The 142,782-nt window shown below is 51.7% G+C and overlaps 3 protein-coding genes across 5 annotated transcripts in view; 1 reads left to right on the forward strand and 2 right to left on the reverse strand.

The window, feature by feature from the left end:
- LOC119039771 (histone-lysine N-methyltransferase PRDM9-like) overlaps positions 1–3,560 on the forward strand; it is an 11,355-nt gene extending 7,795 nt beyond the window's left edge. The window contains exons 7-8 of the mRNA XM_053657425.1: positions 1–169; positions 506–3,560. The exon at positions 1–169 is cut by the window's left edge and continues 313 nt beyond it. Coding sequence (XP_053513400.1) covers positions 1–169; positions 506–1,141 — 805 coding nt within the window. The 3' untranslated portion in view covers positions 1,142–3,560. The remainder of the gene's footprint in view (positions 170–505) is intronic.
- A 24,165-nt stretch (positions 3,561–27,725) lies between these two features.
- Positions 27,726–108,319, reverse strand: RAB3C (RAB3C, member RAS oncogene family). Of its 2 annotated transcripts, none has more exons than XM_053657421.1 (5): positions 108,072–108,319; positions 99,203–99,430; positions 67,238–67,356; positions 46,520–46,644; positions 27,726–35,456 (listed from the first exon to the last, which is right to left on the reverse strand). In XM_053657421.1, the coding sequence occupies exons 1-5, from the start codon at positions 108,087–108,089 to the stop codon at positions 35,266–35,268; spliced, it is 681 nt and encodes a 226-aa protein (XP_053513396.1). In that variant the 5' UTR covers positions 108,090–108,319; the 3' UTR covers positions 27,726–35,265. The 2 variants fall into 2 exon arrangements, with proteins under 2 accessions (XP_053513396.1, XP_053513395.1); XM_053657420.1 differs by lacking the exon at positions 108,072–108,319 and adding an exon at positions 107,096–107,209.
- Positions 108,320–127,106: 18,787 nt separating this feature from the next.
- GAPT (GRB2 binding adaptor protein, transmembrane) lies at positions 127,107–130,766 on the reverse strand. Of its 2 annotated transcripts, none has more exons than XM_037132733.2 (2): positions 130,679–130,766; positions 127,107–128,006 (listed from the first exon to the last, which is right to left on the reverse strand). In XM_037132733.2, the coding sequence occupies exon 2, from the start codon at positions 127,804–127,806 to the stop codon at positions 127,264–127,266; it is 543 nt and encodes a 180-aa protein (XP_036988628.2). In that variant the 5' UTR covers positions 127,807–128,006; positions 130,679–130,766; the 3' UTR covers positions 127,107–127,263. The 2 variants fall into 2 exon arrangements, with proteins under 2 accessions (XP_036988628.2, XP_036988631.2); XM_037132736.2 differs by having other exon boundaries at positions 130,629–130,753.
- Between the last annotated feature and the right edge of the window lie 12,016 nt (positions 130,767–142,782).

The following is a 142,782-nucleotide window of genomic DNA, read 5'->3' on the forward strand; positions in this document are numbered from 1 at the left end:
TAGTGAGCACGAGAGAATGATGGAACAAGAGCCCCGGAGTGGCCAGAAAGAGAATCCAGAGGACACAGGCAAGTTCTTTGTGGAAGTAGGAATGTCAAAAATTGTCACAATCCAGCATGGAGGGTGTTGGCAAGGCTTTAATGATGGATCACATCTCATCACACATCAGGTGATACACTCTGGCGAGAAGCCCTATGTTTGCAGGAACTGTGAGCAAGGCTTTACACGGAAGTCAATTCTCATAAGACACCAGAGTACACACTCTGGAGAGAAGCCCTATGTTTGCAGGGAATGTGGGCGAGGCTTTACACAGAAGTCAGTTCTCATCACACACCAGAGGACACACTCTGGGGAGAAGCCCTATGTTTGCAGGGAGTGCAGGCGAGGCTTTGCATGCAAGTCAGATGTCATCAGACACCAGAGGACACACTCTGGGGAGAAGCCCTATGTTTGCAGGGAGTGTGGGAGAGGCTTTACGCACAAGACAAATCTCATCACACACCAGAGGACACACTCTGGGGAGAAGCCCTATGTTTGCAGGGAGTGCGGGCGAGGCTTTACATGCAAGTCAGATCTCATCAGACACCAGAGGACACACTCTGGGGAGAAGCCCTATGTTTGCAGGGAGTGCGGGCGAGGCTTTACATGCAAGTCACATCTCATCAGACACCAGAGGACACACTCTGGGGAGAAGCCCTATGTTTGCAGGGAGTGTGGGAGAGGCTTTACACACAAGACAACTCTCATCACACACCAGAGGACACACTCTGGGGAGAAGCCCTATGTTTGCAGGGAGTGTGGGAGAGGCTTTACGCACAAGACAACTCTCATCACACACCAGAGGAGACACTCTGGGGAGAAGCCCTATGTTTGCAGGGAGTGTGGGCGAGGCTTTACACAGAAGTCAGTTCTCATCAGACACCAGAGGACACACTCTGGGGAGAAGCCCTATGTTTGCAGGGAGTGCGGGCGAGGCTTTACATGCAAGACAAATCTCATCAGACACCAGAGGACACACTCTGGGGAGAAGCCCTATGTTTGCAGGGAGTGCGGGCGAGGCTTTACACAGCAGTCACATCTCATCAGACACCAGAGGAGACACTCAGGGGAGAAGCCCCATGTTTGCAGGTGGAGTGAGTGAGTCATTAGCATTAAGTCACATATCAGTAGCCATAGGAAGTTCACAGCCCCTTATTCTCCCCAAAATTGTAATTAGTAGAGAAGTAACTGGTTAAACAAACCTTCCAGTTTCATTACAAGAGATGAAATGGACAAACAGTTCCATAGTGATATGGGGATGTCAGCACCAAACTCGTTCATGGTTTCTTGACCTATTCTAAAACGTTTTGTCTCCATACACATCTCTCATTTTCCCCATCAGTGAAAGCAGAGGATTCCTAAAGAGCCACAAAGAACTCATACTCTCAGCCACAGAAATTCAACTCCTACAAATGTGTAAATGTGGAATCAGTCTACTTTCGTTACTCCCAAAAGAGAGGGATTTGAGACAGACTCACCCAGGAAGGTAATTCCCCAGACTCCTGGAAAGGGCCTTTTCTCCTAATCAGCTCCGTACTTCTCCTCCCTTGCCTTCTCTTGGCTCCTCTGGTTTCCTACAACCTCTGGAGCCTCAGAGGTAAATGGCAGGGAGAGATGGATGCTTGTGCATGGACGTGAGCCTGGCTGAATCTGGGCACCTGTTCTTCCTCACTCCTTGCTGCCTTTTCAGGGTCAGCATTTCCTGGTGCACAGCGCACAGATTCCACACCAGTTGACAGTGGGTTTGAGTCTCAGCTCTGTCTTCTCCAGCTTTGTGACCTAAAGCAAGATTCTCAACTTCTCTTTGCCTGCTTCCTAGACTGTGCAATGGAAATGGGAACTCCAGCCTTTTGGTTTGACATTCAAAGTTGAGTCAGCTCAGACAGAATCTGGCAAGAAGGTCACTGAGATCACAAGTCCTGCTGAACAGCCTTCAGTGCCCATGTCTTCCAGGTCTTTAGTGCTGGACAAAGGATGATAAGGACAGGGTAGGGGTCTGTAGCCAAATTCAGAATATGAACAGACCCCACTGCTTTCCCCACATAGACCCAGCTGCCCTGAGAAAGAGGCCTGAGGTGGGGGATGTACTTCCCTCCCGGTAACCCCCTTCCCACTGACCCTGTGCACCTTCAGAGCCTCCTTAGCACAGGCAGGTGGTACTGAGAGTGACCTGTGAAACAAGACCCTTGGCTACCCCTTGCTGAGAACTGACACAGGCTGGATACAGCATCTGCCCCAACTGGTGTGTTAGGTGGGATAGATGGGAAGCCAAGGCAGGGAGGACGAGGAAGACATGTGTCACCCACTAACTCAGGAGTCCTGAGCCTGGTCCAAGTCTATCGCCAGATGGTCCAACAACGTGTTGAAATTCTAGGTATCATTTCCAGTATGTGGCAGAGAAAGGCTTTGAAACTATTCATTTTAAGCCCTAGAGGATGGGAGGGAGTCCACAGCACTCAAGGTAAAGAAGGACCCATAAAACAAATTTGGCTAATTGCCTCTGGCCACAATCTGTTTTATGAGAGGGCCCCTAGTGCTTACAGAAAGCCCATAGGTAACGTTGGGTAACTACCTCTACTTTAACTCTCCTGTTATGTATCTATTTTACAAGATGTCCAAGTGGGGTCTGAATTGAGATAAGGATTCAGCTAACGACCCACACACATAACTACATTTGGGTAGTCCGTCCCCTTGGAAGCTGGCACTACTTTCACCCACCAACTATATAACTCCTCAGGACAAAGGGCCTGGTGCTCTTGCCACCCAAGCTCTTGCCTTTCACCCCCACCTCAGCAAGACCTGTCCTCTTCCATGAGAATGTGTCACTAATAAACCCTGCTTGCATGCTAATACACTTGCTGATCTGTAATTCTTGACTGCATTGGCAAGAAGAACTGAGTTTCTCCTGTGATGGGCACCCAATCTGCATGTGGCATTCATGAAGCCCACGAGGCAGCAGCTACTATAATGCACTCTCCTTGTACCTGGGCCCCATAGGGCTTCATACATCACTGACACCATCTCAAAATTATTACTTATTGTATCTTTAAACTTTTGTTTGTGAAGTCCGATGATATAATGGACATGCACAATATTGGTCATTCCTGGCCACCCATTCCCAGGTAATGTCCACAGTGGCCCAAGAGCACAAAATTTCCATGGACCCAATGGGTGGGAGTCCAGCGAGACTCAGGGTGAGAACAAGATAAACATCTACATCTGCATAAGCAAGGGTGGTAGCAGCTCCCAGAGGCCACACTTAGAACCAGAGCTGAGTTCAATACAGAGAGATGGTCAACAATCAGGACCTCATCATAACCTCTCCGGCATGAGGGAGACCTAAGCACGACCCACCCTGTTCCTGCTGGGGTGGGTTCACCAAAGAGGTACACCCACCCCCATGACTTGGAACAGTGACCTTTGTGTCCTCCCAGTGCCAGGCTTGTGAAGAGTGTCTACATAAACTACGTGGGTTGCAATAATAAATATCCACTATTTTGTTTTTTATGTTTTTAAAGGAACATGTGTGTCTTGTGTTTTGTTTCCCTTCCCTGTTTCTTCCCCCACCACCACAGCCCAGAGAGAACACCAGAACCTCGACATTCTGTGGCTTTCAGCACGGGCCATGGGAGAGGGACAGGGTCCTGGTGTAGTGCTGGCTGGCAGTGTGGCTGGCACTGAAATACAGTGGGAAGGGGAACCCGCACACTGGCAGGTGATGGTCACCACGACCAGCACGAGGACAGACCCTGGAGCTCTCCAAGAAGGCTTAGCGATTCAAGATATTGAATAGACAGGTCTGTTCCCTCTCCCTCCCTTTCAGCAGCAAACCACATTCCTAGTGTAGCTGCCAGCCTTCAAGGTGTCCCCCAAATGCACATGCCGTCACCTCTGTCCTTGTACAGTTCCTCCTTCACACAACCGAGCTGATCTATGTTGTGAAAATGGCGTGTGGCTCTCAAAGCTAAGTCATAAACAGGCCCTTTTGTTTCAGCCTTGCTTGCATAGTTCACATTGTCAAAGACCACCTTGTGCAGGGAGCTGGGTGTTTACACACCCCTCTCTCCCACCTTCCAGGGGCTGGCAGCCTCCATCCTTGTTTTGAGGTGGAGGCTCCAAGGAGTGAATGTCGCCCGACATCTGCTGGGTTCTGCATCTCTTGTCCTTGACAGGCAGCTGAAGTCACTGTCCTGTCCCTGTAACACCTGGTGGGCCTCCAAGGCTACTCCCACTGTACCTGCTGGCTTCCCATCTCCTTTCCATGACACTGTGATAGACCTGGAATGGGCAGGTGCATAGTCCTTGTGCAAAAATGAAACCACTTACTGAGGTAACAAGACTGCATGGCCACCTGCCTCCATGGCACACTTGACTCTGTGACTACACTGGCCACTGCAGCTATGGCCAGCCCAACCTGGTTTGTGTTCTGATTGTCTGCCACCCAGGTAAGGGAGCTGCAGGCTGGCTTGGGACCATAGCTGGGGAGTGGGAGGAAGAGAAGTGGGGAGAAGGTACAGAGAATAAGTAGCATAGACGGTGGGTAGAAAACAGGAGAAAAGCAAGAATAGCATGGGAAATACAGAATCTAAAGAACTTGAGACAAGTGGTCATAAACCAAAGGGGGGAATGGTGGGGGAGGGGTGTGCAGGGTGGAGGGGAATGAAGGGGGGAATAGAACAACTGTAATGGCATAATCCATAATACATGTTTTAAAAAGATTAAAAAAACAAATTACAAAGAACAAAAATTACATAGAGTATAACTCTTACTCTCACTTTTGTGAGTGTATAAATCAGGAACAAATGGTAATTAATAGGTCCTTACATTTTAAAGTTATGAAACATGCTTCTAAACATACCATTGCAATGCACACTTGCTGATATTTCACTGGAATCAACCACTTTTCGTGCGGACCTGCACTAACATGTCATTCCCCCAAGTTTCCACGAGATGGCAGCAGAGATGCACACTTGGAACACTTTTAACCTGACCATATTTAACTACAAAGCACGTTTCAATAAACTTTAACAGCTTGAAACTGTATAAAGTATGTTTCTTGTTCTCATTGCAGTTAATCTAAAAACTAGTAGCAAAAGGTAACTACAACGTTCTTATATGTAGAAGTCATGAAATACGCTTCTAAATAATCCCCCAGATAAATCACATTTACGAAATACTTTGAACTAAATGATAATAAAAATACTACATACCAAAACCAACAGCAAACTGCACCGTCTTAAGTAGTGCATGCAGTAGGAAAAGAGAAAACCTGAAGATTCATGAGGCTGGCACCCATCTGAAGGGCCTGCTGTGGTAGATCCAGACATTAGAATAAAGGCCATGTTCACTTACCGATGCCTGGAGGGGTAGATACTTAGGACTAGAGCAGTTTTTGCTGCTTGGGGTAGGATTTCACACCAATTTTATTTTTCCATGTTGTCCCACCCAGGCTGCTCAAGGTCGCTGGGGGCAGGGACCTGCTCTGACCATGATGGAACTCAAGGATCTGCTCTGGTCTGCCCTGACCCAGCTGTGGAACTTCCTAGAACCTTTTAGAAGGCAGTGCCAGCCTACCCCTGCTTGTGAGCACATCCAGGCTGCAGGGTCAAAGTCAACAAGTTGTTTTCCGACTTTCCAACTGAAAGAAAAGGGACAGAAAAGCTTTCCTGCTGGGGCAGCTCACGCCAGGTGGCGTCCCAGTGCCCACTGAGGGGCCTGAGCAGGGGCATCTGGTACCTGCAGGACGCTGGCCATGACGCGGTACGTGTGTCATGAATGAGGATAAAGTAGTCCCCACCCTGGGGTCTCCTTGAAGTCCACCCTGGAGGCAGGCAGGGCCCAGCCAGGAAGGTCAGGGTGAGCCCCCAGCTGGAGGGGAGGACGGGGAAGCTGCCCCCATCTGCCGCACCCACTCCCCAGGGCACAAGAAAGTGGGTTCTCTGCCCTTGACTAGGAAGTTCACCAAAAATCAGGAATCTGTTCATGTTTCAGTCCCCCCAACTTTGGCTGAACTGTCAGCAGCTGCATCTACAACATGTCTGCCTTCAGTCCTCTCTGACACCTTCTAGATGTTCAGTGTCGCTGTTACCACTCTGGTTTTCGGAAGTGGTTATCACCACGTTGCATTTAGTTAGGTCCAGCCTGGCCATTCAGGGTACACAGGGGCTCAGCTGTGGGCTCAGGTGGGGGGTCAGGTGTGGACTCTGGTGCAGGCTGCGCAGTGAGTCCCAGGCGTGGCCCCCACCCTGTACATCAGCAACATCGCGGGGCTTACGAACGATGTTAGCACGTTCCCCAGGGAAGGCGGCCTGGGGGCGGGGGCGGGGGCAGGTCTGACCAGGGGCCTCTGAGCCTTGTCCCCATCCTGTGCAGAGTTACCTGCCCCAAGATCTGGGGGCACAGAGGGTGGAACCTCTTTTCTCTGACCCGGATCCCCAGCCCCTCCCACCTGGAGGACCAAACTCCTCTGCAGGAGAAACAAGAAAGGACTCGAGCAGCAAGTGCCACCAGGCGGCAGCCCCAGTGGCTGCAGGGGACACTTGCCTTGGTGTCCCTCAGAGACCCTCGGGGACAAGTGCAGGTGCAGTGTCTGCAGACAGGAACCCGGGGTCATGCACACAGGGCCATCCAAGGCCCCAGTGACAGTCCAGGGAGCCAGGCTCAGGGAGGCCACCTGTGTCATCTGTGGTCCCAGCTCTTCAGAGACAGGGGAGGGCCCCAAGGCCAGGGTCTTTGGTCGACCAGATGTCTCATCTAGGAAGTCACTTTCTACAGGGACATGAGCTCCCAGAGACCACAAGGCCTGTAAACGAACCTGGGGCCACAGGGTGGGGGCAAGAGCACTGAGCTTATCGCCCATGAGTGGGGCAGCCAGGGAGTGGGTGGTGTGTGTGTTCGCCGGCCCCACGGAGCTCGGAGCAGAAGCCACGTGTGATGACCCAGTGGAAGAAGCTTGGTGGCACGTCCCTGCATCAAGCCTGGGGGGCGGGGCCTGCCAGCAGAGGCACTCTGACCTGTGGCCGCGTGCGGGCCACGGGCAACGACGGCAGCTGCAACTGCAGCTGGGGCCAGGCTGTAGAACAGGGACCGCGGCTGACTGGCCACCTGCTGGCGGCAGGACCCACTCTGAGTGGAACAGCGGCGCGCCCCGCCCCACCGCAGGTGTCCCTCCGGTTAAGGCTCACGGGAGGCACACCTCCCAGGCTGGAGTCCCCCAACACGGTGGGCTGGCTCTGGAAGGAAGAGCGTGCCCTGCTGCTCCCACTGCCGGTTCCCTGTCATCAAAGCCAGCCAGTGACTCCTGAGGGGACTGGGTGCAGGGACAGCTGCTGTCCCCAAGGAGGGTGGAGCACCCCAGGGAGGTTCAGGGTTGGAGGAAGGTGCCCTGCTCCCTCGCAGTCCGCGACAAGTCCGAAAGGAGGAAGCGGACGGCTCCGCCCGCCGTTGTGCAGCGGCGTCTGTGTGTCCAAAAAGCCTGCCTGCGCCTTCCCCAGGAGCCAGTGAGTGACCCTGAGAGACCCCACCACCCACCACCGCAGCTCGTCGGAGCAGGCCCCCAGGTAACGCCCTCGCCAGCTCCCAGGTGCCGAGAGCTGGGCACAGCGGGCGGGGAAGGGCGGCGTCTCTGCAAAGTCAGGGCATCGGTCTCAGCAGGTGTGAGGGGCAGGCCAGCCCTGGGCTGCGGGCGGGCGGACGACCTCCTCAGGACGCCCAGTGTGCGCCGCGGGTGCTGGAGAAACGCTGCGCTCAGTTCTGAGAAAAGGGCTACTGAGCACCCTGCTGCCTCCCAGGAGCGTAACGACGCACTGTTTGCAGACCACGCTGCAGAAAACCCTCACAAACACATTAAAGTCAAGGTGGGTGCGCGCCGCGTTTTTACAAATCCCCAGCATCGGGGGTTTCTTGGGATCGGCCACGGAGAGAAGGCGTTCGTTCGTCGCCCCGCAGTCTCGTGGGGGGGGGAGCAGAGCACGGGAGACCCGCTGAGGCGCCCTCCCCACTTCTGGATGCGAGCGGAGAGACGTATCGCTGCAAGTGCCCGGACCCTACCATCGCCACACCTCGCCGGCCAGAAGGCGGCGCTTCGTTCCCAGCACCGAGCAGGTGCCGAGCGCGGGGCTCTAAACCCATTGGAAGAGGGAGAGGCAGGAATTACTTGGGCGCGCGCGCCGTGTCATATCACAGGGCGCTACAGAGTCCCCAGTTTGGCTGAGACGCGACTGAAAAGTAGCTCCGTCCGAGGGGAATGTGACTTTGCCGATAACTCTCCCCACGCAGACACGTGGTGGAAAGGCCCTGGTGAGGAGCAGCCGGCGGGCCGCCCGTCCCCTGCCCCCTGCCTTCAGGTCTTGCTGGGCCTCCGCTGGCTCCCCGCCCCCCTTCCCTGCTACTTCTCACCGCAGAGGGTCGGGGGCTGCAGGGGGGGGGGGCGTTGCGCAGGGGCTGCACCAGGAGCCGCTGGTCTCAGCTTTGTTTCCACTCGGTTTCAGTGAACCTGCTTCTCTCGGGAGGGTGCAGCCCAGAACCTGGCCGGCGGGGCCACGCCCGCCAGTCAGCATCCTCTCAACCCGGTTCCTAACTTAACTCGCCGGCAGCGCCCACTCGCCCACTCGGCACAGACGCAGCCGTGCACGGACCTCAGGGCCTCTTGGGAAGAGGCGTGTCTGGGAGCTTCTGGCGGGAAGGCGGAGGGGCCCACGGCAGACTTCTGTGGCCCGCGAGCAGCGTTCTTTCGCGACCCTCTGAGATCCCCCTCCTCACGGTCTTCCTGGCCCCGGAGCTGGCGCACCCGCTTCCGCAGCCGCACCCACTGGACAAGTGTGGGGAACAGGCTCCCAGTCCGGGCTCCGCGCTCCCGAGCTAGTTCCGAAACCGTCCTGTGCAGCTGGGCCGAGGTTTCTCCCTACCTGGGAAGCTCCAGCGCGCTCTTCCCGTCCAGGGACCAGCAGGAACCGCGCCCACTCCCCCGCAAGGAAGAGCGCCCTCACAGCACAGGGCTGAAGTCGCGGCAGACCGTGGGCACAGCCTCGCTCGGAGAACCCGGGGCCTCACGCTCCGGACAGTGGCCCCAGGTCCTCCGGTCACCTCTTTCCAGAGCGCAGAGCACGTCCGCGCAGGCGGCGTCACGAAGACGAGCTCTCCACAAGCGGGAGGTGCGAGCCTCCCCTTCCTCACAGCCCACTTTGGCCCCAGGTCCGCTCCCTGAGACCGCCAGTGTTCCTATCGCGGAGCCCTCTCAGTGCCAGAGAGCTGACCGCACGTGAACTTCCGTCCGCCTCGCTTCACCACTTTCCACCGAACGTGCGGCTGAGGCCCGGCCCGGCCAGGCCACCGCTGAGCGCCCGGACTCCGGCAGCCACGCTCACGTTGGCCCCGAGCTCCACAGCCCACGATCTCACTGGCAGGCGCCCAGCTGTGGCCACTGCGCCTGCCCATGTGATGCGAAGCATGTGGTTTGGGGCTGGAGATCGGCTGCGGCTCCTCCGGGGTCTCCCCTCCTTTCCAGATTTAGCTGCTCATTGGTTGGGGTTCTGCTTTGTTGAGCTGGCAAAGCGGAGGAAGGCACATGGCTTTGCCCACGTTGGGGCCTCTTCAGAGAGTTCCCCGGAGACAAGGCTCTGACTGCAGCAGCCAGGGACCACTGTGCTCGACAGGTTCCGTGGACAGCATTTCCAGGGCTGACCGCCCGGCCTGGACGGGTGCGCAGAAAGCCCAGGAGAACGAGCAGAGACAGCACCGCACGCACAGCTCCTCAGGCACCACCCGGACTCCCGTCACTGTTTGTGACTCAGGAGATTCCACTGACCAATGCCCCAGGGAACCTGGAGAACAGCAGCCCCCAGAGCAGCTAGAGAATAGGAGCCGCTCACTACCACTCGCGAGGCCGCAGGCTGCGGAGGGCACTTCGCCTGCGGACACAGCGCGCACTGCGGTCAGCACCACAGCGGAGGCTCAGACCAGACCCCGGGCTGGGAGGGCACAGTCCTGCCTTCAGGGGCCGCGAGGAACCCCCGACAGCCACACCCTCCTTGCCCTCTGTCACGATCCCGGTGACACAAGCACCCTCCACTGATGGCAGGAGCCAGCATGGTGGTAACACAGGCGCCCACCAGCCTCGTCCTCACTCTGTGTCACTGACCCTGTCCCCCGGCAAAGCGGAGCCGGACTCGGACTGGAAGGCTGGGAGGCGCTCGGTGAGGAGGGGCAGGGAGAGGTGAGGGGGACCCAGCCCCCAGACTCCTCGTGGGGCTCAGCTCAGGGCCGTCCTCACTCGGGTCCTGTGTAATGCACCACGGGGACAAGTGCGGAGGTGGGTGTCCTGAACTCCGAGCTCCAGGGGCTGAACTGCGACAGGGCACCTCTTCTTTCTCTGCAGGAGAAGGAAGCAGATGCAGGACCTGAGGGTGGGCTCAGCCGCGCGGCCTGGAGGAAAGGGGATGTTTTTCTCCTGTAAGCAGCTGCTGTCTCGGGGTCTGGAGTCACTGAGGGGAGCCCAGAGGAGGTGGACGGTGGGGACGGAGGACCCCGGGTCACCTGGGCACAGCTGGACATGGAGGCAGCCCCGAGGGGAGGGGTGAACCCGAGTAAACAGACTCCCCCTCCCGGAAGACAAGGCTGCGCTGCGGGGTGGCGGCCGTCTGGGACGCTGGCTGCCGGGGCGGCCCGTGGGGCTGGAGGCACAGGGCAGTGCCCTCCCGCAGCATCCAGGTCTCGACGCCGGAACCCGTGCATGCGTGGCTTTCATGCCAAAGGCGGTGAGGGGGGTTCTCCTGGGTTGTCCAGGTGACATGACAGGGGTCTTCACAAGAGGCACACACGTCACATCTGTACCCCCGTCCTCACTGCAGCGTCGTCCGCAGCAGCCCAGGCACAGACACAAGCCCGTGTCCGCGGTGGAGGAGTGGACACGGGGGTGTGCACTGTGCGTGTGGATGCGAGGGCGCGGTTCGGCCATGAGCCAGGAGACCCAAGCACTTGCGGCAGCACGGACGGCCCTCGAGGGCGGTGCACTGAGCACAATTAGCCAGAGGAAGACACGGCTGCTGGACCTCAATCGCACTCACACTCGGGAGCTGAACACGGGCCCACAGGGACAGAGAGGAGACGGGGTCTGGGGGTTGGGGCGGGGGAGGATGATCACAGGGACAGATGTGCAGTCACAGGTGGGTGACTTCTGTGTGGTGACTGCAGTTAACAACCCGGGAGCTCCCTGGAAGGCCACTGAGAGAGCAGGTCTCACATGCTGTCACCACAGAAACACTGTCACTCAGGGTCCCCTGTGGCACTGTCTTGCAGAACTTCTGCCCATCAGATCATCCTGTGGCTCTCAGTGGCCCACACAGTGCTGCCTGTCAGTCCTGTGGCAGTAAAGCTGGCACAGGGGAGGCGGGAGGGTCCGGGTCAGGGAAGGGGTGATGAGGGGAACAGGGCTGGGGCCACGCCAGCCGGAGAGACCCCATCCACCCTCCTGCCCAGAGCTGTGGGCATTTCTGTTGTTTGTATCCCCTGGTTGGTGGTGAACTGTGAAAACGGCCCCAGACACTGATGCCCACACCACTGGTGCCCTCACCCGGACCCCCGGGGGGAGGCTGGTTAAGTTCCCCGCGGTAGAAAGACTGGGAGAGAATTCACGTAATGTGGCTGCATAGGCTGAACAGAGACGTGGCCCGGAGAGCCATGGAGGTGGCAGCGCCCCGTCCACCCAGAGAAAGTGAGCAGGGCCGGAGCTGCTCCTGCAGGACGCGCCAGCAGGCGGCCGGGCGGTCTGGGCACCGAGACCGGCACCGAGGTGGCCGTGCTCCTGGGTCCCGCTGCCCCTGGCCCCCTGGACTGTGCTCTGTGCCCAGTAAGGCCCACCTGTCCCCCGTGAGCTGGCAGGGCCCCGAGTTCAGGGGCAGTGGGTCAGAGGGCATTTCAGGGAGTCCACGAGCAGGATGATGTCCCTGGGCGCAGGGGGAAGGAGGGGCCACGGTGCCAAAAATCAGAAGGACTTGGAAGACACACAGCACTATCAACCCACTGGGCCGGCCAACATTTACAGAACAGTTCACCCAAAATTGCAGAACACACACACCTTTGAAGCAAACAAGGAACATTTCCTGAGACTAAAAACACTTCAAAAAGACAGTGGGGACTGACAGTGGGAGTGGAGGTGGGGGGTCGAGGGGGGGGAACTGAGACAACTAACGATTTAAAAAAAGGGAAAGGTATTCAAATGGCCGATAAGCCCATGAAAGCATTCTGCCGGCAGGAGTCCCTGAGGAGACGCAGATCACGAGGTCACGGGCACGGCGACAAGGCCCGAGCAGCGCTCGCGCAGGAAGGGGTCAGCGGCAAGAGCCCCCTGGGGTCAGACAAAGTGTCTGACACAGAGTAACATCCGTGTGCTTATTTAACAGCGGTTTCAAGTGCAGCCCAAGAAAGAGAAATGAAACCGCTCACTCGCTCAGTCTACGGTGGTGTCGCGGCTGCACCAGGCTCCTCTCAAAACTGAACAGCCGTTCGCAGAAGCACAGAGCCTCGCACCACCAGGGCCGGGGGGAGGGACAGTGAACAGGAGGGGCCAGGACGTGACCTGGGACCAGGGTCACTTTAAAGCTCCAGAGGCCCAGTCTCAGCCTCAGTGATGCGCAGCGTTCTGGCGGGTCGAACCCCAGCTGTCTGAACAGTCGAAGGGGTTTCTGCTCCTTCCATCCAAACCCAAGCTGCACCTCCGAAGACTGAGAGGAACAAACCGCTAAGTCGTCCTGTTCATATAACATAACATAATATAACAATGTAACGTAACATATTATAACATTATAATGTACCATAATGTAACATAACAACTACATGACATCAGCGCAAGAAGGTGTCTCACGAGTGTGCAGACCCCACTTCGAAGTCCGTGCGTAACCAACGGCTTTTTCAAGGCCGTGCTCTGTCCTTCCTGAGTTGTGTTAATACAACACTGCAGAACATGAGGACACACGTGCCGTGAGTGACGATACCGTGTTAACTGTGACCATCGGCATCATGAGCAAAAGCTGTTGAGTAATAGCTCCGCTCCCACCTTCACCCATTTTCATTCACCAGGTGCCCAGAGAGCACATTGGACCCTGGATCAGCATAAAAGTAATATCCTCAGACAGCGAGGCAGCCGGAAGGACAGTGGAAATCTCCAGCCATCCAGCTGCTGCAGAAGATAAACTCTGTCTTGCTTCCTGCATTCCAGAGGGATCCTTCTGGCTTCCCGCTCTGCCAGAGAACCAGTCAGAAAAGCTCTGGAGCAGCTTCCACCTGTGGCCATCAGTCCTGGAACAACCTCGGGCAAAGGCCACCCGTGGTGTGGGGGCACGGGGCCACTTCCAGTGACAGTGGCAGCAGGGAGGAACGGAGCTCAGAGTCCCCGGAAGACAAACAAACCAAAGTTACACTCACCCTCACACACACAAGGCTTCAGACACAGAAATAATTTTTCCCAAATTTGACTCTTCATATGTTTATTTTATTTAGATCCCACCAGAGCTTGAACAGAGAGTAAAGCTGAGTCTACTCTGGTGCAGGCAAGGGGCGTGAGCCCGTGAAGAAACGCACCAAGCAAATGCAGGGTCTGGGCCCTGGATGGGGGTCCTGGGCTGCTCCATGAGGGGCTGATGACCACGGTTGTGGATGGAGCTGGACGAGCCCACAGGAGTGTATGCAGGGGTTAAAACCAGCCCTGCTGGTCACTGGTCCAGATGGGGTCTGGGGTCGGACCAAACGCATGGTCTTCTATGATCTGCAGGTGGTTGGAGCCAGGTGTGTGTGGAACACTAGAGTCGGGTGTGTTACCTCCTGCACATGTGCTGCTATAAGTGGAAATTCTTGGTGTATAATATAAATTCACTGAGTCAAGATGTATTGATGCCCTGAAATTAATCACTTCCTCCTGCTCTTTGCTCTTATGTCTTTACATTCGAGAGACTTTCCTTATTGTCCTAAGATCGAATCCCCTGTCCCCCTCCCACTCCCCACCGCGTCACCGCCAGGTGCCCTGCCACAGGGGTGGTTTTCACTCTGTCTCAGGCACGCGCCTCCCTGCAGCTCCCCAGGAAAGTGCCGAGTTTTACGTCTGGCTGCGTTTTCAGCACCCAGGACAGCGCCCGCACAGCGTGTGTGCTCGGTGAGTATTTCTGCCTGGAAAGCGCTGCGGGATCCTCTAAAAGGATCTAAAAGAGTAACGGCATCATCACACACGGACGCCAACGCTCTGCATTGCAGGCAGAGGTTCTGAAACCCTCTATGAACAGGTGCGGGGGAACGGGAGCCCTGATTCGGAAGGCCATTTCCCAGCACACTTGGAACCCTTGGAGCCTCTGTTCTAGGAGCCCTGTCTCTGCGCCCCCGCCCCCTTCTTGCCTGGGAGGGCCTGCCCCGAGCCGCAGGGGTGTGATGGGGGGCGGGTGTCCGCTGGGTCAGCCGCACACCTCCCGCTTCCCGTGGGGTGCGTCAGAGAGCGCAGCATGCGAGCCGGCACGGTCCTGATGCGGCCCCACCTCTGTCACAGCCTCTGTCGCAGCCACCTACACAAGTGGCCCGGTTTAATGAGAGACCGCAATCTGTCTCCGCAGGTCACAGCTCCGAATGGGGGGTGTCTTTGTCTGAGCTTGTGTGTGCCTGCCGAGTGGAAGTGCCTGCCTCTCTCAGCCCAGGGCAGGGCCTTTGGGCAAAAAGGCCCTGTTGTGAGCGAAGGGCCTCAAGGAGCCAGGCGCTTGTGCTTTGCTTCAAGCTACAGAGTGGGAGACAAAGCTTTTTCCCCCACCAATTTGCCTTGGTATCTTTGTCGCAAATTAGTTAACCATCTACGCACGGTTCTGTTTCTGGACTGTCTGTTCTAGCACAGCCTGATGGAAATGAATTGGGCTGTAAACGTCAGCTGCATAGGCCACTTTAAATCCCCCGGTAGCCACACTTCACGAGGGGGACGGCTATTGGACTGCCGTCTTAATAACCCGTGACTTAGTCAGCCGTGAGCACTTACTGGTGGCATTTCATAACAAACAGGTTCATGCTGGACAATGTGGAGGGGGTCCACCATGAAATACACGTCAAGTAAAAACCAAAAACAGAGTGTGTCCATAAGCTGGAGCCCTGGCCGACAGCAGAGCCCACGGGGTAGAACTTCCGCGCAATGCCACGGAGTCAGCATTCGGCTTCCCTCCTGCCCGCACTGTGTGGAGCAGGCAGTGAGAAAGACTCTGGGTCCGTAATCAGCGCTGTGAGTAATGTCCCGTTTATTTAACTCCAGGAGGCAGGAAATGGTTAAGGAGTGAAATAAATTTTCAAATACAGTTTAGTTAGACATAACATGCAATATTCTATACCTAGCCTCATGGGCTCAGTCTCTAATTGGATCAGGTGTGTCACGCTAGGTGACATAAACCAGACAGAAACAGTTAAGAACCATAAGGCTTCACTCATCTGTGGGATGTAAAAGTATGAGCGGCAAATGAACAAACAAGAACAACAAACAAACCCTCACCGACACAGATGACACCAGCATGCTGGTGACCAGAGGGAAGGGGGTGGCGAAGGGTGAAGAAGGGCCAAACTGATGGTGTCAGGAGGCGTGACTTTGGGTGGCGGGCACACAGCGCAGCGTACAGACCCTGCGTCGTAGAAATATGCTCTTGAAACCCAAATACTCAAGGTCACCCCAATACATGAACTAAAAAATAAGAAAACAAAGATTTATGGGAGGAATAATATTAGGAGAATAAAAATATGAATAAGCATGCCTTCATAATTATTGATTAGTTAACAAAAATAATTGAAATATAACAAAATCATGTTAACAAAAACATCATTTTCTTCTCACTCCAAACCCCATAAAATGGCAGCAATTATAATTTTAAAAAGAATGAATCTGTCCTAGTACTAGACCACACATTTGGAAGTTTTTTTTAAGTATTAAAAATATACTGGATGGGATCTATGAGCCAAGAGAAGGCATCAAAAGTCCAAAACACAAGCCGGAGCTGCGGTCACTCAGCGACGTGCCGCGCACCTGGGGATGTGCCACAGCCACCCTGGCTCTGACCACTGGACACTTTTTAAAATAATCGAATTCTTTAAAAGTAATCTCAGGTTACAAAAAACTGGCTTTGAAAAGCAGACAAATTTTTTTTAAAAGTCCCCCATAAAAAAAGTATCCCAATTCACTGCCACAACTAACATTACTTTTGTGTTTTCGTATCTTGCCGTGTCTGGGTGCACCACGGGTGTGCGCAGTTGAACAGCAGTTTGTGTGCTGCATCCCGTGTTTCAGGGACACGTGTGCGCTGTGGCTCCCGCCTGCCCCCACCTGTGCGGCAGTCATCCTCCGACTGGACGTGTGAGGACTGGTTTTCTTCTCCTTTCTCTTTGGCCATTTGGGCCGTTTCAAACTTGTACTGGTATAAACAATACAGCAGTTAATGTATTTAGTTCTCAGCTAAATTTAAATCTGTTTTGTGAACCAAAAGAATCTGCAGTGACTTCTGCACCTTCCTTTGAGCAGAAACAAACATCCTGGCCTCAGAGCGAGGAGCGGTCTGCAGGTCGGCATGCTGCCCGCCGTGACCAGCGGAGTGGCCATGCGCGGTCCCTGCAGTTTCAGACTGTGTCTCTGTGGCTTGCTTGCTGTTTTGAGGGGATTGGAGCAAGGCCCACATTGCTTCAGCCTAATGGGAACCCCCGGGGTTGGTAACTGTGCCTTGGACAGGAGAGCCTCTTTTTTAACTCGTGTCCCATTGGCTGTGCCACGCTCTTCACCGAGACTCAGGCCAGCTGTGACCGTGCGATGTTCAAGTCCTTTGAAGTACTAGGTAACACTGACAAGGCTCCTGTTCTCTCATGAAGTGTTTTGTTGCCACAGGCAGAGCGATGCCCAAAGAGATCACAGCAGACAGGGTACCAGGTTAGGGCCTTCGACATGAAACTGTGACAGTTCCAGTTTAGATTTAAACACAGATTGATAAACTGTAGATAGATGCAGCTAAAAATGAATTAGTTTCTGAAAATCAAACCATTCTCAAAGCCATCTGGTATGAATTTCATAGACAGAGAATTGAGAGGATAAAGGAGAAAAATCTAATAATACGATTATTCAGAGTAAAATGGAGACACGAAAATTGGGCTCAATGAGTTCACTGAGAGTTTGTCAGAATGAATGAAAAATAAGTTAGCGCCCACAGACACCACTGGGAAATTTCAGGACAAGGATGAAGGGGAAATACTAAAAGATGACAAAGTTGAAGAAGAGGGAGAGAGAAAGCCAAGAACAGTTGCCCACAAAGGAACAAAAATCACAATGGGTCCCCCTTCCTATTAGCAGCAATGACGCTGGAAATACGTTTCAGTGTAGAATTTGTACACAGTCAAAAATTAACAGTGAAGCGAGAGATCGAAGTGAAGACACGTTCGCCATGTTAGGACTTGGAGAGTTTCCCACTTATCCATCTCTTCTGAACAAATGAAGGACTTACTTTACCAAAACAAACAAAAATAATGACTTTAAGTGGGCAACATAAAACGCACAGGACCGTAATGAGAAAAAAATGAAATAAAATAAAGTCATAATCTCACAAGTTTCACATGTAGACAACTGAGGGAATAGAGGGGAGAAAAGTTAGGTGTCTAAATAATTCAGGAGGTAGAATATTTGAAAATGTGTTACTGGGAGCTTCAAACTACAGCAGTCCCATGATTTTAGCGTGAGGTGTGTTGGTGTGAAGACAGGGAGGGGAGCCTGGTGGGAAATTAGGGGAATAAAGTGATATAAGAGGCTTTGCCTTTTCAGGAGAACATAGAAATAATGCTATATAATTCTACACATTGGAAAAATTTTAGGGTAATTACTAGAAAAATAGAAATAGATGTATAACTCCTTAACTGCATACTGGAGAAAAAAATAATAAAACAATATAATGAGCAATCCTCAAAAGAGAGGAAATAAGATAGCAAACAAGATGAGGTGATATAGCAAAACCTGCCAACAATCACATAGATAAGAACTGGTTACATAGTCCTAGTAACAGAAAAGATCTCAGACCCTGTCAAACAGTATTCAAATCCTTATGCTGCAAACAAATGATCTGAAACAAAATGACACAGAAAGTTTGGAAGTAAAAAAATGACAAGAAGATGACTTCTGGTTAACATGTAAAAGGACCAAGTCATTGCTCTGTTGTTTAAGATGTGCAGGTAGAGGAACATCTCTCCAATTCACAACTTAATGTAGCTTCATTTTACAAGCTGTTCAAGCTAGTGTAAAAAAATAAAAAACAGAAGAAAGACCAAAAATCAGTGAGCTCAGCGCCCCCTCAAAAAACTTACAGGAAAAACTGGAAATTAAACAAAAGAAAGTAGCAAGGAACCATGAAAGAGCAGAAATTAAAAATTAAAAGCAAATATATAATAGGCAGGATTAAAAAGCCAAAAATTGTGTCTTTGAAAATGTTAATAAAATGAATGACTCCCTTACAAGAAAAAGAAAGGAAGAAGTAAATAAATATTTAGAATTAAACAGGTAATCTCTCTACATATATTTATTTAGACAATAAAATGAAAATTAAAAATATGCTCAAATTTATGAGCATATTTATGCTGATACATTTGAAATTGTAGATGAAGTTTACAAATAACCAGTAGAGCATAAGTTATGAAGATGATACAAAGAAAATTTGAAAATCTGCATAGTTCCATAACTGTCAGATACATTGAATCTATAATTTAAAATCTTGACTTCCGCCAAGATGGAGGCATAGGTGGAGACGCCGTGCTTCCTCACACAACCAAGTTTAGAGACAACCAAATATTAGCAACAGAAAACACAGCCAGAACACAGAAAATTAAACTTTTCAGAAGTCTAATAACAACAAATTCTTCAGCCTGACCGGTAAGAGGGGCAAAACCAGCAGCTGGCGGAGCGGCGTTGCACAGGAAAACTTGGTCAGACGGACTCAGGTGCATGGAATCCAGGCGCAGGGTTGGACCTGGTGGGCAACTCAGCGAGCGATCGCGGGGAAACAGCGAGGGAGCAGGGCTGCGGGTTGACTGTGGTCGCGCATTCATGTGTCGATAGACAAGCCAGGGAGTGGGCAATTGGATGAGAGCCAGCAGCCCCAGCGGCAAGCAGCGGGTGGAGGGCGCTGCAATTTCCCCGCTCTAACCCCGCCTCCACATACAGTGTCATAATCCAGTGACCTAAGTGGCCCTGCCCCAGTGAACAACCTAAGGCTCTGCTCTTCATCCAGCTGCACAAAACAGCAGAGGGGGACGCCATTTCCCCGCTCTGACCCCGCCTCCACATACAGAGTCACAACCCAGCGACCTGGGAGTCCAAGGCTCCGCTCCTCATACTTAACAGGTGCAAACAGACCAAAAATGGCTCAAGAAGATCTCAAAGCCTCAGAGCCTATAAATCTAAGTGATGAAGAAATAGCAAAACTCTCAGACGCACAGTTTAAAACACTGGTCATCAGGATCCTCACAGAACTGGTTGATTATAGCCACAAATTAGACAAACATATGAAGGCGAAACTAATTGAAATGAATGGAATTGCACAGGACACCAATAGCAATGAAAAGGAAACTGGGACTCAAATGAATGGAGTGGACCAAAAGAAAGCAAATAATGGCCAAACAGAAAGAGTGAAGAAGCAAGAATTCAAAAAAATGAGGAGAGGCTTAGGAACCTCCAGGACATCTTTAAACGTTCCAACATCCGAATTATAGGGGTACCAGAAGGGGGAAAGACACAGCCACCAGTGGAAAACTTATTTCAACAAATAATAAAGGAGAATTTCCCCAGTCTGGCAAAGGAAATAGTCTTCCAGGAAATCCAGGAAGCTCAGAGTCCCAAAGAAGTTGGACCCAAGAAGAAACACACCAAGGCACATCATCCTTACATTAGCCAAGATTAAAATGAAGGAGAGAATCCTAGAAGCAGCAAGAGCTAAGGGGACAGTCACCTACAAAGGAGTCCCCATCAGACTGTCAGCTGATTTCTCAAAAGAGACCTTACAGGCAAGAAGGGGCTGGAAAGAGGTATTCCAAGTCATGAAAACCAAAGACCTACAACCAAGATTGCTCTATCCAGCAAAATTTTCATTTAGAATGGAAGGACAGATAAAGTGCTTCTCAGATGAGATCAAATTCAAGGAGTTCATCATCACCAAGCCCTTATTATATGAAATGTTAAAGGGACTTATCTAAGAGAAAGAAGTTAAAGAAACATGAGCAGTGAAAGGACAACAAACTCACAGTTATTAACAACCACACCTAAAACAAAAGCAAACTAAAAGGACAGCTAGATCAGGAGTGGAAACATAGAAATGAAGATTTCAAGGAGGGTTAGCAACAGGGGAGTGGGAGGAGAAGGGGGGAGAAGGTACAGAAAATAAGTAGCATAGACAGTAGATAGAAAATAGATGGGGGGCAAGAATAGTATGGGAAATATAGAATCTAAAGAACTTGAGACACATGGTCATAAACTAAAGGGGGGGTAGTGGTGGGAACAAGGGGGTAGGGTGGAGGGGAATGAAGTGGGGGAATAGAACAATTGTAACTGTATAATCAATAAAAAAATAAATTAAAAAAATCTCCCCACAAACCGAACTGCAGGCCCAGACTGTCTGCACTGGGAAATTCTACGAAATATTTCATACCTGAACAATGCTAATTTTATACAGACTGTTACAGAGAACAGCAAGAGGCAGGAGCACGGCAAACTTTTATGAGGTCACTATACCAAATCCTGACAAAACCGATCACATTCATGAACATGATATCAAAGCAGAGAACACACTGACCAAGTGTGTTCATTGTTCCAGCAATAAATACAGAGAACACACTGACCAAGCTGTTTCATTCCAGGGACACAAGAAGTACTATAAAGCATTATCTCAATAGACGCGGAAAGAGTTTTACAAAATCCATCATTTGTTCATGATTCTAGGAACTCCTAGCAAGGACCCCAGGCAGCAGAGGGTTAAGTGGGAGCCACACTCACCTCCTCGCTGGACCAAACTGGAGTTACAACCAACTCATGGGAAGTCATCCTGAATAACCAACTGAACACTAGCTACAGAGAAGCCTTAGAACCTTGAGAGGAAAGAAGCCACACCCCTGCTACGAGACTGGCAGGGAGCGCGGAGGAGGTGTAAGAGGGCTGGCTGGGATCCCACAGGTGGCAGCTGAGGTGAGGGACAGATATTTCAGCAGCCGGGGATCCCACTGAGAAGTGTGGGGTCTAAACCAGAGCTGGAAATGGAACCCACACATAATCCAGCTGAAGAAGTGGGGTTTCTGTCCACCAGGGAGAGATGGCTGGAGATGCAGAGAGCCTTTTAAAGGGACGATGCATACAATTTCATTTGCAGCCACTTACCTTGGGGTCTGGCAGAGGGAGGGCAGAGTGGACTAGAGACATTTGAAGAGTCTGGGGTTGGTGGCTCTGTGGAGAGAACTGAGGAAACAGCCACCAGGATCCCAGTGCTGAGTCGTTCCCCAAACTGTAGGAGTCATTTTTCTCAGCCAGAGCCCTCCCCTCCAAGTGGCATCAGCCTGAGGGGAGTCAGTAGCCCCACTCATAGGAATTACTCTGCTCCAGCCTGTGGTGCTCACGCCCGCCTGCTGAGGAGCACAGCTGAAAGACACTCACTGATTAACCCTACAGAAAGCCTGCAGCCAGAGGTGGATCCTCCTGGTGCCAATAAAACCCAGCCTGTTGCCCAATCTGTTTTTTTTCTGTACAAACACAGGCCCAGGAGAGGGAAACACAAGTTCTGGATCACTGATGGCTCCAAACAGGTTTCCCAGAACCAGTGCCAGGCAGGGTTTGACTTAGGCCTACACCAGAGTCTTACAGATCTACTTCTTACATAAAAACAAACCCAAAAAGGCAGTAAAAATGGGAAGACAAAGAAACTGGCCCCAGGTGAAAAAACAAGAGAATTCTGCAGAACAACTAGATGAAATGGAGGCAAGCAATTTATCAGATAGAGACTTTAGAGTAATGATTATAAGGATTCTCAACAGCATGAAAAAAGACATAGAAACCATAAAAAGGACTAATCATAAATAAAGATGCAATATCTGAAATAAATAATATGCTGGAAGGAGTAAACAGTGGGTGACATGAGGTAGAGAATCTAATTATTGTTTTTGGAAGATAAGGCAGAAAAGAACACTGGAGCATAGCAGCATAAAGAAAAAGGTTTTTTATTTTTAAATGAGGAGAGCTTAAGAACCCTTTGGGACAACAGGAGGTGTAACAAAATCTGCATCATGAGAACACCAGAAGAGAAGAGAGTGAGCAAGGGATCAACAACCTATTTGAAGAAATAACAACCAAAAACTTCCCAAATCTGGTGAAGGAGAAAGACACAAAAATCAAGAAACCTCAGAATCCCAAACAAGTTGGACCCAAAGAGACCTACACCAAGACACATCATAATTAAAATGACAAGGCATAAAGACAAGGAGAGAATCCTAAAAGCTGCAAGAGAAAAGTGGGTAATTACATACAATGGAGCCCCAATTAGACTGTCATCTGATTACTCAACAGAAACATTTTAGACTAGAAGGGAGTGGCATGAAATATTCACAGTAATGAAAAGCAAGGACTCACAACCAAGGTTACTTTACCCAGCAAGGCTACCATTTAAAATTGAAGAAGAAATAAGGAGCTTCCCAGACAAGACAAAGTTAAAGGAGTTCAGTAACATCAAACCAGTACTGCAACAAATGTTAAAGGGCTTGCTTTAAGAAGAAGAAAAAGAGAAAGAAAAAAACAGAGGAAAACATTCTAACAATTACATGGTACTACATATGTATCTATCGAGAATCACCTTAAAAGTAATGGCTTAAATGCTCCAGTGGAAAGACATGGGGTAGCTGAATGGATGAGAAGACCAGACCCTTACGTGTGCTGCCTCTAAGAAACCCACAGCAGATTGAAAGACACACACAGACAAAAAGCAAAGAGATGGATAAGGATGTTTCATGCAAATGGAAAAGAAAAAAGTACTGGGGTAACAGCACTTACATGCAATGAAATAGACTTTAAAGAAGGACACTACATGATGATAAAGGGGACAACCCAACAAGAGGACATAACCCTAGTAAACATTCACACACCCAACATAGGAGCAAGCACCTAAATATGTGAAGCAGATGTTGATGGACATAAAGGGAGAGGTCAAAGGCAATACAGTCACAGTCAGGGATTTTAACACCCTGTTGACTTCAATGGATAGATCATCCGGGCAGAAAATCGACAAGGAGACAGCAGCCTTGAACCACACGCTAGACCAAATGGCTTTAATTGATCGCTTCGGAGCATTTTCATCTTCTGTGACAACAATGATATGAAACTAGAAATCAATCACAAGAAGAAAACTGAAAAACACACAAAGACGTGGAAGCTAAGTAACATGTTATTAAACAATGAATGAGTCAACAAAGAAATCAAGAAAGAAATCAAAAGATAACTTGAAGCAAATGAAAATGAGGACACAACAACCCAAAAAATCTGTGGGACACAGGGAAAGCGATCCTAACAGAGAAATTCATAGCATTACGGGCCTATCTCAAAAAAGCAAGAAAAAAACTCAAATAATCAATCTAATTTTACACTTAAAGTAACTTAAAAAGAACAATGAACAAAGCCCACAGTGAGTAGAAGAAAGGAAATAATATAGATCAGAGCAGAAATAAATGAAAGAGTCTGAAAAACAATACAAAAGGTCCGTGAATCCAAGAGCTATTCTCTCATTCTTTTGTTCTCTTTGTTTTTGTTGTTCTCCTGTTTTCTCTGTCCTCTCTCTTCTCCCTCTGTACCGCCTACTCTCCCTTTTCACTCTTGATTCTGTTTTCTCTTTCTCATCACCGTTCCCTCAGCTCTCTCTCTGTTCTCTATTTGCTCTATGTTCTCTTCTTATTCTTTTTGTTTTCTTCTTTCTCTGTTTTTCCTTCTCTAATTTGTTTTCTCCCTGTTCTCTCTTTCCTATCTTTATGCTCTCTGTTCTCTCCTTACTTTGTTTTCTCTGTCCCATTTCTTCTCTGACTGTTACTTCTGTTCTTTTTTCTCTTCTCTTTCTGTTCATTTTGTTTCTCTGTTCTGCCAGATCTCCTTCTGTTCTGTCTGTTCTCTCCATCTTCAATGTCATGTTAATGATGCACACCAAATGGCAGCACAGAATAACTTTTTGACATACGTTCAGATGTTATAAACTACTTTCACAGTAGAGGACAGAGGAGAAATGTTCTTCACTGTTACACCCACTCAGATCTTATTCCCAAGAGTCACACTAGATGAAAGGAGAGGTTTTTTGTGACTTTTATTAAGGTTCTAGTATTACAGAACACACCAGGCTGGGTGGGGGTACGATATACTGTTACCAAAAGGACCCCCGCCCATTAGGTTTGCATTGTCTGCCACCAGAGGAAAGACATCTTTCAATGCCAGAGATTTGTGAAAAGGAAAGGAAATGTTTATTTAAAGCTATACAGACTTAAAGTAGTGACCTAATATCTTCATTAAAATATCAAAGTCCTTTAGGACACCCACAGAGGCACGCAGTCCTTCCTTCTTTCTCTGTCTTAAACTGGGGTACGGTATCTCAGGAAAAGAAGTAGATTCAGGCTCCTGGCACCATTAGCTGTGTTGTTGGCCAGGATCAAGCCATGTGATTCTCCCTGGCAAAGCTGTGAGGGGGTCTCTACTCTACCAAGACCGCGTGGTTCTCCCTTCTCACCATGGCTGCAGGGACCCCACTCTGGCCAAAGCCATGTAGTTCTCCTCCTACTAAAGCTGCGAGGGGGTCTCCGCTCTGGCTAAAGCCACGGTTCTTCCCTTGATGGCTGCCATGTCTGGGTTTAAATCCCCACACCAATCCTCTGCAGCCCCATTTCCGACTCCTCCCGCAATTGGCTACACTTGTCAGCACTCCCATACCCTTCCAGCCTTACTGGGCTGCTGTAGTGAGTCTGGGCAGGTGTGGTCCCCTGACATGGAGCCCATCAGGGTGATTGGCTCCACTCAGTGCTCTCGCTCAGACACTGTAGCTAGGGGGAGTTGCCCCCCAGGTATATCTTGAGTGGAAGTTACTCCCTTCTCCCTGGCTCAAAGCATGGCCACAGATATTTAACATATCTATGAAACCAGTTGAAGATTATAGATGTGTTAAATGACCATCCTAGAGGTTAGCTGCAAAGCTGTTGCTGTACAAAACAGCCCTGCATGTTCCTGCTCCATGTGTCCCTTCCCCCCACTCACACCTGTGGGGGTAAGGAGTGAGGACATCCTAATATTTCCTGGACACCTCAAGTTCTGGACCCCATTCCAAATCCCTATTTGGGGCCCCCATCTTGGCTGCACACTGTTTCACTAATGCTTTACTTTATGACCTCCACTTGGATGTTATTTCCAATATGCAGGCTAGAGCTCTTCTTGGTGATAACCTGAGTGGTGTAATTCACAAGATGCACACTAGGTATGAACAGAGAGGAGCTTCTACGGGGGAGTGCCACTCAAGTGTTATTCCTAAGATGCCCACTAGACGGCGGCATAGAAAGCCTTCCCCTGTGGCCACCGCTCAGGTGTTACTGCCATGGTGCATAATGGATGACAGCAGAGAAAAACCTTCCACAGTTTATCTGGAATAGAGAACTAGTGTGTGTAAATGTGTTTTATAACATTTCAAAGTCATTTTCATGTGCTGTTGGGAACCGCTGTGCCTGGTTTCAGAAGCTATATAACACCCCCATGCTTAAGGCTGAGTAAAAGGCCTTGGGACCATAAACCACTAAAGAGACAAAGCTTATCTTCCTTGTAGGGGCACCACCTCTGCCCCCTTTCACTTCATTCTGCTGAGCCCCAGGCAGATGACTGGTTAGCCAATGATGGGTAAGATTTCTCAAGGGAGGGACGACCTGAGACAGGCATGGTCACGGAGGAGTCATCAGGCAGGGACTTGGGGAACAATAGAAAAAGGGGGTGATGGCCCCTCACCCCCCGGCTTTGACATAGCCTGAGTCCTCATTCTATCTGTAAAAAGTCTCCTGATCTTTTGGCTGCCTGAATCCCCCACCTGACTCAAACCTGAAACAATCCAGAGGGTGGTGCAGCCCTGTGCTGGAAAGGGTTGTGGGTTCCTGGGGTGATCGGGCCTAGGAAAGAATGCATAAAATCCTGTGAAACCTGCTTTTCAAAGGCTCTCAATTTAAATGATAAGGGTTCAAGCACAGAATGAGTTTGTTTTCCCAAAGTTTTATGGCCTTTTAGATATCTGACCCTGACTCAGAATAAGCCCTAGTAGTTCTTTGAGTGTTACCTATTGTTTGATCATTACTGCCTGACAATGATTGAGCCTTGCAAATACACCCTTTACTCCTGTGCAAACTGAACCCAATAGAAGCCCATTGAGAAAGAGGCTCCTGGTCCTTCTTGTTTGAGAGACCAGCCACCTTTCCTCCCCAAGCAGATCATGTCTTGGTAGAATTATCCTCATATGAGGTGGGGTGGGAGGCCTCTGTGGGCAGCTCACCACCCCACAATGCACTTTTTTAGAATAAAACAAATCTCCAATATTTATAACAATTATTTGTTATACAAATATTAGGAAATATGCAATTTATAAACTGTGATTATTTATTAATATGAACTTACCCATTATGCTCTGTCCCAATTATACAACTTTATTGAGGGTCAAGACGTATGTATTTTTATGTATGCCAAAACATTTGCACATAAAAGACATTCTATAAATGTTTATTGACAATATAATGGGAGGACCCTTTATTATTTTCACCTTGATTTTGGTTCTTTGCTTATTATTTGCTTTATATACCTAGATAGGTGATTCTCAGTCACTGAGTTTCTTTCAGGAAGCTATTTTGACTCATGTGTCCCAGTGTGGATATTTCTGGGGCCTTATTACTCGGCTTATTTTTAGTGCAGAGTCCTGGAGATGGCCCTGAGAGGGATACTTGGAGCAAAATATGCAGAAAGAGAGCTGGGGGCACAACTAGAGCACGCAGTGATGTCGCAACGTGCCGCGATCTTCCGTGCTGCAATCGACTGACTGCCGGGCACCGCGCCCTGCCCTGAGCCCTGCCCTGAGCCCCTCCCGCACCGGGCGCTGCCCTGTCACACACGCTGGCTGCCGCAGCCACGCCAACCGCGTGGCCCACCCACAGGGCCCCGTGTTGCCAGTCTCTCTCCTGCACCGTGGCAGCGAGGAGTCAGAATGATCTCTGGCTCCCAGACCTCAGATACAGGGGCATATGGTCCTTAGACAGCAGTGCTGACCATTTCGTACTATAGCTTAACAGCCATTCCTGATCCTACAACCCAGAACTTTGTAACTCTGGAACGCACTCAAGAAGAAAAAGTTACCTAACCTAAAAGATTAAAAGTATTAGAGTTAACTCTTATGCCTAAGTCCACATTCAGATGTTGAAAGCCGACGGCCCTGAGGAAGAACGTATTCGGTCTCTCGTCCTTCAGGGCTGTACCTGGGAGAGAAACGGGACAGGAAAGGGAAACGAGCACCTGGGACGGAGATAATACAAAGTGAAGGGAGATCGAAAAATGATCAGGACAAGGCTCAGAGATTCAGGAATATATTCTCTTAGATATTTATTATAATCTCCAAAAATTAAAACAAAATAAGGCCAAAGAACAAAAACCACTTTCTATACAGAATCCACATACAGATTTAATACCTAATAGAGCACATACTATTTTTACACAATTAATTTCAAGAAGGAGAATTAAAACTTCACAATGTGAATACACTTTATAGCTTTAAACTAAGACAAGAGCGCCTGTGGACACAAGAGGAGTCACAGTATTTGCTGTGCAGTACTTCAACCAAATGTCATGACCACTACATGAAAGCGTGAGGCTGTTGTTACTCAGTACTGTCTCAAGAGGAGCCCACAGTGCCCGGTGACAAAGGGCGGCCTCCATCCGCCCACATCCCAGCACACTTACGGGAAACGTGGAACACCTGCGGCGCACATCTGCCTGCGAGGCTTCGGACAGAGCGATGCCTCGCGGTTTGGTGCGTGGGAGAAACGTGCATGTTGACTTTTCCAACACGGCTTTGAAGCAATTTGTGTTTGGTGGCCATGTCTTGGGGCTGCTCGGCAAATATGACGACGCTGCTGCTCATCGTCCTCGTGGGGACAAGAAGAGAAAGAAACGCGGCGGCTGGATGGCTCTCAGGGGCCAGTTTGGCGCTGGAGGACGGCTGCTGCACGGCTGCGGGCTCTGTCGTCCCTCTGCTCACGAGAGCGCGCTGTGACCGTCCCACTCGTTTGCTGGACACAGTCCCCTCGCAGGGAGCTCCTTCTGGGATCATGGCCGACCTGTTCGACGGAGTCACTCTGGACGCCTGCGACTCTCACAGGCCCTCTGTTCCCTGAGGCCCGCGCCCTGCCCCGCCTCCGCATTCCGATGGTGCCCGGCCTGTCCATCTTCCGTCGTTGACCTGAGCACGAAGCACATGGTATTCAGCCACCGTGTGACGTCTGACTAAACAGTAAAACACTCTTGAATTATTATTCTCACGTTGGCTACCTGTTGACATTTTTTTTAAATTTGGCACAAAGCCGCACTAAACACTTCAGTCCTTCAGTGGCTTGATGAGCTGAGTACGAATTTCAGGCTTTCGTCCAAAACTGGCCCACGTGTCCCCAGCAGGAGCCCAAACCCTTCAGCACGTCTGGCACACGCTCACACATCCACTTCAGGCAAGTGTGGCAGAGGGAACAGCAGGGCTCGTGCTATGTGCAGGCAGCCACCTCCACTCTGAGCGAGTGAGTCCTAACTCTTCCAAAGGGACCCTGGTTTCCGCACTCAGTATGTGAAGAGGCAAAGCACGCCGTCGAGATGAACGCTTCGCCGCAAAGACTGAAATGCTAAGAGGAGTTCAAGGTAGCTGACCTACTTTGAACTTCACACACGTGAATGACTGCGGTTTTGGTAACCCGGGAGCCACACCGGATTTCTTGCTTTTGCATCTCAGTGAAGTCCTAGGCCACTGAGGGAGGGACGACCAGGGAGGCTGGAGAGCGAGTGTGTGACTGTGCTGACCGGCCCTTGTGGGGAGGGGGTTCCACTTCCCTTTCTCTTACATCACTGGTAGGGACAACTGAGAATTGATGTGACTACAACACTAGCTACAAGCTAAAAGGACATAAATATTTTAGGGTTTTCAGGGTTGACAATGTTACATTTGTGAACAAAATACAAGGTCAAGTCACAATAAAGTATACATAGAAATACAAAAGTCTAAGTTCCTAGTAGACAGAACATGTGAGCAACATTTCTGAGAATAAACATGACTTTTTCTTATGTGCATATATCTTCTTAGGTATGTAAATTAGCCTCTTAAGAGAGGCTAAAAGAGACTTCTGAATTAAACAAGAAAATTCCTACATAAAAAACCAACAACCATCCCTTCTTGAAAACAAAATCCACAATTCTAAAGCGTAAAATTGACGTACGTTTGCAGGTACTAAATGTCTGGTCTTATAGGGAGTAAATCACTTTGCAGTAGGCACAGAAGAGTCTCACGTGACACCAACAAGCCGTTTACTCTATAAACTGCAGCACTAGACAAATACAGCTACGGGCAATCATCTGCGCGAGCCGCGCGCCGGCCAGAGCACCGCACACACTCATCAGGATTCACTTCCACTAGTTATATACACCGAGTAAGTCGTTAAATATTGCACATATTGGCCCATGAACCCTCAATTCTGAGGTGTCGAAAATAGAAAAATCTATTTCATAACGTATTTCATGCAACATTTAAGACGTTTCGGTTCCACAAACACCATTAAGTAGTTGTACACTTGGACAGTCCAACGGCATCACATCACGTCTGACGTCAACAACATATCAACGGGAGCTACGAGCAATGCTCCTGCTGCCACACACCCTGGGGACAATGCGGCGACGTGTGCCGTCCATCCCGCCGCCGCAGCAGCCCCGGACCTCGCCACGCCACCACACGCGTGGGGCCACCAGGCGGACGCGGCCACACTCGCTTCCCTGAAAGGCCAGGCGTCTGCGCGGCTCACTGCTGTCTGTGTCATTGAGAATGGCGTCCGTGAACCGAAGCCACCTATGGCCACCAAAAACAGGAGTGTGGAAATATTTTCATGTAGAAATAGAGCCACAGCAACTCTCAGTTGTCCAGGCGGAAGGAAAGCGTAAACACAGGTGACGCACAGGTGACACACAGGTGACACACAGGTGACGCCCCACCTCCTTCCTGCAGGCGGCGTCCAGTCGAAACGCCACCGGAACGAGCATTGGTAGGAGGTAGACGGCGAAGCTCAGCGTCCTGTCCTGCCCGGGGCTCTGTGGCTCCGCGAGGGCCGTGCTCCAAAACACTGACCGGGGAAAAGTCAGGAGGCAGCAAAAGAGCAGCCAGTGGAAAGTCTAAGTCGTCCAACAGATGGACGGTCTGGTCTGAACACTTGAGTTCTGGCAAAGGATCTTTCATCTAGATTTTTTAAAAAAGATTTTGTTTATTTATTTTCAGAGAGGGGAAGGGAGGGCGAAAGACAGGGAGAGAAACATCAGTGTGTGGTTGCCTCTCATGTGGCCCCCACTGGGGACCTGGCCCGCAATCCAGGCACGTGTCCCGACTGGGAATCGAACCAGCGACCCCTGATTTGCAGCCCAAGCTCAGTCCACTGAGCCACACCAGCCAGGGCTATCCAGACTCTTTTGAAAAATTTATTTTCACTCTATCCTCTTTTTAATGGGAATTAATTATGATTGCATACACACAGATCAGTGTGGCAAATCTATGTCACAGAACTTTGTAGACAAACGTGAGTTACAGGCGGAACAGAGCTCCCGTCTCCCAGCAGCGAGGACGCGTCATCGCGACATTCCCGTCACAGAGGCGTGTGCGTGTGTGCGCGCGCGCGTGTGTGTGTGTGTGTGTGTGTGCTGGGAGGGGCAACACTGCTGGGGACCCACACGTAAATATTCTAATCTCCCAAAGGGAAATACTGTTTGACTGGAGTGTCAAGAATTTCTGTGAAGGTTTTTGGAAAAACTACACTTATTTATGCAATATCAGGAAGACCTGGTCGATAAATGTCAGTTGAACTCCCCAGTCTGTGTCGGCCCCTTCGGGAAACCGAATTTCTGGAATCCGGAGCCTCTAAGTGCACTACAGGGATAAAGGCGCTTCTTTGTTTTCTGACCATAAACTTCATCTTTTGCCCAATTTGTTTCATATTCATTCCAGAACATAAAAGAGGTTTATCTCTGTAACTGACTTTGGTCAAAATTCACCTAAAACACAAAAGACTTTAGAAAGCTGATCCCAATTGTTTGGCTCATCAACAAGACTTTCCCCCTTTGCTGGTAAACTGTCACATACGGGCAGACAGAAGCACAGAGCTGTGACTCTCAGGAGGCCACACGGTCTGGCTGCCCGTGTGGCCCCGACCTTGCACACCAAGGACACACACAGGGAGCACAGAGCCCGAGGTGCCGCGACGCACACTCTGACGCAGAGAGAGAGACGGGTCCCCTCCCGACACGTCGCAGCCGCAGTAGCCGACTGAGCACCACGATGCTCTGCAAAGACTGTGACACAGGCTTTTCGGTCCAGGAAGGTTTTAATCATTACTGTAAACTAAGAGTTCTCTGGCTTTCTCATGTAGCAACTACCTCAGGCCTGAGAGGGATGGGAAGAGTCTGGAAACGGTTTCAAACAGTCCCACGGATGCCACCAGGGGCTGACAGATGGGTGGCAGCCAGACACACGTGGGACAGTGTGTCCGCAGGAGCCACGGATCGCCGGATCCGTTGGCCGGGATGCTCCACCGCCAACGCTGCTTCGGGAACGTGCAGCTACCGTGGGCTGTGCTACATTGTGTCCCTGAAAGTCTGTTCTCAGCATCCGTGCAGTGACAACTGGAATTTGAACTGGTTCCTGAGACAGAATGACTGTGTTGAACACAAGAGCTGCGGCACATCTGGATGGGAGTCGCTGAGTCCGTGTTTGCTGAGTGTGCAGCTGTCTCGTGCGTACACCCCGGGCTGTGATTCTGTAGAACTCATGCTGCGCACTTACGGTCGCAGGGCTCGCCCTTCTGCTGCGACTGAAGCGTGGTAACCCTTCCCTGGCCAAATGCAAAGCTTGGCTCTTACTTTCCAGGCAGCGAGGGGACGTGGGCTGAAGGGAAGCTAAGCAGGAACTCAGGACCGTCAGGAGCTCCCCAAGGCCACAGAAGCTCTTTGGTGGCGGCGGCAGCAATGGGCTAACGCACTGCTCCACTGCAACTCTGCTCAGGAGCCCGGGCTGGTGCCAGCCGGCGGATGCACCCTTGGCAGGTTGTAGGAAGCCGTGCACCTCCCAGCACATCCGTTCACATCCGAAAGGCTGAAGTGCAGATCCGATCTGCGGACGACGGTTTGAAAACCACTTCCAGTCCAATTCGTCAATTACATTAGAGACAAAAGAAATGTAGCAAATTTCTTGGAAGTATTTACTCAAAACAATCAAGGTTTATTCCTGAAAGTAACTGGGGGCCCGTGAGGTGATCGGGGGCAAGAGAAAGAGAAGTTCACTTGAAACACTACTTGAATTACATCAGAGAAAAGATGGATGTCTAATTGTACAAACTAACAGGCAGATATTTTCAGATGTCTCAAGCTTTTGGACACACGTTTAGTTAGGCCATTAGTACAAACGAGCTGTGGGCGGGCGGAGCGAACACAGGTGTCGTGTGTGCACACTCAGTGTGCACGCGGGCGTGCTGCATTGGCCAAATGTCTGAAGACCCTCGGAACTACTGTGCTGTAACTTATAACGAATGTGACCTGATGCCAATAAAGAGAAGCTTACTTGACCCCAGGCTGGTTCCTCTTTTGTCAGATTTGACTTTAACCAGGACCTCTCGATGACGCGGGGCACAGAGGTCGCCCTCTCGCCCCACCCGCCCTGCAGAAGGAACCCAGGTGTGCACTCGCTCCAGGTCGGAGGCGTCCTCTCTGCGAACTCACCACCGAGGACACTCACACCACGACGGGCGCCTGGCTGGTTTCCATGCAGGTTGGGAAAGTGGGGTTCACCGAATGTTCCTGGGGGAGGATCCCGGGCAGCTCATCGTCTAGTCACCCTCCCGGCCTGGCGGGTTCATCGCGGGCCACGAGCACTTGCCTTCGCTCCTCTGGTCCTGGGCCGGCTGGTTCCATAGCTGTCAGTTCATCAGGGGCAAGGATTCCTAGAGGCGGAAGCTCCGCCCTCTCCTCCACTTTCCTGGCCTTTCTTGTCTTGTTTTGCAGTCCCCAGCACAGCCCGTCCTCCATGAGCGCAGACCGTGAGTGGCAGAGGCTTCCGCCCACACTTCCCTGCGGTGAGTCCAAGTGTGAGCACCGCTGAACGGCCGTGGCCCCGCCTGGGGCTTAGAGATGCAGCGGGGCCCCAGACCAGCTCGGATGCCCCGCCCTCTCTCTTTCCTTCACCTGGAATCCCTGTGACTTTTGAAGCTGGTTGCCCATTAAGATCTAACACAGCATTAATGTTTTCTTGTCTTCATTAAGCAAAGGCCTGCCTTGGGGGTTGCTGAAGTAGAAATTTATTACCAATAATGTGTATCTTAGGCTAAAAGCAGGAGGCAGCACAGGCCGTGCTCAGAACATCCAGAGGCTGTTCCCTGTGTTCTCACTGGATGACTCACTAACAGTGCACATGACCCACTGCCCGGCTTTGCAGGCGATTGGCCCCCCAAATCTCCTTCCACACTTACGTTTCCCTGCCCACATCCCTGTTTAATAAACTCGCACCAATACTTACTCTCATGGGAAGAGTCTCTATTTTTGAAAAGCTGAGAAATATCTTTAACGCAAGCACTCAAGAAGCGGGTAAGTCCACCTAAAGTGACAGTCCTCTTAATCTGCTGGCCGCCTTGCCGTGGCTCCTCTGTCCCCAGTGCTGGGTGGTGACAGCCGGCGGGTTTCGTCCGGTGCCATCAGAAGGCCACACAGAGTCCTCCTGCCTCTCACACGGGGCTGCAGGGAGTCTGGGCAAAGGCGTGGCGTTGGCACGGCTCACCTCCTCCTCTGCCCAGGTGGTCCGTGGCGCCCTGCAAGGGGGCACTGGCTCCGCTCTGGAGTCTCTGCGTAACCGAAGTGCGTGTCAAAGCTGCACACGGGGACCCGAGATAGAGCTGGGGACAGCTGGACTGGGGAAGATACATGAGGACCCGGGAGCCACTGAGGCACTGCTCGAATAGCTTGCATTTGGGTAAAAGCTCGGCCAGGTGCAGGCCCAAGGTGGCCGGTTGGGGAGCAGCCTGTGAACTGCGGCCAAAGGGCTCGGACCAGCTCCTGCCCCACCCCCCCGAGGCTGGGGACCCGTGCACATTATGGGGAGTGGTGCGCGTTATGGGGGGCTAGCTAGTAAGGTGACGGGGGACCTCGCGTGCCAGCACTCCACGGCTGCTCATGCCACCGTTGCCCTAAACGCCCGTGGCACAGCGTGTAGCGGCCGGAGGCCTCCGTGGACGGAGCAGCCCTGTGGGGTTCCTCGTCTGAACCTCTCAACTGAGATTTCCGTTCACACCGAGCTCCAGTCAGGCGATGGACTCTCTTAGGAAACTTGAAAGAACCTTGAACTCAATATTTTAGTCTTTTTACAGTCAACGGTCTCCCTGTTGTTACTGACAATGAGAAACGGACACACTTCCTACACGGCAAACCGGCCAGAGAGCGGTGATTACTCAGAAAACGTGAGTCATGTATCCACTTGGTTTTCAATTCAGAGTAACACACATCAGATCCCCTGAGATCTCCCCCTGTCCCCTCCTAACTGAAGCGACTCCTCTGCCGTCATCTGTCCAGTGACCAGCGTCAGCCCAGCCCTCCGCACCAGTCAGAGGAGTGAACTTATTACACCTGAGGCCCCAGCAGTAGCTTAATCTGAGAAGAAATCTGAAACGTAAAGACCCGAGAAGACAAATAACAAACCACATGCAAGTACCAGGTGTTTGTGGATGGAGAGTCTAGGAATTTAAGATCACGTGTTCGCCACCTATCAGCACCGGGGGCCTCCCAGGAACTCTGCACACGTCCTAGCCGGGCACCAGCGACTCCTGCAAGCGGCCCTCGGGCAGCTACACGGCGGCCGATACACCTGCCCCAAGCGCCGCCGCCCGCGCAGCTGCCTGTGTGCGGCGTTAACAGCCACAGCCGGGCTGTGGCGGCGGCGGCGGGCTTTCCTGGAGCCTCGCGCTCGGCTTGGCGGCAGCGACAGCCGGATCGGTCTCCAGACTCTCCGACATCTTGTCGCAGATGATGTCCACCAGGCGCTCAAAGGTCTGCTTGACGTTGATGTTGTCCTTGGCACTCGTTTCGAAGAACTCAAACCCTGGAAGAAGCACACGAGAGCAGCCTGGTCATTTCGTGCTTCTGCTGAAATGGGAGGGACTGGACTGTGGGTGGACAGTGGCAGTGGGGGTGGGGCAGGCAGAGGTGGACTCGGGGTGTCCGCGTACTGATGCTCTGGCAGGGCCGGGCGGACACACGACCCCGTGGCCGGAGCTCGCGTGGCAACGCCGCACACCCTCCAGCCCCAGTCTGCCTTCCCGCCTTCCCCGCCCGGCTGCCACGCAGCCTCCTGGGTCTTTTCTAGAACTGGTGTTACCTGGCATTGTTTTCTTTCCTCATTTTGAAATCTTCCAAAGTGATTAATTTTCTTTTTGTTTTTCATTAACCTGAAGTTCAGATTTCCTGTCTTCCCACATTCTTCCACAAAGGGATCCACAGATGCCAGGTGATCCCACTTTCACCCCGTCACCCCTGAAGGGCTGGGGTGTGGCTTTGGTGGCCTCCAGGTGGCGCTGCGCGTCCCTGGGTCACCACCAGCGAGCGTAACCCTCCCCTAGAAATGTCTGAGCAGCCTCAGCCTCCGGGGCTTTGTGCAGCTTTGCATGTTGGGGCGATTGCTCCACACCTGCTGGCCCTCAGCAGCGATGTTGTCACCAACAGCTGGGGAAGGGCACTTGGATAAGTTTCAGCTGAGCTGCCAGAATCCCAGTGACAGCTTCACTTGTGCTGATGCATCCCTGTACCTGGGCAGAGGCGGCTTGCTCGCTCTCCCTACACTGTTGGCACTTGGGGTCTGGGGCTGGGCTAGCCAGTCTGTTGCCATGACAACCTTCCCAGTACACCTGCTGGGGACTGCTCTGCTCCTTTCGGGGGACACTGATTTAGGAGGTACTGGGATGAACACAGAAATACTTTCCTGATCCGAATTCCACACCCTATAAATCCTCTGGGTACGCCCCGCCCTATCTCAGCTCAGCCACAAGCACCTGGAAAGGTTAAATCCTGCGACTTCATCCCAGCTCCTGGGGCCAAAGGACAAGAAATGGACTGATGTTTTGTGCCTATGCCAACCCTGAATTACTTACTCTCTTACATAGTACCGAAGGGTAGACAACAAAAAGCAATTCTCTTCAGTTACACTCTAATTCAGTGATGCTACTGTATATTTGGTTAGATGGCTTATCTGCACTCGACTCTCACTGGCTACTATGTATTCTGCCATTAAAACCTGAGTAATAACTGCAGGGTTTGAGCCGAAGGCCCATAAACAGAGCCAGGGCCTGTGAAGTCATGGCGGAGGTTTCAGACCCTCTGTGGCTTGTACTTGTCTTTCATCTTTCCCTGGGTGGTGCTTACAGAGCCCTCCTCCCCTCTGCATTTCTCCACAGAGGAGGCATCTGACATTAACAGAACTCTCTTTTCTGGGGTTTGTACTGCCTACAGGGCTAGATAGTTGTTCAGATTCAGACTGGGGAGGGCAAGCATGGATCTCAGAAATGCCCTTACTGCTCTGATGTGAGAACTGTTCGCACCCTTGTGGGCTTTTTTCAGGGCTAATGAGAACTTTATGTCACCAGATGCCAAGACCCCACTCAAGAGGTCAAAATCCCTGGCTGACACTTTGGAGAAAAAACTCTCAGTCTGGCACAAAGGTTTCAGTACAGGTTCCATCCCCTCACCCCTCTGCAAGCCCCTCCTCCACCGGTCAGCACGGCTGGGAGGCACCGCGGGGACAAGCTGGTAACCCACACAAGCGACCTGGGCTTTGAAAAGCCGCTGATGCTGGTGTGCCCTTCAAGGTCACTAAGGTGACCCTCGATCCCAGCAGCCAGTGCCATGGTGTCTCCCCCTCATTTCACCTGGAACCCAGGAGGATATGGCTCCTGGGGGCACCCCAGCAGGAGAACCCCTATTACAACAGCTCTCTATTTACCCACCGCGGCTGGAGGTGCCGCCACACCGTGAGAGGGATGGGTTGTCAGCCGGAAGCTGTGGGATGTAGCCACTCTGGCTCTGAGGCCATGGGCAGCCCACAGCCGTATTCTCGAGTCCCTTACTCATGACACTTGTCTTGGCTCCTAGAGCTATCGCGAGGCTCCAATGAGAAAGTGCGTGTAGAAATGCCAAGCAAATCAGAGAAGGCCACGGTGACAACAGTGATGATAACTAGCACTTGGGCGGGTACTTACAGCAGGTGCCACTCAGACACTTCATACACCTGACCCGTTTCACCCACGAGGTAGCTGCCAGCATTTTCTCCACCCCACTGACCGGGGGCTGGAGGCACAAACCGGCGGAGCATTTCACTCCAGTGCTTACCCTGGTGTCTGAACTGCAGGCCTGGGCAGTGTGCCACCCGCTGGCCCCAGCAGAACCGGAAGTTTGATGTGATCACTATCATAATATAGACTATAAGCTTTTGACAATTTAAATAATTACAAAGTAATTAACTAGATTTAACACTCTTAGTGAACAAATGAAATGCCGTTTCTCAATGATTCCGAAGGCACCCGGGTGGTTTGGGCCACTGGGTTGCTGGAGCTTGGCGGACCAATTCACACACAGCTGGCCGTCGAATCACAAGTGTTAGGGACACTGACCCCCCGCAGTTGAAAACCCACGTTTTCACCACCCCCAAATGTCACTGCGGCTGTTCCTAAGTAACCACAGGGACTGGCTCCAGTAAAGATGAAAGTGGGCAGATGCTCCAGTCCCTCCCATGAGGTGGTGCACAGAACAGGGCCTACGCTGCGCCCTTGGGGGCCGCAGGTTCTCAGCTGGGATTGAAATGACTGCTCTCAGCAGCTGGTGAAATCCTGGATGGGACCCAGGGAAATGGAGGGCTGACTGTTTAACCCAGTGACAGCCCCCTGTGCACACAGAAGTGGGACAAAACAGTTCAAACCCAGGTTGTTCAAGGTTGACTGCAAAAGGCTCTGGAAAGTAGGCTTCCTCTCATTGGCCAGATGGTGTTTGTCATAAAATGAGACATCCGGGATGGAAAACGGCGTCATTACTGTTTTAGCAGGTCGTCGTGTGGATTCAGGGCAAGTGTGAACTTCCTGTGCAATGACTGACCCTGCTCCCATTCGGCCGCCCCACACTTGCGTGCGCCCACGGCTGTTAAAGGGCCCTGGACTGAGTAAGAGCCATCAATCCAAACTCTCCAGCGCCCCCTCCTCTAAGTCAGTGCTGGGCTTTCTAGCTGGTACCTCCCAGCACCTCAGTGTGTTCACTCCGCTCCAGCAGACAGCTTCATTCTTAGGAATCTCAGCCGCGCACCACACACCCAGACCCAGCAGGAAGCCGGCACTTTGGTCAGTGATGTGCCAACACCAGTGTGAGACATCAAGAATCACAAAAACTGAAGCAAATATGACACCAACCAAGAAAACTAATAAAGCTCTAATAACTGCCCCTGAAGAAATGGAGACCTATGAACTCGGAAGAATTCAGAGTAGTTCTCATAAAGAAGTTTAGTAAACTATGTGAACACACAAACAACTAAGCAAAACTAGAATAATAATTCAAGAGCAAAAAAAAATGTTACGCAAAGAAGTAGAAACCCTCGCCCCCAGCCCCAGAAGCCCTAGAGCTGAAATACGTGACTGAACCAAGGAGTTCAGAAGAGAGCTTCAGAAGCAAATGCAACCATGCAGAAAAAAATCAGTGATCTGGAAGGCCATTTGAGATTATCCAATCAGTGGGGTAAAAGGAAAAAACAGTGACAAAATTGAAGAAAACCTATGAGACTAATAGGACACAATCAAAAGACTCTGTAGCTGTACTATGGAGATTTCAGAAGGACAGAAGAAAGGGCTAAAAACAGAATGTATATTTATAGTAATAATGCCTAAGAAGTTTCTATACTTCAGGAGAAAAATGGACATGCAGATTCACAAAGGCCATGGAGCCCAAACAGGTTGAAACCAAATAGGGCTACACTGAGATACAATACAATTAAGTTGTCAAATGTCCAGGAGAATCCTGAAAGCAGCAAGAAAAAAAGAGAGAAGTTACATAGAAGGAAATACCCCATAAAGGTATCCAGGCCAAAGAACAATGGGATGATATATTCAAAATATTGAAAGAGAAAAAAATCTGTCAACCAACAATTTTATACCTGGCAAAACTGCCCAGAAGTGAAGACTACTTTCCTGAACAAACAAAAGCTGTGGGCCTGTCTTACAAGAAATGTTAAAAGAAGCCTTTGTTGGGAACTAAGGCAATGCTAATTAACACTGTAAAAACATAAGAAGGAAGTGTAAAACTCTCTGGCAATTGTAAATATATAGTCAAAGTTCGATTCTGTAATATGGTGATGGTGGTACATAATTCACTCACAACTGCAGTTTAAAAGCCAACAAGCAAACATGGTGAAAAGAACCGTAACTACGACAACCTGGTATTATCTACATAATATAAAAATATGTAAACTGTGACATCAATGACCTAAGTTGTGAGAGGGAATGGAAGTGAGAGTGTTAGGCTTAGACACGTTATTGACATAAAGCTGTTGTTACTTTGAAGTATGGCTTTAGAGTTTTAGGATACTTTATATAAATATGACAACCACGAGGAAAAAATCCTGTAATAATTACACAGAAGATCATGATAAAAAAGTCAAAGTACAGTGATACTAAAGATCTGAACGCGAAATACGACAGCAAGATACAAAGCCAGGAACGACAGACCTACAGAACAGCCAGAAGACAACAGAATGGGAACTGTCAGTACCTACCTATCACATCAATGATCGGTTTGCGGGGAGATGACCAGCCAACCGAGCCACACAGGCCAGGGCAATAATGACCTTAAATAGATCGAATCTCCAAACAAAAGACACCACTGTGGGGCTGAATGGACACCAAAATGAAACCTAAGTGTTGTTACTTACGAGTCACTCATTTGGGCCTCAAAGACACATATAAGAATGAAATGGCAGTAAAAGGTATTTCAAGCAAATATTAACATCAATAAAAAGGTAAGGGTGGCTATAAACCGAAAAAAGACTGCAAACTAAAGAATGGTGAAAAAACAGGAGAAGGTCATCATGTGACGGTAAAGGGCTCAGTCGACCAAGAGCAGGTAAATAAGCACCGTAAACAATGATGCTCCCTGCACTGCAGCATCCAAACACGCAGGGCAAGGCCCAACATGGCTGAAAGGAGACAGAAAGGGTCACACCACAATATCTGGGAATTCAGTGTCCCACCTTCGGCAGTGGGTAGGCTGTCCAGACAGCGATTCGAAAGGAGCGGATGAAAACAGCCCCGCAGACCACCGGCCGCGAGCGGGCGCATGGGGACTAGTACGACCCACAGCTGGGAGCAGGACGTGCGTCCTTCCCCGGCACACACGGGACGTTTTCTAGGACAGACTGGCCACAGGTTAGGTCGCAAAAATTCAGGAAGTTTGAAGTGATACCAAATATCTTCTCTGACCAAAACGGTGTGATACTAGAGACCAACGATAAGAGAAAAACTGGATTTCATGAGGACACGAGAGTTATGTGACGCTCTGCTCAGCAACAGCTGGGTCAAAGTCAGACTTGAAGGGGAATTACAGACAAGGGTTTCGAGACAAGCAAAAGTGGAAACTTACGGGATACAAGCACGAGCAGGTCTACGATGGAAATTCACAGCCATGACCACCTGCTTTAAGAAATAAGAAAGATCCAAAAAACTTGATCCCATACCTTAAAGAACTACAAAAAAGAGAACAAACTGAGCCCAATGTTAGCAGAACAAAAGAAAATAAATATTAGAGCAAAATAAATGAAACAGAGAACAGCAAAACAACAGAAAGATTTATAAAAACTAATAGTTGGTTCCTTAAAAATGTAAATAAAATTGACAAATGTAGCTAGACCAACCAAGGAAAAAGGAGAGGACCTAAATCAACAAAATTATAAATGAAAAAAGGAGACATTACAACGGATATCATTGCAACTGAAATACAAAAAAGTTGTCAAAGGTTAGAATCAACAACTATAGGCCAATAAACTGGACAACTGAGAAAAAAATGAAACAATTCTTAGAAACATAGAACCTACTAAGATTGAATTTGGAGGACACAGAAAATATGAACAGGCCAATTAGCAGTAAGAAGATTAAGTCAGTAATTAAAAATCTCCCAGTAAAGAAAATCCCAGAACCAGATGGCTTTAGTAGTAAATTTTACCAAACACTCAAAAAGCGATTAACACCAATCTTCCTCAGACTCTTCAAAAAAATTGAAGAGGAAGAGATACTTCTAAAATCATTTTACAAGAGGGCAGATCTTACTTCTGATTTCAAGCTCTGCAGTGAAAGCATGGTTCTGATAACAGAGCCAGAAAACAGCACAAGAAGAACACGGCAGCCGACATCCCCGGTGACCGGAGGCACAGTGGTTCCCAACAGAGCGCCGGCAACCCCAAGGCAGCAGCGTCTGTCCCCCCTGGGAGGCTGAGCTGGTCCCACACACGCAAATCAGCTTAGGTCATACGTCACATTAACAGACTGAAAGAAAAGTATCCACCATCTCAGAAAAGGCATCGGGCAAAATTCAACATTGATTCAAGTAACGATTCACTATAAATGAGGAGTAGAGGGAAATTCCTCAACAACCGACAGGGGGAGGTCGAAACCCTTTCCTCCGAGGTCACAGACGAGGCCGGTTCCGGGTCCCGTCACGCCTCTACCGCCAGTGTGCCAGACGTGCTCGGGTCAGGCAGCAAAACATGCGAACGGCCTCCTAACCAGACAGGAAGGAGAAAGTCTCTCCTTGTAGATGACATTCTGTACAGAGAAAATCCTAGAGACCCAACCAAAAAAACCCATTAAAACTAATCAACAAATTCAGTGGAGATGCAGGCTGTAAAATTGACATAGAAAATTCAGCAGCTTCTCTACTACAACAAATTACCTGAAACACAGGTAAAAATCATCCATGTATAATAGGGTTAAAATCAGTAAAATACTTATGAATAAAACTAACTGAGGAGGTGAAAGATCTTCATGTGAAAACTTCAGGACACTGATGAAGAAACTGCACCCCATTGACACAGGCGAGCAGCGCGTGGGAGGCCAGGTGAGAGCCTGGGGTGGGACGGAGTCAGGAAGGGCAGCCCCCAGGAAGGGTGTGGGGACCAGAGGGGCCTCCGGGATGGAAAGCTGAAACGTCCTCGTGGGGGGGCAGCCCCCCAGCAAACAGAAGGCGGGCGGAGCAGGGGAGGAGGGGGGGCGTGGAGGCCCAGCGTCACACAGAAGGGCCCCGCCGCAGAGCAGGGTGGGAAGGCCAGAAACACACGCCTTGTCCAGTCGCATCCACGGCTCCACATTCCACGGTTTCAGTTACCTGGGGTCAACCGGGACAGAAATACTCCAGAACCGGACAATTCACAAGCATTAAATGGCTCGTTGTTCTTGTAGGGTGATGAAATCCCGCCCCGTCCCGTTCTGCCCCACCGGAGACGTGACCCACCCCTCTGTCTGTGTGTCCGTGCTGGGGGTGCTCCCACTGTCCGTCCCCGTAAGCTTCTCAGTTGTCAGATCTGCTCTCTGGGGACCACCTTGCTTCTATGTCACGCCGCCTCACGGCCCCAGAGTGCAAGGGCGCTGCTGCTGGCTTCGGGTGTGCCAGAGAGAAGCTGGGGTGTGCTTCCTTCACAAGGTAAAAGTTCTTGACTTAATAAGGAAGGGAAAAAACCGCATGCCGAGGTGGCTAAGAGCTACAGCGAGAGCAAATCTGTGAAATTGAGGAAAGAGAAAGTAGTCAGTGCCCACTTTGCTGTCGCAGCTCAAACTGAAGAGGTTACAGCCCAGGGTGCGGTAAGTGCTTGGTTAAGATGGAAAAGGCATTCAGCTTGGGGGGGAACATGTCTGATCAGAAAACCGTCTGCAGCCGGAGGCAGCATGTTGTGCCAGAAAGCGTGAGCCTGTATGAGGGGTTCAGCAAGGGGTCCCCGACATCAAGCCATTTACTGCAGTTAAGGGAAGTTGACCCAGATTTAGGACGAGGTTTGGCATTTTATCATCTCATATCATCGCAAGAAGAACAGTGAGTCCAGGACAATGAGATATTGTCAGGGTGAGAGAGGGGCTGCGTTCACGTAACTTTCATTCCAGTGCAGCGTGACAATTGTTCTGCTATTATCAGTTACTGCAGTTAACCCTTCCCGTGCCTGGTGCGTAGGCTACACTGCTCCATAGCTGAGTGCGTACAGGGAGACACAGGCACCGCCGTGGGTCTGGGAATGTGCCCCTCTAGTAGGGGGCGATGCACAGCCTGTCTCTGGCACTGTAACCTTTGTCCCTCAAGGGCAGGGGTTACCTGCCCTTGGTTCCCAGTGCCTAGCGTACAGAAAACACTGAGCAAACGTTTGGTGATTTGCATTGGACGCGTGAGGGGCTCCTTACAAGGATTTTAAGGAGCTCTGCCTCAAGTCCGTTGCATCCAGTGCCTCAACTAGGAAAAGCAAGTAAATGCTCCATGCGGAGAAGTATCCACAGTGGAGAATTCGTCGTGACCAAATGGACAATGCAGCAGTTCTGAGCCACCTGCTGAAATGGTAAAGACATTTAAAAAACTGAGCTGACCTGCGTGTGTGGGGGACAGCATTCGAACACCGCGTTTTACCAGACCTTTTTAAAAATGCAGCAAAGACCTTCAAAACCTTTCTGTACACTGTGAGTGTGCCTTTCCCCTACAAGTGACCGCTCGTGAGTATTTGTGGAGGCCTGTGTTGTCATGAGGAGAACAAACCACATTAAAGGAGGTAAATGACCCTCTAAGAATGTGCAAGTAACGGTTGCCACAACAACCGCTGGCTTGTACTGGATAGAGAGCAAAATAAATCACTGAGAAACCAATGGGAACACGAACCGTTTCTGCCTCCCCAGCCCAGAACCTTCCCTGCACCTCCGCACGGTGAGAAGGGCCTGGGCTGGTGCCGGGAGGGGCGGCGGTGCGAGGGAAGCCTCCCTGGGGCCTCCTTACGTTCTCCTGTAACCTCACCTTCTCAGCGTCCACGTTGTTTGCTGGGGTGGTAAAAAAAACAGCCCGCTTTCTGGCTCTTTTGCAATGATATCATTAAACAATTCTGGGCTCGGATCTAAAAATTCTTTGAACCGAACAATTTTCAGGTTTATAAGAAGTAACATCCGTGTAGAAAGTTCTTCCCTGAAGTGGCACAACCCGGACTCGTCAAAAGCAAGGACACGACACAGGGATGGCGGACACAGTCCAGACGCCGCCCCGACCACCCTGTTCCAGGTCTTCCTTCTCTCTGTTGGGGGGGTTCACTGCCCTTCATCCCTAACTGCCTCGGGCACTGAGAAGACGGGGAAAGAGGGCCAAACGTTTCAGACACAGTTGAAGAACCTTGCTAATGGGGACAAGAGGCCTGTGAACAGGACAGGAAAGGTTCAAGAACGGCTGGGGAACAGGTGTGTGAGTGCGGGCAGCTTGAAGAGCATGTGGTGAAGGGTGCGGGCCTTTGGCTGAAGGAGCTTCGTCTCCTGAGGAAACGCTCAGGCTCGCAGATGGGACTGTGCACGCTCATTTGCGAAACCGCCGAGTGACAGAGGGACCCACTGAGGGCACTGAGTCCCTTCACAGTGTTTTTGAATGATGGCCGAGGCTTCTTACTGGGTCCTACGAATCCAGTTAGTGGGTTGCGACAAGAAGGAGAAGAAGAAAGAAGACAGAAAATACAATGACTCTCCTCTAGTAAGAATAAGTGGATTTTGTAAAACTTGTTTCATTCTGCCCTCCTCTGCGTGTAGGTACTAACTTGCAATGCACTTCTCATGGTAGACCCTGGCCAGTTGGGTTGGAGAGCCAGACCTTCCCGCTGAGAACCCTCCTGTATTTCCCACGGTCTACGGAAGGAGGAGGAGAAAGAAGTAGTGGAGGCGGAGGGCGAGAGGACTTGCTCCACCTCCTCTGCTCCAGGAACGTCCCCCAAATCCACCACCTACTCCCCACCGACACACCGGGTTCCAGGTTTTCTGCTCACTGTCCTCCCCTGTCCTTGTCCCTCGGAACCTAGATCGCGATGCTTCCTCTGTGCTCTCTGCACACATCCTGCTCTCCTTAGGGACCTTCGAGCCTCCTCTCGCCACTTAGCGAAACCATCCCTATTCCTTGCCTCTCACACGTCTTCCTGGCTGCTCTGCGGCTTCGCTCTCTCCTGCCGGCTGCCCGTGTCATTCTTCACCTGCCTTTGGCCCCGCCCCCCACCTTCTCCGGGCACCTCTCTTGCTGGCTCTGCTTCCCCACCCTGGGGCTCCCCTCTCGGCATCCGCCCCTAGGTCATCGTCTCCCATAATTCAGTCTCTGTTGTCTTATTATTTCTGCTTTATCTCCAGTCAGTCCACTCGAGTGAAAGCAACTTGAGCCTGGGGACAGTGGAGCTCATGTTTTCACCCCTGTGATGTCTGACACAGCGTGGGGCATATAGCAGGTGCTCAGTACAAACGCCTTAAATTATAAACTCAACGAGTCCCCCCTCTGCACGGAAGCTCTGCCCCACACCCTCCAGTGTTTTTCTCTTTAGATACAAGGTTTGCATTTGAAGGGGCTTTGCCATTTCTAAAGCCTCCCTCTCCCTCTTATCTCAGTTCATCTCGTCTCTAAGGACTTGGCAAAGTAACGGGTTATGGTGCTGCTCATTCCTGAGAGATGAGGAGATGAGTCTCCAACAGGCTGGTGACGGTAATGCAGCTTGTATGTGGCATCCCTAGAACGGAAGCCATGACGTGGCCTGCTCTGTGCCGCCACCTCCCTGCTCCAGTGGACACGTGAGAACAGCAACCACACAGCATGTGCTCATTCAACGCAAACTCTGTGCAGAGAAAAAATCCAAGTAACTGGCAGCCAACGCGCATCCTGTGTTTCTCATGGAGCGAGGAGTCGAGCACCTGGCACCGGATCAGAGCTTGGGTGTCAGTGCCGCTTCTGCGCCTGCGTGTGGGAGGAAGCCACGCGCTCAGAGATGCGCTGGTGTCCATAGTAGGGCTGACAATCTTGCCATTGAACCCGTGCTGCCAATCAGCGGGTCTCTGGACAAAGTCCCACACGCCCACCACGCTCTCCCCATGTCAGCCGGCTCCTTACCGAGCTGCTCTCCCAAGCGCTGTCCTCTCTCCGTCGAGATGACGCGCTCGTCCTCCATGTCACATTTGTTTCCCACCAGGATGACCTGGGCGTTATCCCAAGAGTAGGTCTTGATCTGAGTTGACCTAAAAGAAGAGGAACAGGCACAAGAAGAAAAAAAATCAAAGGAAAGCTGAACAGCATAAAATGAAGAAGAAATACGTCACACACATGATGATAATAGCCAACAATGAAGCCCAAATTTGGAATTAATTACTTTAGTAAAATTTCACCGTTCAGACACTCATCAGGGGTTGACTGAGCTGGAGATGAAGCACAGTGACGCGGTACTAGGAATTCTTCTGTGCACTAGGATTCTGTGTTGGACGAGGGGCTCCCCCCCTTTAGCCACTCCTGGTTGCCTGACACACTCAGTGTCAGGAGGGAAAGTCCCTCGTCAGAGAAGCCCTCAGAGCCGGGAGACCTAGATGGCCAGTCACTGGATGGCAGACACAAAACTCCCTCATCACAGCAACGCCGGAGAGAGCTGAGTCAACTGGGGCCTCGGAAACCTGAGGGTAATGCCGATTTTTAAAAATGAGGACTTCCGCCAAGACGAAGGCATAGGTGGAAACACCTTGTGTCCTCACACAAACAAATCTAAAAACAACAAAGTTTTAACAATAATAAACGCAACCAAACCACATAGAAAATCAACAATCTGGAGTCCAAAAACAACGAAATGCTCAGCTAAACCTGTAAGAGGAGCAAAGCCAGCAGCGGAGGGGGTTGGCCACAAAGATCCCCGACCAGGGTGGTGCGCAGGCAGCCGAGGGCGTGGATCCCAGGTGCGGGCTAGCTACGGGCCGACACAGGGAAGAGGCGCGGCTGGCTGTCTGCAGTCAGTTGAGCATCTGCACGCAGATAAACCAGTGAAGAGGCGAGCATTGAGACCGCATGGCGCGGGGCAGCAGGCTCGCACATTTCCGCTCAGATAAACAGGCGGGGGCCAGCGGTGGGACAGACTGGGCGAGCGGAGAGGACCTCCATTGTCCCTCTCTGACCCCGCCCCCACCTACAGCATCACAAACCAGCAACCTGGGTGGCCCCGCCCTTGTAAACAACTAAGGCTCCGCTCTTCAGACGTAACAGGGACAAACAGATAAAAACATGGCTCAAGAACAACTCAAAACCCCAGAGCCGATAAATCTAAGTAATGAAGAAATAGCCAAACTTTCAGATGCACAGTTCAAAACACTGGTGATCAGGATGCTCACAGAACTGGTTGATTTTAGTCACAAATTAGAGGAATATATGAAGGTTAAACTAATTGAAATGAATGGAAATGCACAGGAAACCAATAGTAATGGAAAGGAAACTGGGACTCAAATCAAGGGAGTGAACCAGAAGGAGGAAAAAATGACCAAACAGAAAAGAATGAAGAAACAAGAAATCGAAAAAATTAGGAGAGGCTTAGGAACCTCCAGGACATCTTTAAACGCTCCATCATCTGAATTATAGGGGTACCAGAAGGGGGAAAGGAACAGCCACCAGTGGAAAACTTATTTGAACAAATAATAAAGGAGAATTTCCCCAGTCTGGCAAAGGAAATAGCCTTCCAGGAAATCCAGGAAGCTCAGAGAGTCCCAAAGAAGTTGGACCCAAGAAGAAACACACCAAGGCACATCATCATTACATTAGCCAAGATTAAAATGAAGGAGAGAATCCTAGAAGCAGCAAGAGCTAAGGGGACAGTCACCTACAAAGGAGTCCCCATCAGACTGTCAGTGGATTTCTCAAAAGAGACCTTACAGGCAAGAAGTGGCTGGAAAGAGGTATTCCAAGTCATGAAAACCAAAGACCTACAACCAAGATTGGTCTATCTAGCAAAACTTTCATTTAGAATGGAAGGACAGATAAAGTGCTTCTCAGATAAGATCAAATTCAAGGAGTTCATCTTATCTAAGAGAAAGAAGTTAAAGAAACATGAACAGTGAAAGGACAGCAAACTCACAGTTATTAACAACCACACCTAAAACAAAAGCAAGCTAAAAGGACAGCTAGATCAGGAGTGGAAACATAGAAATGAAGATCTCAAGGAGGGTTAGCAACAGGGGAGTGGGAGGAGGAGAAGAGGGGAGAAGGTACAGAAAATAAGTAGCATAGACAGTAGATAGAAAATAGATGGGGGGGGCAAGAATAGTATGGGAAATATAGAATCTAAAGAACTTGAGACACATGGTCATAAACTGAAGGGAGGGAATAGAACAACTGTAATGGCATAATCAATAAAAAATTTCACAATAAACATGTAATCTAATACAAATAAATAAAATATTCCCATCAAAAATTTAAAAAATGAATTAGAAGAGCTAATATAATCAGGGTCTTACATTTTAAAAAAGATTTTATTTACTTTTAGAGAGAGGGGAAGGAAAGGAGAAAGAGAGGGAGAGAAACACCAATGTGTGGTTGCCTCCTGTGCGCCCCCTATTGGGGACCTGGCCTGCAACCCAGGCACGTGCCCTGACTGGGAATGGAACCAGCAACCCTTTGGTTCACCGGCCGGCGCTCAATCCACTGAGCCCCACCAGTGAGGGACATGGTCTTCCATTTTTAAGACAAAAATGCCGGGGCACAGGGCAGCTTGGATCTCACCAGACACCCCTCGCTGGGAACGCAGACCCAAACGCAGGCCCCAGACCCTCAGGCCTGGGCCCCTGGCCAGGTGCCCGGACTGAGAAGCGGCTCTTCTCTGGAGCTCCAGAGCGTTCGTCGTGACCGGGAAGCTGACAGGAAGCGTGTTTTTGAAGCTCCCTTTCTACTGGCCCCACTCTTCTTGGAGAGCAACAGACTCAGGCAGGACAGACACATGAATCAAACGCTGGAAAGCGAAATGCATGATGACAGTTTAAAGGAAAAGATTTGAAAAGTGTGAAAAAGAAAGCTTGGCAGTGTTCTTACCAGCAATTTCCAAACCCTTCAGGTTGTTAAACAGAAAGCAGTGAGGATTTGCTCTCGACTGGCAAAGAGAATAAAGGCCAATCGCTTCAAACAGAGGCAGCAGAGCTCTCAGTGAGATGCGGTCCTGCCCCTGCTGATGGGAGAGGAGGCTGGGGGGGGCGGGGCCAGTGCCACGGACCCCCTCCCCCCCCCCCCGGGGCCGAGGGCTCCCAGGGGACACAAGTGTCCGGTGACACGTGGTCATGGCTCCGTCTCAGAGGGGCACCGCAGGTCATCAGAAAACGTGCGTGCGGGCTTCCTGATTCGGGCACCTCAGTCAACAACACGGTCCTTCAGCGATGGGGATGCGGCCAGCACCCACAGCGGGGAGGACGAGGCAGACAGCGGGGACAGCGCCCTGCCCTCGCCGCTCCTTCTGTGTGGCATGGGTAGAAATGGCGATTTCGTGGTGAATCACCATGTGGAGCACACCCTGCACGCAGGGAACCCTCGCCTCTCGAGTGCTGACACAGTCTTACAAGGAGATTCCGAGGGTCCTCGTGCAGGGACCCGTGTCCACCTGCGTGTCCTCAGGCGGGTTTGCGGCCACTCCCTGGCTGCCGCGTGGGTCTCCTAGGCCAAGGCCTGGCCTCTTCCTGGACAGACCGTAGGTGGAGCCCTGTGCTAATGGACAAAGCTCTTACTCCGGCACACAGCTAGGAGCGGGACAGCCAGAGCGAGGCTGGGGAGGTGGCCCCGGAGGGGCCACAGCCGTGTGAAGATGGGTTTGGGGCCGGCTGTGAATGACGGGCGTCCTGGGTCTGAGGACAGATGTCGCTGGAGGCGCGTCAACCCTCCTGCGGCCCAGGTCCGCCCACCCTGTCACCGTGATGTGCACACTGGCTCCTTGAACCAAGCTCAGGGGACGCTCGCTTATGCCAGGAAGCACGTGGCACTCGCCCCGGGGTCTTGGGCTCCCCGGACAGGTCACACAGGTAAGCACAGCGATTCCCCTCCCCTCACTGCCTGCACAACACACGAAAATGTGCTCGGCCCTTTCAGAGGGAAGTGCGAACGCAAAGCAAGTGTGGGAGGCCATTGGGCCTCACACCGTCACCTGCAGAACGAGGCCCCCGCTCACTGGGGCTGCAGTGGGCTCGTGAGGGTTCAGGGGGCTCACACTCCACTTACTACCTCGCAAGTGTCCTTTTTCCAGAGAGACACACTATGCGTCTGAGATCAGACCGTCCTTCCTCCAAACCCAGCTCAGTTCGTGCTTCTAACCCCTACGATCTGAACAGCAGTGATTTTTTTCCACTGAAGTATCTCAAATGTTGTCTCCAGTTCATATCACGAGACAGAGGCCCTGCACAGGGAAGCTCCGCACTGGGAGTCACACCTGTTGGGGACAAGAGTGGGTCCCCCTCCGGTGGCGTTTCTGTGTGCTCTGTCTGTCTGTCAGCGCATGGCATGGTGCTTTGAGAAACTGCCCATTTCTGCACACGGGGCTGTAACGTCCTCTCCTGGGACTGTCTTGTTTCTTTGTTGGTCAGAGAGACATTGAAAGAAAGTGGCTGTCACCAACGACATGCACATGAAAAGATGATTTATATCTGAATCACTGAAGAGGATCCTTTGGGATTTACTGCTAAACTCAACAAGATTAATGGAATCAGAAGCAATATGCTGGTCGCCACGGTTACTCAGCAAGTGGTGATTAATGCAGACCTTACTGGTCTGTTATTACAGGTCATAGCTATTAAAAATCTGTTGTGCAAAGAACCACCTCTCCCTCTCTCTATACTTATATATTTTCTATATTTTAAAAAATATTTTTATTTCTCTAAAAATATACATGCATTTATACATACAGAGGAAAGGGTTTTGCTGTTTTATTGTTTTTGTTTTATATATGAGGCAGCAGGAGAGAAAAGTTTTTCATGTTTTACACATAAATGAACTCCGCACAGAAAAAAATAATCCCAGTTCCTATTCCTTCTTCCTTCTTCCGGGTACACACACTATTTCCCAGGAGTTCAGCCTGTTCTCAGAGGGAACGTTCTAAAAACCAGTGCACAACACGCACCCCAGTGACCCGAAAAGCCATGCCTCTGAGGGTCCTGTCTGGGCCGCAGGTGGGGAATCGGAGCCTGGGGGGGCCTCCGAGTCCGGCTCCCGCCTGGGCAGACGTGTGTCGGGGGCACGTGTTGGGACGAACGCCAGGGCTCCACGGGCGCTTTGTGAAGCGGTGGCCGCTGAGCCTGCAGGGACAGCTGGTGGTGGGGCGGAAACCGGAACCGCAGGGACCCCGCAGGGGGATGGAAACCATGTGGCGGGGCGGTCACGGCGATCGGCACCAAGGAGGGACAGGGGGACCCTGGGGACCTCGGGTGCGATCCGCTGGGAAGGACCCAGCCCCCCTGCTGGACCTGCCAACGGAGAATGTGCACCTGCATGTCCCTGCGAGAAACCGTCAGGTGGCCTGGTGCGAGGCGCGTGCTGTAAGAGCTGGAGTGGGGGGGGGGCAGGGGACCCTGTGCCCACCCAAGGTCACTGTTAGATTCGGCACCTGGGCCTGGCCCGGGTCCTCGGTGCTCTGAAGCACGGGTCTGGATCACGTGGTAACACGAGGATGTTGGAATACAGTGCTGAATGTACGGAGGCTGCTGACTGCGCTGGTGCTGGGCGAGAAGACACCAGGCTCAGGGGTGCGCGGGCCCTGTGGGGGAAGGGCCGTGGCCCCTGTGTGTCGCCCTCAGTTCCTGCAGAAAAACCAGTGTGCGGGTAATAACACGTGTCTGACACACACGGAGAGAGAGAGCCGGAGCGGCAGAAAGAGCACCGAGGCACAAGGCTGGTGGGGAAAGTGCTGGCAGTAAGTGCCGCGAGTGAAGGGTAACTGGTGTGTGTTCCGGGCGATACTTATGCATTTACAGTTTGTCTAGAAGACTGAAATTGTTTCCAAATAAAAATGAGAGTAGAAATATGTCGGTGTGTTAATCACGGTAAGTTGTTTCATTAAACAGCTGTGTAGTTTTAATACACCCTCTGCTTCGGAATATGCCACCTTCATGTCCTGACCGCCTGTGGCTCAGTGGGTCCGGCCTCGTCGGCTTGATTCCTGGTCAGGGCGCAGGCCTGGCTGTGGGTTTGGCCCCTGGTCAAGGCCGTATGAGAGGCGACTGATCCACGTTTCAGTTTCACATGGAAGTCTCTCTCCCTCTCCTCTCCCACCCACCTCTCTCCTGTCCCGCCCACCCGGCAGGAGTGCGCAGCTGGGTGCACACCCGAGACTGGGCTGCGCTCGATCGATGGTGCCCAACTCTGACACTGGTTTTTCTTCTGGGCTGCCAAGGACAGAGCCGGGCATTTCGCATGGCGGGAGGGAGGCAGGCCTGTGATTTTGCCTCTACAACGCGTGGTTCCCTGAAATTCTGTCCTTGTGACCCCGAGAGACAGCACCTTTTCCACCGGCCACATCGGATGCCAAGCATGGGGCACCACACGATGGGGCCGGTGAGGACAGCAAAGCCAGCATAGCACAGAGAGCCCTTGGCAGGCCCCACCTTTAGCTGTTTTCGAGGTGCTGCCCAGGTGGCATGCTGAGGGGGGGGACCCCCAGCAGCCCCAGCCTGGACGTCACCAGAAGCAGAATCCTCCTTCCACCCCCCACCCCCACGCCCGAGAGCTCCTGCGGGTCCTGCCGACTCCCCGCAGCCCTCCCCTGTGCTGACGTCCTGCCCACCAGGACGCTCTTCTGCGGGGGCCCTCGGACACCCACGTGCAGATGCGCCATCACTAGGAGCGCGTCCCAGCCGGTGAACGGCCGCCAGAGGAGCACGTCGCCCAGGGCCCAGCCTGCAGAGTGCGTCCGGCACTCAGGCCCTGCACGGACGGATCCGAGGGAAACGCTCGTTGAAGTAGCTGATTAAGCTTCACTGCGGCAGATTCGCTGAGGCCACAGCGACATTAAAGTGACCGCTCTGCCCCTGAGACCAGTCGGACGCCAGCACCGACAGGCAGTCCCTGAGACACGGACCCTCCTGAGCCCCCAGCTGCCGCCTTCCTGGGTGCAACGCCCCCACCGCTACCCCTTCCAACCTGGGAGCTGCCGTGCTCCCTCGGTTGTTGTGGGTGATCAGTGGGTGACTCTCAGCCGGTGGGTCCAGTGTCAGCAGTCAGCTGCCGCTGCTCAGTTAAATGCAGTGTATTTAAGCCGATCTGATTTTTTCTCTCACATCCCCCGTTCTCTTTTGTTTCCTTGCCTGTGCTGCTTACAAGCTAACTCAGGCTGATGGGAGAGGTTCTACTGATTTGTGCAGGAGCCAGGAAAAAAGGCCCGGGAGGCACTTGGGAGATTAGGGTGAGCTCTCCGGGTGGCGCAGGTGACCCACCAGGGAGGTGCCCACGGGGGCTGCAAACACTGCGTCCCTGAGGCTTCAGACTCTGCTCCTGGCCTTTGAGAGGGACACAGGGACACCATGCGGAGCATGGCAGAACATCGATTTCTGCTTCCTCTTTGCGGCTGTGGCTCTTTGTGCCTCCTGGGCCAGGGCCGCCTGGTCTGGGCGGGGAGTGTGTGCCGGGGAGACAGAGGTCCCCTCCCAGAGTCTTCCTCACCAACATGCCTCAGGGCTCCACGCGCCCGCTCCCAGCCTGGCCCTGGCTGACCAGTCTGGGCAGGGACTGACCCAACACCAGTGAGCTGGGGGAGGGGGAACCACAAATCACATTAAGACAAAGGACTCACCCCACAAGAGCTCACTCGCCCTGTCGGGCAGTTCACCACGGAGCAGAGATGGGGCTAACCCTGGGCTGTAGTACGTGAGGCTTTTGTGACAGAGAGCTTCCCAAACATCTCTCACACTGTCCCCGTCCGCCGGCCCTGCCACGCCTTCCTGCCCCAGGCCTGGCATCTTCCCAGGCCTGGCATCTTCCCATTCTGTGGTTCAGTTACAAGACGCCTCCACACAGAGTTCAGACTGATGAGCCCGACAGCTCCCTTCACACGTTTCAAAATAGCTGCAGACTTGAGACGCCTCCTGAGCAGACAATCATTTTGGTTTAGCAGCAAAACACCAGCTCGGAGTAACTAACTGATTCAGTGAATATGTGTCCATCTGGAGGAAGTTTGAATGAGCTCAAAACAACCTATTAACCATTTTCCAACAGGAACTTTTAAAAAATGATCCATTTTCACTTTTTAAGGCCCAGGTTAAAGCCCCCTCTGCTGAGGATCCGGAATGAGGGTCTCCCACCTCAGGCGGCCGTTCAGCCTGACTTTTCATGGTAGTTACATTAGCTACTATTTTCAGGTTGGGAGTGTCCTCCCATAATTTAATCTTTTGGCTGCTACATGATTACATTCTTCAATAACAGACTGTGCTTTAAGCCAACGAATGTATCTGCATTTTAGGTGGAGGCGGAAAGGTACTAAAACAGAGGGAGCAGTGGAAAGAAGTGTCAGGGCTCAGCCCGCTCCGCAACGCTGCAACCTCTCTGACGGGTCCCTCACTCTGCGGCGGCCCACGGCCGGCAGGCAGCAGTCAGGTTCCTTATCAGAACCAAGCACGAGGGGCAGCAACGGAGAGTTCGCACTGGCCGGAATTTCCGGGAAGAGAAACCTGGGGGGGGGGGAGAGGGAGAGGAGGCGGTGCACACGTGGGGCTCCAGCAGAATCCGCGCCCCCTCCACCTGGCGCTTTTCTGTAGGTCTCCTGCACCTTGATGCTTGGCCTGGCCTGTCCAGGGTGATCCAGGCCTCCTCAGGCTCCCCTGTCTGGACGCAGCCCTGTGGGAGGTGGCAGGCGGGCTGTCAGGGGTGGGCCCTGGGCCCTGCTCCCAGCTCTGTGCCTCCAGTCAGGGTCCAGCTCCGGCTCCTGCGGGTGGCGGTGCTGCTTAGTTGACAGACTTGTTGCTGTGTATTTACAGAGCTCAGGACATTGAAAGGCACTAAGCAGGTTCGAGAGGTGATTTCCATAGGTAGTTACCTCGAATTTTGCTTGCGTGCTGAAGCCTGGGCTGCAGAAAAGCAGGTGTCCGAGTCTGCGTTACCAGTTAGTGAGAAGCCCTTCCCCCACTCGCGGAAGGTGGTCAAAGGGCCTCGGTGAGTCTGAGAGCTCCCTCTCGCACCCGCCCTGCCGCGCACGGAGCTGAACGCTGCCTTCAGTTTGATGCTCAGCTGGAAACAATGTTTGACGGGCTCCAGAGTAAGGAAAATCAGCAATTGCATCTCTGACCTGCATGTACATCATTCACTTGCAGCTCTATTTAAAAATACTAAAACATTAGGTTCCATTCAGCATCTGAACAAGTAGATGTTCCACAAACCCTCTGCCAGGCCAGTCGAACAAGCCCCTCAGTCACTGACGGCAGCCAGAGCCTCGCACGCCTCCCCCACCTCTGGTCCCGCCCCTGGCCCTGCCCGACTTCCAGCTGCCATCACTCTCCATCAGTCCGGCTGCGACTCCCGCTGGGAGCACTTCCGTCCCTCAGCAAATGTCCCGAAGGTGCCCCCTGTGGCCCCGCAGGCAGCCGGGCCCCACGAGGGGGGAGCACGCACACCCTTCCCCCTCCCCCACTGGCTCCTGCCCCAGCCTCTCTGCAGACCCCACCGAGGCAGAGTCAGGGCTCAGGTCTGTGCACGATGAGGCAACACGACCATTTGTTTCCCTACACACGGCACCTTTTCCAAATCCAGCCCCGCTTTAAATCTTGTTTCAAAAAGAAGATATGAGTTACAATAAGCTACATAAAATAAAAATTGTAAGTTCTGCAATCTAATTATGGAGACTACTGATGGGGGAAATAATTTCCATATATATTGAAAGAACTCAGAGTGAAATCTAATACTCAGTTAACTGCTTTCGAGAGGAAGAAATCTAATTTCTTCGAGGGGGGCAAGAATGTGAAGACTGACGAAAGGAATAAAAAAGGGAATGGGGGGCAGGGGAGGGAAATGGAGGGGGAATAGAACAACTGTAACAGCATAATCAATTCAAAAAAATAAATAAATTTAATTAATAAAAAAAAATAATAATAATTTCTTTTCTTCTTTTTTTCAAAGCCTTTATCACCTAAGAGTTTTGATGTTTTCCAATCCACCTTCCTTGGAGTTTCCTCACCCATCACAAACAGCTGTGGAAGGCAACCCTTCCCCCGCCCCCCCTCCCATGTGGACACAGCTCCTGCCTCCCAAGGCCGTGGTCACACAGAAGCAGAGGCTGCTTGCCCTGCAGCCCCCGGCACAGGGAGGAGAGGCTACTAAATGTCTGTTCCTTTTTCCAACTAAATGTCTCAACTCCTTCCCGTTCAAGGGGAGTGAAAGGCAAGCCAATGAATGTATCTGCATTTTAGGTGGAGGAGCTGGTTCGGTCGCATCCAGAACCTCGGGAGACACCCTGGGTGTGAAGATTGTGCGATTCGAGTCAAAGAAAGGAGGCGACTGGGATGAGGAAGGAGAACGGAGCCCCTGGGGGGGGTGGAGCCGCGCCAACAGGTGCACTAGACAACAGGTGACACCAGCAGGTGGAACGGAGGGATGGACAAGTAACACTTAACAAACAGATGAGTAAAGGATGAAATGATTTACTTGTTATCATGTACAACCATAAATTCCAGGTGGAGGAAAGAATTTGATTTCAAAACCCCTAAAGCTTAAAAAAATTATGAGTGAGATCATGGCGATTGAAGCAAAAAATAAATCGTTACCCATAAAATTAGTAACTGAAAACTGTTCAGCAAAAGGCTGAAAATGAAGCGATGGATGGTGGAGATGACGGGCAACTGGAACGTGAGCAGCCGGCACGCTTTAGTGAGAGCCCCCCGACCCCCGTCATCGTGCAGACAGCTAAGAGGTGTCCCCGCGACTCCTCCCTGGCCGGGGCCCACACCCCCCAGACCTCGGCCGCCGCGAGGCACCTGCACCGCAGACGCGCCTGCCGCTGCCCCTGCTGGAGCGGTTCTCGGTCCCTGTCGGCTGCTTTCCCAGTCCGCCAGCCCATTATCATCTTCCCAGGACCTGGCAGGGGGTGTGCTCCACATACTGGGTGCTGGACAAGCGCTTGTTCAGTGAGAAGAAAATCCACACAAAGCCACACACCGCTCTGCTGTTCTGTAAGAACCACGGTTCCTCGACACTGCAGTTTCCCGAGGAAGCCCCGGCGGCCTGGCAGGGGCCAGGTCCCTGTGCGGGCGAGCGGTGCAGAGAAGGAACCACACAGGGCCTCCCGGGGCCCCGGGAAGTGGGACCATCCCTCCCTGCATCACTGTCTCCGTGCTGGACACACGGCCGGGGTCTGATGGACAGTGAGCCGCCTCTGCCTCAGAACCACTTCCCACCCTTTCACAGTCTGTCTAAACGGATCTCAACACACAGTGATGTACATCTGTGTAAATAGTTGTGCACATTTAGGATCTGAAAGGTGCCTGAGCACATGATCTCTGGATCTTTGAGAAACACACACTGTGGCTCCAAGCCAGCCAGCAGGGTGCCAGGTCTGACTCCTCCCAAATTATACTGGTGAGTCGCTTCTCTTAGCTCTCGAAATTCCCTTGCAGCCATGGTCCCCAGTCTTGCTGGACTAATGGAGGCCCAGACTGGGCTGGACCACAGAACTCAACACGTCACAGGGTCACCTGCCTGGGGAGAGAAAGACTGTAACAGGGCCCGGAAAAACAAGCAGCAGACCGTGCCGATTTTGATGCTCGAAAGGGTTGGTTACGTCTCCTTCTACGACTCAGCGGTTTCCCAGCATCCTCTCCGGATCGACAGACCTCTCTCCCCCTCAAATTACAGCCCCCACCTCCCGAAGGGCTTCCCGACCACAGCACCGGCAGGGGGGGCGGCAGCAGCCACCGAAGGCCGGAGACATTAAAGGGTTTATTTGACAAGGAGGGTGGCTGGGTGTAGGCAATAGCAAATCATTTAGAGCCATTTAAGCCCTAAGACATTTGTTTATGGTCTTGATTACAATATTTTCTGATTAAATAAACATTTCCTGAATATTTAAACAGCTAATGACTAGGTGCTGAAAATAGTCAGGTTTGTAGAGTTCCACTTTACGTTGTCCCGAGCCAGTGAGTTTTAAAGCTTCGTGGGTAAACAGAAAGGGTATGAAATAACAAGGTAAAACACACACACGAAATAGCCAGAAGGAGTGTTGACTGGGGGCCGTGGAATGTGCGCCCATGAGCTCACGTCACACTGTTTTCTGAGTGACGGCGCTTCCCACCTCAGGCCTGGGAAGTCATGTGCTTTTGCCAGAAATAATATTTTGGGTAAATAAAAGATGCTTTTGGTCTCCAACTCTGACCTCCAGAAAAATGGGAGAGGCAGATGGCAGGAAGTAGGGAAGGAATAGTTTACTGGAAAACTGTTTGAATGTGAGCATTTTATTTTATAGGACACTCAAGGCTGCCTACAGACCTCGGAAGAATGCAGCCACCCGATAAAATACAGGAGGCCAAGTTAGGTTGGAATTTCAGAAAACGTCCAGTCATTTCTTAGTTTAAGTGTGTCCCAGAGGTGGCCTGGGAATACTTGTGCTAAGAATGTCTTCACTACTTATCTGAAGTTCAAATTCGACTGCACAGTTTATACTATTATTGCGGCATCTGGCAACCCAACCCCAAGTGCCCGTTGGATCCTTCAACTGTTGTCATACGACACGTCTGTTGTTGTGGGAAACCGTGAGAGGAAAACGTGGCGGCTTCGCGTCGGGGGCTGCAGGAGAGAGCCGTGTGCACTCCGCTCCCGCCTCCAGGGGTGCGAGGGCCGAACGCCGGTCAGTACGAGGAAGAACGCGCAGCCGGCGGCTTCAGCTCCGGTTTTCACGGCCCTCTCGCTAGTCTGGGGCGTCTTCTACTCGACAAACTAACTATCGAGCTCAAGGAAACAACCGGGCACTTTTCTTACCTAGAAACAGGAACCCACCGTAATCATGAAAATGATAAATGCCTTTACAGCTGCAGAGGCACAGTTCTCGAAGCTTCTCAGACTCTGTCAGTGAGTCCCAAGTATTTGACTTGCAAGCCAGCTCTGCGAAACACCTTCCTGCTTCAGGACGCAACACGTGAGAGTCTCGATTCCCGGCAAGGGCTGGGAATCCCGTCCGCAGCTGTGGAGGCGGCAGGAGACGAACGCTGCCTTCCGTTCTGGCTTCCCACCGTCGTGCGCGACGCTGCCGCAGCACCTGCTGCTGTGCGGGCTGCTGCTGAGAAGTCCCAGGTCAAGTCCGCCCTCTGGAGCCCCACCTGCGGCCCCGAGCACCCCGACACACCCCCAGGCCGGCTGCCTGTGTGCACGCGTGTGCAGCGCCTCTCCAACCCTCAGAAAGTTGGCTGCTTCCTGATTCCCAGACGGAACACGGCGCGGCGAGTGTCCTCTCTGCAGCACGGTGTCCTTGTTTCCCTGACTTCCCACCTGCCCCAGGCAGTGCTCAGGTGAGGACGGGGCAGCTGGCTGCCAGCGGTGCCGCAGAATGGGGCCGGCTCCTCACAGGAGGACGGTGACGCCAGGAGGAGAGGTGGTTCTCGTTCCTTTGTTCACTTGCCTGCTTTTTTCTCTAGCCTCGACGAGGAACAGAAGGACTCTCCCATGTGTATCCGTCCTGAATCCTCTGGAAATTGGAGGTCGGTTTGGGATCTAAAACTCTCCTCTAAAGCGCAGATATTCCCATCCACCCTGGCAAATCAACGATCCACTTACCCTTCTGTGAACTGTCTTCACCTGATTAGCCCCTGGGAGGTATCAAAGCCGTCAGCTAATCGGAGTTGTTCCCTGGGAGAAAACCCTGTCGCAGGGAGAGTTATGTAGGCAAAGTTGAGCACGGCCATTTGTTTTCCCATTCGCTAATTCATCTATTGCATATTAATTGAGTACCTATTAAGAATAAGGTTTTTTGAGAGCTCCCTTGGTAATACAGGGACAAATCTAATTTATATCCAATCACCAGAAACTACAGCCTCGCAGGGAAAGTGGACAAGCGGACAAGGCCAAGGGAAGGCAGGACGAGACAAGTGCTCAGGTGCGCAGCCCCTGGGCAGCACCCGCCCCAGAGCAGAGCGGAGGCGAAAGGGAGATGATGGGCACCCGCTGAGGCCGGCCTGATGGCGGGGCTCGGGGAGGACGACCCCGCAGTGCCACAGAGTGAGAGGTTTCCGAGGGGAGCTGCAGAGGGACAGCACCAGGGGTCCGCAACGAGGACAGGCCCCCTCGTTTCGAGGGGTCAGCAGAGGCAGCCAGCAGCACTGCACAACTGGGTCAGGACCCATGGTCTGGGCTGGTGGGAGAGGGGAAGGGTGCACCCCACACCCGGCCAGGGCAGCGGGCCTGGAGGGCGAGGCCCAGGAGTCCGGGTGGGCTCAGGGCCGGGCTGGCACACAAGCCCTGCACATGGAAGGGACCAGAGGAGGGCGAGGGCTGAGAGACTGGCCACAGAGGCCGTCCAGGGGACACAGACGGATTCTGCAACACTGGCCTGGTGCCCAGGGCTGCGTGTCTCTTTCTTCGGAAAGACGTGGGAGACTGGGACAGAGGCTGTGACCCCCGTGGCCCCTTTCGCGGTGACAGCCATGCAAACCCCTCGACCAACAAAACAAAAACCAGTCAAACGAAGACAACCCTCGTCGGTTGAACTGAATCTCATCATCTGACAGTAGTGAGCTTGGCCCTCCTCCTGTTCTGCCAGGTAGAAGTGGCCTCGGAGAGCACACGGGACCCGCAAGGCACACTCACGCCCGCTGTCTCACTCCGAGAAAGAGCTCCGGGGGCTGCCCCTGCAGCTCCGGGGAGCCCCGCCTGACACTGAGCTGGAGACGCCACGCCTGCCCCTGGACCGCGAGACAGACGCCGGCTTGAGGACACATTCGCTGACCCTTCTTCAGCTTGCTAACAAGACAGGCAAGGGGCCGGGAACCTCGGAAGAGGGTGCTAAACCCCGTCCCCATGTCTCCCCCTTCCGGGGGAACCCCCGGCTCCACCCCAGGGGTTCAGGCTTGTTTCTTGCCCTGGAGGAGGTCTGCAAAATCTAAAAACACAAAAGGTCAAGCAGCCTTATAAAATATATTTGTACTATTCTAATAATAATAATAATAATATTAATACATGAGAATGCAGTTCTAGGGACATGTGACTTAAAGCAGCCCGGGTTAAAGCTCCCCTCTCTCAGACTGTTTTAAACCCTGACACAGGGGTCCCAGGCGCAGAGAGGGGCCCAAGCCGCACTGAGGAAAAACGACTTGTGTTTGAGAGGCTCCAGGTACGTCTGGCGAGTGACCCGGGAGCTGACTGCTGTTGACGGCGTCCAAGGGCAAGGCAGGGCCCTCGGTGCCTGGGAGACGCCGGGCAGGTTGGAGCTCCTCCTCGGTTCCTCCCAGATGCCCGGTCGTGTGGGGAGTCTTTCCCTGTTGCAACCACAGCCGGGGGAGGCTGAGAAGACGCTGTGGGATTCCCAAGGCTGCCATCTGGTTGCCGGATGCGTCTCCCTTTGAGGCAGAGACTTCGGTCGGTGGGTAAAGGCTGCGGCTCCCACGGACCTCGACCTCCGGGAGGCTGGCTGCCTCCTGCCCTTCTCAGGTCGGAGCTTAAGCCAACGGCCCGGCGCCCTTCTTTCTGCCTCTCCCAAGCCCCCCTGAGATCACCCTCCACTGATTTTAAATTGAGGGGACTGTTTTTAAAAGGCAACATTTCCTTTGTGCTTAAGGAAATTTTTCCTATGATAAGCTGCTCTATCCGGCTAAATAAATTAAGTCAATTTTAGTACTTTTCAAAACATGTCATTAGGTCATAAGATGCAAAATTCTGTGCTCTGGCAATTTAGAAAAGACTCGGCTCCAGAATATAAACTGTGAAGACAAAGATTTACATAAATTACCATATTAATGTACATTTTTTAAGTTACCAGTTTATGAACGAAAGATAAGAAAATAATTTTAATTCTAGCAGAGCATCCATTTTTTCACGTTGCTTAAACATCTGATATGCAAGTCGGAAGGGCTGCCTGTGGTGGGCACAGCTCCTGCTAACTCCGCGAGAGCCAGGAACCAGAGCCGCCCACCCCGTCCACCTGGGGCCCCTGGGCCATCGGTCCACGGAACTCAGGCTGAGGAAGCATATCTGTGGCTCCATCTTTGCTCATAAAATGAAGAGTGTTCTGACACACCCCTGCCTTGTGATGAGGCTGTAGCCACATGACCTTGTCAGTCTGGCCTTGGCACCAGGCATTGCCACTTCAGCGGCAGTGAAGCTGATTTGAATGGCAAGATGTGGGGAGGAGGGAGGGGGGAGGGGGGGGGAGGCGGAGTGGCGGGCGGTGCTGCCATGGGTGTCACTGCGGTGGGTAAGCCACCCGGCACCCTTTCAGGGGTTCGTAAAAGGGCTGCTTTCTTGAACGTCTTCTACAAAGTGGTTTTTCACAAGGAATAAAATCCAATATTCAAAGTTCTATTTTTATACTCAACCCGGCGTTTTTTAGCATATCTGTGTTTTGTGACGTGCATTCCAGACGGCACAATGGTGTGTGCTTGTTATTTATGGGGGAACACACGGCTGTTGTACGTTGGAGAGTCTGGTCGGTCTTCACCCCCCCCCCCTTCTGGGGCGCTGACCCTCCCCACTCCCCACTCTCACCTGACCCAGCGCCTCTTACTGGTGGTGGGTCCGCAGAGCACCCCTGACGGTTCACGCTGAGAGATGACTCACTGACAGTTTATGCTAATGAGATGACTCACGGACAGTTTATGCCAACTAAGGAGACGACTCGGAATGGGTGGGTGTGGCCACGCCAAGCCAACAGACCAGTTGGGGTGAGAGGGCGGGCACGCTGAGCCAGGCACCCCCTCAGGAGGGGCTCGACCACGCGGGCAATGGTGCAGCCAATCCTGCCCGTGTGGAAGCCTCAGTGACGTTCTGCACATCAGAGCCTGGGGGGCTCCCTGGTGTGTCGTCCTCACAGGTCGTGCGTCCCTGACAACCGCAGAGCTTCCCCTTGGAGCCCTCCCACGTCCCCCCCGGAATGCATCTCTCTCTGGCTGGTACTGATTTGTATCTTTGTTCTGATAAAACTACAATTAACACTTGTAGCGAATATAACACGAATATAACACTTTCTGGAATCCTGTAGGTCATTCTAGTGAATTATCACATCTGAAAGTAGTCGTGAGAAACCCTGGATTTATAGCCAGCTGGTCAGGGTGAGCGTGGCCATGGGGACCCCAAAGTTAGGGAACCCCAGCTTAGAAGTTGCATCTGGAGTGAGGCTAGTCTGGTGAAGGACTGTTTCCTTAACCTCAGTTAACTCTGGACAGACATCTACTTTGACGACCATTCAAACACCTTTAATTGCTGTGAGTATTGGCTCAAAAAGTCTGGAATCCGCCGAGGACACTGCTCAGACCCTGTGACCTCTCTTCCCTCACCTGCCACCCACTGGTTGTCACTTTTCATATGCCTTGGGAAGGAAAACTTTTTTAAAATCTGTTTGGTGTTTCTAAATACAATTAGGTCATAGGGTGTGACACACTGTAACTGGGGACATCAGACCGAGGGGACGGAGACGGGGCATCTGGCCGGGCTGCCCTGGGCACGGGCAGCACAGACGGGGAAGGTGGGTGACAGGACTTCATGAGCTCTGTCCAAATGTAACCGGGTCGCACGCCAGGCGCCACGAGCCACTGTCTCTGGTGACAACACCCTCCCATGACTACTTCGCTGTTTTCTAATTTTCTCTTTCGAATAGTTTTATTTTGTGTTTATTTTTTCATCTAGAAGTAGGGGGTGTGGTTTACAACTGATAATTAGAATAATTATCTTAATGATCTACTGCAAAGATAGATGGCAAAGTCCACCCCAGTGGCAGAGGAACCAGTGGGGCTCCAGAACCCGCAGCTGGAGGAGGGCCCCTGTGCCAGACTGAGGGGTCACAGGTCGCCAGTGTGGGGCTGACGGCCGAGGCGGGAGGGGCGGACACCACCACTGAGGGGAAGAAGCGGCGCGAGGAGGTCCTGGCGATGGTGGACCTGTGCTCACCAGCGGGGTCAGGGAGGCCACAGGTGTGACTGCTCATTTCCGAAGCCCAGACCCTGCTCTAAGTGGGGGCATCTTCACCCCACAGGTTTGCTTTCAAACCACCACCACCAACCCGCCCAGAAACCAGGCTGAACACCCAGGCCTGGCAATGAGCTCTTTTCACGGCCTCCTTCCCTGAGGGCAGGTCCAGTCACTGTCCTTCAAGACAAGTCCGCCCAGAGACAGGCAACTCCTTTAAAAGTCAGGTCTATTAAAGTAGATAGAAACCAAGGAAACCCTGTGAGAAAAAGCTGGTGTTCACAATAAATGTCATGACACAAACGTGCACAGAAGAACTCTGCTTTCAGAGAGCAAGTGAAGCAGAGCAGAGAGCAGACGCAGCTGTCATGCCTTTCACCCACGAGTCCCACGTGTAGTAATCTCCACACTCCCCACGGAGCCTCACCGAGGTTCCGGCGGCTTCGAGAAGGTGGCTTCTAGCCTGTCCTTTGACATCAGCACTCACGGACTTGCAGTTCCCGCTCCTGAAGCACAAAGACAAGACGGCACCGCAGCCCCCCATTTGCTCCTCTGGACAGACCAACACGCAGGCTGCCAAACCGGGTCTCAGGCTCCCATCTTTAAGCCACAGGCTACGCCCCGGGTCACCGAAAAAAACCTCTGCACCTGGGTTGACGCGTGAAAAGGCAGTGCAGGGAGCAGGGTGTGTTCGGTTTTACTTGAGTTTTTTGAAGGGAGCTGTGGCCTAGGAGCTGGGCATTTTGAAATGCAGACGGGCTCAGGCGGGCGATCGTGGGAGGAGTCTGTGACACTCGTCAGAGCTCAGGGAAGAAGGGTCCTCATGAAGACCCAGCGACGGGAGGTTCCCCGATACCCGGGGGTTGGTGGGGACACGCAGGGTCACACATCTGTGCTCTGACCCTGTTGCCGTCCTCTCCGGCTGTGACACAGCCAGAGGGGCAGATAACTGGGCTCCTGACCAAGAGGAGGAATCCTGAACACAGGCTCAGCAAACGCTGGCCACGTCTCAGGTATTAACGTCAGGTTCAAGTTCTTCCATATTTAACACGTGCTCAGCCTAAGATCATTATACACTTCTGGAGAAAAAAGGAGACAACATTTGAAAATAAGAATATTTGAAAAAAGTATTCAGAATACTTCTATTTTCTTGAAATCTGGAGCTACAAAATGGCTCCCCTCGACTGGACAAGTCCAGGTCTTCTCCTGACCAAACCTGCAAGCCCGTATGGTGCCGACCGGGACGCACACCTTCTCACCACGAGGGACCCTGGCAGCCTCCGGTGGTGTCCCTGGGGTGGTGGCAGCCCCCAACCTCTCGCGTCTGGTCACCAGGCCCGCTGGGCAATTTGGGGGCCTCGGCACCCGAGAGCCTTCCCGGCGCCCCCCTCACTTGGTGACCCCTGGGGGTGCAGCCCTTGTCTTCGAGGAACACTACCTGCTGCGCCTGGGTCCGGTTCTGAGAACCTGCTGCAGGGCCACTCCACAGGCCGGGCATCACAGGCACACCCGTCTCAGACAGGGACTGCCCTGCTGGCATCCGCCGGCCGAGAGAAAATGAGCTCCATCGGCACCTGTGGATCTAGAGGTCACTACGGGATCCTCGGGTCCCCTGCGGCCGCAGAGGGCCCTGCGCTCGGGGCCCACCTGCCTCGCCTCTCCAGGGGCCTCCTGCAAGTGCCCCAACTCCCTCACGTGGGTTTTCCTGGCTCGATAAATGGGAGTCTCGCACAGTCTTTTTGGTGCTGGTTGTGAAACCGCTGCTCATGAACCCAATTCACCCAAACACAAGACGCTTCCATCTGCCTGGGCTTCCCAGAGAGCCGGCCGGGTGCCGTGTCCGTTCCGGAACAGCGCTGCGTGTGTACCTCGCACACTGTCTCCTCTTCCCACCTCGGTGGCCACGTGGCATCTAAGGCATCGCAGAGCCAATGTCAGTTTAACCGCGACCACCAGTCCCCACGCGGTTCACCTGCTCTACCAGACCCGGCGCCAAGCCTTCCCAACCCACCCGGAGCTCCGGCTCAGCGCCACCTCTTCCCACAGAAGCCGGCCGCTCACCCAGGCCTGAGCTCGGGAGCGCAGCTGCGGCGGGGAGGCCCCTGTATGGACCACGCGCATCCGGCAGAGGGCCTTTGGGAGGCTTTGATGAGGCTGGAACGGTTCTGGTTTGACCTTTCCCTTAGTCCCGGTCCTCCAAAACTTTCCATTCAAAGAAAAACTGAAAACTACTAAACAAGTCTGGACGCAGCGTCAGCAAACTTCTACTGTGAATGGCGTCCGGGCCCCTGGGGGCTGCTGCAGCTTCTCTGCTGCTGTCCTGGGAGTCCCTCCCAGACCCGGGCAGTGAGCCTGGCTGTGTCCTAATAAAACTTTATTTACAAAGCGAGTGGTGGGCAGCACTGAGTTCATGGGCCAGACTGGGCCTGTGGTCCAGTTGCTAGATCCCTGTGCTGGACCAGGAAGCTTCCCAGCTGTTCATCATTTGTGTGTAAAACGTGAAAGCAATGGGCTGGTCCCCACGGAGATGAGGACGACAGGAGGCAGAGCACCGAGATGAACGGCAGGGAGAAAACTCACCCGCACCGCTTCCGATCGAGCCCTTAGGAAGGAGCTGAGCATGGCGGCTGTTTCACGAAGGGCGTGCAGACCCGGGTGTGTGACACGCACACACCACACCGGGGGGTGGGGGGTCTCGGCAGGAGGAGGAACAGCCGGGAGTGGATGCCGCCATGGCGGGGGCCGACTCACCAGTCCTGCACGGCGGTGAAGGAGCCCTCGTTTGTCACGTCGTACATCAGGACGAAGCCCATGGCCCCTCGGTAGTAGGCGGTGGTGATGGTGCGGTACCTCTCCTGGCCCGCTGTGTCCTGAAAACAGAAACAAATGAGGCAATCTGTCTTTTGGAAAGCGATTAATGGTTCCCAAAACAGTCATAACAGAGTCCAAATTGTACTAGCAACCTGTAGCTACATATCTATTTTAGTATCAGTTTTCCTAATGATTTTTACTGGGCAGCTCTGCAAATTAGGAATATTCTCTCTTTTTTTTTTTGTAAAGAGCACTTTGTACATATTTCACTCCCATTAAGCAGCATCTTGCTACATAAAATAAAAAAAGACCATACACATGAAAACACGCGGTTGCATCATTTACAACCGGAAGCGAGCGTGCGCTGACCACCAGGCCCTCACTGTCTGCACCGGGGCCGGTCCAGGTGGGGACGACGGTGTGTGTGCGGAGAGGCCTAGTGGCAGTTTATTCCCTGGAGCCTGAGGGTAGAAACGCCTTCTGCAGGAAGATGTCCGAGCCACGCAGACCTGGGGCTCCTTCCTGCTGGTTCCTCTGAGGGCTGCGCCCGAGGCCCCGTGGGTCTGTGTGCTGCTGGCTGGGGCTCTGAGAGGGGGGCTCGGGGGGCTTGTGCAGGAATGTGGTCGGCACAGGGGGTGCAAGGCTGACGTGAGGCGGGCGGCAGAGCGCGGTGTGCACGGAGACCGCCTGTGCCCGTCACAGACGCTGACCGGTGCGGCCACCCTCGCCCGCAGGGGCCGGGCAGCCCGGCCTCCCCCTTTCCCGGGGGATGGGGCTCTGACGTCCCTCTCAGGACTTGAGGTGCTTTGAACCCGTTTTTCCAGGAGCGTCCTCCTTCTGACCTCAGTCCAGACCGGCTCCCCCCTTCTCCCCGGGGTGCCTCCTTTGTCCACAGCGTGCACCCCGGTGGCCCTAAGACTTAAAAGGCCTCGAAGGGGAAGCCGATGTGCCGGGTGACCCGAGAACAGGCTCCTTCATCATGGAAAGGAGAGCAGCCTCTCCCGGCCTCACTGTGAGGACAGGGTCGGGTTGGGTGTGGGCCCCTCTCCCACAGGGGTCTCCAGCTGGGGTGCCAATGCCCACCCACCGAGAGCTAACAGGGGAGCCTCAGGCCTGCTCGCAGCTCCCCACGGCAGGTGAGGTGCCGCCAGCATGGCCCCTGGGAGCTCGGAGAAGGGCGATCCAAGACCAGTGAACGGCTGCGGGAGAGGGCGGGCATGGGAAGCAAAGGTCACAGCCTCAGCGGATGGGAGGCAGGCCAGCTGCTGAGGCCGTGACCTTTGGCAGAGGCTGCACTGGGGCGGGGACGAGGCTGTGCCGGCTGCAAGGGCTTTACCAGGTGACACTAAGAAAACGTGGTTCCAAAGCAGCGAAAGGGAAGCAGAGCCAGTGAGGACGTTCTGAGCACACACTGCCAGTGGCAGGGAACAAAAGGCACGGACGTCACCACAGGAAAATTGGGCAATTCCTTGACCACAGAAAAATGCTGTGAATACAATGGAAATGACATAAAATCAAATGATAAAGTGGGAAATATATTCATATTTTACCAGAGAGCAAAGTTTAATATCTTTAATATACTAAGCGGTATTATAGATCATTAAAGAATATGTTAAATATTCTAATTGTTCAAATTATTTGTAAACAGGCACATAAGTAGCTAATTGTTTTGTAAAAAGAGTTGGATCCCAGCATAAGAACAGAGGTGCAAAGCTGCACGACTTCATGCCTATAAAACAGAAGCTGCCTGACTGTCATTTAATGTTTTTTGTACTTTGCTTGGTGGTTTAGGAATGTGAAAGTGTTGATATCTGAGGTAAATGGGCAAATTATAAACTGCATGTAACCGAGACAAACACCAAGTTAGTAGCAGAAAGAAGCCTGATGTGGAGCTTATTTGGATGTTCTTGTGTCTGCGCTGGATCGGTCCGGCCAACCGCACACCCTGCCGTGAGCTGGGGCCGAAGGTCGCAGACGCCCAAGGACCGTGTCCGGAAAACCAGGTCTAATCGGAGACTGCGCGACGTGTTTCGGCTCGTTGGGAGATAGAACCCGTACACGTAGTCATTCTATTTTAAAAGTTTCCCACATTTGGTGAGTTCAGGTTTTCCAGTCATCTATAAATTTGCCTTTTTTTCTTGTTAAATAAGTGGCTTTCTTTTTCACCTGGTGAAATATCTTTTTGGCATCAACTGAGTTGCGTTCTTACAGGGAGAGGACCCCACTCCTGCTGCCCCCTCTGCACAGCAGCCCCCACTCTCCGTGGGAGGGAACAGCCCGCAGGGGGGCTGGCGGCCCTGGCGTCTGTCCCCTCAGGGTGCCGAGCAGTGACGTCGCCGCTCTCTCCTCCTCTCTCCCAGGACGCCCAGGACCGACAAGCCCTGTGAGGAGACACGTGGGTTCCACACCCAGACAAAGCAGAACCCCAGGTTCCTTACGTTGTGATGGAAATGCTGCAGGAAACCACAGGGTGGGACGGCCGTGGCCTGTCACCCAGACAGCAGGACAAACAGCTTTCAAGAGAAACTGTAGCTCTTACAGCGCAGCAGGGCAGGACCTCCACACTGATCTCATTTAAACCCAGAAACACAATCTAATTGGAGGCAGCTGTCGGGGGTGGGGAGCAGCAAATGCACCGGGCGGAGGAGGTGGTGAGAGACACAGAGGAAACGCCCCCCCCCCGCCCCCCCAGAGGGAAGAGCACACGGCGGAGGAGCAGACAGCACGCCAGCCCTGCCCCGTCCTGGGACGGAAACGGAGTGACTCCTGAGCACTTTCCCTGCGGTGACACGGGGGGGGGGGCGCGGGGGGCTGGGGGAGGAAGTTAGGAAAACACTTCACTGCATCTGACCCTCACTAGCGATGACAGAGGGTCACAACGGAAAGAAAAGCACGTTTTATTGCGCGGCCAAACTCGAGTGGTCACAGGTTACCCAGCGACGGCGCGCCTCTCGGTCTGCCCGGGAGCAGGCTCCACACCCTGGCTCTGCTGCCCAGGTGATTCTGCTGACTGCGGCCACAGGCTGGTTTTCTATGAACATGTGCTTCTGAGACTGAAAAGCACACTGGACATCTCTCACAGAGAAAATGAGGAATAAAAATGCGACTAAAAGAAAAGTTTCTTTTATGGAGTTAGTTATCTCTCTCTTTTAAGAAAAATAAAATCATTCTGCTTGGCTTAAATATTTTGATTTCTCACTCATGTGTCTAGAAGAGAGTTTTGGCTTGTATGACAGGCTCGGCTAGCAAATCCTTCAGTATCTGTCAGAAAAAGAACCGTGAAATGGAACATGTCAGCAGCCTGGTGGGTAGTAGCTGAAAGCAGTTTCAGGGTGAATTTTGGCATTTTTGTCTTTCTTCTTGCCTTGAATTTCTTCTTTGATAAACATTTCATTTTTTAGCTGCATGCCCTGCACTTCCAAACCCTCTGGAGGTCATGCAGAGGTAAGATGCAGTTTTAACACTGAGGACAGAGCCTTCGTTTGTAAGGTCTGGGTTACACTGTAATTTTGTTGCTGTTATTTTGGTGGTTACTTCTCTCTCTATTGAATTAAATGAAAAATGGAAATAACCATTAGTGAAGAAACATAACGCAAACGCTGTCACCACAATCGAAATACACTTACTGAATGAATACACAGAGAAAAGCAGATTGAAGGACAGAACCCTAGTGACGAGCAGCTAATTCTATAGCTGGAGAAACCGAACCAAACCATGTTGCTGTTAAGCAAAATAATTTAAATAAATCAAAGGGAAGACTACGTGGTAACCCAAAGAGGGTGTCTGCAGAGAGGGAGGATGAGAAAAAGGCCACATGAGATGCAGCACAGACGGGGGCCAGCGATCCACCAAATGCGCACAGATGAGGAACGGCCTTGGCCAGAGTCACTCAGCCCAGAGCAGGGAGAAGTCCCTCAACCTGCTCTCTGCCACGTTTCGCCAGGGGAATTACTTTGAGTTACCAGAGGGAGGTGAAATTACGCTCAGTATCTTGACTATATAATGACTGATTCGTTCATCCACTCCTTCATTCAATAAACACGTAGTGAATGCCTATTACCAGTCAGGGACTGTGAGATATATGTTTAATTCATTTCATCAATTCTAGATATGTTTTTGTATATTTTTAAATTCCACACATAGAGCATTTCATTAATCAGAATATCATATTCCCTACATGTCTACAAAAGATTAGATAAAATTGTGAAAATATAACTTTTTTCATTTTAATTAATTTTATTTAGTTATTTTTCAAGTACAGTTTTTTTGTCTATTTCTCCCATCCCAGCCTCCCCCGCCCCTTGCTCCCCACCTCCCTCCCATTTCCACCCCCCTTAGTTCTCGTCCCTGTGTCCTTCCTATTTGTTCCTCCAAATCCCTCCCCCTTTTCCCCCTTAACTTCCCTTCCCTCTCCCCTCTGGTCACTGTCCCCTTGTTCTCTATTTCAGTGCCTTTGCTTTTTTATTCTGCTTGCTTGTTTGTTTTGTTGTTTAGCTTCCTGTTAAAGGTGAGACCATGTGGTATCTGTCTTTCAGCACCTGGCCTATTTCACTCAGCATAATGCCTTCCAGTTCCATCCATGTTGTTGCAAAAGGTAGTAGCTCCTTCTTTCTCTCTGCAGCATAGAATTCCATTGTGTAAATGTACCACAATTTTTTGATCCATTCATTTACTGATGGGCACCTAGGTTGTTTCCAACTCTTGGCTATTGTAAATTGTGCTCCTATGAACATTGTGGTGCATAGGTTCTTTGATATTGATGTTTTAGGATTCTTAGGATATAATCCTAGCAGTGGAATTGCTGGGTCAAAAGGCAGGTCAATTTTTATTTTTCTGAGAAAATTCCATACTGTTTTCCATAATGGTTGTACCAGTCTGCAATCCCACCAACAGTGAACTAAGGACCCCTTTTCCCCACAACCTCTCCAACATTTGTTGTTTGTTGCTTTGTTTATGATAGCCATCCTGACCGGTGTAAAGTGGTATCTCATTGTGGTTTTAATTTGCATCTCTCTGATAGCTAGCGACATTGAGCATCTCTTCATGTGTCTCTGGATGTTCTGTATGTCCTCCAAAAATATAATTTCTAATAAGCCAGACAGTATAGCCAGCAATTTGAAATTGCAATCGATACCACACCATTAGCTCAGAGGTGTGGTTGTCTGATTCATATCCACTGTTGTGGGTTGTAGTTTGTTCCCCCAAAAAGGCATAGTCCTAACCCCCAAACCCGTGAACAGGGCCTGATTTGGAAATAGGGCCTTCTCGCTGGCTGAGGGTGGGCCCTGCTTCGGGGGGGGGGGGCGGGGGCCCCTCCTGAACAGGACAGACACAGACGTGCAGAGGCTGCCCGAGGACAGAGGCGGAGATGTCACAGCTGCCTCAATAGGCCGAGGACGCCGAGGACACCAAGGACTGCCAATAGCCACCGGAGCTGGGACACAGGCCCAGCCCCCACCCCCGTGCAGCACAGAGACAGTGCGGCCCTGGCAACACCTGGGGTCAGGATGTCCAGCCTCCGGAACGGCGAGTCCACACATCTCTGTTATGTTCAGCCACCCGGTCTGTGGTGCTTTGTGACCTGGCCCCGGGGAGCTCATTCAGTCCCCGACCCCAGTGTGCTGTCTGGATGACCAGGGCCAACACGGCGGGTCTTTCACGGCCCCCCGCACATCTGTGCGCTGCTTCATGGAGGAGATGATAGGGAAGCTAAAGGAGCTTATGAAGAAGGCTGTGTGCGTGTCGCGTGTGAGTTCACACCCCCTGTTAGGCTAAAGGCATTCATATGTTACACTTCAGTAACCGTAATTCTGTTCAAATCAAGCAGAGGTGATACAGCTTGTTGTTTTAAAGGAGTAGATCTTCATATACATGAATGTAAATAGCTCAGCGATTTTCAACATTTGTCATCTCATGGCACACAAGCTAATTACTAAAACTCTATGGCATGCTAAAAATAGATTTGTTGACAATCTGACAGAAACTCGCTATAACTTTGACTTAGACACACCAGATGGCCATTGTCATTTTCTCACTTCACAACCTAAGGGAAGACAGACGAGCGCCCCGACTAATTAGTCAGGCACACTGGCTGAAATCGCTGATATAAAGATACACATGCGTATACGTGTGCTTATTAGAAAGACGGGGCAATACTGCTTGAAATGACGAAAACTGTCCACTGCTTTATGTTGGAACTTCATCTCCGGATGACCGAGGCGCCGTTACAGGGAACCAAGGTCACCGTGTCCGCTGAGACAGAGCCACACGACCGCAGCAGCGGCAAAGTGCTGCCTGCCACACGTCGCTTCCTTTGTCCGGTGCTACTTTCTCCAAAGCTGCATTTAGTTTTTTTATTGCCACAAACAGGCAGCATACAGAAGCACTGATTCAGTCTTCTAAAATTAGTCAGGTAAACATGATGCTTAAATATTTTATGCTTTCTTGCTGCATATTTATTTTTGGAATGAAATAAGAACTTTATTCCCTTTTGGCAGTTAACCTGTTAAAATAAAATTTATAGCCCCCTTTCCCACTGAGCTTGTGCAAAGATAGGTTTGGGGTCTGCAGGCAGGTGTGCAGGCGGCAGTGACTCGAGCGCACACTTCGGGGAAGAGTGTTAATGAGCCTCTAACCCGCTCTGTGGTGCACAGGGCCGGTCTTCCCACCTGCCTGGCTTTATCCACCCTGCTCACACCAGCAGGTCTACTGATCAGATTGTCTTCTCCCATTGTTTCATGTGGAAATGCTCAGATCTTCATTTTACAATAACACCCACTTCTGACTGAAGCCTGATTTTAAAAAAAAGCCTGAAGCACAAGGATACACTTGACCTATTCCTTCTCACCACGTTGCCATGGTGATCCATCTTTCCCGGAGGAGGGGACAGGCATATAAAGCTCTTTTATGGGGCCTTTGACCCCAGTGCCAGCAAGACCCTAAGGACTGTGTGTTTCTGCTCGTGGGAACTGGAGACATTTTTCAGAAAACATCATCTAACCCCCCCACACCTGAATAAAATTCACAGCCAAGCTGGGTGAAGGCATCTCTGCTCATTTCGTTTTCTAAGAACGATTAACACAAAGGCAGAGAAAGACGCCATTTTTGCTTTCTTTCTAATTAATCTTTTTGACATACTTCTTCCCAGTGGGATTTTGATTTTGCTCAACTCTGTCAAAACCTGGGGCATCAACAATGAAAGGCGGGCAGCTCGGAGCTGGTAGCCACGGCTGGGGGCAGTTTCTCCCAGAACGCGGCTCAGAATGCCCACGCCAGATCAAATCTCTGCTTCACACAAATCTCTGCTTTTCCACAGGACTCTCATTGCTGCCCTAAAATAATAGGCAGCAGAGACTCCGTGCAAAGGGTTGGCTGGTTGCAGGGGCAGCTGCCTGGACGGTGGGGTGTCTGAGACAGGAGGGGTCGCAGGGCCAGGTGGGGAGGTGAGCAGGGGATGCAGGCAAGGTTCTGAGGATGGAAAGGCCCCACTGCGGCACCTGCACCGAGGCCAGGCTGCACCCTGGATGGGGGGTGGGGGGAAGCTGCAGGATGCTCCAGGGGAAGAACCGCTCAAAGGCTCCCTGCTAGGGCCTCTGGGAAGGCGGAGGGGCCAGGCGGGAGGGAGAGGGCCCTGTGGGCACTCGGCCCCTTCAACCTTGTTATTGTGGCTGCCGCTTTTGAAAAGGATAAAATGGACCATAGAATTAAACGAAAACAAAGTCTGAAAGAGAGGCCAAACACATTTAATAGACTCGATAGACTCTAAATCTAGAATAACATCTACAGAATTCATTCAACTTGAATTCTACTGGGTTGGCTAAACAGTTTGTTTAGTTTTTTTCTGTACAAGGGCTCTTGTGGTGTTCGGTTGTCTTTAACTTCATTCAAACCAATTCTGTTAGATTGTATTGGGATAGCTGTCATGTCAGGGTGCATTAAAAAAGCTCACCAAAATTTTTGTGCAGCCATTTTAAAATTGAAGATGGAAGGAAATGTGCAATGTTTCCAGTGTATTATGCTTTACTATTTCAAGAAAGGTAAAAATGGGACTGAAATGCAAAAACAAAGAGATTTGTGCAGTGTGTGGAGAAGGCGCCGTGACTGATCGAACGTGTCTAAAGTGGTCTGTGGTCTGTGAAATTCCTTGGTCCTGCTGACATTTTGTTCAAACGACTCCTTGCTGTGGGCCGTCTCCTGCACTGGAAGGTGTGGAGCAGCCCCCCCCGGCCTCCACCCACGGGAAGCAAATGGTGGGAGAGAGCGACGTACTCAGAACATGCAGATCAATGAATTCATTGGTTAAAATGAAGAACCTGTCTTTTATTTTATGGAAAAAACTAAATGGATTTTTTGGCTAACACAATACTTAGGGATTATATCTTCCATTAGGATGGGAAAATGAAAATTTCCTAGAATCAGGGCAAATAAACCAACCACACAATTTCTGGACCAAAGGAAGACAGCCTGACTGAACTATGCGGGGCAGGAAGCGACCGCACATTCCTGCTGCGAGTACACAACACACTCCGATGTCATCACTTCAGATTGAAGCGGGAAGGTTCCTGGGCCTGAGAGCAGCATTGCTGATGGGAAACAAAGTCTGTGCAGAAGCAACATTTGGCTCCTGTTTTCACAGTAAAAAGTCACCGAAATCACTGCAATACAAATAGAGCACAAAGACTTAGCGTGTTTGCCACACTGCCGGGCGGCCCCGCACTTAAATTTCTCTGACGGTATTAGTATTCCAACTACAATTCACATTTCTATTTTCAAGGCAAAAATTTCTTTTATGGGTCATCTATCTTTCTTCCCAGGTCCTCAGACTCTATGCTGGGAGGTGCCAGTGAGTCAGAGCAGACACCGGGCATCTACGGACCCTTCTCCTCCTGCAGGACAGACGGACATGTCTCCCATGGGGCCTGCCCAGGCCCGAGGATCTCGCTGTGCTCACAGGATCAGACCTGGTCTCCACATGTTCCGAGTTCTGCCCAAGGCCACGCTCACCCTGGCACATCCCCAGCGTGGGAGGCAGGTGACCGTGCAGCTGCAGGACTGGGGCCCATGGACCACGCACGGGACCCCTTACACCCCATGACTCCCTGACGCGGCTGACAGATGCAGGTCAGGGTTTCTAGCCTTTGGAACCAACAGCAACAGCATCTGACACAGCTCAGAGCTGTCTTGGAGGGACAGTACAATGAGGGGTGACCCTTCACTTCCAGGGAAGGGTCAGGACACCTCTTCCTTCTGACTGGCTCATTTACCAGTTACATCCAGCACCTTCTCATGGTGCTGTATGCTCAGAGCTGACCTTCACAGGGTTTGGTGGGGGGTTCACATTCCCTACAAGCACCCTGTTGTTCTGACACTGGTAGTTTGATGGTTGGGTAAGTGACAGGCGGGGACTCTGATCACATTCTGGCTCCATCACTAGTCTGTGACCTTAGAAAAATCAGTTCACCTCCCACACCTCGGTTTCCTCAGCGTAAAGCTCTGATCTTGGTAGACCAGTTCCCACAGTCATCGCGGAGGATAGACGGGCCGACACGGGTGGCCCCTTCGGCATGGGCCTGGGACACCGGCAGCGAGCCACACGGTCACCAGCAGCGAGTCATACGGTCACAGTCACGGCTCCACAGCTCTTCCCTTTCTTCTCAAGTTTCTTTCCTCTGTGCAGAGCTTTGTATTCCAGTATTTCATGTTTATGGCTCGGGCTTATGGTTTGCATGTGGAAATTTATATGAGGTATATTACAATTGATGTACATGCTACTGTACACATTATATCTAGTAATTGGGGTGACAGACCTACTTTTTGGATGTCATTTTTTTTCAAAAATGAAGCTACAAACCATTATTAACCACTCCTCTTTAAATAAAATGGTGAGTGACCAAGAAGTAAAGAGGTCTCAAAAGTAGTCATTCTTTGCTAAAATATCATCTTTTTTCTCATATGGAAATGTGATTACTTCTGTGGGCTTTCAAGTTCACTGAAGTTGGAAGGTAAAAATCTCTGAGCCTCACAACTTCCTGCTGCCAGAAGAGTGACTTTGAGATGCAGTTTCCAGGGCGATTAAAGACCAAATGGAGACACGCAGATGAAACTGGAAGTTGCCTTGGGAAGATACGCAAACAAATGATAACTGGAGTCATGCTTTGGCCTCTGGTTTTACAAAAGGAAGGAGGTGCTTTCTCTTACGTTACAAATAAACTGCAGGTGAGCAGAGTTTGACGAAGCAGAGAAATGCACTAATAAAAGCATCGCCTGGTCTGGGCTGGGTGAGCCATGTGAAGGACGCAGCACACGAGGCCTACGTGTCCTGTAAGGGGTCGGGGTGTGCAGCCACCCGACTTCGAGATGACGGTCATAGGCGGCGTCAAAGTTGCAATCACTAGGGGTCGGGAGGCTAATGTCTCTGCTGACTGCAGAGACGCAGAGAACTTACTCACTTGTGGGAGCACAAGGAGCTCGGGTCTTAGACGTGTCTGATTTTAGCCCTCGGTGGAGACTTCCAATAAGAGGGCTCTAAAACCAACAGTCTATAAGTGGGAGTGTTCTCATCATATTGGAAATCTACTTTTTCTTTCAATAACTTTTTTTGATTACTGGTGTTATGCTTTTCCTGTTATATCAGTTTCAATGATTCCCAAGTAGGATTAGCCATTTATCTATAAATAAAGTTATAAATTTGGGGTGGATGCCCAAAGCAAAAAGTGAAAAATGTGCTTATTTGGGCAGTGCTCTGCCTCTCCTTCCAAGACTATTTATCGTCTCACGACTTGTGGCTGGAACTGACCACTTTTTTTCTCGATGAGTGAGATGGCAAAGCTTGCCATTCAAGGCGGTGAGCTGCTCTTTAAGCAAAAATGTTTCTAACTTGTTATCTCCTTTACATGTATTTTCTAGATCACTCAGTAATTGTTGGCATGGCATTATTTTAACTTCTATTTTTACACAATGCCCCAAACCCCCCTGAAACCATCAGAGACACACTCAGAACCACAGGGTTGCACTCTCACCCTGGAGGCACGGAACACACAGCAGCCCCTGCAGTTCAACCCAGGACCAGACGTGGCCTCACCCTGATGTGGGAAGATGGGCTGCAGCCACGAGCACATTAACGTGGAAAATTTAATTAGCTCCATTTCCTGAAACAAGTTAGATCAGGTTAGGAACCAGAGGCCCTTTTCCAAAGACAGAAGCAGGGAGGGCGCCAGAGAGGAGGCAAGTGGGCAGCGGGCGGCAGGTGCTGGAGAAGGGCCCTTGTATTCAAGAAGCCCTCCCAGCAGGAGGCCTGGGCGCGTCCAGGGCGGCCCCCAGAGCCCAGTCCGAAGCCGGGCTCCCTCGGAGGGAAGACTCCTTTAACCTCACTCACGTCCACCGAACGCACACTCATTTTACCTCGGAGTCTGACCTCAAGCACCTTTCCCCCTCTTTCTAATAAATAAAAATCCAAATGTCATGATGTCAAACTCTTTTTTAAAATTTTATTTATTTATCTTTAGAGGGGAAGGGAAGGAGAGAGGGAGAGAAACATCAATGTGTGGTTGCCTCTCGTGCGTCCCCTGCTGGGAACTGGCCTGCAACCCAGGCGTGTGCCCTGACTGGGAATCGAACCATGATCCTCTGGGTTGAAGGACTGCACTCAATCCACTGAGCTACACCAGCCAGGACTGATGTCAAACTCTTTATCAGCATTTTTAAGATTTGCAGTGACTGTCCCTGGTGGTCATGTTGCGAAGGACCGTAGCGTGGGACTGAACTCGGCCCTCCGGCGTCCACGGTGAAAGCACCTCCCAAAGAGCAAGGCTGCTTCACTTACTCAGAAAACAGGGACATAAAACCCCCGATATGGGACACCATTACTTCACCAGCGTTTTTATTCTGAAAGTATTTTGAGAGCAGAGATTCCTAAAGAAACATCTTTTCACTTCACATGATGTCATAAGTAACCAGATAGTTAGAAGAACACTGAAGAACAAGGGAAAAACCAAAGCATCGCAGTAACTGATGACCTTTGCTTCAGTGACCTCGACTCTGAACATGCGCTGCAGTGTTACTCGCGCTGACCTGCCACCTGGGAAATGAGGCAACGGAGCCGCTGGGACTGGGCACCACGGGCTCTCGAGGTGGGATGGACGGCATGAGATCAATAGCGAACACGGCCGAAAACTGTGTGCACAGCCAATCAACGCCGAGCCCAGCCCGGCACCTGCACAGCAGGTCCCTCCTAATTCACGCTGGAGCCGGGGCCCACCCAGAGAGTGGATGGAGGTTCCGGGGGGCCACGGAGGAAGAACTGCCCCCTTCAGACTTCTAAAGTACGGCGACCAAAATAATTCAGATGAAGTAGAAGTGCCTTCTTCAGGACAGTTCTGGAACGGAGCAGAATTTCAGCAGCAGATACACTCAGCACAGTTTGCCTGCCCGGCGCTGTTTCTTTTGCTTTCATCTGGCCGTTAGCTCGTGCGACGTGGAGGGTAAGTGCAGCTGTGCACCGGCAGGTCCCCAGAAGGTGCTTGTCGGCCCGCCCGCCGCCTCCCGTGCTGGGGAGCCACCACTGTTCTGTCCTTTCCGACTGCAGGACAAGGGGCGTCGCGCCCGGCTGCTTCAGTGTGGCCCCTTCACTGTGAGATTCTCGGTGCTTTGGAGAATTCTGTGCTTGAGGTCACATTCAGCTATTCAGGTTACTTTTTATCTCACTAATCGGAGATGTTCTTCTGTCCTGGAAACACGTCACGTCGGGCAGTTCGCCCCACCAGGGTCCTTCCGTGTGGCGCTCTCGCGGCTCCGTCTTACCCTGCAGGCGGACTTGAGAGGCGTGGACCACAGACTGCGTGCCGGCTCCCGCCACGCGCCGTTAACAAAGATTTCATGCCTCCGCAGTTCTCAAAATTACACGAAAGCCAGACGTGTTTCTCTTTAAACAACAAAATGTGATTTTTTTAAGGAAACTGGATTCAGGATGTGTCATTACAAAGTAAACAGGCAAGGATTAAAATTCTTCCTGGGGAGAAACCACGACTCAGAAGCAGCGACCCAGCCCCTCAGCAAAGCCCGCTTCCACCTGCAGAAGGGGCAGGTGGGGCTTCAGACTGGGGGTCAGGGCTTCTCTCTGGGCAACCAGCTGTCCTGTCTCGGTCTCACCTGAGACTTCAGCGAGGTTCCTTCCTCTTCTGACTTTCCTTCTTTGTATAGTGACCTGAATGAACACACAACAGTCAGGTCTCTTTCACACGGTCGGGTGGACTGCCGCTGCTGGGGGCAATGGGGGGGCTTCTCCGGGCAGCAGGCTGGGGGTGGGCTCTGCAGCAGGAGGGCGGCCTAGGGGCGGGGGGCTGGGGGGTCCGTCTGAGGTCTCCGCGCAGTCTGCCTGCACGGGGGCACATGGGACCCAAACAGCAGGGACACAGTCACGTGTGGCTGCAGCCCAGCGGGGAACAGGAAGTCTGTGAAGCAGGCCGTGATCAGCATTTTGAAAATCCACAGGATGTGACAGGAGATAACTGCGCACATCACACAGGCGCCTTCGGGGCGGACTTCAGTGTGTGTCCGTGGGCGGGGGTGCGATGCACAGACAGATACTTCTTGTCTTGTGGGTCACGGTCAGAAAAGCTTCAGGGCTGCGACCGGGGCCTGGGAAGGCCCCAGAGCCCGTGAGGCCAGCAGCAGAGCCTCGCACTCGGCAGGTGTCATCACTGTTCTCCTGGGTAGGTTTCTGTGTTAGTTTTTACACATACGAACAGGCAGTGCATGCAATTTCATACATCATGTAATGTATTATATCATGTCCTGGGGAAAGCCCCACTGAACACTGGTGACAAAGGGGGACTGTTTGCAGGCTGGCTGTGCTCACTTCCATCTGAACAGACTCTCTGTCACCTCAGTGTCCGCTGCAATGGGAATGACACAGAACAAAGGAATCGTGTTCAGATTGCCACACAGCTGCCCACTTGCGCCGAAGGCTCAGCTTCAGCCCTGCCCCACAGTGGAGCCCGCACCTGCCCGAGCTCACGGTGCTTCCCAGACACAACGTCAGCCCCATCCTCCTCCTTCCCTGGACTGTACCTTCCAGCTAGCAAACATACCCTCACATTTCTGATAAACGGTACCTCCCTTCCTTGTGGTTTTGACAAATGCATTATCCAAACATTTAAGCACATATTGGATATTCTGCTACTTAACCTCAGAGTTTATAAACCCTGCAAACAGAAGGCAAGTGTCTGTATTTGGGGATGTGGTCACATTACATACAACCTGGTTCTCTGGTGAGTGTACTGCACATTCTTTGGGTTTTTAAGTGTCTGACATGTGGAACTCTTGTCATGCTGGCTGTGACCCAGGACTCTGTTTTGTGGGAATGGCACACATGCTCGCCCTGGGTGTTTGGGGTCTTGGAAAGGCATCCCCGTACAACTGCAGGTGACGCCTTTCCCCTAAACAGCAGTGGGTTTGCGCCCGTCCACTTGGAACACAGTCCCATCTCATGATGAGAGGAGGGGCGTGAGTGCTTTGTGACAAAGAACAAGACAGCCAGTCCCTCACACTGGTCAGATCTGAAGTGCTGTCCCAGTGACGGTGCACGTGCGCAGAGAGTAGGTAAAATCTAGTCCATCACGACATTGTACAAAAACTCGGCTCCACGCTTTGAGCTGACTTGCCACTGGGTGTCTCCTGGGGGTCATGTTCTGGGCACAAGTCAGTCCCACCCCACCTGCCAGGAGCTGTCTGGTCCCCTAGAGACATTTTGTTCTGAGAGGGCCCCTCCTTCCAGCTAGAGCTCGGAATCAGTGTGTTTAAAGGCTGCTAACCGGTGTGGGCTGGTTTCCCAGCCTCTGTCAATGCCAAGCTTCCACAGAGGCCGTCTCTTCCTCCCTTCCACGCTCCTTTCCTGGGGACATCACGCACCGAGCAGATACCCCATCTGTATGTCCCCAGTACTCTGCGCTCGTTAAAGCTCTTCTCTATTTGGAGGAAGGACCCTCAGTTCATTTACGAAGACACGTGGAAGCAATCGTACGATATGTTCACCCCCAGCTGACAACCCTCCACACCTCCCCACTGAACCGAAGCACAGCCCACACTCTCGGGTAGGACCCGTAAGAACCCACCTGGTGTGGCTCGGCTGCCCCTTCCCTCCCCCCCTTCATTCCCGCCAGGCGGACGGCACGGTCCAGTGGCCGCCGCGCTCCCAGCAGAGTGAAGACCGTGCCCTGCCCTTCCCCAGAGCCTCACGGGCGGCCCCGCCCAGGCTCCACGCCCCGCCTTCTACACGCATCGGAAGCGGACCCCACTCCCACATCCCCGCCTCCACAGCCCCCGGGGCACAGCCCCATGTGAACACGCGTGTTTCCCACTGGGCAGCTCTCTGTCTCTCTGGACCAGAAGGCAAACCCAACGGGGCAGGTGCCCGCCTGTCCTGTGCACCCGGTGCCCACGTCCGCTCCAGGAAGAGCACCTGGCACCTGGCAGGTGCTCGGAGGGTCCCGTGAGGGGTCGAGTGAGTGAACCGGGAGGCGGGTGAAGAGCCCCCGGAGGCCCCGGCACCGGACGTGGCGTGGAGCAGAAGGGGCGAGGGAGGGCACAGGGCGCAACCCCCAGCCCCTGGGTGGGGGCGAGGAGCAGAGATGCAGTTGTTAACAATTGAAATGGGATAAATGTTGAAAAGTGAAGGAAGTAAGAAAGGTAAACCATAACTCATAGATCTACTGGCTCTGAACAGGGTAAAAATCACAAGGGCTTTGTTCGAATAAAAAATGAAACCATGTCGTGACCTCGCCCGGACACCCTGTTCCCCAGTCACACTGACTCTGCAGCTGTGGCGGTCTGCCAGTCACGGGGGCCGTGGCCCGCATGGCGCACAATGGGGCCCCGTGGCTGGGATGGGGGCAGCCCTGACCCTCGTCGGCACGGCCAGGAGAACCTGTGGACACGGAGACCACCCCACACCCACACGGCGCGGTCCCAGCTTTCAACCAGACAGCAGCCAAGCCCATCAGACCAAACAGACTCTTCTTTACAAATCCATTTTGATTTGACCATAGATTTCGATAAGCAAAGGTTTCTGCTGAATCCTGACGCACGGCGGCCGCTGCCCCAGAGCCCTTCCGCGGGCAGCTGGGGGCGGGTGTCCAAAACAGAGTCACGCCACGGTGTTGCCTCCATCTGCCTGGCCCGTAAGCCCTGGCGCCCCCCACTTGATCTTGATCTTTCCTGCCCCTGTCCTGGGCGAACCTGATGGCCCGGCCCTGCAAAGTGCTCAGGGGAGTCACAGCGCGTCCTCAAATGTTGTACGAGGAAAGGAAACGCACATTCAAGCCCTCTTCATGCTTTTAGCTCTGCTGCCATTTTCATGATTTTAAAATTCTGTCGCAACGTGGATATATAAAAATTAGATAATAAAGAAAAATAGCCATCTATTGAAAGACTCATGAATCAAAAATTAAAAGCAGACTATTATCTGGTGGAGGAGCAGGCACGCGCCATTCACGTGGCCGTGAACACTGCCACGGGCGGCTGACGCCAAGGACTGGGACTTCCAAACGCAGAAATCCAGCACTTAGCACATGACGGATTCTCAGTGTGCGTTTCATTTGTCTAAAAGAAATTAACTGGTTGTGAAAGGTCAGCATTTACTAGATCTGAGTCTCAAGGGAAGTTACAAAAACTTCGTACGTGATAATCTCTTACAAATGGAACGGCCGAGCTCCAGGCAGCCGGGTGCTGTCCTGTCTGCTGCCCAGGTCGGGGACGCCAACACCCTGAGGCTGGACCAGTTCTCGGTGCTGGCCTGGCACCGGGTCTCCCGCTAGGAACCCCGGGGAACCAGGAACAGACTGACAGCCGGCAGAGGTGGGGGGAGAGGGTGGGGAGAGGGGGAAGGGCCTAGACAAAGAGCAGGTATGAATGACCCGTGGGCGTGGACCACAGGGTGGGGACTGACTGTGGAAATGGAGGGTGGGGTGGCAGAGGAGGGCAAAGGGGGAAACAGTGGGACAGCTGCAACAATGACAATTAAAAATGATTTAATTTAAAAAATGGAAAAGGATTTTTGTCATTTCTATAGAAAAAATTCTGGCTTTTTCAAAGTGTTTGCAAGAATTAATTAACATAGTTGACATGTTGGGAACAGCACATTCGGTGAGTGTCAGAGGTGGCTGGTCGCTGAGAGAAGCTGAAATCAACAGAGATTATAAACCTACAGAACCTTAGCAAAGCCAACTCAGCAACTTAAAACAGAGATGCTTTCAGTGGTAAAAGTCCTGTGGTTCATAGGCTGAAGGACACAAAATTGCACATTGGTAACTAGGAAGGGGACCAAGGCCATCAACGTGCTGTGTCCTCTCAAGTTCGTTTGGAGTTTACCTTAACGTAGGATTGTCTACATTAACATCCAGGTCAGACTCATTATATTAAATGTAACCTATGCCTTATTTTTTTCTGGCTCAGTTGGATTTTCTTATCTTTTGCCTTGTATCTCAACTTCTGCCACATTCATCTAGACCAGGACTTCTTAGGTGGAGTTTCCTTACATTCACATAATTAACATTTTCTAGACGTACAAAATAATGTTAACTACCCCACCAAGCATATTAATTCTGAAATGTTTACTGAGTTTTATTTACTTCCAATTAGTTTCACTGTGTGTTTTTTTTTTAGTTCAGAATTTGTTAACTTCATTTTAGTATGATTCTAGCTAATTCATATCCAAAAAGAGACAGTGTCGAGAAGAATCCAACTTAAAGAACCACTTGCCCCACCCCCGCTATAAACAGGAAACAGCACTAGATTTAAAATGACTTTTGGCACGAATCCCTCTCTTCTAAGACTTGGCATAAGTACGACTCGGGGTGGGTGCACATTTTGTGAAGACAGCAGGTTATTTTGGTTATAGTGGGTGGAGCAAATAACCCGCCACTGCTTCTAGAATTCTTCATCTCATGAAAGACGGGAGAAGGTCCCTCTTCCCAGTAAACCCCCAAGAAAATAGGTCTTGTCATTGTCCCCACAAGGCACAGGGTGGGTGGGAAAGCTGTCAGCTACAGCTCCCTGAAAGACATCACTTGGAGACTTAAAACTGATTTAAAAAAACTCTATTTTAATGGTTATTAGACGCGTATAACAATGGGCCGTAGCACCGAGGCCTCTGCTCTCCTCCAGCTGACGGCCAGTGGCCACAGGGCCACGTACAAGGGTCAGGGGCCGACCCTGTTACTCACAAACGTGTCTCCAGATGCACAGTGTTGCTGAGCGGCCCCCTCCCGTGCCCGTTTGAGCAGGAGGGCGGCCCTAAGAGTTACTTTCTGTGTGTGTGTGGCGGGGGCAGGGGAGGATGAAAATCAGAGGAGCAGAACAAGGAAGAGACACACAAACAGCAACAGAACTCATAGGTCATAACAGGACTAACTGTTGATATTTTTGTTAATTAGACCTAAAAAGGAAACATTTAAGGGCAACTCAGCAATGATCACACTACTGCTGAGTGCCTTTGACCTTGTGCACGTAAGTACAGACGTAACTTACCTGTCTGTGTTCAACAGACGGCCGGGCCGGAGGGTTCGGGCACCACAGCCACCTTCACTTCAGTTGCCCGGTGGCTGACTTGGTTTCCCCAGGCCTGTCATGTCCAGATAGCATCCCTGGCGCACGAGCGCTAGGATTAAGCTCTTAAGCAAAAACCATCCAGTACGATCTCCAACTTTAGAATGGAAATAGGAATTGGGAAGAAGAAACGCTGTGTGATTCTGTTCCACTCCAGTGACATCCATCGAAAACCTACACCCTGCCCCGCAGCCCAGAGCCCGGAGAGTCAACCCCCGAGGGAGACAGGACGTCAACGACCTGACGGTACCTGGTGGGTCCTGCTCCCTCCTTCTCCCCTGTCCTTGTTCTGAGAATTTCGTGGACGTTTCAAACACAGGATTCACTCCGATCAGCCTGTCATGAGGACGTTCTCCAGCTGCCTGCACCCCACTGGCCTGCAGCATGTGCAGCTTTAGTGGCAGGAAATGAGCACACCCACAGGACACAAGCAAGAGCATCCGTGTGGCTTATGAGGACAATTTCGCTTTGCTGATGACATCAGTGAAGATGAAGAAAATGCTGCCAAGTCGTTCCCTGCCCCTCCACTGCTTCCACTCACCCCTTCTTTCTCCCCGGCTTATGAAAGCCCTCGGTGTCGTCCTCTTCCCTCCGAGTTTTCCTTCCACGACCTGCTGCTCCCCAGCCACTCTCCCTCCTCCCCCTTCTCTTCAGGTGGCGATTCGGCCCCGAGAGGCACTGCAATAAGGCACCGTGAGAACTGAAAACTGGAAAACCTTATCTGTGGTCTCCGCACTGCCGGTCACATCACTGCAGTCCTGGGCCGGCCTCCGACTCTCTGCCCGTGATGGGCTGGGGTCCTGGAGCCCCGTATCTGGTGTGGGTCGGCCCGCTCACTTAAGTTCTTCAGCGTGGCTTTCATCGTTAACTGAGTACAGTGACATAGTTGGCCTAATGTATGAGACAGTAAAGGACTGAAAGAAATGCATTCAACGAGCTCTTACTAAAAGGCAGCCTGTGGCGGGCAGCGTTCATAATCGCTACGAGGTACCTGGGTGGGGTGGTGAGTCTGTCCTTCCTCTGCTCTGTGCTGCTCTCTCTGACCCAATCCCCCACCCTCCCCTCGACCTTTGCCCCTGATCTCAGCAAACGTTCACTTTGATCATAGTAATGCGCACACCTAGTTTAAAAAGCACATCAGGGAAATTCACATCCGTCCAAGGCCCCCAACACTCCGTGCAACCTCAACCTTAGTGCCCCTATTTCCCAGTAAATATGTTTTTCCTGCTGTTTGCTTGGTCAGTTTCAGAGTTTACCTATCGGCCTCCTTCCTAACAGAGGGCCTTGAGCTCAGTGGCACCTTTATACCAACTTCCTGCTCTTCACACCGAAGACACAGCCAAAGAGCACGAGCTTCCGTTCAATGAAAGGCCTGTTTTACAGACCGTGGCCTTTTCACTACTGAGGGAAGTACTGTCGACTCCTCGTGTGCCTTTTGGGTTTTCCTGAAGTCAGTCCTCTCCTCAAGTTCCGTTTGCGTCACAACCAGGACTAGTTCTCACCCATCACTCCGTCAGCCTCTCAGCCCCACTGTCGTCCGGCCCAACGACCGGCCAATTGGCGGACTGTGTCCTTCCCATCCGCCTGCTTTGGTGCCTGAGTTTCTCAAGTTCTGAGACTGTATGAGGTTCGGCAGGAGAGACGCGGCCCTGCCACTGGGGGCCTGGGGCTTCCCTTCAGCACCAGAGAAGCTTCCAGGCGCCTCTCCCGCTCTCCTTGTCTCTGTCGCTTCACTGGGGTAGAAAGCAAGAGTGGTTGTTGCCACCACCTGAGTCAGGGACGTGGCAGCGAGATCGTTAATGTGCCGCCACGTGCCCTGTGCTCCCCTGCCGCCTTCCCGGCTCAGACACTTCCCGTGCCTCCGTTCAGTCCATCCCCAAAGTGCTGGTAAGTCAGACAACCAGTCACACAACCGTTCACAGAATGAAACGCGTGTCCCCTCCCGTCACTTCCTGTGGCTCCCACAGCAGGGCCCGGGCTCTGCGCACCACCAGCCCACCGGTCACGCTGCCTCGTGGCCGCCTTCCTGACCTACTGGGGGGTCACTGAAGTTTCCCTTCTGTGTGGGAAAAGGCGGTAACAGCAAGGACCCAGTCAGAGAGGTGAACACCTCGGGGTACAGCCTGGGGCCGGGAGGACCCCAGGGCCACTGGGATGAACAAGCCTGGTCCTGCCACCAAGACTCGGGCCTCTGATGTCGGTTCCCAGGAAACAGCTCTCCCGGCCGTGACGGAGGGACTGCTAGGACTTTCTGCTCCGAGTTCACGACACTCGGCGCTCAAATGGGGAGGGGGGTGGGTGCTCCAGACCCCAGACCGCGGTGTCCTGGAACCAGGGAGCCCTTGGGAGAAGAAGGGACTGGGGGCAACCTAGCAACGTGGGAAGTGGGGCCCTGGCTGGTCTTGGGGTGACGGGTGGGGGTGGGGGAGGCAACGGGGAGGGGTGAGGAGCAGGGCCAGCACAGGCACCCTGCCCCCAGCTGCTCTACAGGACAGGCCACCCCGAGGCTGTGCTCCGGCAGCAGAAGTCAGAGGCCTGCGGGGACCCCCAAGTCCACTCCTCCCTCAGGCCGAGGGGGACGCCAGCCCAGGGGCGCAGGCTACCCCTCTGCACTTGCCGCTACTGCACTGTCGGTAACAAACAGGTAGAAGGTGTGTGTCTGTGCTCCACTGGCTCATCCTCTCGTTGGGATACGGCTGGAACCCGAGTGCTCCCCCTGCGTCACCTGTGTTGGCGGAGGCGTGCGCCTCAGACCTGGCCTCTGGGAAGCCAGCTGTCCCCAGGTCTCCTGCCCGTACCTGCCAGCCCTGGGCACCAGGCGGCCCCCGTCCACAGAGACGTGCCCCTCAGACGTGCCAGCAGCACCTCATCTCCTGGGCTCGCTGTTGGCCACTGACGGGGGGCGGGGGCCGCGGTCTGGGTCCCACACACTCACGAGGTCGGAGCTGCTGCCGCGTGCCCTCCTCGCCTCCCTCTCCCCTGGGCGGGGGCTCCCAGAGGCTCCCAGGCAACAAACTGAGGAAGGAGACTGGAAAACCCAGCTGTCCTCCTCTGGAAAATGTCAAAGAGATTTGCAAAAATACAACAGGACCACTCTTCTCACTGCTCTTATTGCTTGTTTTTAAAAATGCACTTATTTTTCATAAAAGTACAGATGGTCCTGACTTACGATCTGACAATGGTGAGAAAGTGTTACACATTCAGGAGAGACCGTACTTTTTTGGATTTGGATCCTGTCCCAGGCCAGTAATTCAGTGTGGCAGCCCCTCGGGTTGGTCATCGGCCCTGCGATCGGGGGGCACTGCCCAGGGCACTGTGTGGCCAGCATCGTTGGCTGTTGTGTTCTGAGCACGTTTGCGGGAGGAGAGGCCAAGCTGTGAAGTTCGGTGGGTGAGGTGCACCAAGTCCGCTTTCCACTTCCGATATTTTCAATTTACGATGAGCGTTTTGGGATGTAATGCATCATAATTAAGGGGTCTCTTTATGTATAATTCATGTTTACACGTGATGTGCTATTTTTCAATAAATTAATGTTCACTTTTGCCAGTTTTAATTTCTAACACAGTAACTATCAATGACACAACCCACAACACGCATGCTCTTTGGGGTACTCGGTGGTTTTTGAGGGTATAAATCGGTCAGAAATCTATGAGCAATGTGTTCAAGGCACACTGCGTAGATTACGTTGTTCTTCAAAACAAGCCTGCGAGGCGACTGTTATTCTTATTTGAGAGAAAATGAAACCCAGACATAACAGAGTTGACTAAGTTGCCCAGAATCAAACTATCGGGCACCAAACCCACCATTTCTCCCGGGGCTGCTTCTGTCCCTGGTCTCAGGACAGCTGCCTCCACTTACAGACAGACACCGGGACGACCGCCACAACCTGAACTGTGTGTCCTTCCAAGGAGACCAGCCACCCACCCCGCAGTGTCTCCAGCCCACGAAGCCAGCCCACTGCTGGCCAGCCCTGCGGGAACCGGGACCGGTCTCTGCGGCAGCCTGGAAGCACGTGATAATTCTGTCATAATGTGCCACCAGGGTCAGGACTTGACGAAGACCTGGGACCACAGGGGAAGGCCACTCACACCCTGACGCTTCACAAAGGATCCTGATTCAGTGACCCACCTCCAGCATCCCGAGCCTTGGGCCCCCAGTCAGGTGGCACCTGAAACCGTCCCCTCTTCCGCCCACCTGACGGGCCCTGGCCCTGCTGGGTCAGGCCTGGCGGGAGCGGCCTTTGCTCTCTGCCTGGGGCTGCGTGGCAGCGACTCCCACACCCGCCCCCGCCCCCACCCTGCTGTCCCCATTCCCTCTGTCCCCAGGGTCCACTCCGCCCTGACTGCGTCCCCAAACCCTGCATACCCCTTTGTAAAGTTGTTAAACTTCTGAATTACCTGCAGTGACTCCTCCCCAAACCCTGTTAGTCCTCGTACCCACATCGATTTTTTCTAATTTTACGTCTCCTTTGTTCTTTTATTCTTAGTTTACACTACGCTTTGGTGCCTGACACTTCACAGACTTTCTAAGATTATGTCCGATATGGTAAACTCCTTGAAGGCGTGTCCATCGTCCACCTGTGGGTGGAGCGAAGTGATCTGTGTCAACTGAGGGCCACGCCTGCTCTCCCATCCATGTGGCCCGAGTGTGCAGGACTGGCCAAGTCGGTGCCAGCGGAGCAGACACGGAGGGCGGGCCAGAGCCACCAAACAGAGACGAGGAGCATTTCCCAGCGGGACAGACGCTGCGCTCCCTCCCTCGCTCTGGTTTGAGGGAGCACAGCGACAGCGGCTCTCCTGGGTGCGGCGATGGTGTGTAACTGCCCGCCACACTGCGGGGCATCAGCTCTGTGAGCACCCGGTGAGCAAGCTGCCCTCGTGACTAGCTCTGCGGGGCAGTGGAGGGCTCTGTCTAGCCACCAAGCACCGCTGGTGGCCCGGGCACACCAACACGCACCAGCAGCCAGTGAGAGGAACCCAGGTCCCTTGTCAATAAGCGTGTACACGCCACTATCATGTCAGGACACCACAACCAACCTCTGCATATAGGTGTCTGTTGACCTTGGAACTGGCAGCTTGTGCCCCCAAAAGTCTAGCTGCTGCCGCAGAAAGTGCAGAGTTAGGTAGGTGAGGTCAGCACCTTGAAATGCAAGAGGCTGAGGGAAATAAAAATTGAGCACACACTGTGTGTCAGATACTACACTAAGTACTTTATAAATGTTTTACTTAATGTTTACGAAAAGACTACAAGCAAAGCACTATTATTCCCAGTTCACAGACAGAAAGACTGAGGCACGAGACGTGAACTAACTTGCCCAGTTTCCCAGGACGCTGCTGGTCGGAGAGACAGTCTGAACCCCGCAGTCTGGCTCCCGGGCCCGTTTTCACGACAGCATCGTCCTGTTAGTGAGGGGAGCCGACCGCACACGCAGAGCGGGGGGCCTCCGGTCCAACCCGCACGGGCCCTGGGAGCCAAGGCAGCCCCTGCACGTCAAGGAGAAAACTCTCAGTCTCATGGAGCCGTTTTCCTGCTAACTCGTCGACTACAGTCAGCTTCTCTCACAAACAGTGGGGCAGAAATAAAGTAGAGCTGGACGGGAAGGCCCAGGGAAGGTGAAGGGGGGGTCACACTGAGCCCGCGGTGGCAGGAGCCCTAATGCTGGCCCTGAGGGGCTCGGCCCCCGGGGGCTCGTACTGACAGACCCCACAGGGAGGCGACTGGCCTGCTCTTCACATTCTCCGCCGGCTGCCCCCAAAGGAAGGAAATGAGACTGTCATTAAAGTATTTCTTTGTTTAAATCTTGATCCATTTAAACCTACAGTTATTTGGAACTTCACTGAGAATTTCCGTTCTCTGCGGCCGAAGGTTGAAATCCCCGTTTTAGTAGGTGTGGGAGCCGCAGCCAGGTGGAAAGTCCGGGAGGAGAGAGACCACTGGGACCCCGAGATGCATCCATCCGGGTGGGAGGCGGCGTGTTACTGGGAAAACATCCTTCTCCACTGCTTGCAGGCTATTTCCTGGCCCGTTTAGTTGGAGAGTTCGGAGTTCAAAGTTACTACGAAGGCAGTAAGGGAGCTACATAACCAGGAGGAAATTACTTAGCCACTCTGTGTCTTGGTTTCCTCATGTCTTTAAAAAAAGCCATAGTAATACATTTCAAGGTTGTTATAAGTGTTAAAAATAAAGTGTGCTCGGTGGCTGGCCCAGAGCAAGCACTGAAAAAGCAGCAACCGAGAGCGAGCGAGCAGCTGCGTGCAGAGAAGAGGCCCCGCGCCAGGCGGGCTTGAGCGCCCGCCCGCCTCCTTCACTCTCTGAGCCTCAGTCTTCTGATCTGGGAATGGGGGGTAAGAACAGCATCTGTCTCGGGTTCACCAGAGGCCGCGTGACTCCACACCTATGAGCATACACACTGTACCTGGAGCATAAGAACCACAGAACGCCAGCCTGGTTTTATTTAGCTGAGTTCAAGGTCAGTGACTGAGACCGAGAGAGGCAGGCTGTGAGCCCCGGGACCCAGCCTGCGGCCCGGCTTCCCTCTCTGTGTACCGTCCTGACACCCCCGTGCTCACTGCCCATGCACACACCTCTCCCCCCGCACCAGCTGCTGCTGCCTCTCAGCACCCAGTGTCCGCAGTCCCTACGGACGTGCAGGACAAACGCCATGACAGCTGATTGTGAAGCTCGCTGAAGATGAAGCTCAGGTTCCCTCCGAGGGCCCCAGCCAAGTGTTCACATGGTCATCTGCTTTTGTGCCTTTGGCAAAAGTAAGGTGTTTCTGTGTCCTGTTTCTTAAAGAGGACCACCGAACTGTAAACGCTTCAGGTCCCCGCAATGCCCTACATCCACCCCTGCCCAGACAGACAGCCAGACGGGGACCATAAGGATCTGACAAACAGCAGGCAGAAAACACTTGACTGAAGCTCTGCTGGGAACAGTCTGCAAACAAAGGCTGGTTTCTAAAACACAGCGAGGCAGACAGACCTTGCAAGCTCACCCTGTGGTCCACGCTCGGGCCCTGTCTTGCCCTCGGGGCTCTGCTCGGCCCGTGCACACAACCCCCGCTGCCCCTCCTCTGACAGGTCCCTGCCGGCAGCTGTCTGCAGCCTCAGGTGCTCGGCCTTCTCTCCAGAGCATGGGCACACGCACGTGTGCAAACCTACCTTCAGTCTACATTTCCTCACTGTCTGGTGCACAGCAAAAACTCAGACATGTCAGCTGAGTGACTGACTGACCGACTGAACAGACTAACGATTCCCTAGCTCACGCACGGAGGCTCCTCGGGGCTGGGCGTCCTTCCTGCGCACCCGTGCTCACGTCTGTCAGAGCGGACGGGTGCTCTGCTCTCATCCAAGTCCCATTCAGGGGACTCGCCGCCGACCCTGTGCACCCCTCACTGCTTGTCCCCAGCACCCAGCACAGTGCCCAGTAGGTAGTGGGCGGCCAATGACTGTTTCATTCAACTGAATGACTTGGTCAAGTACAGGAGCCCCAAAGCCAGTGCTGTGCGGTTTAGAAAGGAAGAAAATGAACAGACAGCTTTGCACCTCACACAGAACCAGGAAAGCGTCCTTATCACGGCAAACACTCAGCAGCTAAAGGGCGGGTGTGATCTGCTCCCATTTCACAGAGAAGTGAAACCTTGAGGCGGCAAGATCAGGGTCAGCCCTGGAACCCGGGCTGACTCTGACGTCCTGTGGGTGCGGTGGGGCTGCCCTACCGCTTGGGGTGCACGCGGACGCCACACAGCCAGGAAGCGCCTGGCCAGGAACGAGTTCGGGCTGGTCCTCGAGCTGCGTGGGGGAGGAGGGTTCACATATTTGGCTGTTTGAGTTCCTGCTGGGGCTGTGGGATAGATGGGCCCTCATGCCCGACAGCCCCACTTAGGAGCGGAACTGTGTCTCACCTTTCCCAGTCTCTCAGGAAAAGGAGACGCTAAGCTGGAAGAACATGGTGGGGAGGGGCACGAGGAGGACCAGGAAGGCCTTGGCAGTGGCCACTGTGTCCAGGGAGCCCGCCCTCAGGCAGAAATGCTGGCTGAGGTCTGAACGCCACGCTGATCGGTGGGCCAAGGGACCCACCCTGCTCATCCAGCGAACACGGCTCCCTGCCCCTACTGTGCACCAAGAGCAGAGGCTGCAGGCTGGGCACTTCCCGCAGGGGTTCACCCCATTCACTCAGCCTCTGCCCGCGTGTCCCTCTGAACCCCACGATCCCCAAACAGCCACCCGCCGCCTGGAGGAAGTCGCCAACAGTGAGTTCTCCACGCCACGCAGACAACGGTGACCTGCTCATGCCTCGAACAACACAACTGATCCCACGACTGCAGACGGCTTCCTGGGACAGGTGACAAAGGAGGGCAGAAGGGGTCCAGAGGTGACTTGGTGTGGGGAAATGGGGATAAGAGACCAGGGCTTTGCATCAGACGCCCTGCAGGCCTCCGACACAGCCTGTGACCCCTGGTCTCGCAGGCGGCCTCTGTGTGGTCAAGTGCAGGCCTTGGACACGGGCCCTGGCTGCAGCCCTGCTCTGACGCGGCACGGCTGTGACCTTGGGCCAGTTCCTGTGTCTTGCTGATTCTCGGTTTCCTCATTTAATGGGGCTAATAATACCACCTTCCCTCATGGGGTTGTTGCAAAAAATAAACCCTCAACTGCACGCAAACACAAAGTGCTCACTTCGCGGGTTGACACTGTCGCAGTCACGTCACCGAGTAAGGTGCGGGGCCAGGACGCTGTGAGACCGAGACCGGACCCCGAGCCCTGCGGCTCCAGACGCCGAGACCAGGAGTGCATGGGGCCTCCAGTGCAGTGGCTGAAACCACGGTCGGGGTCGGTGCCAGAAGCCACCTGTGTGGCTCCAAGAACCTGCCTTTCCTTCTCTCTCTGTTCTGACTTTTGACCTCTGGGGCCCACAGACTCTGGAGGGGCTGCCTCCACCCCCTGCAGTGAGCCGACTCCTAGAGATGATGAGAAACCCACAGGCTCGCTCTTCACGTGCTAACCAACCAATGTCCAGCCCTACCCCTGACCACCTCCCCACTGGGCTCTTACAGTCCAGCCACGGCCACCTGCCCTGAGCGCCCAGTCGGTGTGACAAACAGGGACAACGCTGCCCCCGGGCCCGGTGAACCGACCCCCACCTGCCGCCTGCCCCCGCACACCCCTTCCCCACAGGGGCGGAGGCTGTGCGTCCCGCTCCTCTTGACCGTTTTTCTAACTCTTGTTTTGTAGAAATGGAAGTACAAAGTACCCGTGATGAAGCTGTCATTAAATTTATTTTAAGAAACAAACCAGCACAGCAGTGTACACTATCTCTCTTTTCTGTTCATAAAAAAAAAGATGCTAAAACCTGTATTTTAGAACACGCTCTTCCCCAGGCCATAGCAAGGGAGGCGGTGTGTCCTCTCAGCCACCTCGTCTTCTCCTGTACCAGATGGTGGCACAGCTTCCGCACATGGCTCTCTGTGAGTGCTGGGGCACCCCGGTGGCCCCTGGACCAGGAGCGATGCTCGACAGGCAGGAAGCCGAGTTATGACAAGGACCTGCGCACAGCTCAGCAAGGGGCCCTCTGGGCGGGGCGCAGCCCTGGCCTCCGACCCATGAGAGGGCGAGTCTCCCAGCAGCTCGGCCACAGCCCAGAGCTCGGGATGGGACAGGGCGGGGCAGACAGGAGTCTCGAAAAGTGCTGGGGAGAAAAGGAGCCAAAGACAGGAGACAAAGCTTGCGATGACACCCAAGGGAACAGCCGCCTGCTGCCTTCAGTGCCCCACCCACGCTCCACCTGTATTCACTGAGCTGGTCTTCCACCCTCGAGATCAGCCCTGAGCTCTGGACGTGAACTCTGCAAAGCCCACGATAGAAGGGGGCCCGGTGCTTCCTGAGCAAAGGAGGCTGTCGAGTCTGGCCTCCCACACGGCCGTTTCAGCAGCGACCACACTCCGTGCTTGCGGGTTTCTCTGAGCCCCATTGCTCCCACAGCGGCAGTCCACGCACGGAGCAGGAGCACGGCAGGTACTATCTTGCTAACGGAGGCTGCGCCGTCTGCAGTGTTCTCCCTGGGAGGGGAGCCACCCTACATCGCCATTCTCGAGGCTAAACTACTTTCTAAATTAAACTACAATATTATAGGCCCCAGCTGTGAAATCTCTTCCTATAATTAAAGTGAAACGCCACACTCAGTTTCTCTCCAGCCTATTTGTCACACCACTAAATGACGCAAAATAATAAAGGCACCAACCTAAATACTTGGGATCTCTAAAATTTTGAAAAACTTTGATTTGAGGACCATAAAAGCGATCATCAGATGCGAGAGCGACAGCAATGTTGACACAGTGGAGGAGGTTGTCGTGAGAACACCAATGGGACACAAGGTCTGTAACTAACTCGATGAACGACGATGTTTTCTAAGCACATTTGTTCCCAGGCAGCGACGGACCTCAACAGAATGGAGGCATGACATGTCCCAGCAGAACCGTCACGTTTTCTGTCACCATTCAGATGCTTTCCTTCCACGTGGACTCCGGAGACCCCAGTGTCCAGTCTGGGGCTCAGAACACCCCCAGGCAGCACAGGCGACAAGCAAAGCACCAAGTGAACAACAGGGGAGGCTCCCACGCAGTCCCGCCCAGGCTAGAAAGCTGACTTGGACGAGCCTGGCGCCCTGTGCCAGGGGTGCCGCTGGCAGCCAGCTGCAAAGCTCATCCCCGGCCAGCGCAGGTGGCGGCTGGGCAGCAGCAGACATGGCCTTGAGACCCGGCCCGGCCTCGGCACTCGCCCCGCTCTGTCTGGCTTGCTCTCCAGAAAGGAGCTCTGTCTGCGGGGGGTCCGCACCAGGAGGGTGCTGAGGACCTGGCTGGTGTCTGGGGAAAGGTCCAGCTGCCCTGGACTAACCTGTGGGACCACTCTGCTTTCTCCCCCCTGAAATGTGCAACAGGCTGTGTTGCTGGCATGAAGTAAGAAATGCGCATTTGGCCTCCGTCCTGGTTCCTGCAAAAGAGCTCCTGGAACCCTCGGAATTTTGGCTTTGGGATTGTTCGCAATAGGCCCCTTCCATTCTACCTGTTTCCCAAGGAGGGGACTCTCCGTGGGCCCCTGCAAGGCTTCACCATGGAGACAATTTGCCAGAAGGAGGAACCACGATCAAAGGGTGGGGACTTCCAGCCACACCCCCGACCTCCTGGAGTGGCAGGTGCTGAAAATCAGTTTCTCCTGCAGGACGGGAGGCCCTGGCAGCTGGGTGAGGAGTCACACCATGGTGCTGGAAGGGACAGGTCCTCCCCAGTCCCCCATGCTGTGTCCCTGCTGCTCTTTAGATGGCTGTCCCCAAGCTGTACACTTTAAATACACCAGTAACAGTGAGTCCAGTGCTTCCCTGAGTCTCGTGAGCCGCTCTAGACAATTACCAACCCCGACAGGAGAGGCTGTGCAGCCTCCAGACTTGCAATCGGTCTCTGAAGGGTGGGGGCCTTGCCCGCGGAACTGAGGTCTTTACCTGGCGAGTCTCTGTTCATCCAGGTGGTGAGGGTCAGAACTGAAATGGTGGGACAGCCAGGAGGCACCGACAGAGGATTAAAGACTAGTTGTGTTGGCCGAACCCACACGCTGGCTGTCAGAAGTGGTGTGAGTGGAAAGATGGCAGGACAGGCTGAGAGGACTGTGGGCTTCTCAATAACTCATTTACACATTCACCTAAGTTCATCAAAATACTATGAACTGGGAAAAACAGTTGTTTGGTAACTAAAATGCAGTGAGATGACAAGCCTCAATGACAAATTCGTTCCCAATTAAATGATTTCTCGAAGTCATTAACAACAGGAACGGCACATTGCAGCGTGAAGCAGAGACCCCGGGACCCGCCGCCCGCCGCTCCGGCCACGTCCTCCCCGCAGGCCTCCGCTCTCCGGGACAGGCACCTGCTTTCACAGGCCCCTCTCTGGCCCCCCCAGGATGCACCTGGGGAGACCGCCAGCTTCAGAAAAACAGCTCCTTGCTCGAGAAGACTTCCCAGGATAAAGTTTGGGGCTGGGGACTAGTCTCTCAAGTTCTCACCTGAGTTCTAACCTGACCCAGAAGACTCTGGCGTCAGAACAAGAGACACGCACTGTTGAAACTGCCTGAGAGGACCCCGTCTGTGCATTTACCTGCATCTTCACATCTCACTGCCAAAGGCTTTACGATAGGTAAAGGTCATCTAGTTTATAGAACTGTCTTAATAAAGGCTCTTTTATTTCAAACATGTCTAAACACTGTACCCCAGGGCTTGCCTGTCCTTGGACGTTGGGTATCTGAGGAGGGGCCGTATCCTCTGCCGGGCCTGGATTGCCCCCGGCCACCTGCAGCAGGGAGTGGGGTCAGGGCTGTCCCAGCAGAAGGTGTGGATTCCACCTCTCGGGACACATCTGCTAAAGCCCGAACCCACCTCAGTGGGGGGTGGGGTAACGTGAACAGCAAGAGGGGCCTCGACCAACCAGAGCATGTTCTGCCCATGTCTACTTTATTTCATGGATCTACATGCTTAGTACATGCTTGTCTCGTGTGTATGAATGTTTTGCTCACGTCATCCCTCACGGTACCTTGAGCTTGCATCTGTTTTCTGTTTCTCACTGGCTGTTCTAGGTTGGGGGTCTCTGACCTCCTGCCGGGGTCAGAGAGCGGCAGGAAGCCAGCCAGTGGTCTCGGAACTGACTGGAGAGCCTTGTACTTAGGGGGAGACCCTGCTTTAAAATAAATATCTTATTTCACTTGTTTTCTTTGTGTGGATAAACATAACTGTTAGAGCTGGGAGCACAGTCTGTGAAGTGTGAACAGATCACGTTCGACGTTACATCTGGGCCTTTTGAAGGGCCTAGACTCAAGCTTCCTCTACACCTGGTTCTTCGCTTTTTCTTTAAAGCGCTGGACACAGGCTGCTTCCTGCCGCATGAACCGTGAGGCCCGTTCCACGCGGGTTAGAAGAGTGGCCCACAGGCGCGCACACGTGCCCGGGGCCACGCCGGCCACACCGGCACAGCCGTCTCACTGGCTGTCCCTGCCACCAACACAACAGCGACTACATTTTCTCTTTTCTGAACACGCTCAGGAAGTGACACCTGACAAGGCATCAGTCAGTTTCCAAGCCGTGAAGAGGCTGCGCTCTGCTGCCTTGGAAACAGCACCTTCCACAGCAGAGCGCCTGGCCATGGAGGCTGTGGAGCCCTGGAGACAGACAGACAGACAGACAGATGGACAGACAGGCAGGGCGCCCGCCGTCACACACAGGTGTGTGGGACGCCCGGACTGCAGGCTGCCATCAGTTAAGGTCACTCACCCAAATCTGAAGCTTGATTCTCTTCTCGTTTCTGAACACAGTCTTGACTTTGAAGTCGATCCCCACGGTGCTGACGAAGGCGGACGTGAAAGAGTCGTCCGCGTAGCGGAACAGGAAGGAGGTTTTGCCCACGCTGCTGTTGCCGATGATGAGCAGTTTGAACATGTAGTCGAAGTTCTGGTCGGAGGACTCCTTCTGGCCTGCCCTGGCGTCTTGGGCGGAGGCCATCTGCGGGGGGGACAGAAGAGGCGCCATCAGTCTCCGTGGCTCGCTCACCGCTGGCCTTTCAGTCCATCCAGACCGGACTGGGCAGAGTGCACCCCTCTTCCCTGACATGTAACCCTGGCGACAGCCCCCGCTGGGAGACAGGGCCCACCCCTCCTGGCCCTTCCCTCCTGGGCCGGGGCTTGCGGTGCTCAGTGTCCAGAACCAATCAAAGCCCAGGAGGGGACCTCTGTGTGGCAACGTGATAAGCGACAACATGAAGCCTGGCCACAGCCTGTGGGCTCAGGAACGTCACAGTCCCGGAGGTGGGCACACCCACGTCGGAACAGCAGGATGTCCCTTCTCCGAGTCCTCGGGGTCCCCAGATTTCCCAGGCGAGCACTCCCAAGGCCTGCCTCTAGTTCATTCGCTAACACCTGAACATAAGTGGCAGCTTCTTTCAAATTACAAATAGTGCCGATGGCAAATGCATATGATTCAAACAATGTGCCAGGAACTACTAATTTATTTAAACCTCAGGACAATCCTATGGGGTGGGTGCCTTCATTACTTCCACATTAAAGGAAAAAACTAAAGCTTAGAAATACCAAGTGATGTGCCCAGTGTCACAGGAGTGGCATGTACCGGGGAGGCAGGACGCACCGGGCGGGACCCACGTTCTGAGCCAGCACCCGTCTCACATGAGGACGAGGTGCACATCTGCTCTGAAAGACGAACGGGGTGCTCACGGTGAGACATGCAGCCGAAGGAACCCCTGGAGCCAGTGACCTTGAATTTGTTACTTTAAACTGGTGCGTTCGCTTCCCTCCCTCCCCTAGGTGAAATGGAAACAAGTGTGATCTAACTTGGAACACTTGTGAAAATAACGCTTGTTTAAGCAGATGTGTAAGGCAGCCAGCACAGCAGGAAGAATGATGTGGTTATTAGTTAGAAATGTGGGCGTGGATGTTGATTTACTTCTCATTTTTTGGTGATCGCACTACAGCCACCAAACCAAACCCAGGGCGAGGTCTGAGTTCCATGGGCTCAGAGCCGAGGGGTGTTTGGGAGGACGAGCCACAGCCCTCTTAGTGGCGCCTTTCCCGACTCGGGCGTTCCGTGGCACTTTTCATGCTGCCCGGGGAGGGAGCCACTGGTCCCACGGGCCTGGGTGCCCCTGACTGAACACAGTTCCTCCGTCACACCAGCCACGGGGGCCGCGCCGCTGCACTGAGCCCGACGGGCAGGAAGCACTGTCATGACTGCAGAGGCTCTGAGGAGCAGGGAGGGGCCATACCGGCTGCGGTCGTTTCTGTAAAGTCTGACCAACAGCGGCAGCTTCCCCAGCGCACGACCGGCACTGGAACCAGTCACGAGTGCTCAGCGTCCTGGACAACGGTGCAGCCTGCTGAGGTCGGGGTGTGTGTTCACAGACAGCTGTGGGAAGTGGGAAGTGGGAAGTGGGAGAGGGTGGGACGACACAGTCCCTCTGTGTTGTCAGGAGAGCACAATTGTATGCATAAGAATAAGAACAAAAGGAAAATCTGTAGACATGATAAAATCTAAGGACAATAAAAATTCTGGTCACGTATGGCACTTCCTTAGTGAGTGTCAGGTGAAGCATTTCTCCTGCTAAGTCCGTGGAACCACACAGATGTCCCCACTGATCACAACTGGAGCGAGTGTTTGCTGGTGGAAGACCTGGCCCCCCGACGCAGGCGTCACCTTCCTTTCTGCTCCAGGAGTCCACGCACCCAGATAATCCCCCCGCAGCCCAAGCACCAGTCAGGGACAAAAACAGGCCTGCAATCTCGACGATCATTTGAACAATGACACCTTGTTCTGGTGGCTCCGGCCCCCCAACAAGGCCAGGTAACTGTTACCTTTGGCAAGTTCCTACAGACACAGTTCTTTCAGCACCTGGTACTCCCTACCCCGCTCAGGGTTCAGCCGAGTCCAGCCAGGCCTGCAGAGGGCCGCCGTGGAGCTCTCGACTCTTCTGGACAAGCCAGCTCAGACCCCAGGGGGACAGTGTTCAGCCACTGCCCAGTCAGGACACGCACACCCCCATTCCCAGAGCTGTGCCCCCGACAGCCCACCATGCGTGGCGCCCACCGCCCTGCAGGGTGAGGCCCCTGAGCCCTGGCCATCCCCGTGGCCTCAAGACAACACGGGATGAGTTCTCCGTGGCCATCAATCCCGAGTCCTGTTCCAGAACCAGACTGACCCGACTCCTGCAGAAACAGAGGCCCTCCCTGTGGGGGCTCCCTGAGTGTCCTCTGGAGGTCTCAGAGGGAAAGGCGAGGTGGGACTCTCTGCAGTGTGGGCATTGACTCTATTTACCCTCACGAGGGCAGGTTGGCCACGGGCAGCAGAGGCTACGGGGCACTGAGGGTACCAGGGCGAAGGAGGTGGGTATGCAGCAGGAACCCCAAGCCCCCGAGGGGTTGATTAGAGGGGGTGCTGATCCACTCTCCTGGAAGAATTTTTACTATTGCCTGATCTATATCCTCAGTGAGATTCACAGAGGGCCAAAAGGATGTGCATTGGGAATGTATACGTTTTATTAAACTTCAGAATAAGGAAATAAATCCTGGCTCAGAGGATGGAGAAAGAGACTCCCTAATGCCTTGCTGAGAACAGAAATGAAGCGATTTGACAGTAATGTCAGAAGGAATTATAGACACTTGCTGTGTAAATTTGCTGATACTTCTAAATACATGGGAAACTACAGCTAGAATTTGAAAAAATGGTGGGCAGGCAGTAACCTCCCCCAGAGCAAATGAGAGCTCCTAAAAGTTACAGAAAAGATAACACTGAAAATTGCATTACTTTTGAATTAATTTCCAAAAAAAGAATCGTAGAATTGAACTTCCCACTCAACCCAATACTGCCTTTTCCAGAGCCTCTCAGCAGTGACTCCAGCCTCCCACTGGGGACAGGACACCCCCCTGCTAAACTCCTGCAGTCGTCCACCCATCGCCCATCATCCGTCCCTCCATCTCTCTCTCCACTTGCCATCTTCAGTATATGGTGGAAGGCAGGATAGCAACCCCTCAAAGACAGACGATCGACAGAGGATAGATGATGGGTGATAGAAGATAGACAGATGACAGATGGAGAAGTTTGGTAGTAGACAGGCTGGTAGGTAGGTCAGTAGGCAGACAAGATAGATAGCTGGATGACAGGGGTGTGTGTGTGTGTCTGTGTGTGTGTGTGTAAAGTTGAATTTATCAAAAAAATTCCCCACAGAGAAAACTCCAGCCTCCACTGGCTTCACTGATGAACTCTAAAACACTTTGAATACCAACATGTATTAATCACAAAATTACTCAGAAAACAGAGGGGAAAGAACACTTCTTATCTTTTATAAGGACTGCATGACTGTGATATTATAGCCTCATAAAGACATTAAAAGAAAATCACACACCAATATCCATCATGATCTTAAATGTAAAAATCCTCAAGGAAATATAATCAAACTGCATCCAGCAACACATGGAAAGGACTAAGGGGGATTTCTCTAGAGAATGCTGGGTTCACTCAAAAATCCATGAACAACATCCAACAGAATGGAGATAAACCATGTGATCGCCCAGCAGGTGCCGAGCAAGTGCCCGACAAAATTCAGCACCCATTTATGTTCAAAACAAATACTCTTGGGAGACTAAAGATCAGAAGAAATGTCCTCAGTGTGACAGGGTGTCTCAGCCTGCAGCAGCAACCCCAAAACTGCAGCACTTTGTGGAGAAAGGGGGAGCCCCCTCTGAGGGGACGAGGTGAGGGTGTCTGCCCGGCACTTCTAGGCACCCTCCTTACGGGAACGGGAAGGAGGCACCTGCTTCTCTGCCTCCCCGAGGGGCAGGAACTAAATTTCTGTTTCTCATAAAGAGGAAGGGGTCATCTCTGAGGCTGGACACTGTTGGCAATTCAGGTATCATGAAAGGCAGGAGAGACACGCACTTCTCATGGTCGAACGAGACAGTGTGTACTCAGACCGTACTTCTTGTTAAGTTGCTTCTCTAGACAGCGTGGCTGCATTGAACATCACCTCAACTTCATCTCCAGGCTACATCTATATTCTTTCTCCAATTCTCCTCATTTTCAGGCAAACAATCTCTTTTCATTTTTTTGCACTCTGTTTCATACATGGGTAGATGTTTTTCTTTATGGTTTCCTAAATAGCCAGAATGCTCTGCATTTCTGAGATGACCCAACGAAAACAGAAGACTGAGCATTTGATCGGAGACAAGGGATTCCACGTTGGTCCTGCAAGACAGCAGGCCAACCTGCAAGAAATTCAAATCCAGGAAACAAAAATCAAGCCATTTTTAAAGCACGGGCCCTTCTGAAATGTTTGGTTTAGTTTATATAGGTTTGTTTTATAAACAGAAGATGACCGTTTTTCTTTCTTCTGAACCAAATGAATGGATCGGTTGATACCCACAGTGCCCTGGCCCCTTCCAGCACTCTCCTGTGTCTTCGTGGGAAGCCCAGGGTGACAGGAGAAAGAACATGGGCTTTCCGGACGAAGGTTTGGCAGAATCTCGACTCCACCGTGTTGGGAGTTACTTACTCTCAGTAAGCTGCAGGTACTTGACTGGAGTCAGTAACGGTGACCTCCAGGGCTGTCTTCTACTTCATACACACACACAGTCACACACAGACACACAGAGCTCTGAATCCAAGGCACAGCGCTTGGCACGAAGCACTAAGTGAGCTGGACTGTGCTCAGTCTGGCTCCTGAATCAAATGACAGTCTGTTCACGAGTCCCTCCCTTGTATCAGAGGCACTGCTCCTGCCCATGTCATCTGGCCCTGGGGACTGACCCCTGAACGAGGCACAAAGTGACCACTTCTGCCTAAAAATTCTAACCTTCTAGCCCATCAGTTGGAGCACTTACCAAATGCTATTTCCAGTTATTTAGTGACAAAGGAAATATGGAAATCAAATGTTATCATGGTATTTTATTTTAATAGTCACTATAAAAAAACAATCATTACTCCTTACTTTGCATCAACTCAGAGAGCAATGTTTTTTTAAAAAAATTCCTATATTGCCCTGGCTGGTGTGGCTCAGTTGATCGAAGTGTCATCCGTTAAACCGAAAGGCCAAGGTTTGATTGCTGGTCAGGGCACATGCTTAGGTTGCAGGTTCAGTCCCCAGCTGGAGTGTGTGAGAAGCAACGGATCGATGTTTCTCTCCCTCTCTCTCTCCCTCTCTTCCTCTCTTTCTAAAATCAATAACCATGTCCTTGGGTGAGGATTTAAAAAATATCCCTATATCAAAAACTACCTTGAACAGAACACCAAGATACAAGCACATCAAATGCCTTTTAAAAGACATTATATAATTTTTAAAGGGCTTCTTTGGCTTAAGAAAATATGCAAGTAAGGTCTGAAATACACAATTAAAGAACTCATTTTGTTTCACACCAACAAATTAAATATTTTTATTTTAATTTTTTATTGTTGTTCAAGTACAATTGTCTCCATTTTCACTCTATCTTAACCAAATACTTTTAAATGGGGAAAATAATCTCCTAGGATAATGCAACTATAGAATGAAGTTTTGCTTGTCACCCATTGTCCAGAAACCTCAGTAAAATTTAAGAGTATATATTTAAAATAATGTAGTCCATTCAGTCTTTAAATGGAAGAAAAAAGAAATTCCAACTATTAATCTTGTTGCATTTTCATATATCTAAGTCTCCTGGAATGGGATTATAATTCAGAGTTATGGATGCTGCTTCTTGCTACTTAAGATATATAAAGCATGTTTACAGTTTTTATTCTTCCTATCATTATATGTTTGAAAGTCTGATTATAACAAAGAGAGGATCACCAAAACAACAATTTACTTGTTAAATTAAATCAAATGTGTTTTAATTAAATATAATACAGAAAATACTCTCTGATTTCTTAAAATGTATGTTATTCACAATAGCATTTGGTCATTTAAAATTTTTAAAGATTTTATTTATTTATTTTTAGAGAGAGGAAAAGGGAGGGAATGAGGGAGAGAGACATCAATGTGTGGCTGCCTCTCATGAGCCCACAACCCAGGCATGTACCCTGACTGGGAATCGAACCAGTGACCTGTTGGTTCCCAAGCTGGCACTTAATCCACTGAGCCACACCACCCAGGGAGTATTTAGGCATTTAAAATGTTAAATCTCAAAAATCTAGTCCAGTGAGTCAAGTACACCATAAATATGAAAATAGCAAATTAATTTTGTTAACCTATTCTTATATTAATTCTTCATTAAATTGACTGCTGTATAGTTGATGTGAAATAATGCAAAACATTTCCTAAGGCATTAATTTCATATAGTTCTGTAACATTTTAATGAAGATTCCAAGCTGCTCTTGTATGAAAATAAAAATCATGATGCACTGTGGTTCAGTTTTAGTAGTTTATTTTGACAGAAGCACTTCAGTACCTATACGAGGTTGACATAAGTACTAACAATCTACTTTTAAACTCCGCTGTCAGTGTTTACTTCTAATCAAACATGATTAATGTAGCTAGGTGGCTGCTGGCAGTGTCTCTAGAAATGGAAAATCACCATCGGCCAATGTATTTGCACAGCTACAGCCTGCACCTTCATTGTCTCCAGACTCTGTTCACATCAGGTTCACAGTGCAAAGCCAAGCCACAAACAGAGGTATCAGAAAACACACAATGGGGCCCCGTTCTCTAGAACAAAGCAAATCTTCAATAACTCATATGGTAATCTGAGGGCTTCCACTGTATAACCTTTCAACAAACATTCTGCAGATTTGTGGTTTTTTCATTCACAGTCCAGTGTATAGCTTAATGCACATAACCCATAAGATAGATGAAAAATAAATAGATGCATATGTTTAAAGTCCTTGATTCATAAAGAAACCATTTCAGAAAGAATTAAGGTCAAATATTTGCACTGCTGGGTTTGGCAGCTGAGGTGAGCTCTCGCGAGGATCCCCCGACCCCACTGTCGCGTGGCCCTGCGCACCTGCTTGGTTCTGTGGCACATGGTCCGGGAAACCCAGGCTGATGAGCAGTGTTCGCTAATCGTTACTTAAAAACAGAAGTTAATCTCAATGCTCAGCCCCGGAGTCCATGGCAGCAAACCCGAGTGAGACTGAAGGGGCTGAGCGCCCAGCAACCCAGTGGACGCATTACTCAGGGGGTCTCGGGGCCCAGAGATTAACCTGCCGGGGTCGGAGGTGAAGGGCAGAAGGGAGATGGCCGAGGTCAGAGGTGAAGGGCAGGGGTGAACTGACGGGGTCAGAGGTGAAAGGCCTCCGGGTGGCGCCGAGCCCTCCGTTTTAGCCCCCTGTGTGCCTACACTGAAGGTGCCCTAAAACCGCCTCCCGTCCTCGCTCCTGGCCAGGCGCTGGGTCGGTCCCGACCCCCGGACCACTGGACGCCCGCCGGTCTGAAGCCCGTACGCCAGCACCGCTGTCTCAGACCCGGGACAACGGGTGACACACGACTCCACGCCCCGGACTGTTGCTCACAGGCACACAGGCGCGCTCGCGGTCCCTGCGGAGCCCAGGACAGCGACAAGGACCCCCACCCCCCACGGGGACGCGTATGTCCCCCGACCGAGTCGAAAGCGCTCCCCGCGGTGGCCGCCTGGACCGAGGGTGCCAGCATCTCCGTCAGTCCCTCCCGAGGCCACACGCTCTGCACAGACCCACCTGCAGGGGAGCTTCGTGTCTCATTGTTCTCGGGCGGTCCTCGCTCTCGGGGACGACAGCACTAGCCCGGCGCGCGCTCCCCGCTCCGCACCCTCGGGTTCGCTGACCCGCCCGAAATCAGCACCGGCGCTGTCCCCCTCCTAGGGCGCATGCGCAGTTCGGCTTGGCGCCTGAGCTCCTGGGAGTTGTAGTCCAGATCCCAGACACGACCCACGAGCCCACCAGCCGCGAACTACAACTCCCGGCGACCCAGAGCACAGGCCGCCCTCCTACCAGCCGCACTCGGCCGCCGCGCCTCCTTCTCCTGGGACTGCTCTCACCCTGGCCCCCAGCCCTCCCCAGGTGCCTGCGGACTTGCTCAGCCTCAGCTGCAGATTTCCAGTTTCCACCTGTCGCCTCCCGAAGCTGTACTGGGTTTCCAGGTTAGGAAACGCGCTGCCCGGTGCTGATGACCAATACAAACGTCACCTGCGCGGCGTTCCGACTCTGCCCTACACCTGCCGTCCGGGACCCGGACAGTTTATTCCACAGGCAGGCGGGCTCGTGTCACACTGTCACCCCAAAAGACGAAGAGAGGGCGCCGAACAGCACACACTTGGCAAAAACGGGTTACCGGTACCGTCGCGTCAAGAAGGCGCACGCGCGCGCGCGCACACACACTCTCATTGACACGGACGCACACTCACTCAGACTATGACGCGCGCGCGCACACGCACACACACTCGTACACTGACACATTCACACGCGCGCGCGTGCTCACATTGACACTGAGCACACGACCACTCACGCACCCATACATTGACACGCACAGCCACACGCACGCATGCACGTGCACACACACACGTGCGCACAGTCACACTGACACACGATTGCACACACACAACGCTCACAAGCACTCACACTAGCACGCTCGCACACACACAAGTCTGTAAGGCGAATCGTCCTGCAGACCTCGCAGGGGACGCCCTTCGCTCACCTTTCCGTACAGCTCCATGGCGAGGAGGCGCGAGGAGTCCTTCTGCTGAGGGTGCGGGTCTGCGCTGGAGGCGCCGATCAACGCACAACACAATGGAGCTTGTAGGGGCGAGGTGGCGGAGAGAGACGGAGGGACGTGGACGCAACGCTGATCCGGACCGACCGCTTCTTCCCTTGGGAGGAGCGGGCGGTCCTGGCGGCAGCGCAGAGAAAGGGCTCCCCGGAGCCGCGCCGGGGGCGCCACCGCGCGGGGCGGCCCCTCCCAGCCCCGCGCCGTCCGCGTCCCCGGGGCGCGGCCGCGGCCGCGGGCCAGAGCCGAGTGCGCGCCGGGTTATTCGCCCAAAGCAGATCCTACAAAGGGAACGAACACACCCGTCACCGGAGCCAGAGCACCCGCACAAGATGATACCGGAGACCTTATTAAGTTTTTCTGTCCTCCCATTCAGCCTACTCCTCCCAGACGAGTTCCAAATGGATCTCGAATCTCTGAACTGCACTTTTGTTTCATTTACGTTTCCCCTCAGTTGGCTAACATGGGTGGCTGTCCGTGTCCCCGGAGCCAGACAGTTCTCCCTGCTTAAGAGTAAACGGCAGTGAGTCCAGTATGGATGCTACCTCAGCAAGGGGCTGGATGACTTACTGGAGGCAGAGTGGGAAAGGGATGAACTTGATATTGGCAGAGAGACATGGAAGTAATACCCTGAATCAGCTGGAAACTTCATTGCGTTAGACAAGGCAGTTGAATGGCGGTTCTGAACTGAAATGAGCTTGAATCGGGGGTGGGGCGGGGGTGGGGGCAGGAATTAAATTCAAATTCTCGAGGCATCTATGGGGAGTTTGAGTCATTGGCATTAAACACACCAGCAATTCTGATTCAAGTGGTGGTCCTTTGCCATAATTCAAGAAACACTGCCTTAAATAATTTATATGTAAGAGTTTTTTTAAAAACACAAGTTTTAACTGTTTCAAAGATTGACTCAACAATGAGACAACAATATATTGGGAACTTACTATGTCCCATTCATTTTAGGGTTTTGTTTATTTTTGTTTAAGAAAGCTAAGACCTGTCCTCTAATCTGTCAGCAAGAATCTCCTGTGAAATCACTTAGGTAAACAGGTTTTATATCCACTCAGAAAACACATATTTAAATGCTCCTCTGATAGTTGAGGTGACCTGATGGTTAGAGCAATTGCATTTAAATTAGCTGGTAACAAATAAAAGTAAAAGGTAACAGGGATCCTGCTGTAGCAATTCGTGGTGGCAGGTTGTCAGAAATAAGATTTCTGGGATTTTTAAAGATACATGTAAAGGCGCACCTCTTTATAATTTTTTTCCCAGGAGAAATACCAAAAAACAATACTAACACTTAAGTGTGATTATTTGTATTTAAAAATCTTTAAAATCACACAGGAACTTATGAATTGTTTTTCTTCAGAACTTCCTGTAATTTTGATACTATCATCACCTTCTGAAATTCTCAGAATTCCAGGAGGCTGCTATCAGAGGACACATTTACATACTACGAATGCTGTGCTGTTACAGGTTGACCGGTCTTTGAGAACGCCATCTTTTCTTGACATTTTATGAAAATGACATATACTTCCTCGGTTTTCCAGTATCTCTCTTACTTGTGGAAGAACCCACGAAAATTGAGTTGTGAAAATACTAAGTTGCAAGAGGTTTGGGAGAACAGAGTCCTGTCCTGTTTCTTGTGTCTTTGGGGTATTAAAATAGGTGGAGGGAGTGAAACAAAGGTAGGGGTCCACTAAACCAACAAGGAGGACTGGAGTGACTGTCTCCCTGCAGTGAGAGCAAGAGCATGTTAGCTTTGCGTGAAGTCGGGCCACCACCTACCAGTTCCATTGCCAAGGCCAGCAGATGCCCTCTGGGGCCCCGCTCCTACCTCCACCTACCGGGTATGGGGAAGGAAGGAGTAATGAAGGGCCGCTCCCACCCTCTGAGCACAGCATAGGTCTTGCTAGATTACAGTGTCTCATTGCAAGGCTGGCTGGAAAATGTGGTTCTTATGCTGGGTGAACAGGTGCCCAGCTGAACGTCAGGATCTGGCTACAAAGACAGGGTCTGGAAGGCGGCTGGTGTCTCCACCACAGGCCGAAGGCGACTCCCAGATACCGCGTGCTGCTCCCCACACCCGCCACTTCACAGCTTTATGGAAATGGAAATGTCTGTTTAAAAACATACCCATTCCAGGATCTCTGTAATTGAACAGCAACCAAAGCCTTAAAATCAAGGAATAACCCAAAAGTTAGAGTATCCCAGAAAGAGGGAAGCTACCTCGAACTACAAATGAATCTGGGGTTAGTTGATGGGAAAAGGTTTTAAAGGCAGAACAGTTCATGGAAAGCACAGGGGCCACCAGTGGGTGCCGCGGAGTCTGCAGGACGCGCCCCCCGCCAGCAGAGGGCGGAGCAGGCCCGTTCTGCGAGGGCAGGGCGCTGGGAGGAGGGCTCCTCAGTCTTGTCTTTGGTTTCAGTTTCCTTTTCTTTGTCTCACGTCCCTACTCGTTACTGATTGGCTTTTTTCTACCCTGTGTTTATCTAATATTTATTAATATTCACTTTCATTTTTGTGTTTATCTAGTTTATCTATGGTTCACTTTGCTGTTATCAGTCCATGTCTGTGTCAGCTCCTTAAACAGTGGAATTCTATTAGGCAAGGTCAAGTGGGGATAGTCTATTTGGCTAAACCGCAGCCAGGAACAAAGACAGTGAATCAGTATTAATTAGTAACAATGATATTGGTTAAGTAAAAAATAAAAACAGACATTTTGTTTCCATCATGTTCCAGCTCTCTGTTAGGGCTTCCACTGAAAATAAACAACTGCAACTTGACACAGGAGATAAGGATGTTCCTGGGACTCGCACCCTCCCGCAAGCCCTGCTCAAACCCACGCGGCAAGGACACAGCTGGTGTGTGATCCTAGATTTGTCCAGGGCCATTTCCCACCGCGAGGGGGTGGTTCTCTGGCCGGAGCCCTCCCCATCGGACCCACGGCGTGGGCACTGGCTTTCACTTCAACTGCGTGCAGTGCTCATATCAGTAAGTGCTATTGATTGTCTCACGTTCCCTTTGGAAGAAATGAAACACCCTCATGACATTATCGATTTCTTATTAATTAAAAGAAAAAATCATTTTAACTCATTCCTGCCTGTGATGCTTCCAACTCACATATAAGCAATATAAACAAAGTGTTTTTTTTTTAAATGAATGCTCTCCAACAGAATGAAAAGGATATTTCCTTTCTGTAACAGAAATAGAATAATATTGACGACAGCTCCCCTTTCTTCAATATCTATTTTGTGGGAGGCATTTTGTATATATTATTCCATCTCATCCTCAATAATGTTGCAAGGTAGTGTTATCCACCTTGTATTACAAGGGAGAAAACTAATAGAGAGGTTGAGTATTGTGCTCACGGACACGTGGCCAGTAAGATACTGGGCCAGGATTGAAAGCTCAGGGGCACCTCTTCCAAAGCTCAGACGCCCCCCTGCAGACTTCCCTCGTAAAAGGTAGCTCGGCCCGAGCAGGGTCTCGTGACCCCTTACAGGGGGTTCCCCGGGCTTCGCTGTTGTGGTTGACTCTGCTTGTAAAGATGTTACATGCAGTCCTCTCCTGGAACTACTGGTTCTCTTCTCATACACGCTTTTTAACTTGAAAATCGTCAACATTTCCAGATAAGTATCAACTGATTTGATGCACTAGACATATTATTAAGGAGCTGTATGAAATTCAGATCCTTTGGTGAGGTATATATATTTCCAGTAGAGAAGACAATTTTAGAATAAGCAGATTATAATCATACAAATTATGAGAAAAATCAGAGCAATATTGAACAATACTTCCCATATTCACACAAAGTACTTGTTCAGCTGCAGGTCTTAGATTGGCGTGTTTGGGTAAAGCTTGTGTGACCTACATCTTCATTAAGCCATGGTGTACTTCCAAAGAAATAGATATTATCTTTAAAAAGACCCTGTTACTCATAAAGCTGTCACAAATTTTGAAGACAGTTTTATAATCCAGGCCTGACTCAACGAGGTACCATTTAGATAACAAGCTTCCTACCTCTCAGCTCTGACCAGCACAAAAACAGGGGGGCCCTGAACAGATGCCCTTGTGAGACTCGCCACAGTGATGTGTGTGTGTGTGTGTGTGTGTGTGTGTGTGTGTGTGTGATTTGGAGGCAGGGGCGGCGAGGGTGCCGTGAGGCGCAGTGCGCACTGAGGGGCCCCCCCTGCCCGTGGCCTGGGGACAGCCTGCCCGTGGCCCCGCCCTCACCCATAGCTGCAAGCGGAGCTCACACCTCGGGGCCAAGTCAGTGACAGGAGAGGTGCAAACGTTTCTGTCCCAGAACTCCCATGCCCGTGAAACACGCCTGGTGAGCTCACCAGGAAGGGATTTCACGGGTAGACCAGCCCACCCAGTGGACAAAAATCAGGTCCCAGAATAGTGCATCAGTACTTCCCGCTGAGTTATTCTTAGGTTCACACACCATAAGTTAAAAAGGAAGTGTCAGAAAGGACTTGGGGCTTCATTCTCCAGGGCCTCCGAACTGGTTCCAGGGGCTGGACACACAGACGGTGACAGACGAGCGGACCGCAGCAGCAGAGCTGGGGAGCCACCTGCCCACTCCGACCATTCGCAACTGCTCCCCAGACTCACAGAGATGGCAGTCAGTCAGGGGGATTCTGTGCACCCCAAGCGATGCCCCTGGATACAGCGGCCGTCCACACGGACACGCAGAAGGCCAGACAGACTCAGCAGCCTCAGAGGAACTGAAAGATACCTCAGGTCTCCTCTCTGGGTCTGCGGATGAAACGCCAGAAGCTCCGAGACTGGCAAGTTCTCACCAACATCACACTAGCAACACAGCCAGGACTCGAATGCAGGTCCCACGACGTCAAGACCAGAGTTCTCTGCAAATACGCAGCTCAACAATCACTGCTTTGAACGCTTATTTGCTGCCTTATAACTTGACCGAACTTTTCTCAGAAATCATGCGGTCACCACACACTACATCACAGGCCAAAGACCCTTCTCGAAGACCCTGTGTCTGATGGTATCGCTCCTCAGCCGGATGACGTACAGACTGTAAAATCTAAGGAGAGTGGAGTATTGGGTTGGCCAAAGAGTTTGTTTACTTTGCTCCATATAAGAAAAGATGCATTTTTCATGTTCACCAGTAACTTTACTGATTTGGATATTTTGAGTATGTCGACTCTCTCCTGAGTAGTAGAACGTTGATTATTCTCAATTAATGTTTCAGTTTGATCGCTGTCAACTTCTTGTCTGCCTGACCGTGGAGCATCGTCTGGCAAGAAATCCCCAGCACGAAACTTCCCAACCCACTTCTGACACGTTCCATCAGTCACGGCACCTTCTCCACACCCTGCACACGTCTTTGTCTCAGCTGCATTTTTACCTTTCTCGAAATAGTGAAGCATGGTATGCCAAAAATGTTGCTTATTTTGTTTCATCTTCAAGATTAAAACGGCTACACAAAAATTTACCAATTCTGATAAGTTTTTTAAATGCATGTTGATATGACAGCTGTCACCATATGATCTAATAAAATTGTTTCAAATAAACTTAAAGACCATTAAGTGCTACTAGAGGCATTTTACAGAAAAAAGATGAATTTTTTAGCCAACCAACACAATACTTGCTTCTACAAATAAAGGCTTATAAAATCTTTTAAATTTTTTGAAGATTCTATTTATTTATTTTTAGAGAGTGGGGAAGGGGGAGAAAGAGAAGGAGGGAAACACGGGTGTGGGAGAGAAGCAACGACCGCTCGCGCACAGCCACACTGGGGACGAAACCCGCAGCCCAGGCCTCGGGTCCTGACCGGACTCAAACCGGAGACCGGCACCATGTGGAACAGCGGCTCACCCAACCGACTGAGCCACGCCGGTCAGGGCTATTTTAAATCTTTTTTTAAATTAAAAAAATACTTTATTTATTTATCTTTAGAGGGGAAGGGAAGGAGATAGGGAGAGAAATATTAATGTGTGGTTGCCTCTCATGAATCCCCTGCTGGGAACTGGCCTGCAACCCAGACATGTGCCCTGACTGGGAATCTCACCGCGATCGTGTGGTTTGCAGGCCTGTGCTCAGTCCACTGAGCTAAACCAGCCAGGGCGTTAAATCTTTTTTTTAAGTGACAAAAACTAAGCTACTGAACCAAAGTTTCATTGATTTTCTAATTAAAATGAAACTTGATCCAAGTCCCCACACGTTCAGACGGTTACATAGTTCAGTATGAACCAAGGAATGGGGACCAGGGTTTCTCCTTCCTCCCTTCTCTGATCACACAAGGACCCCGAGTGACAGGCAGGACAGGAAGATGGCAGGTGCTGGACGTCGCTGACAGCCACTGATGCCGCTCTTTTTCAGGTCAGCACAGCCCATTTGCCTGAAGCCAAGCCCCAGAAACCCTGATTGAGACTCTCAGGTCACGAGCACATAGTGTGTAGTTCGCTCTGCTGTGGGACACACAACCCCCGGTCAGCGATGTAGACAACAGTCGCTGGTAGTCCAGGACTCTGTGGGAGCAGGGGGACGGGCTGGCCGAGCCGGCCTCTCTGTCTCAGCCGGGCTCACACAGACCTGCTCAGCCAGCGGCAAGTCAGCCGAGTGGCTTTGCTCCTCGGGTTTGCTTGGCTGCTGGATGGGTGGCCGGAGAAGGACGGGCCCGCGGGTCCCGTGTCTCCTGGAAGGTCATCTCGTGTCTGTACACAGAGCAGGTTTTCACGGTTCCGGGAGGAAGAGCAGAATCGGCCTCCGGGGGCTGTGCTCAGAGCAGACACAAAATTCCCGTGGCCAGAAGTCGCAGTTCAACTCGGATGCAACACGTGTAGGAATAAACTTGACTTCTTGATGAGAGGAGCTTCAAAATCGCATCCGAAAACTGCTCAGACACCAGAAGGTGTGGAGAACGTGGCCGTGGTGAGAGCGGCCATTCAGGCCGGTGTGGCACTGGGGCCCGGCCACCTCCACGGCTCTGTAGCCAGGGAGCCCGGCCTTTAGCGCGAGGGACCGAGAAACCCCGTCGTCTGCCTGCCTTTGGGGTCCCCACCAACCACACCGGGCCCCTCTGCAACCCTCAGTCACGGTGCTTCTGCTGGTTCATTTTCCCTTTGAGAATGTGATGTAACTATTCACATGGACCCAAGCCTTTGACAATAAGGACACCCACCTCAGCTGATCTCTTCCTCGGGCCGCACAGCACCCCAGAAGGTAAGGGTCCCTGGAGAGGAGGACACTCAGGCCTTGTCGCCACCAAGGACCGGATGCCTGTCCTTCTCCAGGGTCACCCAACGGGAACAAAGGGGCTCAGTCATTTCCCAGCAGCGATCTGTCCTGTTTAATCCTCAGTGACTCTCCCTGACTCAGAAGGGCTGGGAACCTTGAGCTAGACACATTATCAATCATCTCCAAAAAATTTTAGAAGCAGTATTTTTTCCACAAAGGTGTTGTCTACCTCAAACACATCTTTTCTTCTGTCTGGCCCCGGGGCTCTTTGGTGGCCCAAGTGTGTGCGGGTCCCTGAGAGGAGGAGTGCGATCTCTCTACAAAGCACACGTCCAACCCGGGTTGGGACACCTAGGGTCGAAGCACACTTTTCTTCACACTGCCGTGACTTCCTGAATGGTGCGTTTTCGCGCTTCCGGACCGCTTCCGGGCCTGCATGCTGGTTCCAAAAGAAAAGCCACTGTTGCCAGGATACCAGGGGTCCCGTTTATACCAGGGGTCCCCTTTAAGGTGCTTGCTACTCTCTAACCAGTACCTGGAGGAGCACCTGGCGCAGAGTAGTTGGTGAATCAGTAAATAACAATAAAAGGACATAGGACACCAGATTCCCGACACTGAAGTACGCAAAGGTGTTGGGGGTGTGAGCGGGAGGCTGGCGGCGGGCGGGGGTGGGGGGGCGCACCAACGGAGGGAGCTCTGCAGCGAGTGCAGACACCAGAGGAGTGCGAGCTGATAAGTGGGCAGGACACTGGGCTCCTTCGAGGGGGGCTTCGGGTCCATGAGAAACAACAAAGTCTTTCCTCCAGGAAATCAAGGAAAACGAGATGAAAGGGGGAAGTTTGTTCTGGAGGAGCCGGCAGTGCCTTCTGGGTCTCCGTCCTAGGAGAGCGGCAGCCGCTCAGCCCGTCGGCGTGCACCCCACGAAGTGACCGCCTTTAGCTCCCGCAGCTCAAATGAGTCGGATGCACAAGGACGCTCGTGCGCAAGGAAACGTTGGGCCCATGAGCTTCACGGTCCATGCGCTAGTGAGTGACTCTGGCTTCCACCACCGGCTCTCCTGCCTCGCTGTCCTGGCACCAAGCAGGCAAAGGCAGGTGTGGGGGGGGGGCACGTCGGAGCTGACCTCCAGGGGCCTTCCCGAGTTTTCTGCACGTTCCTCATTAGCGGTTTCACTGGCCGGCAAGTGGGACCTCTACCCAGAGAAGCTGACTTTATTTATATGTGTTGTTGAGTTAATGCCACAGTAGTAATAAAGCAATACTTTATTTGATCATTTTATCACTTTTGCCTCAGGTAAAACCCACAAAGTAGATAGCAAGGAAAAATCACCCCGACACCTGCCGGCTGAGAAGCAGAAGTGCGAGGTTCCAGCGGGGGCGCCACCCCCGCGGCGCCCCCTGCTGGGCTGGGCCTCACCCGCGAGTGATGAGCGGGTCCCTGTCCACCAGGAGAAATGGTCTGCAGGGTAGTTTTTGAAGTTCTTGACTAATTTTTTATAACCTCAGAGAGGCAGCTCTGGTATTTAGTTTTGTAATTACAGAGTTCCCAAGCTTCTTAATTTTTAAAAAAGTTACCCCCAAACTGTGACTGTAGAAAGTCAGGGAGGGTGGCAAGTTGTCCCCGTTGGTCAAGACAGCGCAGGGGGGAGAGGGGAGGGTCTCACTCTGAGCCCCAAAGGCCAGAACGACGAGTGGGCAGAAGAAAGGCCTCCGCTGGCCCCTGTGAGAACCGGGGCCTTGAGCCGCAAGGGGGCGCTCTCTGAGCAGGACTCCGCCAGCAGCCCGCCCGCGCCTGAACACAGCCCCTCCTTCTGCACCAGTCCCGTCTCCTGAGTCTGGCTTTCACCGTTACAAAACCAGAACACAAATTCCCAATTTTCTTCACTAGGTGCCTATTCGAAAATCAAGTTTTGTGGAGTTTTTCTACTCAGGAATCTTCATCCTACAACATAAATTTTGAATTAAGAAAGTTATTAAATAAAAATAATGAAAATAAAAACTAGTGTAGAATATGAATTTTAAAGAAAGGGGGATATGTACTTATTTATTTAAATATTATTTTTCTTTACAATTTTTATTGTGTTTTTCCGTTAGCATTTAGTCCCTTTATACCCTCCTCAAAAGTTAATATTTTCTGACATTCATTACATTCAAACTATTTTACACAGAGAACATGTTTCTTATGTCCAAATACAATATTTTCTCTTTTATAATTCTGTACCATGGATTCAAGTCTTTTCAAAGTGAAGGGTGTGGTATAAAAGTTTTGAAGAAAAAGTAGCAGTAAAGTAATCATTTCTTTTGTCTTTTTAGCCACTGTGGCATAAGCATTATTATTGTAATTTCCACTTTACAGATGAAGGAACAAAGTCAAAGGCACAATGACCTGCCCAGTGCCCAGAGCACCTATGGGGCAGGCCCCGGCCTGCACGCCAGCTCCGCGGCCGGTGCAGTAATTCTCGCTGGGCCTCACGCAGCTCTGGGAGGAAATTCAAGGTGGCTCCGTGGTCATCACTCAGTACCTGAGTTACCACGGCAGTCAGTCAAGCAGTTAGAACCTTCTAGAAATGATGTCGCCGTTACACCGGAGTCCCTCCTGTGACCGCGAGCATCCACCCAGGCGCCGGGCTCCTTCCCAGTAACAGGCGCCTTCCACCCCAACCTAGATCTTCAAGGAGCCCCACGAGGACGAGATTTTGAATAAAAGGGCCCTGAAAAGGAAAGTTTCACTGCGAGGAGACAATGTGGCTCCTTAAACCGGAGGTGGCGGAGGCCGCATTCGTCCCGGTCTCAGTGAGAAGCCGTCCGGCCACGGCAGCCGTGTGGACAGGCCTGGACCTCCGAGCTCCTGCCTGGAAGGCGCGGGCGGAGGATACTCCGTGGTCACGGCTCCCGGCGCGCTCCGCAGGTGGCCCGGCCCCGCCTCTGACGGATCCGGGACGTTGCGTCCAGTTGCAGCGGAGACCGACGCTGCGTTCGGTTCCCGGCTGTCCGAGGGGACCTCCGGGCAGCGCCCAGCGCGACCCGGGCAGGATGCGGGCGGCCTCTCTGGACGGGCACCGCCGGCCCGGGAAGCAGGGGCCTCTCGGTGCCTGTGCGCCCCTGGCAGAGGCGGCGCCCCTCGGAGTCCGCTTGGAGGCAGAAGGGAGCCCCGGCGGCCGGCGTGACTGGCGGACCCGGTCCGAGGGCGCAGCGCTCGCTGAGAGCCGGGCGCAGATCGGGACAGGCTGCGGCCTGTTGTGACAGGGAATCTGGGAACCACTGGCAGGCAGGCGGAACCTCTGAGGGAGAAAGCGACTGCACCGTGTGTGTTGCGGAGTTAGCGCCGCTGTTTGCGACGAAAATAAGGGAGAAGCTCCAAATCCTGCTGCGGGAACGTGCGTCTGTCTCCCTCTGGTGTCCGACCTTAGAGGCTGCGCTGGCGGCAGAGAAGCTCTTAGTGCGTTTGGTTACACAGTTCCCGCCTCTCCTCTCCTGTAACACCGCCCCCTGCCCCCAACCCTGCCTTTGGTGGGAACAAAAAGTACTTTCTCCCGTGGGACACCCACCGGCGCACCAGCTATCAGTCTACTGCTTATCTCTCAACCTGCCCTCTACCTTCCTATCTACTCTGTGTCCTCTATCCATCCGTCCATCCACCATCTATCCGCCTACCTTCTACCATCCATCTACCTCTCCATCATGTACCAATATCTGCCTTTTTGTCTACCATTCACATATTCTCCACATTGAGGTACTGTGTGAGATTTCGCTTTAGGAGGACACTCGAAACGACCATGGCGTGGAGCAGGCCGTGGCACTTTACCAGGTCCACTGTCATCAGACTCCAGACTCGCACTGAAGCCCTGGTGTGAACCGAGTGGCAGTTCACTCTGCTGAGGTGTCTGAAGACCTTGGGGGATTCGGGCGCTCTTAACTTTGGGGGAGTCTCCGTAGTATTCTAGACATTTGAAAATGGCCCACATCCCACATTAAATACACTTATATTTTAATTCAATTCTTATGTCAGAATGGACTCATGGATATTTGTTTTATACTTTCAGTTGTAAGATAATACTATTTGTTAATTTTATTGCTCAAATTGTTCCAGTTCTGGACACTTGGAACTCTTTAAGTTGGTTCCTGTGTCCCTCAACACATTTCTTTATTTAAAAAAATAGAAATACATTTTATAATTTTGTTTTTTATATTATTTGGTCACAGGGAATGGATTTAATTAACATTCAGCTATAATTCTCAACAACACAATCATCGTGGATCCTGAGGAATTCTTGCAAAGCTAGAAGTTACATCCAGATGCAATGGCATTTTGGTGATTATTAACAGCAGCACATGAAAAAGCAAAATGCAGATTTTGTTAGTGCTTCCTGATTCTGACTTTGCAGCTTTAGAGCTGGAGCTTCCTTTGCTGGCTGCTGGTCTCAGGCCTGGAGAAGCTCATGAGCGCTGGACTCCCCACCACAGGGCAGAGGTTAACTCCTTCTCGATTTCTCCAGATGCCTGTCACCTTCCAGGTGTCTGAGGTAAGGTGCGTTTCTGCTTCTGCTTTGCTCTGTCCTCTGGTCTCTCTTCCCCACCAAAGCCGCAGGGCCGAGCAGAAGACAGTGACAGCTGTCACTGAGATCAGACTCAGGAAAGAGAAAGGGGAATGAGCCGTAATGAAGTGAGCCCACAGAATGCAGACAGATGGGGGAGAGAGGATAAAATCAAAGCTCAGAACGGACTCACTCTGCCAGCATTTTCCTGGAAGTGTCAGCTGAGTGTGATCGTGGAAGCACAGGGCGCTCAGCCCACAGAGCAGCGGCCGTCAGTCCCCTCCTGGCGGATTGGAAACGGGCAATTCCATCGCTGTAATTCTCCCCCATCACGGATACCAGCAGGCTGAGGGCATGGAGCCTCCTGCTCCCGTACCACTTACGACCGTGGGGAAAACAGCGCCTACCGGTTCGTAAAGACGCAGATGTCTCTGTTCCACCCCGAAGGGTTCGAGTTCAGTCTTGGGAGGGTCCCAGGCACCTGCAGTTATAGTCTTCCCGGGACTTTCCGTGGTCATTTGGGCTGATATCGAGGCATTTTGTGGAAAGACATTTTGTGTAGGATATGAGTCGCATGTCGGAAATGTTAAGTCTCTTGGATTTGATATAATTTGGTATTTGTAGGAAGGCACATGCCTAAATTCTATCTGACAGCTCGTGTATTGCCAGCAGGACTAGGCATATGACTTGCAGTGCCCGGTGCAAAGTAGAAACGCAGAGCCTCTCGGTCAGAGATGGTTGAGAAGCTCGAGGTGGGAACCACAGAGCATTAAGCCAAGTCTGGGCCCTTCTGAGCACGTGGCAGGTGTGGAGACCTGGGCAGGGCCCCGCAGTGGCTGAGACTCGGGGAAAACGCACTGGGGAGCACGGCTCTCAGCTCCCGGAATGCAGCTGCTGGCAGCAGGGAGGTTAGGCGCGGTCATTCAGCAGACAGAGTGCGAAATACGGGCCGTTAGCACTGGCTCAGCATTTTCTTCTCTGGTGTTTAGCACCCGCCTGGGTGCTCGGTTCCAGGAGGAGAACGTCTTAGTCGTGGGAACTCCTCATGAGAACTCCTCATGAGTAAATTAGAAAAACCAGTGAGAACTTGTTTTACATAGGCACACAAAAGGCACGTGTACAAACACACACACGTACACATACATGCATGCACACACACTTCACCTCTGCCACCAGTGGAAATGGATCAAACGCAGAAGCAACATTTTGTCTGCCTCGTGTACACCCCTCGCACCCAGGTTTCTTATACCACTCCTGTGCCTAACCAGGAGGCACAGGGTGTTGGAGGAAACTACTGGGTTCCCAGTGTTAGGAAACAGGAGTAGCAGAATACATCCGATTTTTACCCCAAATTGGGCAGCACTAAAAGGACAATGAACCTGTCCGAAGGGGCTTCATTGGTCAAGTTGGGATCATTCAAACCTCAGCCGACAACTGTGTTCAAGGTGGACAAGGTTTGCGGTGAAGTTCAATGGGTTCCTAACACCATTCCAAGGAAAACAGACATATAAACATTATTTTAAAATACTAACTGTGAAAAAGAAAGGTGAATATAACAGGGCTTGTTTAAATTTATAATGATTTCAACACACACAGGACAGTCGGCACCGTACGTATAAAGTTGCTCAGTTTCCTGTATTTTCATGTGTCTGCTGTCTGTCTGTCTGTAAAGGATCGAGGTGCTCTTGCTGCCATTTGTGTGCAGTAAAGTGAATGAAGAGAGAAGGCTAGGGAGAGCAAGGTTGTCCTGGACAACAGTGGAGTCTCCACCAAAACTAGAAAAGAATTCACAGTAGAGAGGTGATCCGATACAAAAACCTGGTGGGGTTTGGGTTCGGCAGGTAGTCAGGTCAGCGGCCACAGACAAAACGCAGTAGAGAAGGAACTCAGCACTGCCCCAGACCATAAACAGTACCCAGTGCCCTCAACGAGGAGAGCCAACTAACCAGAATCACTCCTACTGCCCACAAGGGGAGCTTCTCACCCAGCGCCACCGATGGCGCAGTTCTAACAGGCACTGGCAGCCGTGAGGTCACTGCGGGACCGGGCCAGCACCTTAATGCCAAGGCAGGGGCTGTCAAACACTGGCTAAGTGACTGTGTGTAGTGCACCCTGTCTGGGGACACACCAGGAGACAAAATCATGGCAATAGCCATATCCACACTGGAAGTGAGGACTCGGCGTTATTGAAATAACAGGTAAAATGTGTCCATTAAAAGAAAGTTCACTTTGGGAAAAGTAGTCAAATTCCTTGTCCCGATCTTGGCAATGAAAGTCCTCACGGGTTGTCACCCTGCCACCCGTCTTCCGTGGCTTTCCTGGCTCAGAGGGGACAGGGAAGTTTGGAGAGGCCACATGGCCAACAGTTGCCGCCGCCACCGCGATGCAAATCGACTCTGCCGTGTGTTTCAGCCTCTCGTGTTTCCACGGCAGCAGGCTGCCCGGGACGGTTGTTCCTGTGCCCCAGGCCTGCGCAGGAAAGAACCCCCACGAAGTTTTCTCAACCAGTTTTGATGTTTCTCTCTACTTATTTCTAATGGCAGTTTACAAACCCTTCAAAGCAGTTTGAGATTTTGGCCTTCCTTTTAAGCCAAAAAGCTGTAACACAAATAATAATTTTCCATTCTTGTTTTCTTTCTAGGTAAATTGTGCTCATGTAATTAATGCATTAGTAATCTGGGGGAAGTAGCTTGAACAAGTTCAAGATCTTCCGTTACAGATATCGCTGTGTTGCACCCTCCATAGCATTTATTTATATTTTTAACTATGCATTTGTGTGATTTTTTTGGTATTTCATCTAGACAGTAGGCATTATATGTTTTTTTCACCATTTGAGTCTTCAGGCCTTATTACAATGCCTAAGAATTACTAGGCCCTCAATAAATATTTGCTGAATAAAAGTGGGTGGCTGTATGTATATATGAGGTCTGTCCGGAAGGTATCCAATCATGTTCTATGAAAACTAGAGACATTTATTAAAGAAGATAGAAGATACAAGAAACATTGTATGCAGGACAATGACGCCTCAGTCCCCTTCAAAGTGGGCACCTTGGGACCTCACACAGTTCTCCCAGTCACAACAGCTGCCTCACTGTATTTTCCTGAATTTCATCAAAGGTCTGAAATCTCTTTCCTTTCAAAGGTGATTTTAGTTTTGGGAAAAGCCAGAAGTCTCAGGGCACCAAATCTGGCCTGTAGGGGGGCTGAGTCACCTGGGTGATTTAATATTTTGTGAAAAAAACTCTGCTTGAGACATGATGCATGAGCAGGTGCACTGTCGTGATGAAGCTGCCAATCACCAGGTGCCCATAGGTGGGGCCTTCTGAATCACCCCAATAATTTCTGCACAGGAATGTTCAAGCTTAATGCAAAATTGGATTAAGATTCATTGCTCTGCTCACCCAGTCATTTAGAGTGTGACGGCCACACAGCACACACGCTCACTCAGCAGTGTCCACCGCCCCACTGACCAGTATAGTGAGGTCGTCACTGTTCACGCATGTGCATTCTAGTCCACTCTCCTTGGCTGCCAGATCACAATGATGTCGGGCAAACTCTTCTCGTTATGTTAACAATGGCGGGACTTTGTGCAGACATATCTCCTATGTACGTTTGTCTGCCTGTATAAATGGGTGGATGGATGGGCAGAAAGATAAAGGAAGCAAATCAAGAAATGGATAGGCCTTTCGGATTGCTAGCACTGAAGGCTTCACAAATGACCTGGGATTTAACCTCTCAGTCCACATGTGGAAATATGGAAATATTTATCCTCTCGGTCCACATCTTTATTACAGTTTTAATCTTTGCTGTTAAGTGTGATCACAGAGATGCATCCCAAATTAGGCCTCACTGCTTTCCTCTTCAACATGTGCGGTTAAAGAAGGTGTTGCTCTGTGAAGCAACACAGCGAATTAAAAGGGGAAGTGAAAATCATTCTTAAATGAACAGAGTGCCACTTCCTGCCCAGGTTCCCCTTATGCTGTGTGTCCTTGTGTGATGAACTGTTTTGTTAGAGAGGACCTTTTACTAAAAAGTAAAATTAAGCTGCATTCATCTCTTTTGTACAGATCTGCAGTGTGTGTTAAAAGCAGCACAAACAAGCAACTACACTTTGATTTAGGGCTAAGGAGCAGATGTCGTTTACTGTTTGTTCTGCAGACTGTCTGAAAATGCAGCATGACTCAGGCAGCTGCTTTTCTTGCTCAACATCCAAACTTCTCATCATTTACCACTTTAGCGCCTAACCCACACCTGCCTGTCCCTGCCAAGTCCCTGCAGATGCCCGAGTCCCCGGCGGCTCCCAGGAGTCCCCGTTGCTGCCCCGGGGTGGCAGGACCGCGCCGCGGCCCCCTTTGGGTGCAGCTCTTCCTTTCTCCTTTTTCCAAGTCTTCTCTCAACCATGCACTTTTCCTGTCCTCTTCCAAATTTTTGCTCTGAGATTTAAGTAGCTGATCTATCAAATTAGAAAGTAAGCATTGCTTTGCTTTTTCATCTTTTGCTTTGGGGAGACGCTCCCTTAAACACAGTGCCAGGAGGGTTCCCCTTGCTCAGGCAGGTACCTCGGGACCTTCTCCTGGGTCTTGGCCAGGAACAAAGGCTGAAAAGAGGTCCAGAGGGTGTTTGTGCGTGTCAGCTTGGCGCGGTTCGGATCTTCCCACCTGACCCTTGTTGGGTGGGCTGGGGGTGGGTGCTGAACATGCCTCGGTGAGGAGCGCAGCGTGATGACCAGTTCAGGCCCCGGGGGCTGAGGATTACCTGCACCCTGCCAGGTCTCCCGGCACTCCTGTCCTCTCTCCGAGGCCCCTTTCTTCACTGGCAGTGCTGGGGGCGGGGCGGGAGGGAGAATGGAAACTGTTACTGTTTCCTTTTCCTGGGCGCACTCCCTGCTCTCCCACCCTCTCTCCTTCTCCGTATCCACCCCTTCCACCCGTCTCCCCTCCCTCTGCACACTTCGATTTTCCATCTCTGATCTGCATTCTTTATTCAATGTTTCTCTACTTCCTTGAAGTCTCAAAAGGAAAAATGCCCTTGAGAGATGAAGGTCATAAAGTCTGTCTACATCTACCGAAAGCAGTGGTTTATGTTTGTGTTATATTATGAGCAGAAGTAACCACTTGTACCACAATTAAGAGAAGGGATGTTGGGGGTGGGGAGAGGAGAAGCCACCACGTCTGGATCTGCTCTGTGCTCACAGATGTGCGGCTGCCTCCGCCACCCCTGTTCCTTAGACTGGCCAGCGTCCAGCTACGATGCCCACTGAGTGTCTTGGCCCTGCTTTCGGCCCGTGAACAAATATCTCACTCCAATTCGCCTTCTACTCCAACATGCAGGTAATAATAATGTCTCCAGAATGTGACTCATCGTCACAGCATATCCTGTGGCTCTCACTTAAACCACTGTAACCTCTTGTCAATTGACAACCTCCCAGTTATGGCTCAGACCAGACGCTTCCGGCTGCTTCTCCAGTGCCCACCCCTCTGGTCACCTCTGTGGGGACACCCAGCCTCCCCTTCTGCTGTCCCACCATGACCCCTGCTCACTCCAGCCGATTCCCGGGACCCGACCAGGACAGGTGCTGTCTGGCCACTTCAGCACCTGTGACTGGGTGCTAGGCAGGCATAGGTCTTGATTATTGTAGCAAAAGGTGTCTCGCCTGAGACTTTGAAGTGACCATCTGGGTGAATTTCCACCTCGCCCTTTCCAGCCCTTTCTCAACCCGCTGTCTCTTTAAAGCCGTGGGCGTTGGCACGGGCTGCTCTGCTGGACGGCCTCCTCCCCGGGCCCAGCTGCACCACCGCCCACGCCCACCCGGGGAGTCTCAGCCTCACTCCCTCCAAGCCCCACCTGCAGCTGTTCTCCCACAGGCCCCTCCTCCTTCACCACCTGGGGCCACCACAACCACACCAGCCTGGCCAGGTCCCTGAGCACCACACGTTCCTTCACCCCTCAGCCTCCCCCCACGGTGCCCCCCACCCCTGCCCATCAGGACACGGACACTGCGGCTGGATTCCCTCCTCAGGCCTCAGCTCCGTGTGCCCTCCCTGGACCATCCTCCCCGCCTGACGCCATTGCTCTCAAAAACACGAAGCTGTTTCTTCCTTTAAAGCACCACCTATACATTTTTATTTTACTTATTTTGGGTCCACCTGGGGAAATTAAAGCCACATCAGTTTGTTTTAACAGGCAGAGCTGAATATAGAAAATTAGCCACACAGACAGGGGCAGACCGAAAAGAGGGCAATTGGAGACCGAGGAGCCACAGGGGCAGAAGCCGACGGAAGCAGCTCTGTGTTGAGGGCTGGGACTGGAGCTCGGAGGGGCTCGTGCCCTGGAGACCTGGCTCCAGGTGCCAGGACAGGGCGCTACCCGGCTGGGCTGGCCCCTCTGGCTGGGGCGAGGAGCTGGCTGTGGGAGGCCGGAAGGAACAAGACTCTGTGAACAGTGGTGACGCTGGTCCAGTCCCATGGCGACAGCACCTGCCTGGGACAGCTGGACACAGGAACAAGTCCCCACCAGTGTCCCTCAGGCCCCCAGTCGACAGGACCCCACGTGGGTCTGCCCGTCCAAAGCGCATGTGCAGGGCGCTTGGGGGGTGTGGGGTTGGAGGTGAGATATCAGAGCCTCCTAACTGCCCGCACTTACTCTTTGTTTACTGTCTCTTCCTTGCTGTGCACAGCGCGGGAAGCAGAGGACAGACGTACTCACTACACATTCCTTGGATGGATACATTTATTAGACTTTTTAAAAGCTACTTAGCAAAGTATGCAGTTCACGCCTCGTCAACTGAGCGATAATGACGCCTCGGACCATGGTCCAGGCCTTGGGGCTCCCAGGAGAATGCAGGCAGTTCCTTACTATTTAGCAGGGGATTTAAGGCATTCTCATAAAATGTACTGAAATAGTAAAATGCTATAGCCAACAGACATATGTTTAAGTACTGGTACAGTGGAACAGGCAGCAAAATCTACAGGAGATCAGAAAAGACCGAGGGCCGCGGCCTAGACTGAGCCCCACCCCCTGCCGCCGGTGCGGTTTCGGGGTGACTCGGAGGAAGGCAGAGACGTGGCATCAGCCATCGGGAAAGTAAGTCGAAACCAACAGGAAAACCTTGAGTTCTGCGGATCGAATTAAGAGTGTCGTGTCATTTGCGAAAGAAAGTTTCTGGCGAAGGACTGCAGTGGCGGCCGAGTGTTCCCTGAAGACGCGGGAAGCCTCGTGGGGCCGGATGGCCCCTGAGCCAGGAGACGCGGGCGCGGAGGGGGGCGGCAGAGGCAGGCAGCGCGCCAGGGAGAGTCCACGCAGCACCGCACAGCGCTCACGCGGGGCGAGGGGCCCGCGGCTGGAGGAGGCCTGGCCCTCGGCCGGGAGTCAGGTATATGACTAATCCGGGAGGATGTATATGTCCTCATCCTGAGCGGCCTCGGGGGAAACGGGCCTCTGGAAGTTGTAATAGGGCGACGCCTCGTTCCTGCAGACGTGCTCCGACGAGATGGCCGGCCGCGTGTTCTCGTACAGCCCCTGGTCGGCTTCCTCCGCTCTGGGGGGACCCACTTCCAAGTTCTCGTAGTCCTCACAGGGGTCAGCCTCTCTTGCGGCAGGTCTGCGGCCTTGGGCTCCCCCCGGGGCCTTGCACTTTGAGCGGAGGGCGTGGGGGCGCAGGGACAGGGTTTTGGAAGAGTCCCTCCCCCTGCTGCCGCTCCTTCGCAGACACGTCGGGAGGGGGAGCTGGGCCGCGTCCCGGCGCTTCCAGCACCAGAAGCCCCCGAGCCCGCAGACCGCCAGCAGTAACAGGAGCGTGACTCCCACGGACACAGACACGGACACGGAGCTGCCTCCACAGCCCTTCAGCATCTCTGTGCACACCGTGCTGTTCGCCAGGGTGCCGCCGCGCCCAAGGAGCTCGCAGGTACAGTTGGAGGTCATGACTCCCGCTGCGGCGCGTCCCCCGAAAGAGCCCTGGGAGCCCCGCTGCGCATCGCCTTCTCAGCTCCGACGGGACATCGCGGCCGAGCCCCGCTGCGGTCGGAGCGGGGGCGGGGAGGCGAGGTCGGCGAAGAGGGTCCCCTCAGTGGCCGTTTGCTTCTTTATAAACAGGGGGGTTTAAATCCACTCCGCTTTTTTTGCTGAATTATAAAATAAAGTTGATATGAATGGAGGATAATAGCGGAATAGAAAACTCCAGAAGAGGAAGATTGAATAATCTGCCATCAAGGAACCTGCTACAAATTTAAAATGTAGTAATTGCATATTTATGGTATTAGCATAATAAAAATCTGCCCCTTTCTACCAACACATTAGGCACCAGCCCCTGGTCTGCTTCCAGGACACGGCCGGCTACAGGTTTCTGTGAGGACAGAGATTTGAAAGAGCCCATCCCCGCCCGAACCCGAGCGGTTCCAGCACTTTAAAAATGTTCGAGTGAAGGACGATGCTTTGAACACAGTAGGAGGAAGGCACACGAGCGTTTCCGGGACTACCCGGCTCTGCACGGCCTGTGCCCGGCGGGGCGCCGTCTCCTGCTTAGTCCGCCTTCCTCCGGGCGCCCACATCAGTGAGAGTGTCTGCACCACAGCATGACACCCGCGTTACCGGACGCTGTCATCCTACCTGGTCGAAGGGGGGCAGAGACCAGCTCTGCTCAGATCTGTGTTCCCAGACACCAGCACACCACCTGGTGCGGAGAAGCAGCCGTATTTACTGGGCGAATAATTAAACAAACGAACGACTCCAAATCCTATCGTAGAATTGCTTAAGTTGATCATTTAAAACTCAAGATATGTCTTCTAAAGGGTATAGTTTATACTTAAAGGAAGACAGGAGTTTTGTGACATAAAACAAAATATCTTTTTGAAGCTTCCCTATCAAAGCTTCCAGCCAACACCTTTCATTCAATTAAGATAATTTTAGAGTTTTCTCCAAGGTTGTAAAATGGCAAAGAGAGAAGCAGAACACATTCAACTAGACTGAATGTTCTATTTTGATTTTATCAACAAAATAGTGCTGCCTGTTTTCTGCTTACATGCAGAAACAGTTGTTACAGCCAATAGTTGTTTTGTTAGTTTTATTCATATAACTGACATATAACATTGTGTAAGTTTAATGTGCAATGTGATCTGATATATGCAATGATTGCTATGTTAAGTTTAGTTAACATCCATCACCTCACGTAGTTACCATTTTTTTCCTGGGATGAGAAATTTTAAGATCTTCACTTAGCAACTTTCAAATGATCAATATTGTCAACAGCATTGTGAATTGCGCTTGTGAAAGGGTTTTCACCTATCGAGTGTCAGCAGAGGTCATGTCTAGTTCAGACCTTACTTGGGGTCACCTTCAAAGCGCCTTCCCGTGGTGGGTGGATCTCAGCTACCACCCGGAGCAGATGCCTCCCTACCCCCCTACCTTAGAGATGAGAAAAGCCAAGACCAAAGAGGTTCAGGAACTTCTTGAACAACTAAGAAGACATCAAATCAAGACTCAACTAAAACTTGCCCCCGGATGTTATTCTCACCCCCATTTCTGCCCAGGGCTGTTGAGCACACCTGTCACTGAATTCGTGTGGCTCGTTTAGCTGTGAGGCCCTGGGGGGCTGGGGGTCTCATCTACACTATCTGTATGTCACCAGCCCTGGACACAGAATAGCTGGTTTCTTACGTGTCTGTTAACGAGTGAGCAACCTGCCTTATGGTGGCAGTAACGACGACAAACAGGGGAAAGACAACACCCACAAAGTCGGGCCCCGCGTTCAGAGAGCATTGCTGTCTGAGAATGACTTGTCCAAGTTCGTTCGTGGCTGGAATACATCAACATGCAAACCGTCAAGCTGACATTACAGGTGAAATGCCAAACCGAACAGGAGATGCAGTCAATTTATAGTTTATCTAGTAAAACTTCGGGATGGAGGTCTTACATTGAAACATGTTTCCCTCTCTCTGAACAGCCAGACATGAGGCTTGTGCTCAAGGTCAGTGGTTTGGCAATGACTCTGACCACTAGAGACACATTTCCTTTCTGAAACCAGAGAGCCAGTTGTAGTTGATATATTTTATGGTAATTTTTAGTTCAAATTTGCCAGCATATTTGAACTCAATTTCAAATTGATTGAAATTTCATGGCTTTGGCAAAGATGCCAGGCCAGCAGCCGACACGGGGAGGCCAGCTGCTGTCCCTGTGGAGGAAGTAGTGAGGTGCTCTCTCAGTCCCCAAGGGCAGGACTCGATTTACCATCTACGTTGCTCTATGTAGAAGAAACATTCCAGTACGTTCTAAGCATTAAAATTGTTTGTCAAAGAACTGCTCACTCAAAGAAGACTTTTTATAAGAAAATAAATGCACCCTATCATTTCTTCAAACTCACTCAATTGGAAAAACCCTGCCACACATAAACAAAGACCTAGTAGAATAAAAAGCAGATGTTAAACCAAAGCCTTTCGAATATAGTTTAACACCTAGATAAGCTTCACTCCCCCTACTTTGGAACAAGACTTTTTGGTTTTGTTTTGGAAAATGGTGACCTAACAGTCATTCATTTGTCTTAAAATTACATATGACTGATACATTTCTGGAATCTTTAAAGTCAGACTCCGCCCTTCTGTTCGAGAACAAGACGAGCATCGTCTTCCCCGGTGAGCAAACGCACACGAAGAAATGCCGTCTCCCTCCTCTTGTACATTGCCCCCCACCGCCTGAGGCTACCCAAACTCTGTTTGATTAGATAAAAAAGTCACTGATTATTAGAAATGAACCTGTTTCTTAAAGCTTCCATCCGCCACACGCAGGTCCGGTCCTTGCTCACCTGGGGCGTGGGGTGCAGGGGTGCTCGCCTGGTCCCGGCACGTTTTCAACCGGCGTCGGTTTGGAGCCTGTTCCTCTTTTCACGTCTGTGGATTTCTCCCTTTGCACCTCCTCCTCTCAGATTATTTCACACTTGCAAAGCTTCCTGGCTCTAGAGGAAGTCATCAGATGCAGCAGAAGTAAGACAAGCGACCTGAGCGTTTAAATAAGCAAGTCCAGTCCTTCACCTCCACCAAGAAATAATTCTCACTCTTCCAGAAAATGGCGCATGAAGCCTAGACAGTTTTTTTTTAATCTAAGCAACATTTGCAGCCCCCACTTTAGAACCAACCTACGTCACTTCACTGGCACCTCGCTTTTTGGAAAGGAAGGTTTCCAAGTGCAGTCGAACGCAGGCCTTGCGTGTTTACGTGCTTGCGGGTCCAAAGGCTGGAGCAGTTCTTGTTGCCAGCGCGGCTCCCAGTGCCCGGGGACCCGGCCTCGTCCAGCCAGTGACCCGAGTGGGGTTCAGAAAACGTCCGTATTCTCTGAAATCGATGATAAGGACCCCCCAGAGCACACTTCGGGTCGCACTGTCCGGGCTTTTCTGGTGGGTCTCTCCTCGGGTGAACCTGGGCAACACCACCTGAGTGGCGACCTCGGGGGCCCGCGGGCACTCAGCCCTCTGCAGGACACGTGTGGTCCCTGGTCCCCAGCCCTCCGAGGCAGGACGAGGCAGAGCTCTACTAGGAAGAAAACTCCCTTCGGCCTGTTCACTGACAGCAACCCGCACCCGCTGAGCGCTCCCGAGCCCTCGGGCCTGCCTCCAACTGTCCTCACCCCGTAAATCCCGGCCACCTGATAAGCCCGCGGGCTGCCGCCACCGTCAGGCCAGGAGACCTGACTGCTGTGAACCGTCCCTCCTGCACCCGCAGCCTTGGCACTTGGGCTGCTTCGAGAGGGTGGAGGACACGTTTCCGCCCCGAAACCCTCACTCACCAGCGCGTCTCGTGTCTCGGAGACAGCTCTGCGGAGCGCAGACGTGGGGAGCGGCGGAGCAGGCAGCCGGAGGAGAAAGTTGTGGGCACCCCGCCGTTTGTACCTACCGGCGCTTCTGCAACGACGGAGTGCGAACAAGGTGGGTGAGGAGAAGGCTCGGGGCCGGGTCCTCAGTACAGACCCAGCTGGACACCGTGGGGCCAGGCGCAGCGGTGAGGACGCGGCATCTGCTGCGAGGGCTGCGTGTCCACAGCCCCGCTCCGGGCAGAGACGATGGAGGATGAGAAACACGGGGCGCGGTGAGACCGGGGGCCGGGGACCCAGCCCAGGGCGGCCTCACCGAGAAACACGGGCGGCGCCCCTGGGAAGGGGGTACCCCGGTGGAGGCCCTGGAGCGTGCAAGGGTCCGGCTCGGCGTCTCTCCACCGCCCCGCGAGGCCTGCACGCAGCGACCAGCGCAGCGTTTGCGTGGAAGGACCCATCTGCCCCCACGAGAGGACGGCCGGTGCCTAGCCAGGTTCCCCTTGGGAACTGGGGCCTTTACTTCACCCCTTTTTACTTCAGACTTCCTCCAGATACACCAAGTGGACGGATAGTGTCCGGCCCTTTTTTCTAGATAGAAATTTCTTTTTAAAGAAATGGAATCATTCTTTGAGTTTGTAGAACAAGCGCTGTGCGTATTCAAAACAGAGTGACAGTATGATGCCCGCTGTGGGTCAGGCATTAAGAACTCTGCGTTGTCCGGGAAAGCCACGTGGTTACTGTGGTCTTGCTCTGTGGGCTTCTCAGTCCCTGCTCCGGGGCCGGGCTCCTGTCCTGTTTTCCGTGCGGTTGGGGTGGACGGCGGGGGGGGGGGGGGGGGGGCAGGAGGGGACTTCCGGTCTGCAGAAGTTGGGCCTGAGCACTTTATATCCAAATAACCTTCCTCTCCTATTCACTGATGAACAACCTCTTTATTTAATTGAGATTTAAATTCTTAGCAATTCTTTTGTGACACTTAATACGTTTATCTCAACATTTTTTTCCAGATACTTGAACTGAGTAACATGGACCCAAATCTGTGTATGTGGATTTTCCTTGATAGCTTGTCCGACCAGAAGCCTCTTCCTGGTTGTCCCCCACGGCACCCCGAAGTCCATGCTGGTTGTCGAGGGCAGTATGGAAACTGGCATTTTAGCATAAGGCAGTGTGTTACCTGGGAAAGGTGATACATTTACTAGCTAGCAAATTCATGAATACTTACTGGTTTGCAGGATGAACCAAAAAGCAACAAGGGCTTTAATGGAATGAGTCACTGGGCCAAGGAATTAGGAAAACTTTAAATGAGGAAATGGAGCAGCTGAAGGACAGGAGAGAAGGCACGAACAAGAAGAGGTCAAATTAAAGCCACGGTCACAGTGGTTGATGGTAGGGCTGGTCCTGTCGGCAGCAAACTTAAACCCTGTAATGTTGAGGGGGTGGGGGATGGATTTTACTGAAAGGGATCTCAGGCGGTATTTACTCAAGGGTCCATTCCCAACCCTGAAAGTCTATCAAAACCACTTACGAAGCCTTTCGTTGTTGTCGTTAAAAAACAATCAGCCTGGCTGGTTTGGCTCAATGGATTGAGTGCCGGATTGTGAACCAAAGTGTTGCTGGCTCAATTCCTACCTAGTCAGGGTACATGCCTGGGTTATGGGCCGGGTCCCCAGTAGAGGGCGCTCGAGAGGCAACCACACATTGATGTTTCTCTCCCTCTCTCCGTCACTTCCCCTCTCTAAAAATAAATAAAATCTTTAAAGAAATACAAATTCCTAGGACCCTGGGAATTCTGCTGCATTAAGTCTGAAGTGGGGCCCAGGAATCTTTATTTTAGAATTAAACACGACCAGGGAATTTCTGAGCGAGAGGAATGGAAGAGCATACTGATGGAGGGGAGGGGGATTTTTACTTTCCACTCTCCACTCTTTTCTATTATTTGATCTTTTCCACTCATGCGCACCACTTTTAAAATAAAAACAAACACTGAGAGCCCCCAGCTGATGTTGGTCGGCGGCCAGGTTTGAAGCAGACCTGCCATCAGAGAAGTGCTGTGGAGTTCCGCCGCCGAGGTGTGAAGTCTGGCCGAGGAAGTGGCCCGACACCAGGCCCACTGCACCGCTGCGGGCGGCCACAGCACCTCCCTGAGGATGAGGACGAGCACGGGTGGGAGGAGAGGCCTGTGGGTCCCCTTCAGGAGCTGCTCTCTCAGCATTAAGTCGGAATGCAGACCCCAGGAAGTTAGGGGAAAGGAGACAGAAGGGGGAAGGAGAGAGAAGAGCAAAGCCCAACAGAGGCGCTGCAGGGAGCCGAGTGGGAAGGATCTGACCTCCTGGTGCACCGCGTTCAGCTGTGAAGTCTGCCCCCGCAACACCTGTCTGGCCTGAGGAGGGAGGATCGTCAGGGTGCACGTGACAGCTTAGGAAGTTAGACCGCCATGCAGGGCACTAGAGAAAGACACTAAAAGGAGAACAGAGTAAAAAGACCCAGGAATCCACTCCTAGCATGAAGGCCATTTCTGTCTATAAATGACCAGTGTGTAACATCCCAAAGCTCCGGGACCGTCCCAAAGAGCCCCCAGCAAGAGTGGGGGAAGGCGGCTCCGCCCATCCACACAGTGGGACACTCACTTCACAGCAGCGAAGAATCCAAGCTACAGACATGCACGAACATGCGATGGCCTCACAAATGTAACATGGACTTGAAGAACCTACACACAGAAAGTACCTGTTGTGTGATTCCTTTCCCCAAAGCAGGCGAAGCCTCTCTGAGGACACAGGTGGCAGAGGTCAGTACATGGCGTGACCGCACTGTGGCCACAAAATGGATCTCCTCGTAACCATCCTTCGAGCAGCCTGTTTGAGGTTTGTGTGCTCTGTGTACATTGTATCTTAACTTAAAAAACTTGGAGCTGAAGTCTAAGATGGTAACTTTAAATGTGGTGGAAAGTTAAGATAATTACATGTATGCTTTTGATTCACTTAGATTACCATCTTCTTTGGGATGCTGACCTACCAGTTCGAGGAGGAATTCTTTGCTTTGCTGAAATGTAGGTGGACTTTGACCTGGACGAATCTGAACTTTATCCAGAGCTTCTTAAGCCCGGAGGTCGGTGAGGCTGGTGGTAGGACTGAAGGGCGTCACTGTTAAATCCTCAGTCTCATCGCTGTCCAGGCAGGACTTCCTGCTGCCTGAACCGCAGCCTTTCACGGCTCACCTTGACTCCGTAACAGACGTGTTGCTGAGAAATCCTGTTGGGCCTAAAAACACCTGGGTATAAAGCAATCCTGCCTGCAGGAAATAAGTCTGGCATCTCGGGCAAGTGACACAGCTTCTTGGTCCCACTTTCTTCACTCACGGACTACAGTGCGCTGGGGCGTTGCCTGAGGTTCCCTAGAGTCCTGCCGAGTATAAACGGTCACCACATGCAGGGAGGACGTTTTGAAGTGCCTTTGTGTTCAGTACACACTTCCCTTTAGTGAAGCTCCCTTTTTAAATAATCGAAAGTCTTTCCTAATTGTCATGCAGATCAGGTAACATAACTGGAAGCTTGCTTCCATTTCAGTTGAAGGACGCTCTCTCCTTCCCCCCGTTCCTGTCTTCAGAATTGAGAAAGTGGACATTGAAAAACTGAGAATCATTCAACACAAAACATTTTATTTCTTCAGGAATAAAACTGACAGCTGCATACTTTAGCGTTCCTGTAGCAGAACACCTTAGACGCTGAACACAATTTCACAAGTCAGAGAATAGATAAACTGCTTCCACAGGTGTTTTGTTTCCATCGTTCCCTTGAGGAGGAGAGTCCCTTAAACTAGGATGAGTAACAGACCCCAAACCGGTTGTTGCCGGACTCTCCAACCTCTGCGGTCGGTCCGGAGGGGCAGGCACACCACACGGGGTCAGCGGCTGCAGCAGGCTGCGTAGGCGGCAGTGAGACCATTTCAAACCTGTGGGGCCTGAAGCCCGGGCCGGGGGCAGGGGCCCTTCCCAGAGGAAAGTGCTACTTGAAACCCTTTGCTCCGTCTGACACTCTGAGTGGCCTCGGTTATGCACCGAGTGATTCTGAGTGAGATTTTCGGGGACACAGAGAACAGTAACTGCTTTAGGTTCTGTTTTTCACAGCCTGGGCTTACGCCCTCTCTCTACGCCCAGGAGGAGGAGCAGAGGGCGAAGGGAAGAGCAAAACAACACGAGTGCGGGGAGGGCACAGAGGTGCCTAAAGGGCCTGGGTAAAGGGGGCGCCTGCTGCCCCCGAGGAAACACCCTTCGGGGCACATTCGTGAACGTTCGCCGGATGGAGAGCGTTAGTGTGGTGGACGCAGTTCATGGTCTCAGGTGGGCCCGGGCAAGGTTCCAGCTACACGTCTCCCTGAGCCATTTCCCGCGTTTCCCCGACTCCGCCCTCTCTTCAGAGGTATCCACGCGGCGTCAGGCCACGGTCACGATGTTCTCTCTCCTCCCAGCAGACATCTCTCTCAGCGCTGACGCTCCTTTCCTTGTGAACTTGGGATGTTGAGACAAGGCCTTTGTGACTTCAGCATTGGTCGCTGTCTCTGACTTTAAGTGGCTTCGGGGGTCATTCAGTCCCAAAGATGCTCAACTTTCTCTTTGTAAAATGGATTTTAATGGGTCATCAGTTCTCAAATCTAGTCATTCACTACAGAGTCTCCTGAGGAGTTTCAAAAATGTTCGTGCTTGGATTCCAGGCCACAACATTTTTAATAAACTTTCTGAGGGTAAAACTTGAACATCAGTAGTTTTAAAAGTCCCTGGCAAGCCAGTATGGGCCACTGAGGTCTTTTCTTGAAGCAATATCCTATGACTCTGAGCGTTATTATCTTTAGTAAGCCACTCAACTCTTCCTTTTTCCTCACCATTAAACAGGAACTCGATAGTGTTGCAAGAAACACAATATGCAAAGTGCTCCAAGTTCCCATGTCTACGCCAGACCACACCGTCTCTTGTCTGAACAACGTACTCGTGCTCCTGCGATACCACATCTCTAAAGCTGACGGGGAGACTTTCAAATACAAGTCAGCGGCACCAGCCTCTGCTGAAGGTCCCTCAGTGGCTCCCTAGTGTTAGAATGGAACTCCGGCCCGTCCGTGGGGTGTGAGGCCCGTCCCGATGGGGACTTTCCCTTCACCGTCCTCACCTCCAGCCTCCGGCGGCTCACTAGATGCTCATCCCCCAGAGTTTGTCTCGCCTGCGTGGGGACAGCAAGGCCCCTCCCTCCAACACCGTGCCATTCCTCCCCACTGTCCCATGCCCGCCGCGTCCGTCAGCCAGACTTCCCTCTCCCGGCCCCTCCCGAGGGAAGCTCCTGACCATCCCAGAACGGGTGTGTCCCCTCACATTCTGTCAGTACCGTCTCCCTGCAAATAAATGATTATGCCACTAGTATGATCAAATAAAAATATCACTTTGAGATGACTAAAAACTAAAAAAAATAAAACTCTATAAGCCAAATTTGAATGGACAGACATCAGTTTATACTCCTGATTTATAAATACATCACCTACCTATGATGTCTGAATGGGCCTGAATTTTATTTTTTAAAAAGTAAACATATTTGGTTAATATACCAAACAAAGACTTCCTTATCCACACTGGAAGTGGCTATTACACTAAATTCTTAGTCTGAAAACTGGTAACGAAAAGGAATGTGTTAATTTAGTCTTCCCATAGTTCAAGGTAACAAAATAAAGCCAGCTGACAAGGAAACGTGTTCCCAGTTTTGCTGAAGTGAAATGGACAGAGTGCTGTGGACGTGCAAGATACACAGAAGGACGATTCGACTTACATGCATCATGACGTGATCGCCATGGCAAGTTGAGTTCACCATGTACAGATGCAAAGCAAAAGAAAAGGTATTTTCCCCTCGAAACGAGAGCTCTCGGGAGCTCCTCTCTAGACTGTCCTGCTCGTCACACGGACGTGCTGACTTTGGTGGGGAACGAAAGCAGGTCTAGTGGCTTTTTCCTCCTCGTTTTTGACCTCCCACTTGCATTGCTCAGAGATTTCCCAGAGCAATAGATATCAAGGTCAACAAACAATAAGGAACCAATTTTTTCAAATCGTTTTTAAAGTAGTAAAACTGGACTTCATTCCAGTATTAAAATAGAATGGCAGAAGAGGGTTCTTCACGCTCGAGAACGTGTTTTTAAGGGGCTCCAGGTTGTAAAATCAACCTGGTGAACGGGGTTTCACGGTGAAGTTCGTGCCGACTTCCGGGCGGAGTCTAGACGCAGGGGCCCCCCCGTGTGAGGAGGCGGTGCTGCGGCTGGTGTTGTTCTGTGATGCACGTTCTAAGACGTGGTCTAAACCGCGCAGCACGTTCAGAAGCGCGTGCACGGAGGATGCCCAGACTGCGAGAGTTCAAAGGGGGAGGAGAGAACGACGTTCCTTAGAAAAGTGCTTTAAGATGTCAGTAAGACAGGTTTTGCTTATTAATATTTACAAAGGGCTTTTCTTTCAAGAAAGAGGAAAAGCTAAAACACCTTTGCTTGGTTTTGTGTTAGATTCTCTTAACAGTTTGTTTTTATTTGTAAAACTTTAAGTAAATTGTATTTGGGGGAATATGCGCTCTTTAACGTAGTTTCAGAAGTGAGATGACTTCTCAGGCTGACATCACACCCAGGGACTCCACATTTGAACTTGACAGCGCGGATGGGCTTGATCAACTCCCACCAGCAGAGGGCGCCCCAAGTCCACGGCACGAACAGTGGTTGCGGTTTCTGCAACGGGTGGGGGGTGCTCTTGAAGGGAAGCAGATGCCACCCCCAAATGTGCCTGCTGGAATATCGATTTTAATCTGGTTATTAAGGAACAAAAGCCTCAGGAGAAAGCCTTTGAACTCCCCCTGAGTACCTGAAAGGAACCGAGACAGAGGCTGTGCTCCAGGAAGGGCGGAGGGGGGCTCGGTGCCCCGGTGAAGTTGAACCTGAGCGGGCGGGCGGTGGGCAAGGCGGCCTCCGGGTCCGTTGTCCTGCCCGCGACGGCAGCGGACACTCGCTCACCCAGCACCCGCTTCCCCTCTCCAGCGAGCGGTCTCTTTGCCCTTGACCCCCGAAACCACAGAGGGCGGAGGGAGCCCCGCGGCCCAGCACTTCCCCGGGCCCCAGGCTTTCGGTGCCTGGAACGTGAGTTCCTAAAGTAAACTCGGGGCGTTCGCTCCTGCTAATCTGCCTCTTTAACTTGATTATTAGCCCAGCTAGAAGGACTTAGAAGATGGGGGGGGGGGAGTGATTTTTCAGTCCTCACACTCGAGTATCGTTATCAGCTCGTCCAGGAACCAGCTGAAGGAGCGGCGGGCGGGGAGGCAGACGGACGGACGGAGCGGTGAGGGAATAGTCCATCCAATACTTGGATGAGTGTCTAATATAAACTTCATCGGAGACCACTGGCAGGCTTGGCCACTGAGTCTCATTCATTTACAAAGGCTACTGTGTCAAAATGAACATAACATAAAGGATATGTGATGTACTTTTTAAATTTAAATACTATTAACCTTTAAAAATATTTTTATTTATTTATGTACTTATTTTTAGAGAGCGGGGAAGGGAGGGAGAAAGAGAGGGAGCGAAACATGGGTGTGAGACAGAAACTGGCGGGTTGCTTCTCGCAGGCGCCAGGGTGGACCGAACCTGCCACCCAGGCCTGCGTCCTGACCCGGAGTCCAACTGGCAACCTTTCGCTTTGTGGGTTGACGCCCAACCCACTGCGCCAAACCCGTTGGGGCCTAAAATTAACCTTTTACTTTATATTCGCTAAGTCACTTTGGAAAGTTAGACACCAAATTTAAATACCCGAGCTTTAAATATATTGTGATGACCCTAAAAGCAAGTCCGAGCTTTCGCCACCCGACCGACTCGAGGAGACTCTTGACCCTGCCAAGCCCGCAGCGTCCTGGCCACGTGTGCTTCTGTCGAGCTGGTCGCGCTGTCCCGCTTCCCCTGTCACTGTGACCCTCACAGTGTCTGTGTTTCCTCTGAACTTAGGGAGCTCCCAGGAGGACCAGCCGCCATGCCATCCTTGGCTCCTGAGGTCGCTGTCACCTCTTTCTATGTGCGTGCTCCTTCTGTCTCACCAAAACTCGGTCGTGTCCGTGTCTTACACAAACCCGGACGCCTTGCCTCTCCCACATTCCTGCTTCACGCATCCAAGTGTTTAACATTTCCATGTTTTTTTAAAATAGCATTTTAAATCAATATATAAGCATGTAAGAACATAATAATTAGATTTAGTACTTGAATTTTATAAAAGTGATTTTTAATTTGCCGTTTTAAAAACTGAACATTAAGATCGATTCACACTAGCGTGGGTATCTGCAGTTCATTCTCACATAATATCGCCTATGGGTACCTACCACACTCTCCTATCCAAGGCTTCAGTCTGCCTTTCTGCTCGGACTAAAGCGTCCTCACGACCACGTGCGCGCTAGCGCCCCCTGGGGCATGTGTGCATTTCTCTGGCTGAGCTGTAGGGCATCAGGATTTCACTCTCCCAGAATAATTGTATTGGGTTAACCAAAAGTTCATTTGGTTTCTTTCTGTATGATGGCTCTAGTCGCCCTGAGTTGTCATTAACTTCATTGGAAACAATTTTGATAGATTGCATTGTCACAGCGGTTATATCAGCGAGCATTAAAAAAAACTTATCAAAATTGGTGACTTTTTGTGTAGACGTTTTAATATTGAAGATGGAAGAAAATATGAAAACTTCTTGGCATGTTATGCTTTATTATTTCAAGAAAGGTAAAAAATGCAAAGAAAAAAAAGGTTTGTGCAGTGTGTGGAGAAGGTGCTGTGACTGAAGTTTCAAAACTGGTTTGTGAAGTTTCTTGGTATTGTTGACATTTTGGCCAAATAGTTCTTTGCTGTGGGCCTGTCTTATGTATTGGAAGATGCATTGGAGCACCCCTGGCCTCTCCCCACTAGAAGCCAATAATGGGAGAGAGCCGATGTACTCAAAATATGTAAGTCGATGAAGTTATTGATGAAAATAAAACATGTGACTTTTACTTTATGGAAGAAAACATAATGGACCTTTTGGGCAACCCAATACTAATTATTTGTTGGTTATATGCATGCAGATATCTCTATCAATTTATAACCTTTTACTTTAAGGTGTCTTTGGATACATCAAATTTCTTAACTTTCATTTAAACAACTTTGTCAATCTTTTGCTATAGAGGTAATGCAGTTTGCGTGTTGAGAAATCTTCCCCTCTACTGAAGAGACCACGGCTTCCCATAGTATGTTGTTGGATGTACACGTAAGGGACAGTCTTTTCACTAACTGGTGTTGGGACAACGGGACAGCCACATGGAAGAGAATGGAACTGGAACACTCTCTTCCTGCCACGCACAAAAACCTACTCAAAATAGATTAGAGACTTGAATAAAATATCTGACACCATAAAGCTAACAGCAGAAGACACAAGGGGTGAGATGTTGGTATCGATGTTGGTCCTAGCAATGAGGTTTTTGGATTTGGAAACAACAGCAAAATAAATAAGTGGGGCTACATTAAATTAGAAAGCTTCTGCTGACAAATGGAAATAATCAAGAGAATGAAACAGTAACCTACAGAATGGGAGGACATATTTTCAAATTGTGTATCTGATAAAGGCTCAGTATCCAAAATATATGAAGAAGTCATACAACTTAATATCAAAAGGAAAAACAAGTCAACTTAAAAATAGGCAGAGACTCAATAGACATTTTCCGAGAAGACATACAGATGGCTGAGAGGTAAGTGGAAAGATGCTCAGCATCACTAGTCATCAGGGAAATGCAAATCAAAACCACGAGCTATCGCCTCATAACCATCAGAATGGCTGCCATCAAAAAGGCAAGAAACAACGAGTGCTGGCGAGGATGCGGAGAAAAGGGGACCCTGTGCACTGCCTGTGGGATTGCAATTGGTGCAGCCCCAGTGGAAAGCAGTGTGGGCTTTCCTCCAAAAATTTAAAGTGGAACTGCCTTATTACCCAGCAATCCAGGAAACAAAATCATAATCGCAGAGATCTCTGCCTTCTCGTGTTCACTGCAGCACGAATAGCCAGGGGGTGGAGGCCACCTATGTGGATCAATAGACGAAGAAACTGGGCCCTCATATCCAAGGGAACACTGTTCAGCATTAGAAAGGAAGTCCTGCCATTGGAGGTGGACCCTGAGGGCTGTGTGCTCAGTGAAATAAGTCGGAGACAAAGACATAGTGCATGTTCCCACTTTTAGGGGGATCTAGAGAAGATTGGTGGCTGCCAGGGGTGGGGCGAAGGTGGTCAAACTCCCTGGTACAAGACTAACTAGTCCTGGAATGTAATGTGCAGCATTACACAGACTGTACTTACCAGCACCACATCGCATAGGTGAAAAGTGCTAAAAGAGCAGATCTTGCAGGTTCTCATTGTAAGAAGTTGATAACAATACGTGGTGACGTGAACTTACTGTGTTAACCATTTCACAATACATACAAAAGTCATGTTGTACAGTAAAAACTAATGCAATGTCACATGTCAATTATATCTCAGTCAAAAACATCTCTCTGCTCTATGCTCAGAAGGTTGGTTTCCGACATTCTCTTCTGTCCCCCCGAGAACAGGCCTGAGCTTGCCCCTGGCTGTCCTTGACCTTAAGTCCTTGCTCCACCTGGAGAAGGGTCTGCAGGTGGTGTGCATGTTGTGGGCTGAACAGGGTCCCCTTGCAGTCCATGTGCTGCAGCCCCACCCTCTAGCCCCCCAGGATGGGGCTCTACTTGGACACAGGGCCTTTAAGGAGGAAACTGCAGTTACATGAGGCCATGTGGGTGGGTCCTAACCCAGTCTCACGGCGGCCCTCATAACAGGAAAGTGGGAGCACTTGGAGGAGAGGCCATGAGACCACAGGCACAGGAGGCTCTCTGCCAGCCAAGGAGGGATGTCTCAGGAGAAGCCGAGCCTGCTGGCCCCTCGATCCTGGACTTGAGCTGCAGAACTTTGAGAAAGTAGGTTTTGTTGTTTAAGGCACCTGGTCTGCAGCATTTTGTAATGGCAGCCTAGAAAAGTAATACATGGATTTCACTTTTTTAATCCTTACCTGAGGACATGTTTTTGTCAATGTCA

The sequence above is a fragment of the Artibeus jamaicensis genome, unplaced genomic scaffold, assembly GCF_021234435.1.
Source record: "Artibeus jamaicensis isolate MK-2021 breed Jamaican fruit bat unplaced genomic scaffold, CSHL_Jam_final scaffold_369, whole genome shotgun sequence".
Taxonomy (NCBI): Eukaryota; Metazoa; Chordata; class Mammalia; order Chiroptera; family Phyllostomidae; genus Artibeus; species Artibeus jamaicensis.

Coding starts and splice junctions, on each gene's coding strand:
- RAB3C (XM_053657420.1), bottom strand. CDS start 107,119: ATGAGACACGAAGCTCCCCTGCAG. Junction 67,357..99,202: donor GAATCAAGCTTCAGATTTGG/GTGAGTGACCTT, acceptor TTCTGTTTTCAG/GACACAGCGGGCCAGGAGAG. Junction 46,645..67,237: donor TTCACCGCCGTGCAGGACTG/GTGAGTCGGCCC, acceptor CTCTTCTTTTAG/GTCAACTCAGATCAAGACCT.
- GAPT (XM_037132733.2), bottom strand. CDS start 127,806: ATGACCTCCAACTGTACCTGCGAGCTCCTTGGGCGCGGCGGCACCCTG.